This window comes from Mangifera indica, chromosome 1, assembly GCF_011075055.1.
Source record: "Mangifera indica cultivar Alphonso chromosome 1, CATAS_Mindica_2.1, whole genome shotgun sequence".
In the NCBI taxonomy this organism is placed as follows: Eukaryota; Viridiplantae; Streptophyta; class Magnoliopsida; order Sapindales; family Anacardiaceae; genus Mangifera; species Mangifera indica.
In genome coordinates this window covers 8,568,778-8,712,956 of record NC_058137.1, presented here as the reverse complement: position 1 = coordinate 8,712,956, position 144,179 = coordinate 8,568,778, and the positions used below count along the sequence as shown (strand labels likewise).

Here is a 144,179-nt window from a genome sequence, read left to right as displayed (position 1 = left end):
GTATTAAATTTTTTACCATTAAAATCATACATTTCAAAAGTTTAACATTTATATCACAAAACCTACAGTAACTCCAAAGTACCCTTGCTTTTATTGTAGACGCGTGAACCATTCTCCTCGACATGACCCTTTGCTTGTTGGAAAATCTTTGGATTCTTGCTCTCATGACTATTTGATTGAAGCAACAACAAACTTTGGTTGAAATAAATTGCACCAAAGTCTTCACCGAACAAAGCTGACAACGATGCTAAAGCATTCACCAATCACATTAGACAATAACAATGCAACATCCATGATTGGCAACCGATGAAGCAATGGCAGCAAGACAAGTGAGTTTCTTTCCCCTTTTTCAGCATGTTAAATGGATTGTTATTTATGGGCATTTTGAACGGATTGTTGTTTATGAATTTGTTGAATGGATTATTGTTTATAGATTTAAGGGTTGGATAAGCATGTATTATGTTGTCGGTTGTTGTAATTTTGAGAACAAGTTGCGACCTCGCCAATCTGACCTTCAGTAGAAATTTTCGCATAATTTTGTTAGATTTCGAATGGGCTTTATTTGGAAAAACAAGTTGGCGAGGTCACCAATCCTTCCTTACCGACATCACCAACTTGTTCTTCAACCCTTAGTATAATTGTGTTTATATTTTTTTTTTTGATCTTATGCCAATGTAATCATTGATTTGGTTAATTTTTTTCAGAAATTTGTGATTAACTATCAGGAAGGAGTCTACATGTTCCATAAGGTGCTCGAATTTCAAGTGCACTTGACGTTTTGGATAAAGATAGATACCGTGATCATTATCAAGGACAAACTCATGGTGACTCAGAGAATGATATTTCGAACAACTTGTTTTAGGTGCTTATTGGATTTGGAGGAGACAAAGTTTAGCGTCATTTTTACACATGTAGTGTTACTTTGTATGATTAATTACGAGGACCAAGTGAGAGAAATATGATTCATATTAAACAATGTTAAGGTTCAATTAAGCCCTATTGAGTTTTTGCATGCGCTAGTGACTGGTTTGATCTTTGGGCATAACAAAGAGGTGTCTAACTATGTTAATTGTGCGGAGCAACCTCAATTGAAGGAGGAATACTTTCCAGTTATTAAAAGGTCATTAACCTATTTGGACATCAAGGATCCAAGTGAAGCACAAATTTAAGGAGACAATGACGAGGATACTCTGAAGTTTACAACATTGTATTTAGTATTTTTAGGATTATTAAGGGTGAATAATAGAAATGTCATCAAAGATTGTTTTTTGCATTTAGTCGATAATTTAGGTACATTTAGTTAATACCCATGGGGTTTGGTATCATAGAACAAGATAGTAGATTCCATGTGACAAGGCATACATAGCAAATATAATTATTATCAACAGCACTACCCACCTTACAAGAGGCGGATCCTTAAGGGTACCTACAATGTTATGGGATTTCTTATTGCATTCAAAGTAAGTATCACATAATCTATAAAGTTAAAATTTATATATAAAATTATAAATACTAATCATAAATGTTGTCTATTGTGCAATATTAGATTTACAAGACGATTAGAAACCTATCGTCTTATGTTAGTCTTTAAACAGATGATCAAGTCTCTTGTATACTAAAGTAGATGACCATTCTATTGTCGACTTGGGATGAAATTGGAAAAATTTGGAATGCTTCTCTAGTAAGTTAATTGTTTGATTTTCCATTTGATTAATTCTTACAAATTTTTGTTATGTTCTAGAAGGTATTACAACTGCATTGCATCCAACTTAGCTTGAGTAGGATTAATTCTTACAAATTTATATTATGTTCCAAGAGGTTATTACAATTACATTGTGTCCAACTTAGCTTAAGCAAGAGTTCGAATGGTACATACAGGCTTTAGAGTTCATGGGAGAGTAGACATTAGATACCTTATTAGATGATAGGGTGACAAAGTCAAATGATGAGGAGGATACCCAATTGGTATGTCATCCTACTTTCTGAGAACCCCTAGTAAGGTTATCGAGGTTCTCAATGGCTGTGTATCAAATCCCCCATCTCCTCATGGCAACTACCTAACTCTAGTATCACCCATACAAATGGCTAACCCCAAGAGAGCCCTTAAGCCAACCTCATTGTCCCAAATGCTTCCCATCATGGACAAGTGTCCCTTCGACACATGTTTACCTTCTACACCTCTTTTATCATGTATAACATCTTCTCCACAGATGTCTATCTCTCATGCCTTTTACCCTTAAGATTCTCAGAGGGTCTTTCATCATGTACAGGCATCTCCTCTATAAATGACCACTTCTCATACCTCTTACCTTTGAGAGTTTTAAAAGGTCTCCTTCATAAGGCACTTATTTCATAAGACTACATACAACAGTGTATTGAAGAACAGGAAATTATAAAAAATAGACAAAAGTAAGGGGGTTTAAGCAAAATTGCCCAAAAAATTCAGATTAAAGCAAAAATGCCCAACTTTTGTGAAATACCGAAACTGCCCATATATAAACCCAGCAAATTTTCCCTGTTCCCACTGTGAAATCACTATTCAAAAGCAGGGGAAATTTTGAAAATTTTCCCCTGTCCCACTGTGGACTAGATTTTCGACAATTTTTGTGGTTTTCGATAACCAAAAATGGCACAGCACGTTAGAATATCTTCCGTCATCTTATTTGAATCAAGTTATTGTTCATATTATTGAGATTTGAGTAAGATTTTGCGGTTTAGGGTTTAGGGTTTCGATTTTGAACAATGCTTGAAATGTTTTGATTCTTGGATGTTTTCGTTGAATTGGTTGAGGGGTTTTGTGTTATAACCTATGTAGATTTGATTTGTGTTGAAATTGGAGGCCGAAACAATCATTAAATTGGCCAAAAATTCATTCTAAAGAGATTGACAGTCGATAGTAGGAGCAGTGTTTCCCACTGTCGAACGATTTCTCCCACTGTCAACAGTGGGTTAGAGGGTTAATTAGCGTTTTCAAAAAATCGAGGAGCTGTGTGAGAGTCCTGAGTCCACTGCGGGGTTTTTTTTATATTTGCCACATCACAGTGGGTTGTTACCGTGTATATCATGTGTTGGGGGGGAATTTGTTTTTTTGAAACTGTAGGGGCACTAAGAGACTAGAAAATTATTGAAAGGCCAGGGAAAATATTGAATCTGTTTGTAATAGGAATTTTTTTAGGAGGTAAATTGAAATTTTTCTTGTCTAAGGTATCTCAACGTGTAGTTTTCGAATTTTATATCCGTTTTTTCTGATTTAGAGTTTTTCCATATGTAGTTTTCGAGTTTAAGATTCGGTTTTTTCGAATTTTGTGTTTTTTTGACACATTTTATGATGTGTTTTTTTATCGTTTTATGATATATCGATTCGTATTTTTCAGATTTTAGAAGAATTTTTTGATTGTTGTCATTTTAGGGTATTCAACATTTAGAATTCGGATTTCAGTTCCCTTTTTTTGAATTTCACCGTTTTATCTTATATTGACTCGTATTTTCCAAATTTCTGAATAATTTTTCGATTTTTGCCATTCTAAGATATTTCAACTTTTAGAATTCGAATTTCAGTTTCGTTTTTTTGAATTTCACTGTTTTAAGATATATCGACTCGTATTTTTCAAATTTTCGAAGAATTTTTTTATTCTTGCCATTTTAGGGTATTTCAACTTTTAGAATTCGAATTTCAGTTTTGTTTTTTTGAATTTCATTGTTTTAAGATATATAGACTCGTATTTTCTAGATTTCTAAAGAATTTTTCGATTCTTACCATTTTCGGGTATTTCAACTTTTAGAATTCGAATTTCAGTTCTGTTTTTTGAATTTCACCGTTTTAAGATACCGAAATATTATTATTTACCTTTTGTCATTTCTTTTTTTATTGTTTGCTATTTTTCATCTTTTTATGTGCGTATGTGTATGATGTACTTTATTTGATTTTCTTTTTTATTGTTTTCTATTTCTTTACTATCAAACGTTAGATGAAATAAAGAAATACTCAAACAACTCATTCTAACAAATATAAAATGAAGAAATAATTTGTACTAAAGTTATTATATCACATATCAATACAATTACACATTTGAAATAATAATAAAAATACATTGGTTACATGTAATTGAAGTACAACAATGATGAATCATATAACTAACAAAACTGATTTCACCAAATGTCAAGATCTTGTCCCTTTGCCTTTTTTAGATAAACGCTGCGGGGCGGAGGTCGGTACGGGTGCTGGGCTTTTACATTGGGTTTGTACGTGTCCTGGTTCATGGCAACGGCTACAAATCCTTGGTGTCATTTGGTGTAATCGATCTGTGTAATCGGCTACAAAATGGCAACGGCAACGGCAACGACAATGGCAATGGCAACGGCTACAAAATCGATAATCTGATACCGAGTCTGTGTAATCAGTCGAACCTCCAAACGTGTAGACTTTGATAGACGACTGTTGATCTTCTCCTTCGCCTAAGGGGTGAAAAAGTTAGGACATTCGTCTGTAATTTGAAAAAATATTAACAACACATTGGTAATATCCAAAACTAAGGGGAAAGTACACGAGAAAAAAAATTTAATTAATAACTATTTGATACTTACTTGCATGGTTTCTTCTCTCGTAAACCCATCGTTGCATGGTACCACGAATGAACTCTAGGAGCATTGTGATGGGTAGGTCTCGTGCATATCTAACAAGGGCATTAAATGACTCAGTGAAGTTAGTGGTCATGATGTTGTAACGATGCCCCAAAAAGTACGCTTTACTCCAACGCTCAAATCTGACATCACGTAGATAAGCTCCAGCTTAAGGGTTCATTGAGTCAAGAGATTGCATCATCGCCCCAAATTCTAATTCTGTGTATGATTTTGCGGCTTTCCAATATGCCCCCACAACCTGTAAGATGGAAAAAATTATGAGAACTGATTATAATTAAAATGTATGAAAAAGATAAATTGTTACAATTTTAATTACTTGTTTAAACATATTTCATTGTGTTGTTGCCACCTTGAATCCATTCTCCCTGATAACGAATCGATGCATAACTATCCATTTTAATTATCAATCCTGCAATGACAAGTTTTTAAAAATAATTATTCATTTATAATAAAAAAATATGTAATAACTATGTAAAACAGTTGTACAATTATTAATATAAAAAAACTTCTCATATTTTTCTAATATTTTATTTAACCCCCTATAATTATTTAACAATTTATATAACACTCTCGTATATTATCTTATATCAAAATGCATCTATCTATTCTTAACGTTCCATTTAAAATGTTTTTATAATATCTATACTTTCAAATAGATATTCAAATTTTATACTTTGAAATACTTTAAAATGTCAATAATCAAAAATTTCTTTAGAAATCTGGAAAATACGAGTCGATATATTATAAAACGGTAATTTTTTAAAAAATAGAACTGAAATTTAAATTCTAAAAGTTGAAATATCCTAGAATGACAATAATCGAAAAATTCATCAAAAATCTAGAAAATACAAGTCGATATATCCTAAAATGGTGAAATTCAAAAAAACGGAACTGAAATTCGAATTCTAAAAGTTAAAATACCCTAGAATGACAACAATCAAAATTTTCTTTAGAAATTTGAGAAATTCGAGTCGATATATCATAAAATGGTGATTTTCAAAAAACTAGAACTGAAATTCAAATTCTAAAAGTTGAAATACCCTAGAATGGTAACAATTGAAAAATTCATCAAAAATCTAGAAAACACGAGTCGATATATCATAAAACGATGAAATTCAAAAAAACGGAACTGAAATTTGAATTCTAAAAGTTGAAATACCCTAGAATGGCAACAATCAAAAAATTCTTTGAAAATCTGAAAAACACGAGTCGATATATCATAAAACGGTAAAATTCGAAAAAACAAAACTAAAATTCGAATTCTAAAAGTTGAAATACCCTAGAATGGCAACAATCAAAAAATTCTTCAGAAATCTGGAAAATATGAGTCGAAATATCCTAAAACAGTGAAATTCGAAAAAACCTAAAATTTCATTTATAATGCTCCTACAATGTTTAATGTCAAAATACCCCCTAATTTTAATAACATTTCATTTGACCCCTCAATTATCTTTTTTTTTTATTTAACACCCTTGTATATTGTCTTGTATCAAAGCAATATATATATATTCTTAACATGTTATATAAATCCTGTATATATTGTATAACATCAAAAAAAACCCATATTTATCTAAATTTTATTTAACCCCCCATATATGTCTAACATTGCATTTGACCCATATATTATGACATATAAATTAGATTTAACAAATAAAATTAAGTTTTTAGGCTAAGATTGGTATAAATACCTTTTTTTGATGAATAGTCTTTTTTCAAATCAAATTCAGAAATACGAACTTCTTCTATCCGAACGAAATCCTACTAATTGATCTTGAATAAAAATGAGAGTGAGAGTGAGTGTTTGAGTGATATGAGAAGTGTGTGTAATAAAAGTGAATGAGGACGATTTATCTAGATGAGGGAAAGGGTAATTTTGGTATTTTAGAAAAAGTTATGAAATAAAGAAATATCAAAATGCCCTTACAATGTTTAATATCAAAATACCCCTTAATTTTAATAAAATTTCATTTAACCCCTCGTAGTGAGTGAGGAAGGTTTATATAAATGAGGGGAAGGGTAATTTTGATATTTTAGAAAAAGTCATGGCCATTTTTGCTTAGGAATAGTGAATTGGGCATTTTTGCTTGAAAATAGTGACTTTGGGCATTTTTGCTTAGTGGGAGGGTATTTTGGCTATTTTTTATAATTTCCCATTGAAGAACTGTAGCTTCTCATATAGCATGTCTCTGTAATCAGTTTTTAGATGCAATAACATCTTAACCAATAGGCTACGATAATGCAAGGCGAGTGGCAATAACTCCTTCAATAGCAAGGAACAATGATGCGTAAAAAGATGCAACAACTTCATTAGCAACAAGCATTGAAGCTTCATAGGGAGATATAAAAGCTTCATCGACAACAGGCAATGATTCTTCATAAAGAGATACAAGAACTCTAGTCCTCTCTAATGCATCATATGACAACACTTAAGGTTTGTATTTATAGAGACTGAGATTAGTACAAGTTAATATCCTCTTTAATTTTCTTATTATTTTATTTGTGTTATAGTAAAATATTAAAAAAAACAATTTGTTTAGGTAAATGTGCCCCCGGAGGATAATATGCAACTATAAAAGGATGTCCCACCAGAAAGGTTGAGAAGGCTTGGACAATGAAAAAACAGTCAACACTTAGTCATGTTCTTAAAAAAGGAAAACAGTCAATAAGTCCTTTCACATATCTTATGAAGACACAAAAGATTGTTCAAGTTAAGAACAAACAACCCATAGATGTTTGCCTTATCAGCTTGGCATTGGGTGAATACTATATAGCATTCAGTGTGTGGTATGGTAATGTTTCTGATAATGATAGTAGGTGTGTCTTCCTCATCAGACCTGATACTATGACTGTATATATATGAGCAAAGGCCCTTAATGAACCTCATTAGTAACTCAAGGGAAATAGTTGGAAAACATGGTATACACCATTCTTATGTTGTCATTTATTTTACTTCTCACGTTCTACTTACGATTTAACATCTTTTTGCACACAAAACATTGAAGCTTTCCTGGGAATACTTCAAAAATATTTTTTAAATAGTAACTGGGCTACAGTCTCGACTCAATTCATGGCACTTCTCCTATCTCACACACACGAGTTCAAACATATAAGCTAGAAATATTATATGGTAGTTACAAAAACCATACTGAGCATAAGACATTACTTTTGCCACCAACACAATGATTGAATGATGGTGATAAGATATAATGGCTAAGTCTATAACATCAAGAACCTACATATCGATTCCCTCTTTATGTCTAATACTGAAAACTAGTAGATAAATTCGATTATTGTCATCTTTCACAATAGCAATGAAAAGAGATCGAAGGTATTTTTCCTTCAAATATGAAGCATTAATGTGAATCACCAAACAATAAAATTGTTAGAACTCTCTGATAGAATAACCCAAAGCCATGAAGAAAAATTAGAACCTATTTTACATTTCAATATCAATACATGTCATGATTCTTAGGTTTTTAAGCTCCAAAATATGACAATACTCAAGTAAAAGCATAAAAAACTCCTCTAAAGATCCTCGTAATACATTGCTTGCATGTATAAAATGTCGATCTTGTACTTATTTGTCATATTAGAAATAATTTCCTTTTGTCGATAAATGCAATCAACCATAAACATTGATTTAGGAATGTTTTGCAATGACTCTGCACCAACTTATCTATGGTATGAAAAAATTTGATTCCATGGACAAATGTATATCTCATCCATTTGTCATAACACCCAGTAATCTCCATCTGCCTTCCTTGTTGCTCATGCCTACCATTGACATTGTTCATGTATGCACTAAATCTCATACTACTCGCTATCAGAGTAATCGACTTTTCATTGAATATCTGTCGTTAACACATATGTTTAAAATAATGTTTTCAATTTTGTCTTCGAATTATAAAAGCTCATTACTTTTAAACAATTGTTTATTTATGTTTTCCAATTACTAATACCTATGTTTTCAACATCCACAATAGACTTTAGAGCCCATTAAAATGGATTAGGATTATGAATGTGACTTTTATATACTTCAATATCTATGGAGTCATGACATCTTATGCTATATTTGGCCTTATCATTACAAGCATTGTTTTGACTTCTTCTAATGTCTTGGCTCAATATGCAATACATGTCATCAATATTATCAAACCCTAAAAATTCATCATCATTGTCATCATCATCATTACCCTCCGTTTCATAATCCTCATCCATATGACCATCATTATCATCATCACCATGATTCACTTCATACTCCTAGAAACTTTGTGGTTGTGTCCAGTTGTCTGTCAAATAATCCTATATTTCTTCCTCATGAACATCTTTAACTTATAGATTGTCTCTTCCTTTAATAGGACTCTTGATAACATAGAGTTTTGTCTGTCCTCATAAACTTCTTGCTACAACCATCACATACTAAATGTTATCGTCATCTACAATCTTAATTAGATCTACCAATGCATCATTAGTTATAAATATGTGGAAATTTGACTAACTTCAATCGATTTTGAGGTGATAGCATATTTTCACCACCAATCCTTCAAAATCAACACTCGTGTCAATACAGGTAGGTCTCTCATTGCCACCGACATACTCATCACATTATCATTACTTGAAACTCATTACCCTTTATAGCGAATCTTAAATGCAATTTTTTCCATCTTTTGGTTAAACTAAACCTAAAACATGAAACAAATAACCTTGGATAACTAATTGGGAATTCATGTGTCAAAAAGAACAGGTTGGTAAGATTGCCTACCCTTGGCGACCTTGCCAATGGTTGACAAGATCATCTATGGTTGGCTACCTCATCGAACAATTTTTCATGTTGTTTTTTATTTAGAATTTACCTGAATCTTCATCAAGTCATTCCCAATTTAACTATCAATATTACAACTATATTATAACAACATTAAACAATATAATAATATGAAATGACAACATTAAACAATAGCTAAAATTATATTTCACATAAATAGCCTACTTTGTCTAGCATACATTCTTTTATTTTCAATTGTTAAACAAAAAATTACATAACATAATGGGTATAAATCAATACTGATCTAGATTTGAATGATTTTCCCGCAAGATCTTTCAAAGATATATGATTTTTAGAGTGAAAAGGTCGACTCTCCCTCTCTTGTGTTTATAAGGTTGAAGATAAGGGTAATTTAGTTATTCAGCCAACTTTGTAATATAAACATTTAGTGTGTGAAAAGTGTGGTAAATTTGTATAGGCAAACTCATTTTATGGCAAAAATTTCAATATCCCAAATTTGAAAGTTCAATATTTAACAAATTTCAATAGGTAGAGACATTTGCATCATAATCTCAAAAAAATTTATGTTATACAATAAATTTAGTGCACACATTATTAAGTACATAATTAGATATACAGATGATTTGTTATCATATGTTTTATTAATTTTAAATTAAGATAAAATAATATATAATCAGATAATAATATATTATTTATATGTCTAATTATATATTCAAAAATATATATACATATAATTACTCTATGATGAATAATTAAAAATAAATAAAATAAAATGTATATCATTTTTTCACTAAAGAATTTCATAAGTGTGGACATCTCTGCAAAATAAGTTACCTCACTTTCATCTAATATTTTATTATTGGGCTAGGCAAGTCTCCGTATGATACTCAAGTGTTTCCCTAACTTATAAAAAACGTTTTGTTTATTTTTTTTATTAATTTGAAAAATCAAGTGTTTCCCTATTTCTCATCCAACGGCTGAAAATGAGTCACACCATGAGTCATAGTCTTCAGAAGCATACCGGACAGTCTAGTCTAGAGTAACCCAAAGTCACAATAAATTAAAATAAAATTAGGTCTTTGTTAATTAATAATTGAAAATTTGGTTAAATAGATGAAGTGGGTATTGAAAGTAGTGGTGCAGAATTGATAAAAGAAATTAACTAGAGTTAAGCATGGTTAGGTTTTGGCATGCGCGATCATATCCATGTGACAAATTTGTGAGTGGTATAAGATATCGCCAATTGCGGCGCCTGGTTGATTTTTTTGTGAGAAAGAGACGTTAGATTCATTCTAGAGATGAGTGAAGGGTTAGGAATGGATTGGTTCATCACGCAAATCAAGGAGAATGGTTACCTATCTAACCCATCTACCTCTTAACTAATTATGGTTAATATAGGATTATAGTTTTAAAAAAAATATTATAACGAATGTATTTATCTCCAATTAGTCAGGAAATATAATATTAATTCATAGAGCGCCCTTACTTGAAGTTAATCAAAGATTTTTTTATTTTTATTTGGTTTTGAAAGAAATAAAAATTTGTGATAATTTTTTTTTGTTATTAATAGTGATTCATCAAGTAATATAAATAAGAATTTGGTTATTATTTTTATTTTAAATATTAAAATATTATTAATGTAATTTTAATTTGATTATAATTTTATTTTTATTTATGAATTTTTCAAAGATAAAAATATTCATATTTTTAATTAATATGATAAGTAATATAAAAATATTTTAAAATAATTATACTCAAACACATTTAAGAAAAAAATAATATTTTAGTATTTTTTATTGTCTCAACTAAATATAATAATAATTTATATTTACTAATTATACTTACCAGTTTTATTTAATATAATAACAATTTATATCTAATAATATTTTAAGTTATTTATTTTTATAGTAATTTTTTATTTAGTATGTTTAATCCGGGTTATTTTTTATTATAAAAAAATTACTATAAGGATAAATTAACTATAAGATTACTGAGTATAAAATATTATTATGTTTGATAAAAATTTATTAGTATAAATAATTATTGTGTTTAGTTGAATATAATAAAATATTACTAAGATGTTATTTTACTTGAATATCATTAGATATAATTATAGTAAAATATTTTTTAAATTATTTATTATATTAATTAAAAATGAGAGTATTTTTACCTTTAAAAAGTTAATAAGTAAAGCATAAATATAAAAAATCAAAATTACTATATTAATCTTTTAATAATTAAGGAAAAATTGTAATTATATTTTATCTTATATTAATGTTACTTTGTTGCATTATGTATTCATGTGTAGAAGATTTTTTCTAGCATTTGGATATTTGTATAAGATATTTGTTAGAGTTAGTAATTCGAGTTGCAAAATAAAGCTTCTGAGGCACCTTTTCCCGAACAAGAAAGAGATTCATCAATAAAGATATAGATGAAAATAGCCAAAATTCTCGTAATTAAAAACATGATAAATATATCTTTAATTTATTTTCTCTTCTACATATTTTCTAACTTTTTATATATTGAATTATTTTTAAAATTTTTGAATTAGAGTAGTAATATGAGTATAATATTTATATATAACTTTATATATAAATAGCGATATATCATCATATGATTAGATAATTAAAAATTAAAGATAAAATAATATTTAATTATATAATAATATATTATTATTTATACATAAAATTTATATATATAATAATATTATTTAAATTATTATAAATATCTTTTATTATTTAATAAATATTTTATTATTGATTTAGGATGGGAGAAAAGCTGAAAGGTGAAAATGCAGAAAGAGGAAGGAAACAGAAAATTGCAGTCAAAGTGGAGACGGAAAGATTTTCTCTAGATATTCAAAATCTAAATTGCCATATCTAATATAAATCAATCATGAAATTGGAATCTAACCTAACTCTTGCCTAGTTAGTTAGTGTCGGTATGATGTGGCACTTATTGAGGAGGGTTTAGTTTGAAAATTATTTTATTATTAAAATTTAATAAATTATTTTAAATATAAATTATTTTAAAATTTATTAGGTATAAATAATTATTGTATTAGATTAAAGATAATAAAAAAATTAATATATTAATATATTTAAATATAATTATTTTAAAATATATTTTATGTTATTTGTTATTTAATAAAAAATAAAATTATTTTTGTTTTAAAAAATTAATAAATAAATATTAATTATAATAAAATAAAAATTACCTACTAATCTTTAAATATTTATAGTAAAGATGAAGATCAAATTATTTTTTATATTATTTATCATATTATTATTAATAATAAAAATTATTAAAATATTTTATTATTTATAAATTAAATAAAATAATATAAATAATAAAAATAATTTTTAATATCCTAATCAAACACCCCATAAGTGTGTATTAAATTTACATACATTGGAAGAGGATGAACCACGGTTAGTGATTGAGTTAGCTTGTTTGTTTGCGTATTCAAGTCCAAGTCAGAATTCGGAATCGAGAGCGACCGAAGAAGTTGCGTACGAAGCAAGCGAGAACATCAAATTGCGTGAAGTAGGGCCCACTAAAATAAAATATGGGACCTACACAGACGTGGCCGCACTTACTCTCAATCTAAAACGTGTACATCACTTTCCACAGACGCAAAACACCTAATCCCATCTCTCTCATCTATTAATTTCATGAAGATTGACTTTGACCCTCTTGACACCTCTCTAATATCTCCATTATTGGCACACATTATTATGCCCTGAAACCATATAATAATTATTGTGATTTTTACTTAATAACCTTGAGAAAAAAAATCTTAAATTGATGATGGGAAATCCATCAATATTAAAAATTTCCACAACTTTACATAAACCAATTAATTTTCCTATATGAAATAAGGAATACTACTAACCAATGTATTTTATACGTTTTTGAATTTTCTTTTAAAACATTATTTATATTAATTCTGCATATCCCTGTTTTAATACTCTGATATCATAAGGGGGTCAATGAAAATTAATAAAATAATTAATACAACAACTCCCACATAAATTTTACTAAAATGACAAATTTAGAATTGTAAAGTTTACAACATACAAACTATAGCTTTGTGAGACAAAATGGGTTTCAATTTTCAAAAATATTTATTAATTTGAGGGGCATCTTTTTATTTTTATATTTTTTAAAATGACTTCACTCAATTGCTTAGTACCCACATCAAATGCAACTGTCGTTTTGGCAGGTTCTAATTGGAGGAATAATTTTAAGTGAGATTAGAGGTTCATGAAGAGTTAATTGACTATTGAGAGACATGAATGGCTAAATATTAATGAATTATATTTGTTATTTAGATGCCTTTGTCATTTAATCCAATAATTTAAGGGCATGTTCTTAATCGTGGATTGGTTTCTTCAATTTCCTAAAGAAAATTTAAATTATATAAGATTGATTTTTCAAATTTTAAGTTTATATCAAGAAATAATTTTTTTTCAAATAAAAATAATTTAATAATACAATGCAATAAGAACAATATAACATAAAATAGGGATTAATGACATATATATGTTTGATGAAATCAATTAGCATATGGTAATCTCGATTAATAATTTATTCACATAATTTCAAATTTAAAAAAAAAATGCCATTATATTCTGAGAGACATGGTTTTCACTGAATTCAAAAGTTACAATAATAATTAAAAAAAAAAAAAAACCTTAATAAGAGATCATTTTTGGAACTATAAGAGCAAATAATGGATTTGAACAAGAAAAGTTCAGTTTTGATATGGTAACTTATACTACTAGGCAAAGCTACACAGACAGATTAACACTGAGAATTATAAGTTAAAATTCAAAGATTACCAACACAACCTTCAGTTGAATTCACAAATTGATGATTTTGATTATTGATTCTATTCTCAAGTCACTTTCAAAGAATCCTCGATAAAGGAAGGAGAGTTGACATTTTTCCATGATGAAGTGGGCTTTCAATTTTTGCCCACTAACGCAAAAACTTCAAACACAATAAATTAAAATAGAGAAATCAGTTCACTTTAATCAGTTAGGTCAACTCTTCAAGTGTGAATGATGATAGCTAATGGTGAAGACACTAGCTTTATTCAATAAGTGTGCCTACATACAGTATTATAAACAAAATTAATATAAAAACTCTTAATCCATTCATCGCTTCACAATTATCCTCACATTTATATAAAGCAAAAGGATCAAGCTGGATAATGTTGTTTAAATATCTCTAATGGAAGAAGCACTGTTTTTGTTTCTAACTTTAAGTTATCACTAGAAATTGTTTCAAATGCTAATACAAGTGGTTGATAAATTTAAGATCAAACCGTCGAGAAAGATTACTTAGCTCCCATCTTCTATCATATATGTAGTTAAATCAACTGCTATAACTAAAATGAAACAAATCATTATAAAAATGAGATCAAAAAGGAAGTAAATGGGCATCAAGTGACCCAATATGGACCATACATGTGCCCTTTAGAATTCTTCTTTTGCCTCCTTTACAGGGCCCATTTGTGCACAATAATCTGTGGCAATGAACAGAAAATACCCAATATTCCTACTGGCATAAACCTCCTAGAGCTCATCACTGTACATAAATATGATGTGAAGGAAGCATAGATCTTATGGACAGAGAGGAAGTGGGCACATAAAAAACAGAAAAGAACAAATGAAAAGCAGATTCTCCAAGGACAGGAATCGAAGCAACACATATTATTAATAGTGGACATATTTTTACAGCTTCAAATGACAATTCAAAACTTCAAGGATTCCTCAAAATAAATGCATATCTAATATGGCTGCATTGCACCTACTCATTCACACCCATAAATTTGCTCATGCATACACAATGTGTGGTTAAAATCTAAGTGACAAGAAGATCTTACACTCTGGCAGAATCATCAAAAGCACATTAGTGTTTGTCTCAAGGCATCCTGTTGATCCTCTCTAGATCCATCTTGCAATTCTCCCTCAAATCTTTTAGTGCAACAAAACTGGCTTCCTGCAGAGCAGATTTAAGAGTATTAATCACCTTGGAGATTTAAAATTGAAAATCCACGAAATAAGAAGAATAGGTGACCGTGGTGCTCAGCAATTAGCAGCTATGAATATGAAAATGGAGAATTGGTTAGACCATTGACTAGGAAGGACAAAGATTCAACAACCAAAGGATCAAGCATTCAAAAAAAAATAGTTGTGAATTTAACCAAATTCTTACCTCCAGCAATAAGATTCAAGACTTCTTATGACAATTTGAGTTGTTAAGAATGTTCGTGTATAAAATAAAAGATGCCTATGATACTCCCAATAGAAAGTGGCATTCCACAGTATACAAATCCTAGTTAGGGGAAAACATTAAAAAAAGCGAAACTAGGTAACAGTAACAGAAGTTACACTCACGAGCTGATTGCTTTCATGGCCATATATATCCTCCATGTGAGCAAAGAGTGACCTCCACTGACTCATTAGATCAGATTCAAGTTTTGATGATTTTCCCGAGCTTCCTTGGCTAGGAATGTCCATTTCCTTTCCCCTGGGACACTTTTGAACCAAACAGCTTGCCTCTTTCTGACTCTTCTTTAATGCTACCATAAGAAACAATGTAATATCAAAAGATAAAAAACGATACCATAATGCTATAGAATTTAGTCAACAAGAATACTGGCTAAAGTGGCACATTTTATGTTAATGGATGAATGTACCAGCTATGCGACCCTTGATGTCTTGATAATGGAGATCCGACCAAATATAAGCAACTGATCATGAAGTTAAATACAATTGCACACCATCAAATGCCATGTTGTACAAATACACTCCTACAAATCTGAGACAGGAAATAAATAGAATACACATCTAAAACCGTAAACATACAATTACCTTTCAAGCAAAAGGAGCAAGAGCAATCTTTGAGCATATCATCACCCACATTCAAATTCACACAACCATCATCCTTAAGCCCAGCACATCTTTCCAACTCGAATGATTTCAAACCCTGTAACTTAGGCAACCTCAACCGCTCAATCAACCCATGTTTGCTTAAAGACAATCTGCCTAATCCAACACCCTTATCATCACAAACACGACCAACTTGTACTCCTCCTTCCTCACAACCTTTCTTCGAGCATGTGGGTATCAAAACACTGGACACACGACAATCCCTTGACACCTCGCCAAGTTCTACCCCTGTGTGAGCTTCTGTAACGCAATTGTCAATTTTGGCAGACTCATTTGACACAATAGAAACAACATCTGCGCACACTCCTTTTTTACAATTATCAACTCTATTCTTCTTGTTCTTACTCACTTCTTTTACTAAATTTTCAACTTGTAAACATACTTTCTTTGCAAAGCTCGAACTCCCATTTTCACAATCACCAGACTTTGGGCCCAAATACTCTTTAATCAGCGAAACCCCTCTTTTTACAGGTCGATTTGTCACATCTTCTAAAACGGGCCGGGTCATACGCAACCCCTCAGTGAAATTATCCCCACTCATAGTCGAAATTCAAATCAATTTCACTTCAAATGAACACAAAAAACAAAAAAATTCAGCTCATAAATTACAAATAACAAACACCCATTTCGTACATGAGCCAAAAAAAAAACCACAGAATTTTGCTTAAAACCCTAAGGTTCACTGAGTAACATAGAACGAAATGTAATCCCAAAATCTTGAAATCAACTTGAAAAGCTTGATTGTTATATACTAAACTAACCTTTAAAGGAGAAAACTGTGAGTCGGCGAAGAATCCGAAACTTGGTTCTTTTGATTTTGTGTTCGCGCAGGCGGGAAGGAAATTTTATTCGCCTAGCCCACTTTTTTGAATTCTTTAGGCGCGGGTGCTCAGAAAGCCTTCGGATTTGATAAGCACTTGATGGCCCTGATGGAGCAAAATTGATTAGGAGCAGGTTTGATTAAATTTAGTATAAACCTCGGGGTTGAAGGTTCATGTGATTTGATTTAAACAGTTAATAATTTAATTTAAATTGTTAAATTAGATTAAATTATTTAAAAATTACTATTAAATTTGATTTATAGAATGGTTTAATTTAAATTAATAAATTTTAAAAAAATGATTTGCTTTGGGTCACGGTTTCTAAGCAAAATCAAATCATAAACCACATTTTTGTCTATTATATATAAGTCAAATAACTATTTTCCACCCAAGGTTTGATTAAATGATCATTCTCACCTTTTAAGTTTAAAAAAATCATTTTCTCACCCTTATGTTAAATTTATTAAAAACTTTATTAATTTTTTTATAAAATACAAAAAAAAACTCTCAAATTAAATAACACTTTATACCAAAAATTTTTGTATCCTTAATTTATATTAATTTCAATTAAAAATATAAAAAAATTTACAAGTATAAATATAAATAAGAGTGTCAACATCGTATCATTGTATGCTTGAAGATGTTTTGTAATTTTTGAAATTTTTAGGAGTGTTAATGATTTTTTTTCAAGGGGTTTTTAAAAATTCATAAAAGTTTTAAAAATAACAGTTACACCCCAAACAATTGAATATAATGCAACAAATTAGAAGTTTATATAACTTGTTTTTTATATTTATCTTGTTATTTCCTTTACATGTTTATTGTATATGTATTTCATCTTCATTTTATTTGTTTATTTCATGTCATAAACAACTATAATTCAATATTATCTATGAAGTAAGAAATATTTGAAAGTAGATGATTTTTAACAAGTTCAAACCATAATTCAAAGCTAAACCAAACTGTATTTTTTCAATTTGGTTTGATTTACTTTGAAAGTTAAAAGATTTGGAATTTTTGCAAACTGTTTTTTTAGTTTGGTTTCAAAAAGTCTTTAAACTGCATTAAACTGAACCATGCATACCCCCACTCATAGGATGTTAAAAATTCACTCTATGAGTGGGTTAGACCCGAACTGAATTGGTTTGGTCTCAGAAGTTGGCTCAGTTCAGCTTAGTTTAGCTCAGTTCAATTTTGTTTAAATTTATTTAGTTTTACTTTGACCTTAGTTGGAGTTGGGAGAATCAATTGGTTTTTAAAATAGAGTCAAACTCAAGATAGAGGGAGTTTAACTCTAGAGTTTGACCCAAATCAAGTTGGTTTGGTTTTAAAAGTCAACTCAGCTTAGTTCGACGTAACTTAAATGCGTTTAACTTAAAATTGAGCCAAAAGAGCTTAACTCATTTTAAAAATGAGTAAAACTTAGGTTAAAGAAAGTTTGGCTCAATCTGACTTATAAGTCAAAGGATGATTTGAATCAGTTTGAACTTAATATGAAACTTGATTTAGCTTACATTACACAATTGTCAAAAAGACATTTTTTACCCATTATTAGGTAAAATGATTTTATTTTGTCAATAAGTCATAAACTCAAGCCACAAATCTAAACTACAAAGTTAAACATGGACTCGAGTTAGATCGGGACAAACCCTTTTTTATTCAAATTGAACTTAAGTTATTTTTAATTTTAGTTCCATTAGCTCAATCTGAACTATTTGTTATTTGAGTCAAACTTAAGTTAAGGGGTTTCATGCTCAACTTAATATGCATCCACCCTTATTGAGTTCAAGTTTATAGCCAATTGACAAAATAATGTCATTTTTTCATTATTAGATAAAACAATATCGTTTTGTCATTGAGTTACAAACTCAAGCCACATATACAAGCAACGAATTTTAACTGTGGACTCGAGTCAAACTCAAACCGGACCAAGTCAAACCATTTTTAATTCAAATCAAATTTGAATTACTCTTAATTTTGACTAAACAAACTCAAGTAAAATTCTAATCAAACCGTTTTTCATTTAAGTTGAACTTAAGCTCCCTTTAGCATCCATTGCAATTGGTAATAGAAGTGGTGTAAATGAAAAATATAAATTATATTAATAAAAATTAAACTGATCAAAATTTAAATATTTGTTTTTATTACTAACATTATTTTGCTTGGTTCAATAAATAATAAAAGATTCAATTAATTTGATTACTACCTTCACCTCAAGTATTGAAAAGATTACTGAGGTAATCTTAGTTTTGTTACATTTTTACCCTTATTAAATTATTAACACAAAATGTCTTCATTTTCAATCAAAATAATGATAAACCCTAAACCCCTATTGTGAATATTTTATCCTCACTCATAATTTTTAATACAAAAATACCCTATTTTCAATTAAAATTGCAAGCCACTCAAACTCATCACTTACAACACTATTAACCACCACCTGAGGGTATATCCTTGTAGTGAGGTGTGTGCTATCTAGATAGTGTTGTGCATTATTGGACAACATCGAAGAAGTTGCTTTCAACTAATTTGGGAACCATGTCATGCTTTAGCTGTAAGGTATCATCCTTGGGTACAAGCGAACTGGATTCCATAAAAATATAATTGTTATGTCTATTTTCTTAATCTTCATATTACATTATCCAAAGCTTTTCTATGTTATCTTTCATAAGGCACCAATAGTATTCTGAGTTGCAAAAGCAATTAAGGATGTAATGTGGTGAAAGCTCTCCTTCTAACACTATAAAAAAATGATCTTTAGCGAAGGAAAATTAACGAGGAGATAAATATCTCATTGTTATAACTACTATTTTTATAACAAACAATTAATTATATCTACTTTTATTAAAACTAAATAAATTTATATTTTTAAAGACGATTTTTAATTTTCTCACTAAAAAAACTCATAAAACCATCGTTATTGATTTTATAAGTATATAAAATTTAAAGAGGAATACAAACTGAACTAAATCCGAATATTCCTTTACATTATTTTTATATATTTATATATATTTTTAACTAATATAAATATTTTTTAATTTGTTATGAATATTAATTTATTTATTTATTTAATAAAAAATCTTATAAAAAATATTTTGAATATCCTTTGTGAAACAAAACGATTATTTTCTCTCTTTGTACTCCATCATTTCGTGCCTTGTGCCTCTCTCTGTCTCCCTTTAAGTTTCCATCCATGAGAGAAAAATACAAATTAATAAAACAATAACTAAATACAAATTAATTTAAAAAAAATTAAAGAAAGAAAGAAGGCTAAGGCTTCTTTGTTTGTTTGTCTCATATATAAGAGAAAATTATATTTGTGTTTCTAAGTAATCTCCCAATCTCTCCACTCTTTTCATCACATAAACTCTCTCTCTTCACATCAATTTACTTACAAATTTCAAGGTTTGTTCTTCTTAAGCACTTAATTGTTCTTTTCATTTCTTCTTGTTTTGTTTTAATCTTTGTTCGTTTTGGTAATTTTTTTTTTCTTTTTTTCTTTTGTTGTTTTTTTTTAAGTAAGTTTGTTTTGTTTCTGTTTTTTGTGCTACTGTGAAAATTTTTTCAGTGGCAAACTGTAGAGTCAATTGGACAGGTTAGTACTGTGATTCGATTCTATAATTTTTTTCTCTGGTATTAAATTTAGGGTTTTAATACTTGTTGCAGTGAATTCGCCCTAACAAGTGTTTTTTTATTGTTTAATTATCTTATTATTCACCATTTTTTAATATGTTTCTCCGATCTTATTTTTGGATTTACGTATCCTTAGTGCATAAGTTTTCTTTTTCACAATTTGCATATATTTTTGAGTTTCAATTTGAAAAAAGTTACTTTAATTTAATATAAAATTCTAAGTGCATCAATGATAGCAGAATAATATACTTGATGTTATCTACTTTTTCACAATTATATCATATTGAATATACTTTCTGTTACTGAGTAGTAATATTGGCAAATTAATTTCTTCCTAGGGATAACATTTTCTATCATGTTTTTCACATGTTGGAGGCTATGCTTCAATCTCCAAACAAATCAATCACCACCTTCCTCCATTTAAGGGTGATTTTCTTATGTTTGATTGTTTGTTGGGTGAAGCAATTGTCAAGTTTATTCAAAACATAGTCATAGGATTAGGATGCACTTAACAAATGAGTTGGTGGGCATTGGATAGATGATAAGAGTCCCAATTGTCAACTTATAAAACACATCACATGTTTGAAGTTGATTCATAACCTTATGTCTAGCCTTTGGAGTCTCTTTCTTCTTTGTTTAAGGAATTATTTCACCACCCAATTCTTTAATGGGAAGAAATTCCAAGTTCCTAGTTGATGTTTCAAGTTGATTAAATCCTTGGTTGGTGTGTTCTTGTTTTCTGTTTTCATTTGCATTAATTCATTCCGATTGAAGTCTTTGTTCTTCATTTGGGTTTCATTTTACAAAAACTCTTCAAAGTCTAGTTTGGAGATTGTTAAAAATGAAGTGATTTTGGAGTACTACCATTGAACTATTTTAGAGTGATTTTAGTATTAGAAGGTTATATCTAATAGTTGTTTGACAATTGTTGTATAGTTTTCAATAATATAGGGAATATATAGTAAATATCTAGATCATTTACATATCAAAGTTGTTTAAGTGGAAGGTTTATTGATTTTGCTTTCATTGTAGATGAGCAAAATTTTTATTTTTAGAAGGATGTCCACTGCTAACAACAAAAAGTCTAGAATATGTGATTCTTCCTTAGACAAAACTTAAAAATCTTAGCGTAACAACTTTAAAATTTGAGTAAAATCTGCTTATAACAACTTTTTAATTTTGATTATAGAAAGAGATTATCATAATAGGAAATTTATAATTTTTCTTCTTATTTTTTATATTTGTGAATCGTATGAAAACTTTAAGATAATTGTGATTAGATATAATCAATGTCAATGATCATGTTTTGAAAATCAAATTTTTATTATGAAATATTCTTATAATGATGAGGATATTTATCATTGATATTATATTTAGTGGTGGGTAATTATTGTTATAACAATAGAGATATTTATCATTGATATTATGTTTAATAATCGATAAATATTGTTATGAAAACAAGGATATTTATTGTTGATATTAAGTTTAGTGACCAATAAATATTGTTATAACAACAAGAATATTTATCATTAGTATTATGTTTAGTGACGGCTAAATATTATTATAATGATGGGGATATTCATCGTTGAAATTACTATTTTTAACAATGAGATTTATATCTTTTGTTATTTATATTAGCGATAGGACTTTCTTCTCGTCTTTAATACTTTTAGCAACGAAGGCTATAACAACGGATGACGATAAGATTTTTCCTGTCATTAAAACTCTTTAATGATGAGAAATAGACTTTTAGCGACTAATTTTCCTCTCATTATAGCCCTTTTTTTGTAGTGAAATGCCAATTTATTAATGTGATTTCTCATTACCAATCGACATACACAATTTAAAGTATTTGTAACACCCACAAGTAAATCCAAGGATAATTCAGTCTTTTCTTTGCATTTAATTATGATTAATGATGAGATTTTTAGTTATGACAGTCATACACCATGAGGGTGATACTCGTGCATGCTTTGGAATGGCAAAAAGGTCATTTCATATTGAGTAAGTGAAAATGGCTAAGTATAGAAGGACACATGCTTATGCATGCAAAAGCACTTGATCTTGTGTTATTGTGAAATTTGAAATGCGTATAAAATTCATTTCACAGTGATTTTGGAAATTTCCTTAATTGAGAAAAGCCACACATGCCCATGTATAATAAGCACATGCCCATGTGCCATGTCTAATAAGTAAAAATTAAAAAGGTACAAAAGCTAATATGTATTATTTTGGTACAAAATTCTAGAAACAACCATTAGGCACATAGAGAAAAAAGAGAGATAAGAGCCTTGAATGTCAGAGGGGAGACTTTGGTTATCGGAATCACCATAATCATGTGAAATTAAACTTGTCATCAAAAGCACAGTAAGTACAATGCCTCTTTAAAATTTTCAGTTAATTGTTTATGTTTTATGGTTTGTATCCATGAGCTTAAGACTATATGAATGGCTTATAATGATTGTGATGATAGTAGTAATGGTGTTGTGCTTAAAGAATGTTGGAACTCGTAAGACTATGTGAAATAATATTGTTTGATGATTAATATAATGACCTATGTTGATAATTACCACGATTTGAGAATTCAAAGGGATGATGTCATTATTGATACATAAATATATGGATATTAGGGTGTTAGAGGCTAATGTGTATGCGTTGAACAATTGGATTACTGAAAGTTTGTTAGAATTCATAGAAATCAGTAAGGGATGAAATACAGATCACGATACAAGGTCGTGTGTGATAACCCACCAGCCCATGTATCTTTTGTATGAAAAAGAAATTAAGCACAACAATGTGTTTGTCCGAAGGAGAAGCCTACATGGCCCTATGGTATAAGACACATGCCCTTGTATGGCTTCCTCAAAAGTAGATGCTTGTGTTAACATTAGAGAACAAGTCGTGTATAAGAGATTAAACAAAGGGATGCATGATTTCAACACATCTGTGTGTGCAAGACGCAAGAAACACGAGATGCAAAGGTAGGATACACTCATGTAGGTATCAAGGAATAAGGAAACAACTATGTTACCCTTTAGGGTATGTGTAAGGAAGGGAAGAGAAAAGAAAGAGAATAAAGAGACTTCAAAAAATCTAGTTAAGATAACTAGTCATAGTAAAGGTGTCTAACTGAGTGGTAAACAATACAAACCCTGATCAAATCAAATCTAAGTCAAAAATATGAAAAGTTAGAAAAGTAGTGTATGCCTAAATAACCACTAACTGTATGCATAAGTGGTGAGATATGTGAAAGCAATATTTTATATGAGTGATAAATATTCATGTGATGCATCATGCACTCGACGTCTTAGCCGCATAGTTCAATTCAAGAATGCATAATAAGGGAGTGGTTGTAGACTTACTTTCTCACATGGTCAGCGAGATGCATCACATACATGTCCATGATAAAAGCCATCTGAGGGTGTTTCTCAGTAATTGGTCTTGTAGCTATATGTTTATGGTAAGAGATGGACTATGACTAGTTCTCTGTGTGACCAGAGTATCATAACTAGTTAGCTTGACAGTCTAGTCGGCATGTGCATGAGACACAATAGTTAGAAGAAGTGTGAGGTGTTAATTGTTTCATGAGGTATCAGAAATGTCAAGGTTAGCATAAACCTTAATAGTCTTTGTGAATGACCTATGTTTAAGGCACAAAGGTGTCAAGTCATGACCACATAGATCTTTAGCTATGCAACACCAGTTCAGTCTTGTGTTTTATGTTAGGTGCCAAAAGGTCATCTATTTACTGAATATTTTTCATTGGCACTTTCTTTTTTTGTGGTTTTATAGGTAGAGGTGAGTAACGATACATATGGAGAGCCAACAGTCTAGCTTAGTTCATTACATGAGTGAAGGGGAAAGAATGTCATCTAGTTATTATTTTATGAGTCATTATTATTTCTTTGACTATCCTTGTTTTATGCACTTATTGGTGGGGATGTTTATTTCAAACACATGTTTTGGATATTTGAGATTTTGAGATATTATTATAAGGCCAAACAACTATTTCCCACCCAAGGTTTAGCGTTTTCTCAAATGTCCCTCCTTTAACTATGGAAACACCAAACACCCACCCATGGCCGGTTAGATTTAACCAAACCTTAACGGTGATAAGGGTAAAATCGTCATTTTCGCTATAATATTAAAAATAAACTAAAATAGAAATACTTTTGCCCCCCTAAACTTTAAAAACTAACATTTTTCCCCAGCCTAAGTTTTAAAAAACCACAATTTCACCCTAGGGTTTAGTTTTGAAATCTCCGGCGACCTCTCCGGCGACCTCTCCGTCTCCGTTGCCGATGGCCTCTCCCTCCCGAAGCAACCTCTCCTTCCGGCGATCTCTTTCCTCCCATTTGGAGGTTCGATCGGCACCCGAAGAGCCGTGGGAGATGAAGAACTTCGTCGGGAAGACGAAGTTCTTCGTCTTCCCAGAGGTCTTCTTCTGGGAAGACGACCGTCTTCCCAGACGAAGACGACGGCTTCGTCTTCGTCTGGGAAGACGAAGAACTTCGTCTTCCTAACGAAGTTCTTCGTCTCCCACAGCGTCTCTGGGAGCCGATCGGACCTCCAAATGGGAGGAAAGATATCGTCGGAAGGAGAGGTTGCTTCGGGAGGGAGAGGCCATCAGCAACGGAGCCGGAGAGGTCGTCGGAGATTTCAAAACCAAACCCTAGGGTGAAACTGCGGTTTTTTAAAACTTAGGCTGGGAAAAAAATGTTAGTTTTTAAAGTTTAGGGGGGCAAAAAGAGATAAAATATTTAGGCGTTAGGGTTTGGTTAAATCTAACCGGCCATGGGTGGGTGTTTGGTGTTTCCATAGTTAAAGGGGGGACATTTGAGAAAACGCTAAACCTTGGGTGGGAAATAATCGTTTGGCCTTATTATAATTATATTATGAACTTTGTTTATAGATTTACTATGACTACATATAAAATTAAAGAATTTTATTTACACCTTTTTTGCACACATATGATTAGTTGAAGTTTTTTATCACATGCTCATATTTCATTATTTCATTAAGAGGTTAAGACGTGTACATCTCTTTTGGGATATATTATGTGTAGGGGCATGTCTATGGAGAAAGGTGTCAATAGTCTTACTTAATATAGGTTAAGGTAGCAACAATTAGAATCTGAATAGATTTTATTATCTACTATTATTTAATAGGAATACAGGTACTAAACAAAAAACAAAGAGAACAAAACACAATGTTTTCAATGTGATTCTAGAGGATGGTCAGAATACCAACGTCCATGTTATAGCTATTAGTTGACATATCTTTTGTACAAAGAATATGACTTTAAGTATATGTATGGTGTTTCTTCTTATCTCATAATTATCTCCCCTCCCCCTCCCCGAAACTCAAATAGCCTTTCGTGTTTAAATGACTACTAAAGAGAAATTACATTCAAATTAGGATAATCAGAGATTCATAATCCAAATAAGATTCATATGGTTTGTTCATATTTTAGTTGAACAATAAAATATTTATAATACTAGTACATCTCAATTAGGAAGGTGAAGACAACTTTTCATTGTTATTACATATGTGAGATAGGAAAATATCTATAAAAGATTATGAATAGATTCCTCATTGAGTTGATTTCTTCTTGTTGCCTTGAGCTAGAATGTTTACTCGTCTGTTATTGAATATCAGATAGGAAAGAGACAAAGTGATGATTTGTCTTTGGTTAGTGTCTGGTCGTTAGTCTTAATGACTTTGACCTGTGAAGAGGTGTGTCTTGGATAGAAATTTTGCATTTTGGAGAATACCATATCATAACTCCAAAACTTATTGGAAAAGGTGCATGTTTGCTCCATGTTGAAGTTATATCCATTAAGGACACAATATAAAACATTCATTTCCCTAACATTAATTCAATATCTCTTTTGTCTATTTCTTCTCTAGTTTTTTGGCATTTTCCTGCAATTTACTTTGTCATTGGAACAAAATGCTCATCTTGTACAAGATTCCAAAGTTTGTAATCACTTTACAAGAAAATTGACATATGATTTTTTCAATTTACATATTAGTGTCATCAAAGAGTGAAGGTCTCTTAGGAGCAAACCCCTTAAGATTGTTATATGATAAATAAAAAATTCAAATACACTAATTTGTTCAAAACATTATTTAGGTCATGGCCAATTTGGAGTAAACTTGAAAAATGTAAGAATCAAGCTAATGCATAATCATGCACCTTTGATGCACACTCATGCATAATTGTATTTACAATTATTCAAGAAAAGGTACAAGATCATACATGTTGTTTGTTTGTGCTTCTGGAGTTTTAGGCATCTATCAAACATAAAATGCATGACCATGCATCTTGGATGCATACTCGTGCACTTTCTATATGAAAGCATTCATGAGCAAGCCCTCTCATGCACAAATAACTCGCTCATGCTTAATTGAGGTGAACATAGGATTTGATCAACACTTGATGCATGATCATGCACAGGACATATGCATGCTCATGCATGCCTTTATGAAGAGGTCACAAGTATGATGTATCGTTAATAGGCATTTTGTGCATCTCATCCAAGTCCAAGCCAATTAAATTCTATAATCGAATGCATGCTTGTACAAGAGGTATGCACACCCATACAAGAGCTTAATTTCAAACATACATACTTTCACGCATGCAAGGCACACCTTTATCTAGAATTTCCATAAAATTCTTCATATAAAACAAATAGTATTGTACATGTAATATGCATGACTGTACATGCCATTGGTACAAATGAAAAGTCAACCATTGGGGATGTTAACTAATGTGGACTAGGTTTGGAAGGTAAATTTTATTGTCAAGAATGACCAAGCACCTGAAATGACCAACTTTATTTTCAAAAGTCAATGGCTACTCAATGCATCCAATGACTATTTCAATATTTTCAACCTATAAAGCCTATAAAAACAAGTTATTTTAAGTTAGAAAAGGTTAGAAAATATATAGATTTAAGTTATATCCTTTACTCTCTTGATAAGCCTTATTTAGACTCTTTCTAAACTTATATTGTTTATTCTTGAGAGAAATTTTTTAATCATAACTTCTTGTAATCAACCTTTGTAAAGCCTTTTTACTTGCAAATTCTTATTTTCAATCTTTATAGTCAAAATCCTGTATAACTATTATTGTTAAGTGAAATATCATATAACTATAATTGTTAGGTGTAATCCTAGATCATCTAGTGTAAAGAGTGTTCATTTCTAATAGAAGTTCAAGTTAGTTGTTTGAAGAACTGAGCATAAGAGACTTAGGTCGAAAAACATTCTCTTTTCCTATCTTTCATATTTTTGTGCTTATAATTATTGTTGGTTTCTTTTATAACTTGTGCTTTAAATTTTTAAATCATATTCACCCCCTTTAAAATTATTTTAGCCATTAAGGTGTTTTCAAATTTTCTTAAGTTCATGAACATTACTTTTAACAATAGTTAATGAAAAATATAGTAACCAAACTGATATTAATTGAAGAATTGAATGGCTTAAGAGGGGTTGACTTGGACTTTTAAAATTCTTAAAACTGATTTCAAAGTTTAACACAATTTATGCTACTTAGAGAAATTTTACTTTTTCAAATGCAATTTATAAGAATGGAAAATATTATAATGAATGATGACATATATTGGTTTGACATAACCTCACTTATGTCCATTATTGTGACATAACTAAGGAAATTCTATATTGGCAAAACACTAGAGAGATGTTGGACATGTGTGTGCATCTTACTTCACTTGAAAATACTAAGATATAAGTGGTTAAATAGTCTGTGAGCTTTTTAAACTATTAAAACTTTTTTTGAATTGCAAAACTCAACAAAAAAATGATGATAGATTATATGGATAATATCTTAACAGTGGATTGGGTTATTGAATCAAAAATGTTACAAATAATTTAAGAGCTACTCTGAGTGTTCTCTTAAATAATGGTGGAGCAAGACTCAATGAGGATGATGAGTCTTATAAGAAAGGGTGAATGTGACACCATTAGGTAAATTTCATATTAACAAAGCACAAGAAGATGTCAGACATGTGTGTGCATCCTACATCACTTAGGGATGCTAAGATATGACTAGTTAAATAATTTGTAAGCTCATTAAACTGTCAAAATGCGTTTTGGGTTGCAAAATCAAAAAACAAAACAATGATGGACTATGTGAACAATATTACGACATGAGCCAAACTATTTGACCAAAGATGTTACAAGTCCTTCAAGCTTTCTCCGTTAAAGTATTCTACTAATTTGTAGTTATCAAACTCCCTTCACTTTACAAATAGCTTCACAAATGCTATTGAACCTTTATAATCACTTAACCTTACTTTCTCTTACTATAAATTTCTAAGATTAATAAGAGCGAATCTCACTCTATTACAAACTGAAATTTGATAAAAAAATCAATAATCAACTCTCTCAAATAGTTTATATGAAACTGTGTAGTACATGAAAGATTTGTTATAAGAATGTGCACGTGTTTTTGCAAGCAAAGATTTATTGTTTAATTCTTTCTTCTTGTTCTTTTGTATTTCTTGTTATGTTGTAGTAGTTTCTTTTCAATCTATTATTATATGTTGTTTTTGGCTCCATACGTGTGTTTTTATAGTAAAATTAGAATTTGAAAATCAAGTAGCCAATTTAAAAGTACAATTGTTTAGTCTAAAAAAGGTAGTTGCTCTCTATTATAATGCATTGATGAACAAACATTACTTGATCTAGAACAAGTGTTCCCTCCTCGGTTAAAAAGAGTTGAACGTTTTAGAATTAGTAACAAATAATGCAATGATGACATTCTTGCCTAGACTGACCTTAGGAATTCAGTTGGGTGCTCCATATTCCATGAACAGGCATTCCAACCTTTATAGAACATTTTCATCCTATACTTGGCAGAACAATAAACGACCTCAGGAACGAGTTGTTCCATGTGTAACAACTTGTATAAAGAGTGAAATGAGATTTCTTGATTTCATGAATAGGCAATCCATCCTGATTGCTTTTTTTGTCTAAATTTGGTAGAATCATGAACAAGCATAGGAATGAGGTTGTTCCATATGTAACAACTTTTCTGGAGACTGGAGTGAGCATTCCTTATATAATGAACATGTGTTCCAAGTATATTTAATATATATCCCAACATTTTCACCTTTTGGTCATGTCTTTATGTCATACTTTGAACGTTTTGTTAATTCGATAAATTCATTTCATTAGTTTTAACACATCAAAATACATAATGGTCCAACAATATTATCTAAATTTGTTGGAAAAAAATGTATTTGATCTATGAATGAAAAGTATTTCACATTTCATGCATTCAAAATTGACACAACTTTCGAAATATCAAAGAAAAAACATTTTTTCCTATTATTTATCATTTAATTCAACCAAAGATAACATTTTATTAATAAAATGACTAAAATACCCTTAGCATAAGAAAATGAGTTTTTGAAACTAAATTTAATTTGACATTAGTGCATGTTAAAAGCATTTAATTGATAAATGGACAACATATGGATATTGACTAAACTACCTTCATATACAAAAAACTTGGGCTAGCCATGTTACTTAATTTTTAAAATTGAAGATTTTCATGCATTTACTAGGAGTCAAACTTGGACCTATTGCTCGGAAGGCAATAATCATAACCTTTGGACTACAAACACTTTTGATTTTAATTTATTAGTCATTATTATCAGAACTATTTTTTTTTTTTTTTGTCTATGTAATTTATATAATATGTCATTTGCTTGTAAAGTTAAAGGTTTGAGATTTTTCTAGATTGATAGTTTTAAATAATAGATTGAAGATTTTGATTTCTCCGATGATGACGATGAAAAGGATCAATTGGTGGCTATCATGATAGGTTTTGGGTTTGTTAACAGTAACAAAGAAATTATGTACAAACAAATTGATCACATTTGCTCTTATTCTTTTTCCTAAAAAAGTGCAAGTTTTAGACAAAAAAACAAAACAAAACAAAATCTTTTATTTTTTATGTCTAAATCAGAACTCAACTTCTACTCCTCTCCCACAAATTCTATCTCACCAAGTGAACTTTCTACTTGGTTTTTTACCATAAAAACTTGAATTCTCCCACCTTCTAAGTCAAAACATAGTATAAGAAAAACAAAGAATTATCTGTTTTGTTTGTGTTTCTTACTTGATTTTTAATGGTTATGTATGTAGATGGGTAAATCCAGATTTTTTTTCAAGTTTACTTGGATTTTAGATTCACAAATTTTAGAAACCATTGTGAGGTTTGAACTTCGCCGGTTGGAGGTTCATTTTCAAAAATATTTATTCTAATGAGAAGAGGCAAGATATTTGATTGAACTACATTGTTGGTTTGTGAAATTCTCCTTTAGTTTATTATAGTGTCATAAATTAATAGACTAAATTACTTGGTTGGAAGTTGCTTCTTTTACTAGTGACTTGAAAAAACAAGTCTCAAAGTTGATGGAGAACCCTATTTGAGATACAAAATCAAAGTCTTATTATTGAATGTGATATAAACGTTTTTTTGCAAAAAAATATGTGTTCATCACCCTGACTAACTGCACTTTTTCATTTTTAGTCCTCTTGGGATTGGACTTGCTATTGTCTTACTTACAATTCAATCCCTCATTCCTATCCAACTGATGTCAACAACCACAACATGGCTCTTGGATGTTTGCAACTTATCGAAAACATCAATTCCATTATTAGCAAGATTTTTTCAATACTAACAACCTTAATATCATTTCTAAGGATATCTTATTGGAGAATTGCATTTCATTTGGCTGGCATAATTAATGTTATAGATGACATTTTGATTCACCTTTTCACCACGCGTCTTGGAAGGCAAAACTAGAGATAAAAATCAGTTATTAGAGAAGTCTTTGGTTTTAGAAATGAAAGACTTAAAAAAAAGAAGCAAAAATAGTTATGGAAATCCCATCTTTTCAAATAATTGTAGCATAAAGTGTGTCAGGATCATTCCTTTGGTCAGTTTTATCATTTGAAACAATGTGGTTAGAACTCATTGGTTTGTCCCATAAGTTAATTACATTTCTTGTGACTTTGTTTATGGTTTCTTGCTCTTTTAGGGCCTATTTAAAGGAAAACTCGGGGACATTCTTACTTAAAAATCCCCAAATTTTGGGATAATAGTACTTTCTTAGATTAGTTCAGGCTCATCTCTTCTTATATTAACAATTTTGCTTTTGCCATTACTTGATGATCCATCTAGAACATTTATTCATGGCCTGGTATTTTTTATCATGAGATTGTTCCTATAATGTAATTGCGATGAACAAGTATGTATCTTCTATCCATTTTGTTAATACTCATTTAATTGCATAGTTCCAACACTAGTTTGAGTGCATATAGTCTAATCTTTGCAGAAATAGTTCTTAAGAGAATGCGAATGAGCATCTAGTCGTTGGATCAATCTTCTGTCATTTTTTGCTCCTTTTATTGTTGGAATTTTAGCTTAACATGTTTATGGCTACAAACCAACTCCAAAAGTGTTGGGCTTTTAGGTCTCTACCTACATGGAGAAACTCAAGTTTATTTAATAAAAAAAACGAATCCACTATATTCATAAATTAAAGCAAAATAAAGTTCAACATATGTATATAAATAACACACAAAAGTCAAAGAAAGAAGAGAGAAGAGGAAAAAAAAGTTATCTCGATTTTTCAATGAGTGTTCATGGTAGAAGACTAATTGTTCTTTATGCTAAATTGTGGTGATCATGTTTTGTTTTTCAAGTAAGTTGTTATTTGTGTTAGAATGTGGTTGGTTGTATTGTGTAGTTTTATTTAGATAACTTTTAGAAAAATGTCTTTTTCTCTTTTATATATCGTTTGATTGCTTTCAAATTTTGATAGTATTTTAACCATGTTTGGTGCTATATTTTGAACAGTAGAGATTTGTTTTTTATTCATGTAATGTGAGATATAATCTTACGAGTTTGTTATGATATTTTTTATTTTTTTGCAATTGTATTATAACTATGCTTTATTGTTTTGGAGAGTTTTGTACTCATTCATATGCTAAAAATAGTGTAATATTATATTAGATATAGTGGATTGGTTTATTTTGGTGATGTTCTTATGGTTTTACTCTTCACATTGAAAAGATTTCTATGTTCAATTATAGTTTTTTTTTTCTATTATATTATGGTGTTTTTTTTATTATTTACTGTGATAGAGTCATTTTTTGGTTTATTGGGATTGTTTGTTATCATAGAGTTCAATCAAGTAGGGGAGAGTTTGATTTAGGTCTTTTTAGTTTGATTGTTTTCTTCCTAACAATAAGGAACTTCATACTCAATAAAGAGTGAAAGTGACAGGTAGAATGTTGCATCACTTGTCGAGGCACTTTACATAGTAGTTGGTATTCCAATAACAATTTGTTGTTTCATTTACTTCTTTCTTTTATGCACATACCTTGGAGACCATGAGTGCATGAGGACGCATGCCTTAATAAAATTAGAATTGCAGCAAGTGGAAATAGATTGTTCTCCTTCAATGGAGAAACACTCTCAACTTAATGTTTCAATGTCGAAAATGACGAATGAGAAGAAAGAAAACAAAACGGTCATAAAGAATGGAGGGGAGGAGACTAATGATATTGATGATAGTGTTGAGAAGTACTTGGTTTCCTAGAAATGAATACCAACATTTTGGTAAAAACATCGATAGTACGATTATTTTTGTATAATGTATATAGATTGTTTTACAAGCTCATTTCATTTTTATGATCAAGGAATATTTGCCTATGATGTTCAACTATTTATTAATTCAAAAATTGTCTGATATATTCACTTATTTGTTCTTAGTGAAACAATTTGTACAGAAGAATGAAGACTTGAGATGATATAAACGTCGTCTTTAGTGGGGTTGTCTTATATGCATCCGGCCAATCAAAATTTAGATACAATAATGTTATATAAAAGATAATATATAAAACAAAATTTAAAAATAAACAACTTTTTTTGTTTACAGGCATTTGTATATAGTGGAGTGGATAAAAGGAAATTTATTATAGTTCTTTTACAAAAAGTTTGTCCAATCCCTCAAGAGATCTTGAAAGTATAAAAGGCAACCACCATTTTTATAAGTTTATAACTATTCATCTCAAATATTATTTGCCCTTAAAGAAAATAAAGCATTAAAATTATATGGTATTTTTCTAAATTGCAGGAACGTTAATTTAGTGCATTTGCTTTTTATAATTTTATTTGGTCCCAAACGAAAGCGGGGTGGTGGCGCAGTTGGCTAGCGCGTAGGTCTCATAGCTTAGAGTAATCCTGAGGTCGAGAGTTCGAGTCTCTCTCACCCCACAGCTTTTTATTTTTCCAGAAGTGCTTTTACCAAAAGCACTTTTGTCTTTTCACTTAAGAAAGTTGTAATATGTGTTCATTCAACCTGATGAGAGGCAATGCTTTTCTGCAAAATATTAATAAACATATTTTGACAACATATAATTAATGGCTAATATAAAAATCTACTTCAATATTCATAATCACTAAGTATTAATTTGAACTAGTAATTAATTGTATTAAAATTATTATCGGGCTATGAATAATTTTGTGTTGTTCAATATATTTATGCAAAAGTATGAACATATGATTAGTCTTCTTATGTATTACTTTGTCACAGAACATACTTATTTGAAACATGCTTCAATAATATTTATATATATTACTCAATGTTAAGCAGTAACATTGTTATAAATATTGGTGGTAACATTGGTACAAATATCTACGTATTCACAAGTACGATTAGGATACAATTTATTGACTCAATATCATTATTGAATCAATTATAAAAAATAATAAAATTATGTATACCTATTTTGAGTCCATAAATATATACACACTTATATATGTTATCACATGATTTGATGATTTTGAATTAATGATAAATTAATACTCAATCATGTGATGACACATATAAATATATATACAATTTTATACCCAAAATAAATACACATAATATTACTTTATAAAAAATGAATCCAAATACATCTTTATTTCTCATCATAAGTAGTTATTTTCATACGTGCCAATTGTGTGTAAATAAAGAGTTAGGGTAATAAATAGGCTAAGAGACTTGTTCTCACTCAAGGGTAAGTCCATTATCAAAATGATATCGCTAACTTTCAAAAAGTTTAAATACCCATTCTGTCATTCAATTTCTATTAAAAATTTTTATTAGTTATTAGAGCAAAATAATTATTTAACTAATAATATTTAAAAAATAAAATTTTTTTAAATCTTAATTTTAAAAACTAATAATTTCTCTTTAATAAGCCAAACCAGAATTTATCGTTAAACTATGACGTTGCATACCAAATTCAATCATTCCTTCAGTAGCACAAACAAAACACAAGCAAACGTTAAAGAATTTGATCTCATCTCACTTCTTCTCTCTATTGTATGGTTTTCAAAACCAGACTAGACTAGTCAGATTATGAACCTATTAATCAAACGGATACTGTAGAGAGAAAAAACCATTTTGGACGTATTTTTGAATTAAACTGTAGCTAGACTGATGGTTTGTCATCGGTTCGTGATTTAAAGCGGTTCAAGGCTAGTCTAGTTTAGAAGAAAATATAAATTGAAAAAAAAAATTAAAAAACTTAACTTAAAAGGTCATTTGCTTTTTTTCACTTTGTGTACTGTGCCGCCTTAAACTAAATGCATCCAGGCAGCCGAGTAGCCGACACTGATCACTGTCTTCATTGTGACGATATTTTGTTGTTCTCCTTCACCACACACGACGGCCTGTCAATGGTGGTAGACTTTTCTACCCAAATTTTCTTCTTCAAGTTTGGCGCGTCCGACCGATACATTTACTGTGAACTTTGAGTTCACCATGGCTGTGACGACACTAGTGACAACTTCCAACAAATATTGGCAATTCCCAGCGAAGATTGGTAATGTTGAATCTGAATGTGAAAGAAATTGTCCCAACTCATAAACCAAGTCCGACCAATCTCTTCTTCCTCCAAAACTCCGTAGAAGTCACCATATTATTCCCACAAGCAGTCCCTAAAATTCCCCAAAAAAAAAGAAAAATTCCCAAAACCCAGTTGAAAAAATAGAAAAAGTTTCAAAAACCCGTTTGCAAATCAAAATCTTGCAAGCCATGGAGGGAATAAATAGCAAAAGTACGACTAACTGAGATAAAGTTTTGGAGAATAATAAGCAATGCTTTTAAAATTGGATCGGTGATTGAATTGGTTGTTTCACTGGTTCATGATTTGATCGATTCAACTAAAGAATCGACTTGCTCAATTTATTATCAAATTAAAATTAAAAAAAATTCAAAATTTTGGTTAAATTTGATTAAACCCGATTAACCGATTTTTGATTCAATCAGTTGGACTAATCGATATGATCTAATTTTAAAATCATTGATAATAACTGATGAATTGATTAGAAAAGGGTTAATGAAAACGAAGAGAGATCGTCAAGAGATTTTTTTTATTATTGTTTTGATTTGTGTTGTAGTGGTTTAATTGAAAATAGTAGTTCAACACATGTTTTATAGAATTTGAATTGAAAATTATGTATAGATTTAAATTCAGTTAGTAAAAAATAGGTAATCAGACTAAATTTGTTCAGATTCTTACACAAAACTAAAATTTTGGTTGAATTAGTCAAACAAAAGAGTTTGACTAATTTGACCATAATTACATTTCAAAACAGCTCATGGTCTTATTTGATTCTTAAAACCTTACACCATTGCATTATCTATTTCCCCACATTTTACATACCCATTAAGCAGCACATTCCACTCACAATCTCTCTCAGACATTTCATTGAACAAACAACGCACGTATCATCAATGCAACGTTTCACTGCATAAAACTTAATCAAAGAACTCCCAACAAACACATCAAGCTCAAACCCCGGTTCACAAATCTTCTCGTGAACCATCTTCCCTAATCTAACATTTCCAGAGCACCACAAGCCTTGATTATAGAGGAGAGAGTATGGTTATCAGGAACAACTCCAAAACTTAACATCTTAAAATAAAACAAGAAGGCAAAATCAAACCGACCCATATCAATGAACACTATAATCATCCGACTTCAAGGAAACTAGTACTTAATTCAAGACTATAAAACATGTTAACGGCATCCATAAAAATTGTCATAAACAACATAAAACCAAAATCTTCGCACCAAATGAAGCATTGGAGTTGATTTTATTAACAATGAACTGGGCATGAGCTTGTTTATTAGCTTTATGAAAACACTTTGCACCCATAAAATTCCCTTAAACAACATAAAACCAAAATCTTTGCACCCAAAGTCTCATTCAATTTCAGTTGAAAAATGGAGGGGTTTTGCAACAGAAATGCCATCGGAGAGGGAGAGAGTGCCAACAAGATGGTTGATGACATGTTAGAGTGAATTGCAGGGAAAAACAGTAGTCGAAAAGAGATAATACATTTTATGGAAGTGTCATTGTAATATTCTAAAATTTGAGGGGTTTGTTATTGGTAAAATAATAAAACCTTAGAAGAAAGAGAAAAAAATAAAATTTTAAAATTAAGTTAGGAGAAAATTATCAATTTTAAAAGCTAAAATGAAAAAAAAAAAGATAAAATTTTATTTATTTTAATATTATTAATTAAATAACAGTTTTATCCTTATAACTAACAGAAAATTTTAACATAAATTGATTGATAGATAAGTATGTGGATTTTTTAAAGTTAACAACTATCACTTTTTGATAATGGGCTAAATCTTATGTGGGACTAAGTTTTTTGGCCTAATAAATAATATGTCAACGCTATATAAAACCATGTATAGTCATATTCTTATAACAATTTTTATAAGGGCATCTTCTAAATATGTTGACAAAGCAATTTAAAATTAAGCCTGGATATGATCTGAATCGGTTTGATATCAAAAATCGATTCGATTTGATTTAAATTGAACTTGAGCTAAAGAATTTGGCTCATTTTTAATTAGAGTTGAACTTGAGCCAAAAGATATTCGGCTCGATTCAGCTCAAATGAAGAATGTCCTAATGTAATTTCTTGTGCAAATACTCTTACTCTAGTTGCAAGGGATTCAATTACCACTACAGTAAGAACACCATCAAATTATCTTCAAACCTACTATTCACATTTTCGTATTCTTTAAATTTTATTTCTGTCTTACCATCTTCTAAAGAGAGAGGTCATTTTTAGAATGTTCTAACTGAACATATATATGAGATGGTCTCAAATTTTTAATACGGTCTAAATATAACTGAGTCGGCTTAGTCTCGAAAATTGATTTGACTCGATTTAGTTCGGTTCAAATTTTTTAGCTTGTTTTTTAATACAAACTGAACTAGAGCTGAGGGGTGTTTGGGCTTAACTTGGCCAAATCCACCCTTATTTGAAATACTTTAGAAGAAGACTTCTAAAAAAAGTGAATTTTACGAGGGAAATCTCAAATTCACCCAAAACCCATGAAAGTATATACTCGGAAAAAGTTTGCTTAGTGGGCAATAGTTGTATTCAATTTCATCCTTAAACAGTCTAGAAATTGATGAGATGACAGAGGAATGACCCATTTCAAAAGGGTCAAACGACTATTTCTCACCCAAGGTATGCTGTAATGACAAGTTTCTACCCTTTAACTATGGAAACACCAAATATCCACCCATGACCAGTTAAAAATAATGGTGATAAGGGTAAAATTGTCATTTTCTCTATAATATTAAAAAATAAACTAAAATATAATCTATTTTTACCCTCCTAAACTTTGAAAACTAAAATTTTCCCCCAACCTAAGTTTTAAAAAATGGTAGTTTCACCCTAGGGTTTGGTTTTGAAATCTCTGACGACATATTCGGCTCCATTGTCGATGACCTCTCCCTCCCGAGACATTCTCTCCTTTCGACGATCTATTTCCTCCCATTTAGAAGGCCGATCGACGTCGGAGAAGCCTTGGGAGATGAAGAACTTTGTCGTCTTCCCAGACGAAGACGATGGTTTCGTCGATAGTCGTCTTTCCAGAGGTCTTCTTCTGGAAAGACGATGGCTTCGTCTTCGTCTGGGAAGAAGAATAACTTTATCTTCTCTAACGAAGTTCTTCGTGTCCCAAGACATCTTTGACGTCGATTAACCCTCCAAATGGGAGGAAAGAGATCGTCGGAAGGAGAGGATGTCTCGGGAGAGAGAGGTCGTCGGCAATGGAGCCGGAGATGTCACCGGAGATTTGAAAACCAAACCCTAGGGTGAAACTACCATTTTTTAAAACTTAGGCTGAGGAAAAATTTTAGTTTTTAAAGTTTTAGGAGGCAAAAAGAGATAAAATTTTCAGGCGTTAGGGTTCTGTTAAATTTAACCGGTCATGGGTGCGTATTTGATGTTTCCATAGTTAAAGGGTGAAAACTTGTCATTACAACATACCTTAAGTAGGAAATAGTCGTTTGGCCTTTCAAAAGTGATAATTTTGCATCATTTTTTGCCTTTTTGTGTAAAAGTGGAGACATCCCTTCTTTCTGCACCTAGAAGGTTACCATTGCAATTGATTAGATGAACATGTTTTAGCCTAAGATTTCATAATTTTTGGGCTATTATAAAGAGAGTTTTGTTAGAGGATCTCCTTGTCAACTCTATATCTGCATACAAAACACATATAGGCAAAGATCTTAGAAGAACAATCATATATTTCCCTCAAGTGAAGAAAAAGTTTAGAAGTTAACTATGGGAACTCCATATATGAATTGTCAAGGCCCATTTCATGAATCTTGGGCCTTAGATCTGAATCACATTCAACTTTTCTGAAGGGCCTGAGGATCACAATGATCAGATTCAAAAGAAAATAATGTTTATCTCTTGATTCTCCTCAGGGATTCTCCATATGTAAGCAGAAACATTTTCAAGATATGGGAAAGTGAATGATTGATGTCACCAAAGAATGTAGCTGAGAAGTATAAGTGTTAACTAAGTTTATCATTTGACTAGACACAACAATAAAATTGTCAACTCCTGAGATTACATTAAATAACCATAATGACAATTATCTAAGTTGTCCTATGGTTTCACCTATCAAAAGTAATATTTTGGATATTTATTTTAAATATATAAATAAATTTATATTTATATATGTCATTATATAATTAAATATTATTTTATTTTTTATTTTAAATCACTCAAATATATTGTGACATATATTAACTATATATATTTATTTACTTAAAATAGATACGCATAATTTTACTATTTAACTTTAAGTTTACAATATATTGTGACTTTTTTTAATTAAAAACAATATCTCTAATTTTTATGAATATTATTACACTTTATTAACTTTTATTATTAATTTATCTAAATTTATCTTTACAAATTGATTTGTATTAATGTGATTAAGTAATTTAATTATTTACTTTATATTTAATTCAAAATTATTTAATCACATTATAACATATAAGATAATATAGATAAATTAATAATACAATTTAGTAAGTGTAGTATTATTCAAAGAGCAATACTATGTTTATAGACTTTTGAATGTATAATTTAATACACAGATAATATGTCATTATATGATTATATATTATTTTATCTTTAATTTAAAATCATCCAATTATATGATAACACATTTACTATGTATCTAATGATGTACTTAAAAAAATATATACATAATTTTATTATTATTCAAATTATATTAGGATCCTTCTTTTTATAATATTATTATAATTAAAAGACAAGTTGTGATTATAATTTCACATTTTTCAAGTTCAATTTTATAATATTTTATGTTTTGACTAGTGTTATATATATAAATAATATATACAAATTTTGATATAAACAATAATATATCATCATATAATTAAATAGTTTTAAATTAAAAATAAAATAACATTTAATCATATAATAACATATTATTATTTATATATATTATTTATACATATAATTTTATAATACATGTTAATACAAGTGTTATCCTTCGTATTACAATTAATATTCTAATATGACCCTTTCTCTGTATGATTAAATTTCGTTTAACAATCTTTAGCCCCAAAAATATGCATGAATTTGAAAATTTACTTCAATTATAAAGGAAAAAAATCTATCTATATAAATAAATATTATTAATTTATCAATATAAATTTAAAGTAGAAATATATAAATAAGTGATGTAATTGATTATTTTTTTATTTACTTAAAAATCACTTAATTATAATTATAAATTATTACATTAAATTATATAAATAAATTTAAAAAATTTATTTTTAAGTGCTAAAAAAAAAAATTGGAACTAGACTAACTCTGTCAAATTTCGATTTCGTTGCAATTTATATATGGTCCATTATTGGTCCCACTATCTCAATTAATTTTCAATATTCCAATGTGTGAATGTGTAGCTTTCAAAAGGGTACGTGGATTCTGACATGAAAGAGACTACTCAAGACCTTGATCAATGTCTTTAAACATTATTTTCCTACCAATATGGATTGATTTTGTTGTCTTTTTTGGGAAATAAATAAATTTAATATTCATACTAAATTAATATGACACTTCTAACCCTCAATTACTTACTTTGTCATTGGGTTTAACTAATTTTCAATTTCATTTTTATTTTTTGTAAAATAGTGGGCAAAGGTATGCTTTTAATTAAAAGAATCCTATAAAGTTGAAGCAATTAATAAGATTAAATAATAATAAAAAAATCTTTGCCCATTAATCATATTTACTCTATAATACATAAATAGATACACATTAATAAATATTATCATATAATTAAATTATTTTAAACTAAATATAAAATAATATTTAATTACAAGATGACATCTATAAATATATATTTATTTATATATCTAAAGTAAGCATACATAGTATTGCTCTTTACTCCATGGCTCACAATAATATTCATGCACAAATTTGTATAGATAAATTAATAAATATAATATTATTAATCAATTTATATCTTTCAATTAATTTTCATATGAGTTGGATCCATGCATTATGTTTCTCAATTTTATGCAATCAGGTTAAGTAATTATGTGTAATTAAGTTTGGTTTGGGTAATATTTTATTATCAAAATTAAAATTTTTTCTTAAAGATAGATTATTTATAAGATTACTAGGTATAAATGATTATTATTTTTTATAAAATTTGATAGATAAAAATAATTATTATATTTGATTAGAAATAATAAAATAATACTAATAAATTATTTTACTTAAATGTTCTTAGGTATAATTATTCTAAAATATTTTTTATATTATTTGTTATATTAATTAAAATAAGATTATTTTCATCCAAAAAAATAAGTAAAAATATAATTATAATAAAATTAAAATTATTTTAGTAATATTTTAATACTTAAGGTGAAGATGATAATGAAATTAGCATCTATATTGTTGTCACATCATCATTACTAACAAATCAAATAAGGTAATATAAGTAATAAAAGATAAATTACTAAAGATAGATTATTTAGAAGATTACTGGGTACAAATGATTATTATTTTTTATAAAATTTGATAGATAAAAATAATTATTGTGTTTGGTTATAAATAATAAAATAATACTAATAAATTATTTTACTTAAATGTTCTTAGGTATAATTATTCTAAAATGTTTTTTATATTACTTGTTATATTAATTGAAATAAGATTATTTTTATCCAAAAAAATAAGTAAAAATATAATTATAATAAAATCAAAATTATTTTAGTAATATTTTAATACTTAAGGTGAAAATAATAATGAAATTAGCATCTATATAGATGTCACACCATAATTACTGACAAATCAAATTAAGTAATATAAGTAATAAAAGATAAATTACTAAGATAATCTTTATTGTCTAGAGAGCAAACAACCCTTTAGGGTAAAACCCAATACCTTTTACATGCATATATCTAGTAAAAATCATAGTTGATTAGATTTGTCACAACAATCTTTATATCTCTAAACCCTACTTTTCTCTACAATTTACCGAAAGCATGGAAACATAATCATCATATTATAAGCATGTTTATCACTTCATCTATGATTTTTTCTTTTCTTTCCCTTTTTACCCATCAAAGAGGTCCATGCACATTTTTTATTTTTGATTTTATGCATTAATGCTAATAATTTTTCTCCTTTTGGAGTCATTATTTTTGCATTCTAAGGTAAGAAAATAAAATATAATTAAACAAGTATACATATATAATCATTCATAACCATTTATTATTACTTATTAAATAATATTATCAAATCAAAATTATTCAATAATATCATCAAAGATGAAGATAAGCATCGAAGTTTAAAATAAGTGAAATTCCTAATTATTTCAAGTGCATGCACACAAACTATTTGCATGGAAGCTTGAGATTTAATTCTCTATTCACACTACACACACATAAATATATAAATATATATATATATATATATATATATATATATATATATTACAATTCAACTATATATTATTAATATTATATTTAGTTAATTAATTTTTATAATATATACTTTTTTAATGTTTATATTATTGTTTGCTTCAAAGGAGCCTCCTTTTGGCTCTTGTTTATCTTTTTATTTTTTTAAGGTATTCTTAGCCATAATAATATATAAGGAAAAGGATTAATTATTCCTCATGGGCAAGTGTCTAATTCCCCCAAAATAAATATAAAATATATGAAAATTAGTTCCTCATAATGTAAAGTTAAAAACTAATGAAATAATCTAGCATTTATGTTGCTTTGATATAGTTGTCTCAAATACTCTTTTGTTATTTAAAGTAAATAATAAGAAGCAATAAAGGCAAAAATAAATAAGGTAACGTCTTAATCCAAAATTTTGAATTGACAAAAGCAATTTAAAGAAGCTTTCAGCCCCACAAATTATATTAAAATTTGTGTGTGAAAGAGGGTATTCTTTTTGACCATGAAAATATATATAATATAACTTAAATTTATTCTTTGTTAGGAAATAAAATAAAATCAATCTTTAGCAATATAATTACACCTATACTTAATCATAATTAAGTATTTTCTTTTAATATTTAATATATTGTAAGAATCACTTAAAAAGTAGTTTGAGTGATAAAAGAGAATGTTCTATATATAAGATAACATAGGTTCAAGTCTATTTTGACGATATATTTATATCAAATTCTTGATTAATATGATTTAATAATTATGAGATCGATTACTAAACTTGAGATTTGTTTTATTTAATATAGTTGATTCAATTTTAACAATAGAGATTTAACTCAGATAAAATTCTTCGTTTTCAAAAAAAATCTTCTTATAAATGAGATTTTGCCATGTTATTTATAAGATGAAAACCCATCACTCATCCTTATTTCATTTTTAAATAAGAAAACATATTTTATTCCAAAATTAAAAATTATTTTCATCAATCATGGTAGAATAATTGTATTTTCTTTATATAACATTTAATTTTCCATTCTTGTTTAAAATATGTAAATTACCAAAGAGGAGTTTTCTGTAATTTCATGTTTCAATTTTCAAAAGGGTAAGAAGAATAAGGGGAGGGAAAGGCAGGCGTGGAAGAAAATGGGCCCAAGCCCACGAAATTAAAGCACATAGCCAATAACAATCCTCCAATTTGGTGGCTCCCATTAAATTGTCCTCTCTCATCTCACGCGCTCTCTTTCACCTCTCTTCACTCTCCGTTGTCCGTGAACTTTTTGAACTTGAATATGAAATCATAGAACTTTCGTGAAACTTTCTCTTTTCTTTTTTAAACAAAAGTAAGATAACATATTTCCTTTCACTCATTTTTGTTGTTTACAAAATAAATTGTTGTCATCAAATCTCATAAATATTAAAAAAATAATATTATTTATCATTTTTTCCTTCAAACATTTTTTTCTTTTTACACCCCTAAATTAAAAAAACAATTAGACACATCGATGTTAAGTGAATAGAATATTTTATAAGTATCTAATTACAATTTAAAATGTTTTTATATGAGTTTATGAATCAAAAATTACATAACAATAATTTTAAATTGGAGCAAAATCACAAATTGATTATTGAATATCTTTATTATATTATACACTATACACAATTAATGAATATTGTTAAATTTTTTAAAATTTGATTTGAATTTGTTTCGGTTAAGATCTTTATCGTCTCTCACACACAAGTACCCTTTTTTAACTAATAGCCTTAATTCAACTATGTATCGAATACCAATTAACTTATTATCACAATTGTTATATTTAGTAAATATTAAATATTTATTTATTATTGAATTAATATGGAAAGAAAACCCTTACAAATAATTAATAAAATCAACTAAAAGATATTCTCGCGTGGATGCAAGTGCGCGTGCGGAACAATATTTGATTTTGAAAACATTAAAACAGTTAGTGAGAGAGCACCTCTCATTACAAGATATTTCACTTGGCTATCCTGTCGTGTCAGAATAAACATAACCACAAACCCAAAAAACACAGAGCAAAAACAATTCCACTTGACCTTTCATTCTTTTTTTCATTTTTTTTGGGCAGCGATCGAAGCTGAAACAGTGAAAACAATAGCAGCAGCAGTCCACTATTATTTTTCACCACAACAACAGAGCTGTTTCTCTCTCTTTTCGTTCTGGTCAAGGATTGCTACGTCTCCCTCTGCTCAACTGGGGTTCCTCCAGGTATCTCGTTTTCGTTTCTTTTGTTCTTTGTTTTGCTTTCAAAAACAAGTCTTGCAACTTCGGTTTGTCTCTTTCTGGAAAACAAAATTCTGGGTTTTATTCTGTTTGTTTTCATCTTTAGTGGATATGTTTTTATTTTGTATGATTATTATTTTTTTTATTTTTAGAATTCGGATCTAGTTGAGAACGTGGGTCGGTGGTGGTTTATTTGCTAAAGTTTGGTTCTTTAGATCTGATTAAGCTGAAATGTGGAAGCTTTATGAACAAAGATCATCTGTGGTTCTTGTTTATGTTCAGATTAGTGCAATCGGCTTTAGATTTATAAAAATTGTACTGAACTTTTATGCTAATTTGTCAAAACTATGGGATATTTTAAAGTTATTTAAATGATTGGAATTGAAACTTTTAAGTGGGATTTTCTTACAGAAAGAAAGTGGGGCTTGAATTTCAATATTGAAGTTTGTCAATTCTTATGATAAAGAATTTGTGAAAATTTAAGTCATTTGGGTGAGAGGACAATTTTTTGAGTTATTTAAGTTGGGATATATATGAAATGGACATGTTTTGGGTGATATGAGGATTGACTATAAATAAATATGGGTTGAAAAAGAGCATACTAGAAAACAAGGGGCTTTTGTTTTAATTTAAAAGAATTGCAACGTGTGCAAATAGATCAAAATTTGATCATTGAATATGCAGGAATTATGCTTATTAAATTAGTGACATTTGAAGTTGGATTCATAGTCTTTATTTTGATGGTTATGACAAGAAGACGTTTATTTATGAAAACGTTAAAATTGCTGTTATTAGTATCCTCCTTATTGTTTGTTTTATGATATTCTGATGGATTTAACACAACGTGTCATTATTATGCAGTGTTGAAGTCCTTAACATACTCTAGTTGATCAATGAAAAATTACCGTTGACACTCCATGAACTTTGAGCAGTTAGCCATCTAAAAATGGTTAAAGTATCTCCCGATTGTCCATACCCAGGATGCTTTTTTTGTGTTATGAAGGAAGGAAATCCAAGTAAGCGCAGAGCAAGTATATTAAAATTCTTCAGAGAACTACCCTCACAGGATGATGATGGACAGGTTTTACCTATTAGTGGCCTTTGGAACACTGCTATGGCACATCCGAATGATCCTGAATTCATAGAGTTAGGGATATTTGAATGCATGTCTTCTCTAATATGGAAGGGTTTGAAGAACCGTCGCTGGCTTTCTCATGACCAAAATATATACATTCCTTATTATGCAGCACACATTATTGGATCCTATACTATGAACATGGAAGAATTTGCAGAACGTGCTGTTCATGCTGGGGTAATTGCTCCTTTAATTGAGCTTTTGAGAGGGAGGTTGACTTGGGTTGAGCAGAGAGTGGCAGTGCGAGCTTTAGGGCACTTGGCAACCTATCCAAGTACTTTTCCTGCTTTAGCAAGTCAAGGTGAAATCCTTGAGCTTGCCATTCAACTAGCAGTGAGTTCACTTGAGATAGTTTACTCTCATTTTTACCAGTATGTTGATAGAAGACTGAGTTATCACTGTGATTTGCTTACTCGTGGCATGGGTGGTGTTGAAATGGAGTCCAGGAAGGCAGAGGAGTGGTCCAGTCAGTTGCAGTGCTGGTCCCTTCAGCTTATTAATTGTTTTGCTTTCAAGCCTGAATTTCTTCCTGCAATCTGCAAACCTGAATTCCTGACTAAACTACCAGGCATGTGGGGAGGACTTGTTAACGAAAACTCACCAGCTGGCATTGGTTTGTTGAGAACAATTTGTCACCATAAGCTTGGTAGGGAATCTATTGCTAGCTGTCCTGGCCTCATTGAAGCATTGTGCAATATTGCTCGATCGTCAGATGATTGGCAGTACATGGCAATTGTCTGCCTCCTCTGGTTGCTACAAGATCCAAGTACATGTCATAAGGTATTTTTCTGATAAACTAGTTTGTTTAACTCCAATGTTGCACTCGTATCCCTTTTACTGTGTCCACTACTAATTGAAGTTGTGGAAAGATATAAAGCTGGACTTACATCCTCTGTTCTCAATGGACATGATTCAATTGCTGTGTCATCAAGGATCCTACCATACACTGCCACAATTACCAATATTATTAAGATATTCACGAGTTTCTGAGTAAAGCTTTAATCTGATCTCTATGTTTATTAGTTTGGTGATAGCACTTCTGCTATGAATGCCAATGAACATTTGTCTTCAACAAGAAAGCATCTGTTAACTACTTAATGTGCTGTAATCTTGCTTGCTTTTAGGTTTGTTTAATTTAATACGTAGAATAAGTCATCTTCAAATTAGGTGCATCATCCAGTTAAAATGACCAAGTTAGGTGCAAAGAAATGTATGCAAATATGTCTAAATATATTTCAGTAAATTTCATTTTACTTTGTGGTTGCTACTTGTCACTCATGATTTGTTTTGGGTTTTAGAATATTAACTGTGCTATTTCCACTTGCTACTTCTTGATCTGTCAATATAGGTGATTGACAAGGCAGTAGCTACACTTGTAGATCTTGCGGAGATAGCAACTCTGGGTGATCACAAAAAGCTTGGAGATTCTATTGTAAATGTTCTTCAGGAATGTATCCAATCACAAGGGACAGGACGTAACCCCATAGGTAACCACACTAAAGAAGAGATTGAAGAACTATTAAGCTCCAGACACAGATTAAAGTGGGAAAAGAATATGCCAAAAGAGGATCTTCATATCAAACAGGCAGCTGCACTAGTAGTAAAGCTTGAAGGAAATTCCCTATTCTCATCAGGAAATATATCCGGAGCTGCATCAAAATACTCAGAAGCTTTGGCCTTATGCCCTGTGAGATTCAAAAAGGAGAGAGTTGTTTTGTACAGTAATCGAGCTCAGTGTCATCTTCTGTTGCAACAACCATTGGCTGCAATAAGTGATGCTACACGTGCACTTTGTCTTCACAACCCACTTAACCGTCATGCCAAAAGCCTTTGGAGAAGAGCTCAGGCTTATGATATGCTTGGCTTAGCTAAAGAGAGCTTGCTAGATGCCATTCTGTTCATCAATGAGTGCTCTCAATCAAATGACCCTGATCTTTCTCTGAGGCAAAATAAAGTCCCTGACTATGCCGAGAGATTAGTCAAAAAGCAGATGCGTGCAGCTTGGCTATTTAGAGAGGCAGCTATCAAACATGGGGGTGTCCATTGTAACGGTGATGCCGGGGACATCTATGGCCAAGAAAGTGATGGTTCTGAGTGGGAGACGGCAAGTGAAAGTGATATGGAAAATGATGGCAGAGATGAACTGGGTGATGAAGACAGTGATAGCAAATGGAAGAATGAGGATGATAGGAAAGATAAATATGATAAGTCACCGATAAAAGGTATAACTCGATGTCTCAATGCTCTGTGAAAATTTTAGTGCTTTAGCTCCTGCGAAATAAAAAGAAGAAATCGGTATATTTGTAGAGTCATACACAACCCCTGCTACCACTTTAATACTAGTCCTTTCTTTACACAAGTATACTCATATAAGATTTAGGCAGATTTGTTTGATCAGCTAAAAGTAACTATCAATAATTGCTATGCTTAGTTTTTATTTTGAACTACAAATAATAATATCTTTAGAGCTAAATAATGTAAGAAATTTCTTTAACCATGAACTTAGAGTTCAGTTTTACATATCCAATATGCATAACATCATACGTCTTGGCTGGATTCAAAATCTTCCACTGTCATATGAGTGCTCGAAGGAAAAAAAAAGTATTAAATCTGTGAAACCAAAGAGTAACATTTGAATTGATGCTATTCTATGTAGTATGGCAACCTGTTTTTTAGCAGTCTTTTTGCCCTTGTGTTATTCCAGTTCATGTTCATCATCTATATTTTGGTCTTCATAACCTTCTGTATTCTTTTCTTCAGCTTGATGTTTACTACTCTCAACTTTTTATCCCGTGGATGTTGTAGTATGTGCAAATGTTTGTTTGGTGGACGCCTAAACATTTTATTGGACCCTTGATTTGGTACAGACATAAAGAATGGATACAATGTGCAGCTTGTGGATGATGAAACATAAATACGGGAATCTAGACATGTTACAAACATTGAGATGGAGGTACCATCCTTTCTTCATGCGCTATGTATCTTGCGGTGAGTTGCTCTATTGTATTAGGAAGAAGAACTTGTTTTGCTGGTTTTCTTGCCTATTTTTCCTTTTTCAATTTGTTCATGTCAATGTTAATTTCAGTTGTAGAAGTGGGTCTGAGCGTGAGGGTAGAGAAAAAAAAATTTAGTCTAGAAGTTTGATTTGTTTACAGAGTATTTTGTATATAGAACCCGAAGGGATTTTTGTCATTCAACTATCAATCATCTGAGCAATGAGTTTTCAAGGTTTTTCAGAGAAAGAAAATTATAACTTTGCTTTTGCTTCTCACTCTCATACTCATCAGAATCATTTTCCTGAGGGCACCATTCATTAACCTAACGGGCATCATCATGAGTATAAGAAAATTACCCGCATGGCCCCAAATACCTGTGTGTTTAATTGCTCTGATTCCAGTACTCTCTTGTATCATATTCTTTCAGCAACCATATCTCCATCGCTGCACTAGATAATAATATTTACAATAGCCAAGAATACGCTCACTTTGTTCAATGAAAACTTTTCATGAGAAAATATAATCAAGTCCTCAAATTTGGTTGAGTTAACCTGAAATCATCCTTTTTGAACTCGAAAGTTGTTACTCTTATCTGTTGTTGTATACGTTTCCCCTTTTTATAAGGCATTCAATGAACGTCCCCATATGCATTTGACACTGTCGGCACGAATTCATGGCCACAAGTCTCCTCAACCGCCACTTAGAAAACAAGAGGCGGTCTCAGGCTCTTTCTTTTCTACATTATCCAAAAACTTTACGTAAGTGAATGCAGTTCCTTTATTAAAGACATCATCACTGAAGGCTCTTTATTACAAGCCTATTCATGCTTGTTAGCAACACATCGAAAAGGCATAAGTGATTTTGCAGGCAATCTCAGAAAGATATCAGCAGGAGTATTAACATACAACTTCTGCTTCCCGGAAGTACTTAAGAAGTTGGCCATTTCCATTAATCCCATAAACTCAATTTGAATAGAATCCATCACTATTTGAGCAACTGGATTATGGCATTCATACACATTATGACCCAGCAAGAAAGGATTATATATGAAGTTAACAAATTAAGAGAACATGAGATTAATATAGTAATTAGATAAACATATTGAAATCTAAGAAATTCCGGCATGTGTTGAAACAGAACTTAAATTTGTACGCTTCAAAGAACTTTTCCCTTATTTTAGAGGATTTTTATTTGGTAGTTTTTTGGTCAGGTTTATTCTTTCTTTCTATTTCCATGCATGTAAATGGTCATTATCAACCAGGCTCTAATTTGCAGGCTCAATGTTTGGTTTGAATTATATGCTACACCAGCATAAATATGAAAGAAAATATAAAAGTTTTAAATTAACTACAAATAAATAAAATTCAATTCTCGTAAAAGTTTAAAATTTATAAACCAACCATATTGAATAGGTAAAATCTTTTCTATTCTCCCTTCTCAAAGTCTTATAGCTCTCGAATATTATTTGTTCTTCAATAAATGATCATGTATTCTTCGCATATACAATTGCAGATAACACAAGTCTGATCACAGATTTTCTTCAATTCAATCCTATTTCACAAGTAAAATCTAGTACAACTGCTCTTTAGTTTTTAATTTCTCAATTCTTTTATTGAATTTCAGTTTTTTTTTTAATTTTTTGGGTTTGATTTATAATTAAATTGTTTAGTTGATTTTAATTTCTTCGTCCGATTTTTGGAATTGTTGATATTACTGATTAGTTTTTGATTATTTTGTGCATATTAGGTGTGTGTAGAAATTGGTGTCGGATGTTTGATTTTACAATTAACTAGATATTTAAGTATTAGATTAATTGTGTTCACTGTAAGCCCAAGATGGTATTTGGGGGAAAAAAAAAAAGACAAAGCAATCTTAATTAAAACATGCAAAAACTGAACTGAAAAAATAATAATAATAATAATTGTCTTCACTACAAACCCAAGAAGTAATTAAAAGGCCGAAAGACTTATTCCGAGGTTTAGATTATTCTTAAATTCTCATTCGTAAAATTTTAAAAATTTAAATATTATCCCATAATTGATAAAGTTAATAAAAATTATTAATTTTAAAGAAAAAAATTATTATTTAATCAGTAATATTAAAAAAAATTAAACTTTATCTTATTTTCTCTTTCATAAACTCTAAAAGTTAATAATTTTTCTGTATAGTTAAACTTTAAAAAGTTATATTCTCTCTTAGGTTTTCAATTTTTCAAAGACAATTTGACGATGAATGATTGGCTTCTCCAATGCTCTCTATTCCTCTCAAAGATGTCCCTTGCTCTCCAACAACTTGAAAGCCGCTCTCTCTCGATATGATTCCTTCATACGAATTGACAAAGACAAAAAATTGACTTCGTTTATTCGTCTGAATAAAGACAACAAAAACTTTTTTCTCGTACGAAGACTAGTTTAGAAGAGAGGAGAGAGAGGGTGTTGGTTGCTGGAGAGGGAGATGTTTTGCCAGAAAATTGAAGCCTCAATGGGGAAATACAACTTTTCAAAATTTAATTCTAGGAAAAATTGTTAGTATTCCAAATCAAGAGAAGAAATTATATAAATTTTTATACTTTTTAATATTACTGATTATATAATGATTCTACTCCTAAATAATCAATTAACTTTAAAAGCTTATGGGTGAATATTTAAGTTTTTGAAACTTTGAGAGTTAAAATTATGAATACACTAAACCATAGGTGAGAATAAGTCTTTTGGCCTAATTAAAATCAATAAAAATATATACATACAATTTTGAGTCCATAAAAAGACAACTCACACGTAGAAGTGAATCTAACAAAGGTCAAGACCCCTTTGACTTAGAAAAAATTTTAAATAGATCTCTTAAAATTTTCTGAATCTAAAATTTTTTCAAATTTAACTCTTAAAATTTTATTTAATCTTTTTTTAAGTTTTATTATACCTTTATTAACTCTTTTATATTTTAATTTTATTCAATTTTGACCTCTTTAATTTTATTTTTAAGTCCATCACTACTCAAATGTGGCTAGTATACAAATTTTTTTCATTGGCCAAACTGTCAGGTGTTGTTTTGTGTAGTAAAATAGGAATTCAACTTCACCCATCACAAAAACATGCCTTGGCCAATGCCAGAAGTCCCTAGTTCGTAAAGCAAACAATTTGAGAACAAAAGGTAACCGAAGATGTATAAGATAATTGAACAGTGAAATAAAAAGAGACACATGTCACTCAGCCCAAATTGCTGAATGATTTAGTAAAACTTGGTTCAATTATATCACTCCAAATGGCTTATTGTGACCAAATCGATAACTAATGACTCAATGTTCATTAAGTGCTCAACAAGGAGGAAGATGGAAGAACTTCAAATTAGAGGTATGAACAGTTGATTTAACACAAATTAAGAACTTTTTCAAATCATACTAAGAAGAATAATTTGAAAAATTTATCAATCAAACTAATCTATTTTAAGTTTTAAATTAAACTAAATTGAAAAAATATAGTTTGAATTATGGTTTAAACCCATTAAAATTTATTCACTTCTAAATATTTTCTACTTAATAAATAAAATTGAATTATAATTGTTTAGAACATGAAACAAACATATAAAATAAATGTAAAATTTATATATAATACATGTAAAAAAATAATAAAATAAATATAAAAAAAGTGGTTAATTTGTTACATTATGTTAGTTCTTTGGGGGTGTAATTGATATTTTTAAACTATTGAGGAGCATATTAAAATTTAAAAAAAATTTTAAAAACACCTTCAAACATTTTTCGAATTTCTAAAAATTACTTGAAAAAATCAGTAACACCCCAAAAATGTTCAAAAATTATAGTTCATCTCCAAACATTCAATTATACACACTTACATCACAATCTATACTTGCAATATCTTTAATTTTTAATTAAAACTAATAAAAATTAAGGATACAAAATATTATTTAATAAAATTTTGGAGACAAAGTTTTTTTTTCTACCTTGAGAGTTTTGTTTGTCTTTTCAATAATTTTATACAAAATTCAACGAAATTTTTTTAATAAATTTAACACATGGGTGAGAAAATGATTTTTTTTAAAACTTAAATTATAGAATTTAGTCATTTCATCAAACCTGGGATAGGAAATCATTTGGACTATATATATTTTTAAAAAATACAATTTATGATTTGGTTTGGTTTAGAAACCATAACCTAGATTGCAAACTATTTTTCCAAATTTCATATCTCAAATCAAACTAAACCGTAATTTTTGAACAGTTTATAGTTTTATAGTTTAAACCGAATTACGCACATCCCTACTTCAAATTGAACTTCATGACAAAGATAAGAAAAATCACATTCTAAAAGGCACATTATAAAGTTTAAAAAGAGATTGCTAAAGATTGAATATTTCATGCAATATAACCCAAATGCTTCATCTAAATTTCTCCCATCTAGATTTGACTAAGAACTTTATACGGTTATATTTTCACTTCATATTTTTGTAAGGATTTATTTATTTTTTCATGACTTTAAGATATAACACTATTTTTAGATATATGATTACTTTTAATCGTAAAGTGTTTATTGTTTTTACTAAATGATTCAAATTTTTTCAAGACGATGTTTAAAGGTAGATCACAAAAAATCTTTTTTGGCAATTTTTGGTTAGATAGGTGTTATAACCTTAAACCTCCCATATGGGATTCATGGCAAACCTAATTAATTACATTTTCCCACTCATGATTTGATCTTAAAATATTTTTTCACTATAAATTAATAACACTTTTTCATCTAAAATAAAACTCTGTATAAAAAAATAATGTTAGGAAATGAAATTATTATTTTATTTTTTAAAATTATCCTATAATTTAAAATTAAAGAATTAAAAATAAACTTGTTAAATGTCTAAATTATATAAAAATCCACTTATGGGCTATCTTTGCACGTAACCTTGCTTTCGGAAAAACTAAGAAGAAGAGGCGGGAACGGGCGTTGATGGATGGGACTACAAACTATGGGCTTGGTGGGCTTTTGTTATTGGGCGGGGTGTTTGGGCTAGTGAAGGCAAAAATAATTAACTTTTTTCTTAATCTCATTTGTTAATTATGTTTTTTTAATTAGAAAAACTTCTAAATTATCGAGATATCCTGTTAAGTATTAAAAATTACTAATTGCTGGATACAAAATCATGAATTATCAAAAGTTTTCACTGTATAAGAAATTTCATTATATATATATATTCTCTAGAAAACATGAACCTATTTTTTTGAATGTGAATTTGATCTTGGTGTTGATGGATAACAATATATATGTAGTGAAATTCTTTTAATCCACATGCATATGGTTGAACATATAACATCACATTTTTTGTTATTGTTATTGTAGTTGTTGGTTTTTTTATTAAGTCCAAATGTAAAGGTAAGTGTTTCTAAGGAATGATGGAAGGATTGGTAAAAGGGTTTTAAAATAAGAAATAATACTTTTAGAAATGGTTAAAAAAAATTTGAAAACCTTATCAAGGACAGATCTAAAAATTAAAAATAAATAAATAAATCATGACTTGAAATAATATAAGACAATAAATTATGAATAGTATTATGAACATAACTTTGTATATAAATAATAATATATTATTATATAATTGATAATTTTAAATTTGAGATAAAATAATATCCAATCAAATAAAAATATGTTATCGTTTGTATATAAAATCACACATATTATTTATATGCATAATTTTTATTATAAAATTATGTAAAATCTAATTAAATATTTTAAATTAGACGGTTTGTTGTTTTCACACGCCCAACCATTATTATTATTTTAATAACAAGTTTCTCTTCACAAGGACAAAATGTTTCATTGACTTTTTTTAATCCAAAAATCTTCTAGGCTTGCAAAATTTGCATGGCCGCCTAACCATTGAGGAAAGAAGACACGATTGCCTCTTGGATTTGGTCATATAGGTACCCATGGTAGAACTCGAACCCGAAATCTTGTGGGAGCAACCTAAAAGACTTGATCATCTAGTAGAGAATCAATAATAGGGATGCAGTTAAATTGAGAAGAATTGGATATTATTTTATTCAAGTTTTGTTTAATTATCTTGGGGATAGCTTAAACTTGCGTTCAAACTTATTAAAGTGGCAACATATTAACTTGAGTTCAAGTAAGTCTTCAATTTGAGTTTAAATTCGAGACAAGAATAGATGACTTGAGCTTAACTTAAAAAAATATATTTAAACCTCTCAATTTTTAAAATATTATTTTTAAATATTTAACTCACGATAATACTACATATCTATCTACAATAACGTGTTATATATATTTTTTATTGCCTCTCGCTTGACATAGTTTGACACGCGGTGATACCAGATTGGCCCTTTAACTATATAATGGTCTAAATAATAAAAGGAGAATACGCATGCGGGAAAAGCAAGCGTCTGATCAAACAAGATAATAGTACAAAATTGATGTTTTACTTTATTATGATAAAACTATGTGTATAAATAATAATTTGTTATAACGTGATTGAATATTATTTTATGCATAAAAGTTGTGCATATAATACTACTTATTATTTATCATTTTGTTAAATTTAAAGTCAATAAACAAAATTTTAAAGGTATAAATAAAATATTTAAAACTAATTAAGAACTTATTGATATTTTATTCGAAATAAGTTATAAGTTCATGAGCCCAACTAACTCAAGCATTAGAAGTAACAAAGTTATGTTCAGGGTTTTAAGTTTTAGAATTTTTTTCTGTGTATGCTTATATCATAAGCATAATAAGTATTTTCTTTTTTGAATGAGCAAAGTCAATCACTTTTTTTTTTTGGGTGATTGAGACTCTATTTGTATTGGTTAGATTGGAAATTTCAAAGATAGTGATCAAACTTATAACTAAGCATCAAATAAGTCAATATTTTATAAGTATTACAAATGTTTGAACTCAAACATTTTCCCTAAAAGTATTTTCTTTTTTGAATGAGCAAAGTCAATCACTTTTTTTTTTTTTGGGTGATTGGGACTCTATTTGTATTGGTTAGATTGGAAATTTCAAAGATAGTGATCAAACTTACAACTAAGCATCAAATAAGTCAATATTTTATAAGTATTACAAATGTTTGAACTCAAACATTTTCCCTAAAAGTTTTAATGTTCTATCACCATATTGATTAATTTATAATGACAATTTTTCAATGCCAAAGGACTATTCCTCACCCCCCCCCCCCCCCTTTTTTCAAGTTTTAACCTAATTTCAAAAGCATACCTACGATAATTGAAAAACTTAAACACTCACCTATAAACTAACTTATATTAAAATTTTCTGTTAGAGATGAGTAAAATTATTATTTTACCAATAAATTCTAAAACCCTAAAATTTTATATCATTTTTCCCAAGTTTTAAAAACTAATAATTTTCTCTATGATTAAGTTTTATTTCCCCCCTAGAGTTTCAAATTTCTCTTACGATTTTTTGATCAATGACGATCGCTCTATCCCTTTTGGTGATGACTCTCCCTTCGGCGTTTTTTCTCTGGCCAAAGCTCTCTGCCTTTGATTGACATTGTCTGGATTATAAAAATCCAAACAAAACCTTTCATTTGAACAACGAAGATGTCATCCAGATTAATCAACGTCATTTGGATGACAATGCTTTCATCATCCATACAAAAAGTTTCATCTGGATTTAAAAAATCTGAATGATATTGGATAGAGAGAATATTTTGAACAGAGAAAAAACGTTGAATGAAGAGTCATCGTCGGAAGAGAGAGAATGGCATCGTTCATTAGAAAAATTTGAAACCCTAGAGGGGAAAATGTCACTTTTTAAAATTTAATATTGAAAAAAATTATTAGTTTCCTAAATTAAGAAAAAAAATGATATTGTCCTTTGACCTTTTTCAATTAGGCAAGGGTAGACGCGGGCTTGGTCGTTCCAACTTAAATAAAGGTTGATTTATATTTCTTGTTTCTTATCATTTTTATTCTTAATCACATTAACTATTATACAATTTCACAATTTTTTTTTTCCTTTGGGTCAAGAATTGGATTGGTTGAGTCATAAAGGTGAACCGGTTGAAGTCATAGTCAAATTAATAAATGAATCAAATCCTTCGGGAGTGGGACAAATTATCACATCACATGACTATGCTAGTATAATGCTATTGACCAATTTTAAAAAAGTTAAGATGGTATAAACAATCTTATAATCAAAGTAAAATGCCTATTGTTTAAACCCGCCTATTTTATTATTATTTTATAATTAATTTAGTTTTAGAATTAATTTATTTATAACAAATTTACAACAGAACAAAAGAATATTTAATTTTTTAGACAATAGAAAATTTCAATTTTTAAGTCCAAATGAAAAGGCACGTGTTTCTGAGGAATGATGGAAGGATTAGTAAAAGGGTTCTAAAATAAAGAATAATACTTATAAAAATAGTAAAAAAAAAATATAATCAACGACAGATCTATAAATTAAAAGTAAATAAATAAAAAAATGATTTGAAATAATATTAAATAGTGTAGAATATGCAAATAAGACAATAAATTATAAAGAGTGATATTGATATAATTTTATGTATAAATAATAATATATTATTATATAATTAAATAATTTTAAATTACAAATAAAATAATATCAAATAATAAATAAATATATTATTATTTATACATAAAACTATGTATATTATTTGTATATATAATTTTATTGTATAATTATATAAAATTAATTTTAAATATTTAATTAATTATTATAATAATATACTATCATAAAAATATATAATTTTTAATTAAAAATAAAATAAAAAACAACTGTATAATAATATGCCATTTAAAGAATCAATTAAATTTTTAAAATTAGTCAGTTCGTTGATTTGACATGCCGAACCACTATTGTTATTTTATTAACAAGGTTCTCTTCACAATGATAAAATGTTTCATTGGCTTTTTTTAATCCAAAAATCTTCTAGGCTTGCAAAATTTGCGTGGACCATTAAGGGAGGAGGAAACAACTGCCTTTTGGATTTGGTCATATAGGTGCCCACGATAGAACTCGAACGCTAAATCTTGTGGGAGTATCCTAAAAAACTTGTTCATCTAGTAGACAATCAATAATAGGGGTGCAATTAAATTGAATAATATTTTATTCAAGTGTGGTTTAATTATCTCGTAGGAGAACTCAAACTCAAGTTTAAACTTATTAAGTTGACAAGATATTAACTTGAGTTTAACTTTATCAAATTGGTAAGTTCTCGATTTGAGTTTAAACTCGAGACAATAATAGATGATTCAAGTTTGACTAAAAAAATTAATTTAAACCTCTCCATTTTTAAAATATTACTTTTAACCATTTAACTTACAATAATACTATATATCTATCTACAATAACATGTTATATATATATATATATATATATATATATATATATATATATATATATATATACAAATAACAACATGTTTTAATGTGATTGAATATTGTTTTATTTTTAACTTTCACTTATTTAATCATGTAATGACATGATATTATTTGTACATAAAAGTTATGTACATAATATTACTTATTATTTATCACTTCGTTAAATTTAAAGTCAAGAAACAAAATTTTAAATATATAAATAAAATATTTAAAACTAATTAATAACTTATTGATATTTTATTTGAAGTACGCTATAAGCTCATGAGCCCAACGAACTAGTTATCATGAAGCTCGAGCATTAGAAGTAACAAAGTTATGTTCAAGTTTCTAAGTTTTAGAATTTTTAACTATGTATGCTTATATTATAAGCATTATAAGTATTTTCCTTATTGGATGAACATGGGTAATCACTACTTTTTTCTTTTGGGTGATGGAGACTTTATCTATATTGGCTAGATGAGTAATTTGACAAATAGTGATTAAACCTACAACTAATACCAAATAAGTTAATATTTCATAAGTATGACAAATGTTTGAACTTAAACATTTTTCCTAAAAGTTCTAATATTCTATCACTACATTAATTAATTTATAACGACAATTTTTCAATCGCCAAAGGATTATTTCCCACCCAAGTTTTAGTTTAATCTCAAAAGCATACTTACGACAGTTAAAAAACCCAAACCCCTACTTATGAGCTAATTTTTATTGAAATTTTTTGTTAGAGGTAAGGGTAAAATTATTATTTTACCATTAAACTCTAAAATTTTATATAATTTCCCCTTAGGTTTTAAAAACTAATAATTTTTCTCCATGATTAAGTTTTGAAAAGTGATATTTCCCCTATAGGGTTTCGAATTTCTCTCACGATTTTCCAATCAATGATGACCGCTCTCTTTTTTTCGACGATGACGCTTTTTTCAATGCCTTCTCTTTGTCCAATGCTCTCTTCCTTTGATCGACATCAATTGGATTATAAGAGTCTAAACAAAACCTTTCATTTGGACAACAAAGACGTCATCTAGATGAATTATTGTCATTTGTGCAACGACACCTTCATTATCCATACCAAGGGTTTTGTTTAGATTTAAAGAATCTAACGACGTCAATTAGAGGGAAACTGTTTTGAACGGATAGAAGGTGTTGGAGGGAGAGCTATTATTAGAAAGGAGAGAGTGACAATCATTTGTTAGAGAAATTTAAAACCTTAAGGAAAAAAAATGTCACTTTTTAAAACTTAATTATGAAGAAAAATTGCTAGTTTTATAAACTAAAGGGAAAAATAATATAGATTTTTAAAATTTTAGAGTTTTAATAGTAAAATGACGATTTTTTTCTTATATTTAATAAAAAAAATAATATCAAAATTAATATATAGGTGGAAGTTTGAGATTTTTAACTACTGTAGTCCATAAATATACTCTTAAAATTTGAGTTAATATTGAGTAAAAAATAATCTTTTGATTTTTTTTAATCAGGTAAAGGTAGACACGGGCCCGGTCCATCCAACTTAAATAGAGGTTGATTTTTATTTCTTGTTTCTTATAATTTTTATTCTTAGTCACATCAACTATTATACAATTTCACAAATTTTTATAGTGGTTTATTTGTTCTTAATGTAAGGGTTTTTTTTTCTTTCTTTGGGTGAAGTATTAGATTAGTTGAGCCATAAAGATCAACCAGTAGAAGTCATAGTCAAATTAATAAATGAATCAAAGCCTTTGGGAGTGGGACAAATTATTACATCACATTACTATGCTAGTAAAATGCCATATTATTTTACTAGTCATAGTCTACGACGACACCTAGGAGGGGAAGACTTCGCACAGTCGGAAAGAGGAGACGCCAGGGAGGAGGAGATGTCGTCTAGAGATAGTCGGTCTTTGTCAAAAAATTTAATCCGAAAGTTTGGAAACCCTAGGGGGGGAAATGTTATTTTTGAAAACTTGGATTGAGAAAAATTGTTAGTTATTAGGGTTTGAGGATTAAAAAGAAATTAAATTTAAGTTTATTTTTAATATTACAGGTAAAATGACAATTTTACTCTTGAATCCGTCAATCTGACTTTTTTTTAACAGCTTATGGGTAGGTAAATGAGCTTTTCAAAGTTTAGCGGGGGGAACTTGCAGAAAAAGCATAACTTGGGTGGGAAAAGTCGTTTGGCCTTTTATTAACAAGGTTCTCTTCACAATGACAAAATGTTTCGTTGGCTTTTTTTAATCCAAAAATCTTCTAGGCTTGCAAAATTTGCATGGCCGCCTAACCATTAAGGAAGGAGGAAACAATTGCCTTTTGGATTTGGTCATATAGGTACCCATGATAGAACTCGAACGCTAAATCTTGTGGGAGTATCCTAAAAAACTTACTCATCTAGTAGACAATCAATAATATGGGTGTAATTAAATTGAATTAAATTGAATAATATTTGATTCAAGTGTGATTTAATTATCTTAGGGAAGAACTCAAACTCGAGTTCAAACTTATTAAATTGACAAGATATTAATTTGAGTCTAACTTTACCAAGTTGGTAAGTTCTCGATTTGAGGTTAAACTCGAGACAATAATAGATGATTCAAGTTTGACTAAAAAAATTAATTTAAACCTCTCAATTTTTAAAATATTACTTTTAACCATTTAACTTACAATAATACTATATATCTATCTACAATAATGTGTTATATATATATACACAATAAAATTATATGCAAAAATAACAACGTGTTATAATATGATTGAATATTGTTTTATTTTTAACTTTAATCTATTTAATCATGTGGTGACACGATATTGTTTATACATAAAAGTTATGCATATAATATTACTCATTATTTATCACTTTGTTAAATTTAAAGTCAAGAAACAAAATTTTAAATGTATAAATAAAATATTTAAAACTAATTAATAACTTATTGATATTTTATTTGAAGTAAGCTATAAGCTCATGAGCCCAACGAACTAGTTATCATGAAGCTCGAGCATTAGAAGTAACAAAGTTATGTTCAAGTTTCTAAGTTTTAGAATTTTTAACTATGTATGCTTATATTATAAGCATTATAAGTATTTTCTTATTGGATGAGCATAGTTAATCATTACACTTTTTTTTTTTTTTGGGTAATTGAGACTATTTATATTGATTAGATGAGTAATTTGACAAATAATGATTAAACTCACAACTAATATAAAATAAGTTAATATTTTATAAGTATGATAGACGTTTGAACTCAAATATTTTTCCTAAAAGTTCTAATGTTCTGTCACTATATTGATTAATTTATAACGACAATTTTTCAATGGCCAAAGAACTATTTTTCACTCAAGTTTTAGTTTAATTTTAAAAATATACTTATGATAGTTAAAAAACCTAAACACTCATTTATGAGCTAACTTTTATTGAAATTTTCTATTAGAGGTAAAGATAAAATTGATATTTTACTATTAAACCTTAAAATTTTATATCATTACCTTTTAAGATTTAAAAATTAATAATTTTTCTCCATGATTAAGTTTTGAAAAGTAATATTTCCCTTATAGGATTTCAAATTTCTCTCACAATTTTCCAACCAATGATGACCGCTTTTTCTTTTTCGACAATGACTTTCCTTTTGATGCCTTCTCTTTGTCCAATGCTTTCTCCCTCTGACCGACATCGTTTGGATTATAAGAGTCCAAACAAAACCTTTCATTTGGACAACAAATGCGTTGTTTAGATGAATCATCGTCATTTGGACAATGACGCCTTCATTATCCATACCAAGGGTTTTGTTTAGATTTATAGAATCTAACGACGTCAGTTAGAGGGAAAGTATTTTGAATGGAGAGAAGGCGTTGGAGGGAGAACCATTGTTGGAAAGGAGAGAGTGACAATCGTTTGTAAGAGAAATTTGAAACTTTGAAGAGGAAATGTCACTTTTTAAAATTTAATCACGAAGAAAAATTATTAGTTTTATAAACCAAAGGGGAAAATAATATAGATTTTTAAAATTTTAAGTTTTAATAATAAAATGATAATTTTTTTCTTATCTTTAATAAAAATTATATAAAAAATTAACATATAAGTGAATATTTAAGATTTTCAACTATTGTAGTACATAAATATACTTTTAAAATTTGACTTAATCTTGAGCAAAAAAATAATCTTTTGACTTTTTTTAATTAGGCAAAAGGTAGATACGGGATCGGTCCATCCAACTTAAATAGAGGTTGATTTTTATTTCTTGTTTCTTATAATTTTTATTCTTAGCCACATCAACTATTATACAATTTCACAAATTTTTATAGTGGTTTATTTGTTCTTAATGTAAGGTTTTTTTTTTTTCTTTCTTTGGGTGAAGTATTAGATTAGTTGAGCCATAAAGATCAACCAGTAGAAGTCATAGTCAAATTAATAAATGAATCAAAGCCGTTGGGAGTGGGACAAATTATTACATCACATTACTATGCTAGTAAAATGCCATTGACCAATTTTAAAAAAGTTATGATGGTATAAACAATCTTATTATCTAAGTAGAATGCCTATAATTTAAACCCACTTTTTTTTTTCTATTTATAGGAATAAAATCAAAACTATAATTTTATACCTGTTTTATCTTCATTCTCAACTTTAATAGCTTTAACCTCTCAAACTTATTTTCATTTACATTCTCATTTAAAAATTAGTTTAAATTAAAGAAATTTTATATCAAAATTATCTTAATTCAAGTAAATAGTATTTTATCATATTGTTTATTATGTTGATTGAAGATTTGAAATTGAAATCTTCTGATTTCTTTATGTAGTGATGAATTCTAATTTGTTAGTTGTTTTTGTTGTTGTTTTATAGTTAATTTAGTTTTAAAATTGATTTATTTACAACAAATTTATATTAGAACAAAAGAATGTTTAATTTTTTTAGGTAATCAAAAAGTTCGATTTTTTTGGGTATAACAGACAGGTAAGGGTGGGGCAGGCGAACAGACATGTTATTGTTCATAAGATAAATGGGTAGGCATGAGATAGGCGGGCAGACATGTATTATTTATTGATAATGTTTTATAAATACAGTTGATATGGCAGCAGAGTGGGCGATTTTTGTGAATAGTGTAATGTGAACAACTCATAAATAGTATTCGCTTATCTGCCTATCCACTATAGTTAATAAAATGCGTACAATTTGTGTATTAAATAATATATTTCAAATTTTGAACTCAAAATATATTAAATATTATTTTATATGCAACTTATTTTAAATAACTGTTTTATCCATTTTTTACTTTTTTGAATTTTTAAAAATTTAAAATAATATCATTTTGATACCCTAGTCTCAAGTATGAAAATATCATTTTAATTTTCAATTAATTGTCATAAAACCGAATTTTTTTTCAAATCCCTAACTTATTCATTTATCGCATCATGTTCATATTTATAACAACAATAAAAAATTTTTTACATAACTTTTTTTACACCTTATTGGTACCTTTCTTTAGTCGGATTTAACTCTTTATCTTCATTATTTTTTGAAAAGTAAATTTTTATTGTCTTTTCATTTGCTTGTTTGAAATTTCGTCATGTTTATAGTTTTTTTAATATTTGATATATGAACTTATTTGAAACATCAATACTTTATTAATCTTGTTGTATGTTCACCTAGTGGTATAGTGACTAAATATAATGTATTATATTATATTAGTTTTAATAATCAATTAAATACTTTAAATATAAATTATTATATTTATTTTAATAAAGAGATTTATAAAAAATATTAAAATTATTATTGATATTTATAAAAATTTTTAAAAATTTTTTATTATATATATATATTGTATTATATATATATATATATAAGTTTTATATTCTTTTTATATCGGGATTTTATGATCGTTTTTTTATAAGTAGTGTTTGTGTGGGTATATATATATATATATAAGTTTTATATTCTTTTTATATCGGGATTTTATGATCGTTTTTTTATAAGTAGTGTTTGTGTGGGTATATATATATATATATACACACACACACTAAAGAAACTGTGAAGCCATGAATGGTTATGTGGACAATACTTGCCTGTCGGTCTACCCTATGAATAATACCTGTAACAGTATTAGACCAACCCGCCTATTCTGTTAAAGAAAAAAGGCCAAAGTACTAGTTTCCACCCAAACTATGTTGAATACTCAAGTTCTCCCCATAAATTTTAAAAATTTCATTTATCAATCGATAGATAGTTAAACTTAACTGAGTTTATTGGTCATATCATTTTTCCTCCAAAGCCTAAAAACTAACACTTTCCCCTCAACCCAAGTTTTCAAAAACTATATTTTTCCCTATAGGGTTTCCAAACTTTAGATCCAATTTTTTCAGCGATAACCAACTATCTCCAAGTACCTATTCTCCCTCCCCGATGACCTTTCCTTCCGATCTTATACTTTCGACACTCCTAAGCATCGTCGTCGTCGACGAAGACGAATTGTCTTCATTTAAAGACAAAGACTACATCTTCATCGACGACGAAGATGAATAGTCTTCGTTCACAGACGAAGACGACATCTTCATCGACGACGAAGAAGACGTCTTCATCGACGACGAAGACTCTTCTTTGTCGATGAATACGTCATCTTCGTCTTTGAACGAAGACGAATCATGACGAAGATGATTCGTCTTCGTCTCGATGAAGACGCATTGTCTTCATCAACGACGACGCCTAAGAGGAGAAGACGTAATACGGTCGGAAAGAAGAGTCGTTGGAGAGGAAGAGACGTCGCCTGGAGATCATTGGTCATTGTCGAAAAATTCAATCTGAAAGTTTGAAAACCTTAGGGGGAAAAATATTATTTTTAAAAACTTGGGTTGAGAAAAAATTATTAGTTGTCATGGTTTGGGGGAAAAAATGAAATAAAATTAAAATTTATTTTTAATATTATAGATAAAATAATAATTTTATCTTTGAATCTGTTAATTCGACTTTTTTTTAACAGCTTACGGTAAGTAAATAGGTTTTCAAAGTTAAGGAATGATAATTTACACAAAAAGTATACTTGGGTGGGAAATAGTGCTTTGGCCAAGAAAAAATATTAATTTCCTTGACCATTATTCTTACATAATTAATGAGTATTAATAATTTACTGAAATTTTAGACATTTATTTAGGGTAGTTAGGATTGGACCTTTTTACGCAGACGTAAAGTTTCTGAGTTCACATTTCCAGGGTGTCCTTTTCCTCTCGAATACATCCAACATCACGCATCCAAATGCACCGTACTTTGGCTGATCTGCTCCTTGACTTCCATCGAACCAAACACGCAAGAATAAATAATACTTAATAATTTTAATAATAAATTATTTTTAACAAAATTTGTAAATAATACCTTGACTAATAAAAAATAATCATATCAAATAATAAAAACTGTGTTTGGGTATCAAAATAATTAATGACTTTCCTAAATTATAATAAGTTATATTATATGTATAATATAATTATGTTATAATTGTTAAAAAAATATTAATAATAAAGAGCCGTAGACAGTACCATTAGCGTATGGTCATCATCCACACTTGAAAAGTTGAAGGCGAGGCAAGCCTTTTCTTTTTTCTGTCTTTCCCCTGTTTTTGGAATTCTGTTCGGTTCCCTCTCTACGGTTATCGCTTTATGGACACTATCTTGTCATCTCTTCTCTTCACCCTCACGAATCGCTAGAGTTTTTGGATCTGATTCTTTGTTTCTCCTCTCTCTCTCTCTCTGCCATTGCTTCTGATGTGTCGTTTCGGACTTGCGTTTACCTGACGGACGGCGAGGTAGGTAGGGATGAGAATGAAGTGACTCGAAATTTTAATTTTTATTTTGATTTTAAATTTTAATCTATTTGTTGCGTTAATTGAGTGTTGAATAAAGCACGTGAACGGTGTGGAGAACTGAGCTCGTTTTTTAGTAATTCGGTTGACTTTCAGAGTGTTTAAATTGAGTGTGAAGTTGAATTGTAATATTTATGGATTTTTTATGAAATATTTTGAAGCTGAATCATATTTTTTACATGTTGATTGTTATTCGAGTTCTCGCTTGAAGAGTTTAGGTGTGTACGTGAATCATTGATCGTTTATGGAATTAGTTGAAAAACAGATGCCGGAAAATGGAATTTAAGTATTTTCAGGAGCTTCTTATAGCATTTTCTAGAATTTGGAATTTTGAAAATGGAACGTCTTGCAGAACATTTGAAAATGAGTACAACCGTGAAATCAACTGTTTCAAGAATCATATTGTTTTTGGAATCGCTGTTATATTCAGAAAGGGTTACAAATTTCGTCTTTCATTATATTTGATTTATTGGTGTGCTAAAAATTGAAGATGGAATTAAGAAAATAGAAATGAAGTTATTTAGTTATATGTTGCCGCAGTTAATTTATGGAAAGAGAAATTTCTATTAGTTTCAATGATCGGACAACTTGATGAAGTTTACACTTTACAATAATATTGTATTCTGTATGCTTATTTTGCCATAAAACGACTTACAGGTATGTGATGGATGATCCTGCAGAGCATATATTTTGAAAAGGAGTAACATATTCAAAGCATGTTCGGGTGTTTAAAGTTTCTATAGTTTGAATCTTCATTTTCCTAGGGCCATGAACTCTCATCAACTTCTGCATGTTATGGAGCTTGGTTAACATTATTAGCTTTTTTGGTTTGTAGTACATTTAAAGATCAAATTTAATAGTTTCATTAGTTCTTATTCTAGTGGTCTAATTGTGATGCTTATGGTACAAAGATAGTGTTAACTTCTGTGATTGATGCAACCAAATATGTTTGATCTCTACTAATTGTCTCATTAATTATGCTTTCATTTTGATGGTTGTAATGTTGCAGTGGCAGAATTGGCCATCATGCATTTTGACATCTCTCTTTCTGTCATCTGTTCTTCCCCTCACTCACCATCCACCTCATCACTTTATCACCCTTATGTCTTATATCCCTGCCGCAACCACTTTGAGTGTTATCATCTTAAATGCAATTTTGGTACATGCCAGATATTTTGGCTTCTAAAAGCAAGAGGAAACAACTACGGCAATTGATATTTATTGTTTGGAGAAGTGCACCTCTGGCTATGCCTTCTCTACAACTGTTGCAGCTGACCAAGCATGGTCAAAGTGTTATATCTTCAAGAAGGTATGAACTGTTTATTCTTTTTCACTCAACCTGCCTACATCATGAATAACCCAATATCATATGGTGTTCAAATGATACAAATGTGCACGTGCATATATTGTTGTTATTATAAATATTTTGATGCAATAGTAAGGCTGCATATTAATGTCATATGTTAAAAGTTTTACTACAGTAAAGTGGACCTGATGCCCACTCCAAGAAGCTAACATAATTGAAATTTGACAAAAAAATATACAAAAAATGGCCCATAGCATCCGAAATAATGTTATGAAGACATTTATTTTATGCTCACATCCCTTGCCCTCCTCTTTCACAAGTGAACCTGTGGCATACATATGGTTTCACAGGAAAGCTCTGTTGCTAGCCAGTGGTATCTTAGTTGCTGGTGGAACTGCTGCCTATCTGCAATCACGATTTAGCCACAGAAAACCTGATTCTTTTGCTCAGTACAATGGGGTTGAAGATAATGAAGCAAAACCTGGCAAGGGGGCTAAGGACGGTATTAACCAGAAGAAAAGCAAGGCAAAAAAAGGAGGATCAAAATCACTAAAGGTTCTAGCAGCAATTCTATTGTCTGAGATGGGACAATTGGGTGCAAGGGATCTTCTGGCATTAGTGGGCATAGTGGTAAGCTTTTGGCACAGTTTTTTTTAATTTGTGGTGCTTTGTTTTTTTGATTTTTTTTCCTGTCAATCTTCTTTTATATTTAGCAAGAAATTTGTACATTTTGTATGTCCAATATTTATTGAAATAACAAGTATCAGGTCTTGGGTCTTGTTTGATTTCTGGAGGCTTGTAATTATGAAAGAAATTAACTGTCTTTGAGAAAACACACTAACACAAATTTCATTTCTATCCTTGGCATTCGTTAATTGGGGTTTGACCTTGGAGCTATGGATGGGATGTGAGGTGATTTATGTGTGTTAAGAAAAGGATGCAAAGATAAGAATCATATCTGCACTAGAAAAAAGAGTGGGAAACAACCAGGGGAAAAAAGGTATCAAGGGAGGAGATGAGAGAATATACTAGGCATACTCAACTTCAATAACAGACCAAATAACTTAACGTTACATTGATAGACTCTTGTAATTTGAAAAGTGTTGAGACATATTTATATACTGAAGTCATACACAATGAACCATTTTCAGTAGTTGAGAAAGAGAAAAGATGAGAAGAAAATGTTAACCTATCAATTAGTTAGAAGACTTGGGATTAAGTATAGCCTTAAGTCTTTTTTTTTTTTTTTTAAATTGTTTTAATGGATTCTTTCATATGACTAGGATATTGATGTTTGTTATTTTATATATGCTCTTTCAGCCCAGTTGTTTGACTGAAAGCTACTTTGCCTTCTTTTTATTAGTAATTTCTGTTAAGTCTTAAGGCATGAAAGACCAGTGTATAGCACAAAAAGAATCATAGTTATAACTCATACCTTTGGGAACTTCAGATTACTTTACAATATTAATGTGTTTTGCTTCAAATAAGACTTTGGAGGACAGAAGTGCTTTTGTTCTCTTCAATTTACATATCTTCTTTATGCTTTTTGCAGGTGTTAAGAACTGCTTTGAGCAACAGATTAGCAAAAGTGCAAGGATTTCTATTTCGGGCTGCTTTTCTTCGACGTGTACCATTATTTTTCCGATTAATATCTGAAAATATTTTGTTGTGTTTTCTTCTGTCAACTATGCATTCTACTTCAAAGTTTATTACTGGGACCTTAAGTTTGCGGTTTAGAAAAATATTGACAAAGCTCATCCATTCACGTTATTTTGAGGTAATTATGCTTGCTATATCTGGTTGCTGAATGATTCTGTCAAATCTGAATACCTTCTCTCTGTTGTTTATTTTCCTTTCCTTTGTGTTTCAGAACATGGCATATTACAAAATATCACATGTTGATCGCCGGATTACTAATCCTGAGCAAAGAATTGCAAGTGATGTACCAAAGTTCTGCTCAGAGTTGAGTGAACTTGTACAAGATGATTTGATTGCAGTTACTGATGCTCTGCTTTATACGTGGCGGCTGTGTTCTTATGCCAGTCCAAAATACTTTTTCTGGATGGTGGTAAGTCTCTGTTAAGTCTAAATATTCATAGATATTGTGGTTCTCTGTCTCTCTCATTTCTGCAGCCACTCTGTTGCTTAATATGCAACTGGTGTAGTTTATGGTTTCTCATTTAACATGTTTGTGTCTAGGCATATGTGTTGGGTGCAGGGGGCATGATCAGAAACTTCTCTCCTGCATTTGGGAAACTAATGTCAAAAGAACAACAACTAGGAGGGGAATATCGGCAACTTCATTCCCGGTTAAGGACCCATGCAGAAAGCATAGCATTTTATGGTGGGGAAAACAGAGAAGATTCAAATATTCAGAAGAAATTTAAGAGTCTCACTAGGCATATGAGCACTGTCCTTCATGAACATTGGTGGTTTGGCATGATTCAAGACTTCTTGTTGAAGTATCTTGGTGCTACAGTTGCTGTTGTTTTGATTATTGAGCCCTTTTTTGCTGGACATCTTAGACCTGAGTCTTCAACTTTGGGACGAGCTGAGATGTTAAGCAATTTAAGATACCATACTAGTGTCATAATTTCTCTGTTCCACTCCCTGGGAACTCTTGCCACAAGTTCAAGAAAGCTCAATCGTCTCAGGTATTTGTTGATCCATTTCACAAAGGAATTGAAATGGTGACTGTTTCTCTATAGATAAAATGGAAAAAAGCAATGGTGACTCCTTAAATTTAAATTCTGAATTTGTCATAAATGTTTCTCAGATTTTGTTGGAAATCTCTCTTTACTTTTGCTTAATATCAAGCTCTTTGCCTTCAAATTTCTTGTAAAAGCCTGTATATGTTTATTATCATGTAAAAGCATGTATATGTTTATTATCATGTTGAGCATATACAATTGAATTAGGCTATATTCTCAAATGAGATTTAAATGGAGAAAGAGAGGATATAAGTGGTTGACCATTAAGCAAGTCTTACAGCTTGATTTTCTTTGCTTTTTTCATTTTTGGTTTGTTCTAACAAGTTCTTTTTCAGTGGTTATGCTGATCGGATTCATGAGTTAGTGGTTCTATCAAGAGAGCTAAGTATTGATGATAAATCTTCTTCACAAAGAAATGGAAGCAGGAATTACTTTAGTGAAGCCAATTACATTGAGTTTTCTGGTGTAAAGGTGTTTGATATATTTTGAATTAGCTATATGTTAATATCACTATTAGTCTGGTATGTATCTTATATTACTGTTTTCTAGGTTGTTACCCCCACTGGTAATGTTTTGGTGGAGGATTTGACTCTAAAGGTTGAGCCAGGTTCAAATCTTTTAATTACAGGTAAATTTTCTTGCTTTGAAGAATCTTAATTAAGCACTGCATTGTTCTTTTAGTTTTATTTTGTTTTACATCTCCTTCACCTAGACTTCTTGTTGAAGTATCTTTTAGAGTTTGAATTTTTGTGTTGTAGTCACTGCCAGGTTAGTGAATTCCCACTTTGAGGATAAAATGTCAGGTTTCCCTTTCTTGAAAAGGACAAGCAGTTCTTCATTATGTGTAGCATTATTACTTGTTTGGACTTTAATAGTTGTGATAATATAAAATTTTGCCGCATGTCTCTAGAGTAAAATTGGATAGAAAGAAATAGTAGGATTTTGCTAGCTAACAAGAAGGAAGACATTATTTTGGATAGAACTCTAGGATTTTTTTTTCGAGGACATCTAAATTGGAATGCATTTTGGGTGTAATAGATTTTTTTTCACTTTTGTATTTTTTTAAAGCTGGCTGAGATAGTCAGCTTTGTTTTTAGTAGTTTAGCTTTTGGGCTGTCTCATTATGTACTTGTTTGTCTTTTTTCTTTCTTGGACTAATCATTTTTGTGTGGACAATTTGTCTGCTTCTTAGAAATCCCCATCGCTATAGTTTCATTTTTCTATTTTGTACATTAAAAAAGGGAATAAAGGTTTTAAGCAATAAGAAGGTACATCTTAGGAGTTACTTGATATTTTCTTTTTCATGGATTATGTCTACTCTATTTGTAATTGGATACGGAAAAAGGGTGTCGAAAACTATTTTTTTGATATAATCTATATTTAGCAATCTGATACATTTTTGTCATAAACCATTTTTCTCCAAAGGTCCAAATGGTAGTGGGAAGAGCTCTCTTTTCCGAGTTCTAGGTGGGCTTTGGCCACTGGTGTCTGGCCATATTGCAAAACCAGGGGTTGGTTCTGATCTTAATAAGGAGATTTTCTATGTGCCACAACGACCATACACAGCTGTAGGAACGCTGCGTGACCAGTTAATATATCCTCTTACTGCAAAGCAAGAGGTTGAACCGTTAACTCATAGTGGAATGGTGGAGTTGTTGAAAAATGTAGAATTTCTTATAGTTTTCCTCTTCCTTCTAAAATAGATGCAAAATAATTTTGTGATATCAAAATATACTTTGACTTAGTGTTTGGTGGTTGTTTGGTTATCTAATCTTTTAGGTGGACCTTGAGTACCTACTAGATCGTTACCCACCAGAAAAAGAAGTTAATTGGGGTGATGAGCTATCTCTTGGAGAGCAACAAAGGCTGGGAATGGCAAGACTGTTCTACCATAAGCCGAAATTTGCAATTCTTGATGAGTGCACTAGTGCTGTGACAACTGATATGGAGAAACGTTTCTGTGCTAAAGTTCGAGCCATGGGAACATCATGCATAACTATATCTCATCGTCCAGCGCTAGTAGCATTTCATGACGTGGTTTTGTCTTTGGATGGAGAAGGAGAATGGCGTGTTCATTACCGAAGGTTGTAATATAAGTTTATTAATCTGAGTATATGTGTGCTAATTATATGGATTTTAGAACTTGCTAGAGTTGAATGGACTGCAGGGACGACGCTCCTGTCATAACCAACTCTGTGATCAATATGAGCAAGTCTTCTGAGACAGATCGCCAAACTAGTGCGATGGCTGTTGAACAAGCATTTGTCATGGCTAAAAAGGTATAACAAATTTGAAAGTATTTGTTGTATTTTTATGAGTAATTTATATTGCATTAATTTCTTAGTTGTGCCAACATTGTGTATGACATTTTATGTAGGACTCCACTTTCTCAAATTCAAAGACCCAATCATACATATCAGAGGTGATAGCAAAGTCCTCCTCTGTGGATCATAGTGTTTCATTGCCCAGCTTTCCACAACTTCGAAGTCCTTCAAGGGGATTGCCACTGAGAGTGGCTGCCATGTCCAAAGTATTGGTGAGTTTGGTCTTTGATAAGATATGCTTCAATCTCTTCTGTTATTCTTTGTGTTGCTTGCTGCAGACGAGAGTATAAAATTGAACATATCCTCTCAACAACTTGTTCTTGAAAACTTCATTTGAGATTACATTGTCTATGATCTTGGATTTTAAGTCTATGCACAAACTTTATTTGTTAGCTTGTCTTATTTTGCTGTGTGAAATGCATTGTTAATGTTATGAAATCCATTTATCAACTTTGAGTTTGGTCTTCAAAAGAATTTATTATTGTTGTTCTGTTGTTTTATGGTTTCTGAATGTTATAGTGTTATTTGTAAGAATGTGTGTGTGTGTATATATAGGGCCTGCTTACTCATTTATGTTTTTCTATAATCTATTAGATGGCACTCAATGGACCTATTGTTGTCCAAGGATATGCTAATTGTTTTTCATCCCTGACTACGAGTACTCTTAGATCTTTTATGGACCTCTTTGCTTGCTTTTTAGGTGCCCACAGTACTTGACAAACAAGGAGCACAACTACTTGCGGTTGCATTTCTTGTTCTTTCCAGAACATGGATTTCTGATCGGATTGCCTCGTTGAATGGTATTACCAACTTTTAGTTCTATTATATTTGTATTTAATAATCTGAGAGGTCACATTTATGTTAATGAAATATGTTAATGTCACAGGAACCACTGTGAAGTATGTTTTGGAGCAGGATAAGGCCTCCTTTGTTCGTTTAATTGGTGTTAGCATTCTTCAAAGTGCTGCTTCTTCTTTCATTGCCCCTTCACTAAGGTATTTTCTAGCGTTCAGTAGAATGTAACTTGTTTTGAAACTCATATATTGATCTATCCATGTAACTGGTTCCAAGTAGTTTGTTTTTTCGATATGCCTAATATTTATGGAAACTATTAAAAATACTCTTAAATAGGAAATGTCTTGATAGATATTTGTGCATTGCTTCAGTGTTGAATGTAACATGGATGGTGTGAAATCTTTTCTTGACGCGTACGATGTAAATTACTATTTAAACAAACTCTTTGAAAAGTTTTTGAGACTAGCAGAACTGACAAAAACTAGGTAATTGTAAAAATTTATAAGCCTGGTAACATGAGCATTGGCATTCATGTTTGTCTTGTGCTTTTTCTTCTTACTCACCAAGGGCTGGAGTTACACATCTCTTTGCATATTTACACTGCTACTCCTTGTGATTGATTTCCTTCGTAGTGGAAGTTTGTGAATATGTTAAGAAAGTGAGTTCTCGTCGGTTGCATGGTGGTGTTGTCCTTTGTGAAGCTCTTTTTGCTATACATATTTTGCTTATTCCTATGGTATGCTAAATGTTTCAGTGGGAAGAAGAACTTCATTTGAATTACATTTTTTCTACAGGTACTTGACTGGCAGGTTGGCCCTTCGATGGAGAATTCGTATGACTCAACACTTACTAAAGAACTACTTAAGAAATAATGCATTTTACAAGGTAATTAGATTGTATGCTGAAGTAAGCTACTAATTTTTGTACTCCGGGGGGCAGTGCAAAATACTGATTAATTACCTCTATAATAACTCTGAAGTACTTTTGTGTGTTTCATGCTCAAAATTTACCAACTAAATTTTTTGGTTAATAGACTGTTAGTGAATTGAAGCTTCTCTCTTTCCTCTTTCTGTATTAGTACTTGACTCATTATATGAGAAATTTTTGAACTGTGTGTTGAATGCATATATTAGGTTTTCAACATGTCTAGCAAAAGCATTGATGCTGATCAGCGAATAACTCAAGATTTGGAAAAGTTAACCTCTGATCTGGCAGGTTTGGTGACTGGTATGGTTAAGCCTTCTGTTGACATTCTCTGGTGAGCAGTTGTCCCATTTCCATTTGATTTTCATTTTGTAGCAATCTATAAGGTCTTGGAATTAAAATAACTTGAGTATTCATTCAATTCAAAGGTTTACTTGGAGAATGAAGCTCTTGACAGGTCAGAGAGGAGTTGCCATACTCTATGTGTATATGTTCCTTGGTTTGGGTTTTCTAAGGACTGTTACTCCTGACTTTGGTGATTTGACAGGTCGAGAACAACAACTTGAAGGAACCTTTAGGTAATTTTATTTTTGTTTTAGCTTTCTAATTTGCGATTGCTGAGTTTTACATGCATGAATGTGCACACTTGCACATAGAGATAGATACTTGAGTATATAATTATGTATGAATTTAATATTGTTATTATCGTAAATGTCAAGTTAACTTTCTAGTTTTATAATAATTAGGTTCATGCATGAAAGATTACGTACTCATGCCGAATCTATTGCTTTCTTTGGAGGAGGTTCTCGAGAAAAAGATGTAAGCTGCTTCATTATTTCCATTTGTGTGTCCATTGTATTTGGATGCCAATTAGTTATATTAATTGCTTGATGTGGTTGCTTGGAACTAGAAGCTATCTACTGGACAAGTAGACTAAAGTAATGGCAATTGAAATTACCCTAATTGTGAGTTGATAATAAAAAATGTGGTTAACTTGTGGACAAATTGTGAAATCCTGTCATAAATAATAATTTTACTTTATAGTTGGAGAGAAATTTGTCTCTAGTGTGGTGTGAATTCAATTAGTCGAGCTTAAGAAGACTTAAGAAGGTTTAAATGTGTAGTAATTAAAGGTCTAATAAGAAATTATGGCTAAGCAATCAGAAATTAAAGGTCTCATAGGAGGTTTAAATGTGCAACAATCAGAAATTATGGCCAGGCAAAAATTAGTAGATGTGATTGACGATGAAGTTTCAAGACAAGTGTCTAATTATAAGGTATAATGGGGACATTCAATGAAGTTGGAGTTTCCGAAGTTCTGCGGAGATGATTCTAAGAGTTAGCTCATTAGAGCTGAGTATTATTTTGAACTGAATTGATTATCGAATGAAAGCTAGGTGAAAATTGTGGCCCTCCACTTGGAAGGGAAGGCAATACAATGACATTAGGGGCTAACAAAGATCAAAATAGATCAATAGAATATCTGGGAGGAATACATTCAATTTATGGGATTCAAATTTGGAGCTCATGCCTATGATGATTTGAGAAATCTCAAACAAGTAAGAACTCTCCAAGAATATTTGGACATGTTTGATGAGCTTTATCCAGGGGTGGGTTGGAAATAGGGAGGATCAGACTTTGAGTTTTTTCCTCTTTGGATTAATAGACGTTCTCCAAATGCCTGTATGTATGTTCATGGCTAAGTAGGATTGGATTCGAGCTGAATTGAAACCAAATACAATATGACTTAGATTCGACTCGTCCTTTTAGTTGGTGAGCCAAACTTCAGCTCGAGCGCATTGAACCTAACCATTGACTAATTCTGTTCGACTTGTTTGTCATAATTGGAGTTCGGGATTGGCTCGAACTTGGTTTTAGTTCGCCGGATGTAATTCTTGATTAATCACACCACACTTTCGATTTTGTCGAAGAAATGACTTGCAATTGTTGAAGAAGAAAAAAGTGATTTTAACTCTATTGGGTTGTTGTCAAAGGCAAAAGGTTGCTTGACAGAGCAACTTGAATTGTTGAACGCGAACGGTTGATTCAGAGATGACAAAAATATGAGTGATTGGCGACTAAAAATTCGATAGGATTACACCGGTTGATGGAGGGACAAAAAGAGGAGTGAAGAATTGAAGACTAGGGTTGAAAAATGAAGAGTTTCATGGGAGAGAGAGAAGTGAAAATAAAATACAATGAAGATTTTCGCAAGAGAGAGAAAAGGAAATAAAATTAAAAACCTTAGAATTTGTTTTAATTCAATGCAAAGTTACAAATGCATGCCGACTGTATATAATTAAAAATTATTAATTAAATGCAGACGCATGCTAGCTGCATTTAATTAAAACTTAAGGTATGCCAACATTGCTAATTACATAGTGCATGTTGATGCATGCGAGCTGTGCTCAACTTGCGAGCCGAACAACTTCTGTACGCGAGTTTGAGCTCGAGAATGTTAATTTTACTATGTGCAGTTCAAGTTCGGACTAGTTTGAGCTCAAACTCGAATTGAACCCTAGGTCTAACTCATTGGCAGAGGCATATTCTCTAGCCAAACTTTAAGAGATGACCATTGCTGCTCTGAAAGAATAGCCAAGACTTGTGTTAAAAACTCTTCACTTAGTTACTTTTTCATTCACCATCCAGCAATAACCAACACAGTCAAACATACAATTAAGTAGACAACCAATATAGACAGGACTCTTACCCACCCCAAATCCGCCCAAAGTGCTACAGGTTGTTAATTCTAGAAGTAACATAATATTATTTAATAAAGATTGGATGAAAGAATAGTAAAAAGGCTCTGTTTTTGGTGCAATGAAAAATATGCATTCAACCACAAATGCAAGAAGAAACAAATTTATACGCTACAGCTCCCAGTATAAATTGGAGAGGAAGATGAAATTGAAGAAGGTTTAGAGGAAGAGAAGGAGGATTCTGGCTTGATGCAACTTTCTTCACATGCATTGAGTGGAGCAAACAACCTTAGAGTCTAGGATGTTCAAAATATTCTAAAAACAAAACCGAATTTGTATCTGAACCGTAAACCGATCCAAAAAGTAGGATACTCATAAAATTGGTTTGATTATCAGGTTGAAATATTATAACAATCAAAATTTCGGTTTGGTTTTTGATTTATTAAAATTTGAAAACTTGTTATCCAAACTGAATTGAACTAAACTGATTTTCAAATTAAATTTAGAAGAAATTATTTTATATTAACAAAATTTTAATAATATAACAATTCAAAGTAAAACTTAAAAAGCTCATAAAAAGCTTGTTGGCTTTTTATATTCTCTTGGGTAGTGTGACTTTGTGTGGCATGTTGCAGTTTTCTTTTCTCTATTTTTGGAGTCTTGCTCAGTTTTTTATTCAACATTAATTGATTTTCATTCTTTAATATCCAATCGATAAATTGATTTTAAAACATATTATTGTATGAAATTCCAAAACTGGGTAACCAAAAAATTCCGTTCAATTATCTGGTAAAATCGGTTCGATTATCAATCAGTTCCATTTTGGTTTGAAAATTTTTTCCAAACTGAAAATTTAGTTCGGTTCATAAAATCGATTAATTGGTTTGGCCACCCAGTTTTGAACAGTCCTACTAGAGTCATGAGATTGAAGGGTGTCTATGAAAGTAAGCCATTGTTTATATCATTAGACTTAGGAAGTACTTACAACTTCCTAAGTGAGAATGCAACAACTAGGTTGGGGTGTATCCTAAAGGAGGTAGAAGGTACTAGGGTGAGAGTGGCTGATGGTGAGACAATGTAGTGTAAAATGATGTGTGAAGATTTCGAATGGAGGGTCTAGGGTTAAACCTTTGTAGAAGATGTATATTTGTACCTTTAGACAACTATAACTTAATTTTAGACATTCAATTAATGTCAAAATTGGGAGATACTCTGTGGAATTTTGAAGAGCAGAGGATGAGTTTCATACAGGATGCTAGGAGACGTAATTTACAAGGGCAGAACGGAAATGAGTTTTTTGTGATTGGGTGCAACAAAATGTAGAAGTTGCTAGAGGGGAACTTTCAATTGGCATCCATTCACTCATACAACCCAATAATGTGACTGGTTTTTTTATGTTACAAGCTAAAGAGGGATCTATTACATCTCCATGGACAAAATTATAGATCTTGCTCCAACAATTTAAGGATGTTTTTCAGGAGCTAACAGGTTTAACTCTCTCCAAAGAGCATGACCGCAAAATAATCCTTAAAAGAGGGGCACAACCAGTCAATTTGAGACCGTATAGACATAGTAGCATGTAGAAGGACATTATAAAAAATTGGTGTAGGAAATTCTGGATACAAGAGTAATAAGAGCTAGCACTAGTTCCTATTGTAGTCCCATTATGTTGGTAAGGAAAAAAGATGATACCTAGAGGTTTTATGTAGATTATAGAAGCCTCGACAAGATAACTATAAAAAACAAATATCTTATCTTAATCATTGAAGAATTATTGGTTGAACTTGGAGGAGCCACATCGTTCTCCAAAATTGATTTGAAATTTGGTTATTGGTAAATATAAACGCACCCTTCTTCCATTGAAAAAACTACCTTCAAAACTTATGAAGACCATTATGAATTTTTGATTATACCTTTTGGGTTTACTAATACTCCTTCAACCTTCCAAGACCTAGTGAACTCCCTTTTTAAGAGCCATTTAAGGAAATTTATTTTTGTATTTTTTGATGATATACTTGTCTATAGTAAGAGTAGGGATGAGTATATACACCACTTAGGAATAGTCTTACAAATCCTTAGGGACAATAGACTTTATGCTAAAAAGAGCAAATGCTCTTTTGGGTGCATAGAATTCTTTTATTTGGACCACATTATTTTTGCCAAAGGTGTCACTATAGATCCTGAATAAATTCAGGCTGTTACAAACTGGCCAATATCAGAAACCTTGAAACAACTTATAGGCTTCCTAGGTTTTATAAGATACTATAGAAAATTTGTGAGAAATTATGGACAGGTTGCAAGACTACTTACTGATTTGTCGAAGAAGGAAGTAGTCCAATAGAACATGGTAACACAAGAAGCTTTGGAGACATTTAAGACAACCATGACTTCAACCCTAGTTTTGGTTATGTCTAATTTTTCTAAACCCTTCATGATAGAAATTGATGCCAATGGAAAAGGAATAGTGGTTTTCAGGAAAGGCACACCATTACTTACATAAACAAGGCTTTATCCCCAAAGAACTAGCTTCTCTCTATATATGAAAAGGAGATGTTGGCAATTTTATTTGCTATCAAGAAATGGGAGGCCTATCTCATAAACCATCATTTTGTGATTAAAATAGAGTATCAATGTTTAAAGTACTTATTAGAGCAAAGGATAACTACCCTCACAACAAGCTTGGATTGCAAAGTTAATGCAATATAACTATGAAATCCAATGTAAGAAAAGCAAAGAAAACACAGTGGCTAATACTTTATCTAGGGTATCTGGAATGAAGTTTAACAACCTAACAACCACCTTACTACCCTTAGAGTTGTTGCACAAAATTGAATAATCCTACAAGATTGACAATCAAGTACAAAACATAATCACTGCCAAGCAACAACACCTCAACTCTTATAATAATTATTCATGATAGTAGGGAATATTGAAAGGGAAGGGAAACTGTGTTATGGGCAATGACTCATTCCTTAGGACCTTATTTCATTCTTTCATAATACATTAGTAAGTGGCCATTCTGGAGTCAAGGTTACTGTCCGAAAGCTAACCTTTATGGTTTACTGGAAAGACACTTGGAGGGATGTTAAGAACTGAAGAAACTGAAATTAAGGTGTATTTCATTCATCATTTTTTCTATAACAAAGATATATTTATATATACGCATTAGGTATTCTAGATTAGGAAAGAGAATATTTGATTCCTATAATTGAGATCCTATAATCAACTTCTACCATAATTAGATTCCTATAATTATGCTCTATATACTAATTTAGAGATTCTACAACACTCCCCTTCAAGCTGGAGCATAGATGTTAATCATGTCTAACTTGTTACAAATATAATCAACTCAAACCCCATTTATAGCCTTAGTAAAAATATCCCTTAACTGTTCTCTAGTTTTCACATATCTTGTAGAAATAAAATTTTGCTGAATTTTTTCTCGAACGAAATGACAATCAATCTCAATATGTTTAGTTCGTTCATGAAACACAAGATTAGAGGTAATATGAAGAGTAGCTTAATTGTCAAACCATAATTGTGCTGGTATTGATATCTGGAAACCCACTTCAGTCAAAAGTTGATATACCTACATAATTTCACACGTGGACTGACCCTTAGCTCTATATTCTGATTTTGCACTAGATCGGGACACAACACTTTGCTTCTTGCTCTTCCATGATACTAAATTTCCTCCCACGAAAACACAATAATCAGTGGTGGATCTTTTATCTACCTTAGAACTTGCTTAATCTGCATCTAAGAAACACTTAATGTTAGTGTGACCATGATTTCCATACAATATGCCACGTCCAGGAGCACCCTTCAAGTAGCACAAAATTTGCTCTAACGCTACCCAATGATCGACCGTCGGAGATGGCAGGATTTGACTTACAATATTGAAAGAGTATGCAATGTCAGGACGAGTCATTGTAAGATAATTTAACTTTCCCATCAATCTTCTATACTTCTCAGGTTCTTCAAATGGTTCACCATCTTTTGTAAGCTGTAGATTAGGAATTATCAGAATGCTACATGGTTTAGCTCCCAATTTACCTGTCTCAGTCAATAAGTTGTAAGATTGAAAGATGCCTTTCTTGGTTCTTGTCACTTCAATACCCAAGAAATATTTTAATCCCCCTAAATCTTTTGTTTGAAACTGAATATGAAGAAATGATTTAAGAGAGAAAATCCCCACAACATCGCTTCCAATAATGATAATATCATCAACATGAACAACTAGAAGAATGCTATTAGCTTCAGACTGTCTATGGAAAACTGCATGATCACATTTGCTCTTTATCATACCAAACTTTTGAACTACCTGACTCAATTTTCCAAACCAAGCACGAGGACTTTGTTTCAAATCATATAGGGATTTGCGAAGATGACAAACCTTTCCATACTCCCCTTGAGTAACAAAACCAGATGGTTGCTCCATATATACTTCCTCTTGAAGGTCACCATGCAAAGAGATATTCTTGATATCTAGTTGGTGTAAAGGCCAATTATAGGTAACTCCATAGAAATAAATAAACGAACAAATCAGCTTAGCAATAGGAGAGAAAGTATTAGAGTAATCCACCCAATAAGTTTGTGCATAGCCTTTAGCAACCAGGCGAGCCATTGATCCATCCGGATTAACCTTAATTGTAAACACCCATTTGCATCCAATGGCTTTCTTCCCTATAGGGAAATTGACCAACTCCCAAGTACCATTATCAGCTAAAGCATTCATTTCCTCTATCATAGCCTCACGCCAACCAAGATGAGATATAACTTCATGAGTGATATTGGGAATAGAAATAAAATCGAGTGATGCAATAAAGGAACATGAAATAAGGGATAAATGACCATAAGAAACAAAAGAAGAAATAGGATAAGTACACTGTCTTTTACTTTTGTGAAGAGCGATTGGTATATCAATGTTATTAGAAACTGGATCTGACAAAGAATGGTTCAGGACAAGCATCTAAGAGTTGTTGACATTTGGAATAGACCTGCGTAATGGGTGGTCTGACAGGGTTAGACTCTTCAGGTAGGGAATGTCTGGAGAACTAACAGTTGTAGGGCGCGATGAGGTAACAGTATACACCAACAAATCATCATCCTCCCCCTGAATGGTGTAAGTAAGAGAAGTAGAGAAGAAAAGAATGTTTTCCAAAAAGGTAACATCAACAAACACTAGATATTTGTTTAGGGTCAGATAAAAACACCTATATCCCTTTTGAAGACGAGAGTAGCCAAGAAACACACATTTTAAAGACTTGAGATCTAATTTTGTGACATCAGGACAAATATCACAAACAAAACAAGTACTACCAAATATTTTAAGTTCAATAGGAAACAAAGATCTATTTGGAAAAAGAACACCATAAGGAATCTGACCTTGAAGAACCGATGATGACATGCGGTTAATAAAAAAAAGGATGTTGAAACAGTATCAACTCAAAATTGTTTGGGAACTTGCATTTGAAACAAGAGTGCTCAAGCTGTTTCAAGCAAGTGTCTATTTTTTCTCTCAGTTACTTCATTTTGAGATGGTGTGGTAGCACAAGAGGATTGATGAAAAATGTCATTTTGGATCAAATATGATTGAAAAGAATTAGAAAAATATTCTTTGACATTATCACTACGTAAAGTATGAATAGAAACATTGAATTGTGTTTTTATTTCAGCATGAAAGACCTAAAAATGAGAAAACACTTCAAAACGATTTTTGATCAAGTAAAACCAAGTCATATGAGAATAATCATCAACGAAAATAACAAAGTATTTAAATCTAGTTTTAGACAATAGGACAAGGACCCCAAACATTTGAATGAACTAACTCAAAAGGAGAGTCAGCTCGTTTATTGACTCTAGACCTTGAAGACAGACGATGATGTTTGGCAAATTGACATGACTTACAATCTAACGGAGATATATGATGAAACTGTGGACATAGAGTCTTCAACACAGGTAGTGAAGGATGTCCTAACTGACAGTGAGCTTCAAATGGAGTTAAGGCATTGGATCAGGCAATGGACCTTGGTGTTTGCATATCTAGGATATAGAGACCCCTAGATTCATGTCCTTTACCAATAATTTGTTTCGTTGTAAGATCCTCAAATAAACAATGATCAGGAAAAAATGAGACACAACAATTAAGGGCACGAGTGAGTTTACTCACAAAGATTAAATTAAAAGAATACTGTGGTAAATTCAAAATAGATGACAATGAAATTGATGGAGTTAGATTAACAGTTCCAGAATCAAGAACATATAATGTTGATCCATCTACTAAAGTAACAGTAGAAGGGGATGCAAATGACTGAAAAGTTGAAAAGAGACTAGGATTATTAGTCATATGATCTGTAGCACCAGAATCAATGACCTATTTGGATGAGGACGAAACAAAACATGTATTTGGTTTATCTGACTTAGCACTGACAGTGATAGAAGTCGATAAAAATTTTAGTGAGTCTTGGTACTGAGAGAACTTGGCATATTCTTCTGTAGAAATCATAATAGTCTTTCCAGATGGTGAACTGGTAGTAGTGTTAGTTGCTACAACATGTGCTGACTGAGATTTTGGAGCCCGATTCTGCAATTTTCTACAAGTGCGCTTTGTATGGCCTGGCTCATGGCAGTAATAGTACACAATCATTTCTGATTCTTGACTTCGATCAGTAACCTTGTCACGGTTGCTGCTGCTCCGTCCTCTATTACCATTTCTATTAGATGAACATCCAATTTCAGGTACACCACTTCGACTAACAAGAGCGCTATTACTCTGAAATAATTGGGTACTTTTTGTATATAGTACCCTAGTAAATGTGTCATGCAAAGATGAAATCTCAAGACTAGCAAGTATTTGAGACTTGGTAGTTTCGAACTCAGATGAAAGACCCGCTAGGAAGCTCATGATGGCCATTTGTTCTCACTGAGCTTGTTGAACCTTCACATCAGGACTAAATATTAACAACATATTAAGTTCTTCATAAGTTCTTTTGAAGTCCATAAAATAAGAAGTGATGGTCCTGTCTTGTTTTTATGCACGAAAGAAGGCTTTGCACGCCTTATATATACGAGAAAGATTACCTCTTCTAGAGTACAAAAAATCTAAATATTCCATTAGTTCCTTAACCAATTCACAGTGATTAATTAAACTGATTACCTCACTTTTAATGGAATTCTGGATTTGCCAAAATAATCGAGCATCCTCTCTCAGCTATGCTTGTCTAGTACCATCCATAGGAGGAGCTTGCGTAAGGTGATTATCTTTCTAGATAACTGGAACCATTTGACTCCGTTCTAGATAATTGGAACCATTAAGCTTGTGTTCGGTGATTTTTGGCATTATAGGAACTATTTCAGCCATAGTTATCGGTTTAATATCTGCCATAGTAGCACTAAAAGCGACTGAGTAGAATAAATAGCTAGAAGCCGCTGGACAAATTGATTTCTGCAGTAACTAAGGCACGAATACACTGCACGAACCACAAAGAATAGCAAACAAAAGAATTGAAATCTGATCACAGAGAGAGATTTGACAACAACGAACGATGGCGAGATTATGGGGTTCTAACTCGTCGACGCTGTCTAAGTCTGACTGTACTGGCAGTGAGAGCTAACGCACCTGAGAATCGGAGATCTGATGCGTATGTTTGCAGAAGAAACGGGTGGCGCGTGTAGGTCACGCGTTGAGTTTTTGGTGATCGGATTCTGGGAAACTGTCGATTGTCGAAGCGTGCTCCTTTTTAGTGTGGCGGTGAGAGCTAATGTTCACTCTACACGAATGAACTATGAAATTGCTCACTAGGGCTAGAAGAAAATTTTCGAATTTGCACACTAGGGCAAACCGAGCTCTGATACCACAAAGAAACTGAAATTAAGTATTTCATTTATACTTCTTTCTATCATAAAGATACATTTATATATACACATTAGATATTCTAGATTGAGAAAAGGAATATTTGATTCCTATAATTGTGATCCTATAATCAACTTCTATCATAATTAGATTCCTATAATTAAACTCTATATACTAATTTACAGATTCTACAACAAAAACCAAATTTGCAACTGTAAGGTTTGCCAACAATACAAGCCAAAGAATATGGCTTCTCTAGGGCTCTTGCAACCATTGCCAATACCAACTAGGGTATTTATAGATCTTACAATGGATTTCATTGAAGGGTTGCCAAAGTCACATGGTATGTCGATAATCTTTTTAGTAGTTGATAGACTTATTAAGCACAACTGTTTTATGGGGTTAAGTCATCCATTTTCAGTCTCTATGGTAGTGCAGACCTTCCTAGATAATGTTTACAAGCTACATGGTATGCCTCACACAATTACAAGTGATAAGGGAACCATATTTATTAGCAAATTTTGGCAGAAGTTGTTTAAGCTACAAGGGGTTGGAATCTAGCTATCGACAACTTACCATCCATAAATGGATGACCAAACAAAAGTTGTAAACAAATGTTTAGAAAATTACCTTCGTTGCACGACCGGGGAGATACCACAAACTTTTGGGCACAATGGTTATCCCTGGTAGAGTTATAGTATAACTTTTCTTACCACTCCAACATACAAATGACACCATTTGAGGCACTTTACAGGTACGCTCTATAGTTGTTAATGGTGAAAGGCGCCTAAAAGCGATGTGAAGTCCTATCGCCTAAACGAAACAAGTAATGCAAAGACGTTATTTTTGGACCAAAAGCCCTAAAAAAAAATTTATAGAGACTAATCACTTTAATATCTAATCATAGTATCATAGATAAAGTCTCAAACATAGTCAAAGGCGAAAAATGCCTTAAAGCGATCAGTAGTCCTATCGCCTAAGCAGAAAAAACGAGGCGAAGACGTTGTTTTTGAACCCAAAGCCTAAAAAAAAAAATTAATAGAGACTAATCACTCAAATATCAAAATATAGTATCATAGATAAAGTCTTAAAAGCACAAATAAATGTTTATAATAAAATATGAAAAAATGTTAGAACTCTTCAATCTGCATAAACTTTTATCAAATATATATTTTAATCAAAATCTAAGTCTTCATCTTTGTCATTGAAGTTCACATCTTTATCCTCATCATCAAATTTTTCATTTTCGATTTCATTCATTTCTTTTTTAAAACATTATTCTTAATCAAAGGACTTGTATTCTAAGACTTTTTTATCCTTAGATATCGACTTAGGGTTAGACTTAAAAAAAAAAAAGAGATTTTGGTCTTTCGATTGAGTTGTAAATAATGAAAGTTTAAACCTATATTTATATCATTAGGTTTAGTTAAAAAACGAGCTTTTTTGGCACTTTATACTTCTTTGAAAGAACAATAAAAATGCGTTTAAGCTGTGCTTTTAGACTTTTGCTCACCTTGCATGTGTATAGGCAATGGACCTATTGCCTTAAGGATCTTCTCGCCTAAGCGTGTTTTTAACAACTATGGTAGACTCCCCCATTACATATCCCTTATTTTCCTCATGACCGCAAAACAGAGGTTGTTGATACTTTCCTAAGGTCTTGAGAAGCCACCATTCAACTACTACCACATCACCTATAAAAAGCCCAGAATCGGATGAAGATGTTGGCTGACAAAAAAAGGATTGAGAGAGTTTTTCATATTGGAGATTGGGTTTATGTTAAATTGTAGCTATATCGACAACTCACCATGCATCAGTAGAACCCAAAACTACAAGCCATATACTTCGGTCCTTTTCAATTCATTGATACTATGGGAGTTGTTGCTTACAAGTTGTAGCTACTATCTGATTTTGATATACTTAATGTCTTCCATGTTTCTATACTGAAACCTGTCCATGCTTTAGTGCAAGCATCGCCAACTCTTCCCAGGGCATTTCCCACTCCAGATTTGAATTCTTATGCCATCCTTGAACGCTGTATGGTCAAGAGACACAATATTGCAGCGACTCAACTTTTAGTGCAATGCAAGGTCTCTCTCTCCAAAAAGTTGTTTGGGTTTTTGCAGATGAAATGCGTTGGCTCTATTCAGAGTTTTCCCTTGGGGACAAGGTTATCGAGGGAGTATTGCCTATTCAGAGTTTTCCCTTGGGGACAAGGTTATCGAGGGAGTATTGGTGTGAATTTAGGCTCCAAACGACAACATTTGATAACGGTCGATGCACGCAGGCTTAAGAAGGACGACATCATTCCGTAGTGAGATGGATAATTCAAATAAACAATCGAGCATTTGTTGTATGTGTAGCCCAACCCAGTAGGATGTAGCCCATTTCAATTCCATTTTGATTTTGTTTGTTTTGTAATCATTTAGTCGGCCAAATGTCAAGCGATAATTGGCAGAAAAACAAAAATGAATTGCTGGTTATATGTGCATGTATGAAATGGAGGAGAGCAATAAAAACCTATGAAAAAGTTCGTTAACACTGTTTTTTTTCTTCCTCTCTCTCTGTCAAAAAATCTGAATTCATGATTTGAATTTTTCCGTTCACACCATAGTGTTTTTTTATTTCTGAACCATCATTTGTTATGGTTCTCTCTCTCTCTCTCTCTCTCTTTGCTTTATGTATTACTAGATTAAAATTTCTGCTCCCTTGTAACTTTCTAACCGCTTGAACTGCATATTCCTTATAATGACAGATGATTGATTCAAGATTCAGGGAGCTTCTTAACCACTCTCTGTTACTTTTAAAAAAGAAATGGTTGTTTGGTATACTAGATGATTTTGTCACTAAGCAACTTCCCAATAACGTGACTTGGGGGTTGAGTTTGTTATATGCTTTAGAACACAAGGGAGATCGGGCCCTGACTTCCACTCAAGGTGAGATTATTATTAAAAGTTGATGTGATCTTCAGTATTAATACTCTTTCTGTCTTATATCTGATTTCACTATTCTCAGGTGAGCTGGCACATGCATTACGGTTCCTAGCCTCTGTTGTATCTCAAAGCTTTTTAGCTTTTGGTGATATTCTTGAATTGCATAGAAAGTTCCTTGAGCTTTCAGGTGGAATCAATCGAATCTTTGAGCTTGAAGAGCTTCTATATGCTGCTCAGTCTGGTACATCTTTCTCTATTCTGTCAGACTTATTTTGTGGATTCTTCATTTTATGAATGATGGCTTGACTTTATCAAAATTAACAGTTTTCTCTCTCTCTCTCTCCTTCTCAGTTATATATATATAATTGACATCAATTCCTGAGTTTGTGACCTAACTTTCTTATGTTGATCATCAAATTCCATCTAGTACTAGTCTTGTCTTTCTTAATCCCTCTATAAGTAACGATCACGTTTTTAACAAGCAAATACCTGGTTGGGAAAGTTTTCTGCTTTGATTGGTTTCTGTATGCTTGAGCTGTTCAAAAGTTAGACATCATGCTAACAAAGATGTTTGCTGTCCAGAGGTTGATGGGACCAATAGTCATTCACAACATAATTTTCATTCTGAAGATGCCATTTCTTTTTCTGAGCTGGATATTATTACCCCAGCGCAGAAAATGTTGGCCAGGCAGCTGACATATGATGTAGTACCTGGGAAGAGCCTGCTTGTTACTGGTTAGCGAATAGATTTCTTTTCCTTGAGTTTTGTTTTTTTATGTTTTTATGCAAGTTCACATGGGACATGTGTGTAACATTTCAGGTCCAAACGGAAGTGGTAAAAGCTCCATTTTCAGAGTCTTAAGAGGTCTCTGGCCTGTTGTCAGTGGAAGTCTTGCAAAACCATCACAGCATATTATTGAAGAGGGCAGATCAGGTTGTGGGATCTTCTATGTTCCACAGAGGCCATATACTTGCTTAGGAACCTTGAGGGATCAAATTATTTATCCTCTTTCTCATGAGGAAGCAAAACGCAGGGCATTAAGGCTTCATGGAGAAGGTAAGCTGTGTCAATAAATTGTAATGCCTTATTATGCATTTTATTTTCCATTATCATACTGGCTGTCGTGAAACAGTTATCATTTTAATGTTACAAAAGTGTCTGATAGTGTTTGTCTAGACTTTCTACTATCAGACTGAGGTGGATTACAAATCCATTTTTCTAATTTATTGACTTACACAACTTCTAAAGATAATATGGTACTATAAATATCATTGAAATGCTTGGAAGCCTACTAATTGTTGAATAATTCTAACTGAAAGTATGTTCCCTCTTTTCTACTCTCACCTGAAAATAACACAAGCATATTCCTTTAGTAGCACCATAATTTGTTTTTTTATTTTTTTTCATTTTTCAATTTGTGCTGCTTTCATGATTAGTCACTTTTCACATGTACGTTTTTAGTTTTCTTTCTTATCAGCCTGTTACAATCTGTAGACTGGTTGTCATCTAGTTTATATTTTCTATTTGCATGGCTGCTGACATTATGCTGTGGACTTTTCCTGAATCCTTTTGGTTACACCGATTATGGTCCTGCTGAATTTAAGGTAACAAAACAGTTGACAGTACTAATATTCTGGATGCATACTTGAAATGCATTCTGGAGAATGTTCGATTAAGCTATCTGTTGGAAAGGGTTGAAGTTGGCTGGGATGCTGATCTCAATTGGGAAGACACTCTCTCTCTTGGAGAACAGCAGAGATTAGGCATGGTAAGTGATCAGAGCACTTTAAATGCCTTGTTATAATGATAAATATCAGAAACTCAACTAGTGGATTTTTCACTGTCTAATGTGATGCTTTCTGTTCTAAAAGGCACGGTTGTTCTTTCACCGGCCTAAATTAGGAATCCTAGACGAGTGTACCAAGTATGAATCAAAACCCTACTCTTTCTTATTGGACAATTTACTTGAGAATTATCTCTCATGGTATCCTGGTTATGTATTTAAATCTTTTAATTGGCAGTGCCACAAGTGTTGAAATTGAGGAACAACTTTATAGGCTTGCACAGGATATGGGTATTACATTTGTTACCTCCTCTCAAGTAAGTAGTAATTTTTATTACTAACAGATGATTCTGGTAAATAGTTGGTGGACCCATGTGACTCTCAATTTTCCAAGTCCTGTTTGCTTTTTTGACTGAGTAAATGTGTCTTATACCTTTTTTTTTTTATTTTCAATGTTAGCGGCCTGCTCTAATACCATTCCACTCAATGGAATTACGGCTGATTGATGGCGAGGGTAACTGGGAGCTGCGCACAATCAAACAGTAAGTTTACTCAACATCTACAGCTAACATTTCTTTGACATTGTATAAAAAGAGACGGTATCAGCTCTTGAGCTCACATGCATTCGCCATCAAGTGAATGACTGATAACCCTCCATCATATAAGCAAACATTATCTCACCCAACATGAGCACTGTTCAAATGACCCGTCAACAGCATCCATGACATTCAGTAGAATAATTTGGTTTTTGATCACATAATGTAAGGTGTAGTTATTTATGCTCAAGCTCAAAAGAGAAGCTTAGAAAGTGAAATCAAGTTAGGACAATTATATTAGAAGCATTAATTTCTGTAGTATAAAGAAGAAATCCGTTTTATGTATAGTCCTTTTACTCGCAATCATTGGGCTATTCAGTTTTATTTGCCCATTTCTGTTGTAAAAAAATTCTTGATTAATAATTTCGATGCCTTCATGAATAAAAAGTAGCAGCAGTCTATATAATTCTTATTACTGTATCTAATTATTTTATCTTATGGCCTATGTACATTAAGGTAATGCAAATATACATACTAGCATCAACATTTTCTTGCCAACTTGTTATCCAGAGAGCCAAAAGAGGTCGACGAATTTAAATCATATCCATGTTACACTTTCCTCTTTAGCTTTTTGAGTTATATTTTGAATATACATGATACTACAAGGTTTTGCCGAGGTATGTGTAAAGTTTATTAACTCGTGGTTTACAACCATACAGAATCTTTCAACGTGCACTAGATCATTATCAACTTTATGACACAGAGGCCAATTTGAGGGTTTACAGAATTGACGCTCAATCAAACATAGTTTCCTGCTAATATTACGCTTGTAAAGTCTCAATAGATATTCTCAGTCTAATCCAAATTATCAAATGAAGTAACAATATTGTCATGATGCCTTCTTTTCAAATGATTGGTACATACAAGATAAACATGATCAGCACAATCAAGGAATTATATTCAATCACAAAGATTGGGCAAAAGCCCTCTCTTTGACAGTCAAAAAAGTCCAGCTATAACTTCCTTACGCAGGTCATATCTACAGAAATCATCCGAAATCCGGAAAGCACTTGAAACCAGTAACACTTGTCCAAATTCCAACTTGCAAAAGGGTCCTTTTTTTTTTTTCAAAATTTTTTTTGATATTATACGACACCTACCTCATTATTACACAAGAGCTTATTTTACTTTAATATAATCTTCTTCACAATCTCCCATGATTCCCTTCACGTATTTCTTATTTTTATATTGAAACTTAGATCTTGGTGCTCAAATTTAGCTCCACTTTCTTCAATTTTCTTTTTATTATGGATTTATATTAAATTTTCTCATAAAAGCAAACAGCAACTTAACTTTCAATTCTCTTCGCGTATGCATCTACCAACTATAAATATAACCCCATAATCTTAACCCCTCATCACAAACAAACTCCTCATTAATTCAAATCTTTGAGCCTTTGTTTGAAATCTTTCAAATATTAACCAAACCCTTTTATGGAAATTCGATTTCCATACCTACTAGTAATATTCTAGGTCATAACAATTATCTTTCTTCACTTTCTTGTGAAGTAAGAATCACAAAAGCCAAAAATATTGAGTTCAACAAGTCCACCACCAACGGTGGCCTCTTTGTTAGATACTATCTCTCTGCTGGCAACAACAAGAGAGTAAAACTAAACACTCAAGAAATCTCATCAAACTCTAATCATCTCATTTGGAATGAGACCTTCTCATTGGAGTGCTTAGGAAGTGAAGAATCCAGCTCCAACTTGAAGCAACAAACTGTAGTTTTTAAGCTGAGGTGGAGAAGAACAGGCCCATCATTTCTTGGGAAAAAATCCAAGTCACAACTCTCGGGAACGGCTAAAATTCCATGGGGAAAAGTCTTTGAATCGCCAAAAATGGAAATAGAAAACTGGGTTGTGATTGCTTCAAAGCAAAGTAATAATACTAAGGTCTATAATGAAGATGTTAAACCTCCATCACTTCAAGTAGCCATGAAAGTTGAAGTTCCAAAGCTGGCGGAGATGAACAGAAACAAGAGGTTGAAGAAGAGGGATGATCAAGGAGAGTGTGGATGTAGAGATGGTGGGGCATTCCATTGTGTAGATTATGAATTATTTGCCCTGGTGGGTGCTCTGGAAGTACTTCAATTTAATGAGCTTAATTAGCTAAGCACTAAACTAATTAGATAATGGTTGGTGTTGATTCATTATTATTAACTTTTTTAGTCTTTCATAAGAGGGAAGTGTATAGAAGGTGACTAAGATGAAACTGCTTGTGTTAGCAATTTTTTTAATGTGATAATTAAGTTTTATGTTCATCCACACTATACTGTAGCAGGTAGACAATATTAATATTAAGCATATATGCAAATAGAGAAGATGGATATATATATATATATATATATAGGACCCTGTTCAAACAATAAGCTCCTAAAATTTGTAACAATTATATTCATATTTAATAATATATACTTGGGAATTTACTAATTTAGTGATATGAAGAAAGAGAAGGGCTAATTAAGATACATTTCAATTGAAAATTAAAACAACTAGAATAAAGGAACACTTTGTTACTTTAATCAAGATGGTAGAGGCAGAAAAAATGTTTAAACAATGAGAGTAATGTTACGTACACTTCTTATGGTTATTGATGTTTAAATTGGTATTCATGAATGCATATTGAAGAAATGGACAAAAACAATATTCTATCTTCTAAGTTTAATCGACGTACCATGCTTATTTATGTAACCCTATAACACAACCTTCATTTTGCTAACTTATCGGATATGTTTGGTTGAATTGTGCTCATTGCAAAGAAGACTGAAGGGAAAAGAAGTTTAGGTTTTGAGAAGCTCAAGAGCAAATTAGTACATGAAATATTTGATTAATTCAAAAGAAGTTTGTTTTCGGTTCTACCACATCAAATGAGGATATCACATGGTCATTCAAAGGTTTTAGCATTAAAAGAGAATATAAATTCTTACAAACAACAAGCAAAGAATAGAATGAACAAGGAAACATAATTTCTCAAGATTAGCTACAAATATAATGCAATGCACTAAATTATAATAATCAAAATCTGTACATGCATGTGCTACAATTGTGGACTGGGTGCAAAAATTAATACATAGTGGATGTTAGTCATCTTTCAACCATCAAATTATGGACTGGGTGCAAAATTAATACATAGTGGATATCAGTCAACTTTCAACCATTAAAAATTATTATATGCAAACAAAACTTGAAAATCTTAACTGCCCACCAAACATTTCATCTTCAATATTAATTCATTCTTCTCTTCATCTTATAAACATGTAGATTTTATAATAAAGTCTAGAAGTGTACATGATTTGGTTTAAATAGCAAAACTAGACCTAACTACTTAAAAATTATAGTTTGGTCTGATTAGGTTTACAAAGTAATTTGATTTAAATAAATAAATTTTTGAAAAATAGTTTTTAATTTGGGTTATGATTCGGACAATTTTTAAATCAAACTAAATGGTAAACCATATTTTTTTAAAATACACATATATAACTATATTTGATGAAATTTTTTAATAAATAATTAGATATACAACTTATTTTTTCATATTTATTTTATCATTTTTCTTTATATGTATATTGTATATATATTTTATATTTATTTTACATATTTAATTATGTTTTAAAAAACTATAATTCAATTAATTTTATTAAATAATATATATTTGAAAGAAAATAATTTTAATAGGTTCAAATCATAATTTTTTAATTTAGTTTAAAAAACTCTTAAATCACACCAAACCAGACCGTACATATCCTTAATAATGTTGTAACTATATACATACATCCACATCAAATTTAATTATAAATTTATTCACAAAAACATAAAGCTTATAACATGTAAACCCTTCAACAATACGTTTGATGATGCTAATATCTCACACCCCCAACTAAATAATCTTCATCCTTCAATTTTTTTGCAAAATTAATATACTTTTCATTTTATTTTATCGAATTCATGATTTGTAATATCAATGAAAAAGTAAATCATACTCAACATGGACCAGCATATTTACGTAAAAAAAAAAAAAAATACTGGTTTTTGTATATTGAATTTATAAAAACATATACTTATTAATATTTATAATTAGATATTAAAAAATTATAAATAAACGGATCATAAAATTTTTTAACTGTATTCATTAAATAATAATATTTAGTTGTCAATATTATACAGTTAAAGAAATAAAATAAATAAAATTATTTGTATATTTATTTCACTATATATTTGTTCACCTTTTCCTCGTCAAGAGGCACTCGAAAATATAATAATGTAATGGAAAGTCGCCTTTTAAATGTTTTCTTGGTAATTAATCATTTGAATTAAATCTTTATATATATATTTTAAGGGTAGATTCAAATTTAATGAAACTCAAATTTGCGCTTAATCAAGTATGATTTGATTATAAGAAGTTGAACTAGAATCTAAGTTGGAGCTTGACAAATTATCACAGGGTTAAACTCAAACTTAATATGATGAGTAGAGACGTGTATAATTCGATTCAAAACATAAAATCGAACGAACTATTTAAAAATTATAATTAATTTAGTTTGGTTTGTGTTAAAAATTTTTAAACATTTTTTTTAGTTTGAGCAATCTTTAAACTGTAAACCGCATTTTTTTAAAATACACACACATATATATAAAATTATGTTTGACATAACTTTTAATAAATAATCAGATTTACAACTTTTTTTATATTTATTTTATTATTTTTTCACATATGAATTATATATATTTATTTTATACGTTTATACTATTTTTTTATAAAATTATAATTCAATTAATTTTATTAAATTATATATATATAAAGAGAGAAAAATAGGGAAATAAATTATTTTAAAAGGTTCAAACTATAATAGTTAAATTGTGTATCATATCTTTTATGAAAACCTTAATTTTTCATATCATATATTATGTATTATATCGTATAATATATTTTTTTAAAAATAAAATATTAAAAAATAATAATTGACACGTTAATATTTTGAAAAATATTACAAATACTTTTAACATTTTGAAATTTTTTTATATACATCTTTACTACACTATTATTTTCTCTAAAAATCTGTATCAATCAGTATCAATAATTATGGTTTAAACCATAATCTAAACTAGATTAAATCATATTTTTTCAGTTTGGTTTGGTCTAAAAAATTTTTAGACTATTTTTTCAGTTTGATTTTAAAAAAGTTTTCAAACTACATCAAATCAGGTTGTGCACACACCAATGAGGAAGCTTGCACTTCAATTGGTATGATAGGTTATTTAATTATTAAGTTTAAAAGTTATATTTTCAAATACAAATAAAAGAAAACATTGAACAAAAGTTAAATTGTGTAACGAGAAGAGAAAAAGGTAAACTTTGCAAAAATATCCTATTGGGAAATGCCGCTTTAACAACTTAATTTCACTCAGAGAAACATTAATAACTCACTTGACCATTTATAAATAAATTTTTTTTTTCTTTCTCAACATAATTCAATTTTTTTTAATGTTTTCTTATATGATAAAATATCTAATTTTTAAATTAGTTTTAAAAATTAATAATTTTTTTAATTAAACTTGAATTAAGTTTGAGAAGCGTGGTAAAGTTAAATTTGTTAATATCTTAAAACTATGGGTCAAACTCAAGTCATTGTACCCATTTCATAGTCAATCAAGCCCAACTAATGGTGAACGAAACCCTACTTGTAACCATATTTATTAGTCAAATTTGGAAGGTTATTGATAGATTGGAAAATGATATCCTAACTTAAAATAAAACATTTACTTTCAAAAATAATTTCAGTGTCTATTGACAATACGTGGCACAAAATAAATCAAATGCTATTTAAGTTTAATATTATCTAAAATTTTGTATGTTTAATTCTCGTGATATTTTATTTATTTATTTATTTATAATCCTATTGGATAGCTTATTTTCACTATATGATATCTATTGTAATTTATCTTGAAAGACTTTAAATTAAATTATGGATGAAAATCTCACATGATTTTAAAGTGCATGGAAAAAATGTACATTTAAAGACGGCGAGTATGAAAATATTCTACCGATGAGAGTAGTTGCTTTTTAAATAAGTTTGGTGGATTTTCAAAATTTCCAAATTTCAATAACATAACAAATAAAATAAAAATATCTGAACTGAAGACACCAAACGAAAACAAAGAAAACAGAGACAACACTTTCACTCCAGCTAACACAAAGAAGAAACTCAAACATGGACAGAACAACCCCAGTCAGGAAGTCCCACGCGTCAACTTCTGATCTGCTGACGTGGTCCGAAGTTCCTCCACCATCTGATTCCGCCGCACCGGTCTCCGCTACCCGTTCGCACCAAGTAAAATCTCATGCATTTCTTTTTTTTTTTTTTTAAGTTTAAGAATGTTGGGGTGTGTTTAGTGATTTTGAATTGGTGGGTGTGCATTGAATCTCAGCCGTCCGATGGTATTAGCAAAGTGGTGTTTGGCGGTCAAGTCACCGATGAAGAAGCTCAGTCACTGAACAAGAAGTAAGTAAAGTGAAGATCTGTTCGAGACGTGGTTGTATGCGGCTCAGCTTTGGTTTAAAGTTTGGTTTTTGAGCTGAGTTTTTCTTTGAAGTTTTGTTTTTTAAATTTGCATGTGCAAATGGGTGGATGTTAAATCAGATCTACTGTTCATTTTGTTTAGGAAATAATGGGTTCTGTTTAGAGTAAAAAAACTAGAATCTGAACTGATTCGATTGATTCTAATGCATTGAACAAGCAGAAAGATTTTTAAAAAAAGTTGACCTTGTGCTGGTACAATTTGGTGCCTTTTTTGCTGGAAAGTAATGGGTTATTTTAGTTTTGATGATTGTTTAAAATCTTATGCTAATGTTTGTCATTGTGCAGTGTGAGCATGCAACTTGATGGTTTTTTTTTTTTTTTTTGGTTTTTTGGTTTTCTGGTGGTAGTAAATTTAGACTTCGGTACTGTTACACGTTGGCGTGTGGCACTTTGGAATCTGTTGCTTTTGCCAGAATTTTGAATAAGTTTTTGAAATTTATGATCTTGTTCTGGTAAATTTGGAGCCAAATGTGTTGATGTTCATCCTATTGTTGATTGTAACTTGGAAATGTATTAATCATTGTCAAATGTAAAGATAAAACATAATTTCTTTTCTTTTTTCTGTTTTGTGGTTAGCAGTGAATGCAGCTTTTGTAATGCTGCATGTTGGTTTGTGGTTCTTCAGAAAATCTGTTGCTACACTGGAATTTTTTATTGAACCTTTATGATATTGGTCCAGCAAATTGGAGCTTTGTTGCTAGATCTTTGAGCCTACTGTTGTTTGTAATATTCAATGTAGATTTTTCATCATTCCTGTGAAACATTTTTAGTGTATAATCATGCTGAACTGAAAATGTGAACCACGCTTTTGGCATAAAAAATGTTGAGTGTTTCAAATAAGTTCATGGTACAGCATAAGGCTGTATAATTTACTATATGAATTGAAGGACATGCTGAGCACCTTGAACTCAAGACATTTATGGCTATTAATTTTTTTTACTGTGGTCTGAAGTTTTTCCCTTTGATGTTCACAGGAAGCCTTGTTCAGGTTATAAATTGAAGGAAATAAATGGCAGTGGCATATTTGCAACCAACGGTGAAAATGGTGCATCAGAATCTGATTCTGCTAATCATAATAAAACTGGAGTGCGCATTTATCAGGTATATATTGATCTCTCTATACAATTAGACACAAGGAGTGTTCATGATGCCAATTCACTTCTTTGCTTTCGGTCTTTGAATTTTCAGCAAGCACTGAATGGAATCAGCCAGATCTCATTCAGTGTTGAAGAGACTGTTTCCCCAAAGAAGCCTACCTCTATACCCGAGGTAGCAAAGCAGCGTGAGTTAAGTGGGACATTGCAATCTGAGGCAGACTTGAAGAATAAAAAGCAGATCTCAGATGCAAAGTTCAAAGAGATTAGTGGTCATGATATATTCAGCCCTGCTCCTGAAATTCAGCCCCGATCATTGGCTGCTGCACGTTCCATGGAATCCAAAGAAAGTAAAGACATGGGGGAACCTGCACCTAGGAATGTGCGCACTTCTGTGAAAGTTTCCAATGTGAGCATACTTTTCCAATGTCCAAGGATCTTTTCCATCTGTTTATTCAGTTAACATAAGTCTCTCTTTTCATGTTAGTGACTCTAATTTGCATGTGGTGAGACTCACTAGCAATGTGCTGTTTTATATACCACTTTATAGATAGCATTGTGATTGTTAAAATCTATCATGTTTCAATTTCAAAGGCTTTCTTCCACGAAAATTTGCTAAATCAACATGTAGCTCTATTCACTGATGCATGTGGAAGGCTGTAGGATGATCCAACAATCTTGGATTGTTCTAAATTCATCTTTGGTTATTCAACTTCCACCATCTGTGATATATAGTGTGACATGTACTGAACAGTTTTAATTTTTGTAGCCTGCTGGAGGTCAGAGTAATATCCTATTCAGTGAAGAACCTGAAATAAAGACCGCCAAGAAAATACATAACCAGAAGTTCCACGAATTGACCGGCAATGATATCTTTAAGGGAGATGTACCTCCAGGATCTGCTGAAAAGCCTCTAAGCACTGCTAAGCTGAGAGAGATGAGCGGCAATAACATCTTTGCTGATGGAAAGGTAGAATCCAGAGATTATTTTGGTGGTGTCCGCAAGCCCCCTGGTGGCGAGAGCAGCATTTCCTTGGTTTGACTTGCAACCAACTTTGTTGTTTTATTGCATTGTTATATCAAATGTCAGTTTCTATGTATACCAATGTGGACACAATGTTTTGACCAGTGAATGGCCTGTAATGTTTGATGATGATCATCAGCATAGGACCTCTATCTGAGTACGTGTATTGTGGCTTTAGTTCTTAACTTTTAGATCAGGACCAGAGGGTGGTTGTCTAATTTAGTTATTTAACTTTGTTGTCTTTCTGGATACTGTTTATGATGTTTGTTCAGTTTAGACTTCCATTTTCTTGTATAATTTAGACCCCACCATTATCGGCTGCTTGATGAACTTCTGCAATGGAGTCATGAATGGAAAAATTGTGATAGCATATAGCTTTGAAAATGCAGAGAAGAGTCTGAGTGCTTAAATGTCATATTTTTCAGTTTGTAGAAAGTTTTGAATAACTTCTACAAAGCTCTTTAGAGTGAAAATATGTTAAAATTATCTGGAGAATGAGTAAATTTTATTAAAGGATAAGCTCTGGTTATAAAATGAAGTAATTTATTAACTGTGCTGTTAATGATATAAGCTTACATGTAACAGTATGATTTAAACATGTTAATGGTTTACCTGTTTCAACTATTTTGTGTCTGATATTTTTTGTAAGGACAATTAGGTCAAGCCTAATTCACAAGAAAGTTATTTTGCTTTTTTGACAAAATCTTGATATTCAGGAGTTCAAATATTCCTTTTAGCTATGAAGAAGAACCTCTTATTATTATAATGGTAAATTGAGAATTACATATCACTATGAACGAGCGGTGCATAAACACTCCTATTATTTAATAAAACACCTTGATATGGATCTTCATCTGATTGCTTAACACAATCTTCTAGCAAGTTTGAGAGTGTCAAATCCTTTCCTCAAGCCTAGTTTTTGAGGGTCAACTCTCTTCCAAGGGTTTTCTTAATAGATAATGATTTTTTTCCCCTCCCAAATGTCCCCTTATTCTATTTATATAGTGGCTAGTTGGTGCCCCATTTCCCCTTTTTCCTCAATGCTCCATATGTGTTTGCCTTTTTAGGAGTCATGTTAAATATTGCCACCTCATCTTGAGGTAAATATACTTTGCTTTTGCTTATACATTTCTTCCCTTACACCCAAAGTCCTAACATTATCTTGTCTAATGAGAGCCACCATGTTCTCAAGATGGGAATGAAAAAACCATCAATTAATTATAGGAACAAGATACCATCAAAATATACTAGAACATACTTCCATGAGAGAAGTTTGGCATGTATTCTTATCAAAGAGAACACGAAATAAATGTCATAAGAACCAACACCATTATCACACATGTCAAGTAGACTACTTAATGTTTGAGTATCAAGCCTTATACCTAACATTTCTAGTTGAAAAACTGATGTTGTCCCTTTATTATATGACCAAATCCAAAGCACTCGTCTATCATTAAGTTCCAAACTGATATATATTAAGCTAGAACTTCACTCTAAAATAATTTGTCAAACACATGAATTGCAAGTGGGAGAGATCCACATTTAACATTTCAATGACTACTAAAACCAACAACACCAGGCCCGAAGTGATGACTATCTTCTCCAAAATTGACATCTTTGAAAGGAACCTTATCAATTAGGACTTTGCAATGATTTTCAAAAGAAAGAGGGTGGTTACTTTACAATCATTTTTTATAAAGGAAAAATTGAATGGATGGTTATGGAGACTAAGGGAAAGCGAAAAGAACGAAAGAGATATATGTGGTATGAGTTGCTTGTGTGTGAGTTGCTTGTGATAAACTGTTTGTACGACGACTTAGTAGTGGGTGAACTATGACCAAAAAAAATTGTCATCCTTAAGGTTGAATTATTTTGTAGAAGGGAACAATGAAATGCATATTGGTGTGTTAGTTTGGGTTAGGTTGTGTTGTGTTGTATATAAGTGTTTAGACTAGTGTCCTAGTTTTAGTGTAAAATGGGTTAGGGAATTTGGATAATTTGAATATATTGAGTTGGATAGGACAGTTAGGTTAGGTTTTGGATTATGTGAGTAGGTTGAGTTGGTTATACATGGGCTAGAGTGATATGAAATTTGGTTGGATGGGTTTAAGTAATTTTGGTGGTTCGTATATATGAGCTTAGGTGAATGATAAGGTGTGGGTTGGAGTGGCAAGTGAGAGTAATTGGGTGTGATGGTTGTTAGGTTATTTTGAATTAAAGAAGTTGGGCTATTTGGATGGTAAAATATTTTTGGATTAATTGGGTTGGGTTCGATAATGTCAGTTAGAGTTTGTTATATAGTTGGGTTGGGTAGTATAGGTTAGGTCGAATTTTGTTCTGATTAATTGGGTTGGAAGACTGGATTTGGGTTGGGGTAAAAGTGGTAATGGGTTTGGTGTGAACTAATTTTCAAGCCTTAGGCTTGTATTATTATTGTATGGGTTGATTGGATTGAATGTGGGTGTTATTGGGTTTACACGGTAAATGGTTGGACTTATGGGGTAAATGTGGCTTAAAATAAGGGTTGGTAGTTAGGTCAAGAGATTTGTTTGGGCTAGTGTGATTAATGTTTTGGTATTAAGTGTAAAACATATTGGGCTAAGTAAACTAATATTTGGATTAAAAATTCTGTTTGACTCAAACCCAAATGCATTATCCTTGTAAGCTTAACATTTCCTTTCTAATGTTGTGGCCTAATCTCTTTTTCCCTCCTTTTTCATTGGCCTCAACCACAATTTTTTCCCCATTCTTCCTCTTCCATACAACATCTTCATCAACTTTTTTCTTCTTCATTTTTGTCAAAACCAAAGTTGAACAACTTTTATTTTCAGAAATTATCTTCACTTACGTCACTTGAAATGAGTCAGATTCCACCATTTAACCTTTCAAACTTGTTGATTCTTCAGTTTTGTTAACTGATAACTTAATAATTTTGTCGACTTCAACTAATTTTTCGTCACTGGAACCTAGTGACTCCTCTTTATGCAACACCATAAGTGAACTAATCTTCATTAAATGCTTCTTAAATTTATTTACATAAGGAAGACCTAACTTTTGTGCAATCTAAAAAACTTCTTAAAAAATCTCTCTCTAATTTTTGTTTATATCTTTATTTTCATTTCTTATGCTTCTCTTGATTTCAGTTTTATCAATTCTAGTTTATCCCAAAAAATGCTCTAATAACAATGTGATATATACCTTCACTAATTGCTAAACATAATCTTCTAACAAGTTTGAGAGTTTCAAAATCCTCTCCTCAAGTTTGGTTTTTGAGAGCTAGCTCTCTTCTAAGGGTTTCCTCAATCAATAATGATTTTTTTTTCCCTCCCAAATGCCTCTCATGTTCTATTCATATAGTGGTTAGTTGGTGTCTTGTTTCCCCTTTTTCCTTAATGCTCCATGTATGCTTGCCTTCTTAAGAGTCATGCTAAATGTTTTCACCTTATCTTGAGGCAAATAATCCTTACTTTTGCTTATACATTTCTTTCTTTGCTTATACATTTATGTTAGAATTGATTTTTCTATCATTGATACTTGATGACTCATCTTTTTGCAACACCATCATTGAGTTAATCTTTATCAAATGCTCATGCAATTCATTTGCAAAAGAGAGACCCAACTTTTGTGCAATCCAAAGAGCATCTTAAAAAAGTCTTCTCCAATTTTTGTTATAACTCTATTTTCATTTTCTATGTTTACTCTTCTTGATTACAATTTTATTAATTCCAATTTATCCCAAAAAATGGCTTTGATATCAATTTGATATGTACCTTCATCTAACTGCTCAACATGATCTTATAGCAAGTTTGATAGTGTTGGAATCCTTTCCTCAAACCTAGTTTTTGAGAGCCAACTCTCTCCCAAAGATTTCCTCAGTCGATAATGATTTTTCTTCCCTTTCTAGATGCCTCCCTTGCTTCATTTATATGGTTGTTGGTTGGTACCTTGTTTCCCCCTTTTCCTTAATGTTCTATGTATGCTTGCCTTCTTAGAAGTTATGCTAAATGTTATCATCTCATCTTGAGGCAAATATCTCTTGCTCTTGCTTATACATTTTTGTTATAACTAATTTTTTTGTCACTGGAACCTAATGACTCCTTTTGTTGCGGCACTATTGGTGAGTAAATCTTTATCAAATGCTCCTATAATTTATTTTTCAGAAGAACGACCTAACTTTTATGCAGTCCAAAAAATATCTTAAAAAATCCCTCTCCAATTTTTGTTTATATCTCTATTTTCATTTCTCATGCTTACTTTTCTTGATTTTAGTTTGATCAATTCCAAATCTATCCTAGAAAAAGGCTTTGATGCCAATTTGATATGTACCTCTATTTGACTACTCAAGTAAACTTCCAACAAGTTTGAGAATGTCAGAATCTTCTCCTCAAGCATGGTTTTACAGAGCCAACTCTCTCTTAAGGGTTTCCTTAACCAATAATGATTTTTCTCCTCCCAAATGCCTTACTTGTTATGTTTATATAATGGTTGGTTAGTGCCCTATTTCCCCATTTTCCTAAATGCTTCACGTCTGCTTGCCATCTTAGGATTCATTCTAAATGTTGCCACATTGTCTTGAGGCAAATATCCCTTGTCTTGCTTATACATTGCTTCCTTTGCACCTAAAGTCCTAACACACCCATATACTTCATCTTGCAACTTTTAGAAAACTAGCAAAAAAGTTATGCAAGCGCGATAAGCCAAACATACAAGTAAAAGATAAAACACAACTAGTAGCACAAACTAAAAACTACTAGTTAAGTATTTTTTATGTCCAATCAGAGCGAGAAACATTTACTCATAATCCCCATAAGTGTCACCAATGATTGCCATCTCTAAAGTCACATTGTTCCTTTTATAGTATTCCTCCTTGATCTGTTGCATATCTACCTTAGCATGCATAATTACTACTATTGTACTTAAAAATGACATACTTAGTAGATATTTTTTTTACATTAAGTTTTTGTAACTCTCTTTTAAGAGTAAATGATGACCATTATGTTAATTTTTGTAACTTTCTTTTGAGAGCTAATGATAACCATTATTTTTTTGTAACTTTCTTTTGACACTTGACTTAAAGATGATATTTACATTAACTCTTGTAATTAATGGTTAATTAAAATTTAATATAACAGTCTTATTTTCTTGATGGTAGAAAACATTTTTGATTAATATACTTATAGATGAAATGTAACATCCTCCTTTAGAAGTACTACCCACTAAAGGAGAAATGTTACGAATTAATATCCGGAGCGTCTATTTTTTTTCTTTTAAACTACTTTAACATGAATGCATCACTAAAAGTGTTTAGAAATTATTTTTAAAGCTGAATATCTGGAAGCAAACCAAAATATGTATATACTCATGTGAAAACTCATCTGAAAACATGGAGTAATCATATACAAGTGTACCATCATCTCAAAAAGTCAAAAATCAAAAAGAACATGCGACTATATGCATGTAATATAAACCAGAGATAACCTGCTCCAACCAGATCTACTTACGCTGACCTGACCTTGCCTCGCAGTTACCTCGATCACCTGTACCTGTAATCAGGAAAGAAAAAGAAGTGAGTGATAAGAACACTCAGTAAGGGGAAAGAATCAAGTAAACTATCTCTTTTCCTACTCTAACTCACTTTCGGGACTCAACCTCACATTCTAATCTCTATAAGAGATTGAAAGGGTAATCTAGTTCATTCTTTATTATTTGGGTCATACTTTGTCCCATATGGTGTCTATTTGATACTTTTTGGAAGCTAACTATAGGTATTTGACACTTTTCTAAACTCGAGCTCTCTTTCTTTCTTTCACTACACCATTTCTGAATCTGAATTGAGTTCTACTACGAGCATGCTCTACTGTGTGCGGACCCTATTGGGGGTCTATGTCCTACTACGGACGTGTCTTACTGTGGACGTGCCCTACTGCGGGCGGTGTAGTGTAAAGTGCCCCCTCATAGTTTATAACATGCATACGTGTCTTATATCTTACTAATCTTGCTTCCATCCAAATCTATTCATAATTCACCAGACCATATTCTTGGGACGACCCCTGAATCTTGAGCCCCAAATTCCTTTTCTTGTTTTTCTTTCTTTTCATCTTCTCTCATTTCTTTCTTCTCCTTTCCTTTCCTTTCTTTTCTTTCTTTTCCTTTCCAAAATTGTGAAGTACTGTTTACAGCCCTGTTCATTTGACAGGGCAGCCTTCTGTTTCATACAATTTCACAGTCCAAATGGTTTCTAATTCATACAAGATATATATCATTGAAAAGAGGATTCAAAGAGCTTTCCAACAAGCTATAATAGCACTCATAATTTATTAGATAAGACAGTCAAAATGTAAGATAAAATCAGTGGCAAAAACTGCCTTATCTGTTTATTTGGTAAAATAGTCCTTGTGGTTCATGATTTAACAATCCAAATGATCCCCAATTCATACAAGCTATATATCATTGAAAATATAATTCAGAGAGCTTTCCAATAAGCTATAATAGCACTCGTAATTCATTATATAAGACAGTCAAAACGTGAGATGAAATCAGTGGCAAAAACTGCCTCCTCTGTTTATTTGGTAAAACAGTCCTTGTGGTTCATACAATATTTAACAATCTAAATGATTTATAATTCATACAAGCTATATATCATTGGAAAGAGGATTCAAATATCTTTCCAACAAGATATAATAGAACTCATAATTCATCAGGTAAGACAACCAAAACGAGGGACGAAGTCAATGGCAAAACTGTAAATTTTATGCAACTTTCTGCCATGAACAAAATCCCACACATAGACATCTTAAATGGCAAAACCACATTTCTCAATTTCAAAATCATCATTTATAACATAGATCCAAGGAACCAAAAGCCTAAAACATGCAACATATCAAGGATAATACCCCTTACCTTATTTCAAGCCAATTTTTTGCAAGTTGGCTTCTTTTTCTTTGTCTTGCTTCTTTTATCACCAAAATCACCTTAAATCAACACCAAAACATACTAACATATTCATATAACATGCATCCAATACATATAGAAACATAGGTAAAGGGAAAAGGAAAATATCTTTTGATTACCAAGCTCCAAAAGTGTTTATTCTTCTTTTCTTTCCTTACTCCTCTTTCAAACTCCTTCAAATCCTTCCTTTTTCTTCAAGAAAACAAAGAGAAAGCATAAAGAATGGTGGCTACTGGAATATGGACGGGAAATGATGGAAAAGTCTTGAAGTTTCTTGGTTTCGTCTTTTGTTTTTCTCTTTATATAAAACCTTATCTCTTTCTCTTTTTCTCTTTTTCTTTTTCTTTTTGTCTTTATATATATATATATATATATATATATATATATATATATATATATATATATATATATATATATAAACACACATATACATGTAAAACAAATATATATACTTAAAATGGGAAATATCTCGAAATATGGTCAAAAGACATAAATACCCCTGAAACATACCTGAGGATATTACATGAAAGGTCTCTAATGTAAATATAAAAGGCTTGTGACAATACTATCATTGTAGTGCAATTTTTGCATTTCATTGGTATAGGTTAGAAGACACTTAAAGAAGAGGAGGGAATTAAGGTTGATTCGAAGTGAGCTTATTCAAGCTTGATATGAGTTTAGCTCAAACAAACTAAATGAACCAAAGTTAAACCCAAACTCGAACCAAACATATACAAACTTAAGCCTGAACTCAAATTAAAATATTTTTAAAAACTAATCATAAGCCCAAACCCAAGCATAAATATATTCAAAAATTTTTTAAAGAACATCACACAAGTTAAAAGGGAACCAAATTTGAGCAAATGAGCTCAATAAGCATGAGCCAAGTTTGACTTGTCTACATAAACTCGAGTCGAACATGAACTCCTAGTATATGAAGTGAGCTGAACATGAGTAGAACTAAGTTTGAGCTTAGCAAGTTTGAGCCTAGTCTAAGTTGAGCCCCCTCGAAAATGAGCTTCACTTTGTTCAAACTCGATTCGATTTGAATTCAACTATAGTGTGAGTTTGTGTTTTATTATTTTTACTTGAACAATAATGGCTAAAACATCAGGTATGTTTTTATTATGCATATTTAACAAATAAATAAGTAGCAACGTTGGAACATTGGAAAGTTGCTAAAAAAAAAAGTCATGAGATATCTGTTAAAGACCAAGGAAACATGTTCACTTATAGGTATACTAATCATTTGGAATTGGTTGAGTATACAAATTCAAATTTTGGTAGATGTGTGGACACAAGAAAGTCTACTTCAAGTTATATATATATATGTTTTACTAAATGAGGTATATCGTGGAGAAGTGTCAAATAAATAATAATTATTTCATTTATTATGGATGCATAATTCATCGCATGTTATAAACCTATGTCACAGGCATTGTGGTTGAAAAATTTTGTTAATGGATTAAAAGTTATCAATTCAATAGATAACCCTTAAAGATTTATCATGACAAATTGACAACAGTCATTTTCTTGAAAAATGACAAAAGTGAAAGTCGCAACAAGCATATTAGCATAAAATATCTTATTATTAGAGAATATATTAGAAAACACAAAGTGGATATCTAACATATTAGTACATAATGATTGCAGATTTCGTGACCAAAGGATTGTTGGGTAAACAATAAAAAGATAATGTGGATTGTATGAGACTTCTTAGTTCATTCAAATTTTGCTTTTACTTTGCTTCTTATCCGAATATTTGGGTTAAAATTTTTTGCAAAAACAAAATTAAAATAAATATTTTGTGCACAAAAGAAAAAGAAAAATAGTATGTTTGTTGAACTTTGAATAGATTTTTGGAGGACCATTTCATCATTATTACTAGAGTTTTCATTGATGATCATTATAATTTTCAACTATTAGTTTGTTTAAGTAGACCAAATGGGAGGATGTTACACTTAAAGATGATTTACTTATTGGACATTATTTTTACATTAATTTTTTATAACTTTCTTTTGAGAGTTAATGATGACCATTATGTTAATTTTTTGTAACTCATTTTTGAGACTTAATAATGACCTTTACATTGATTCTTGTAAATGATAGTTAATTAAGATTTAATATAGCAATTATGTTTTCTTAATAGTAGAAAACGTTTCTTTTTATTAAATACCTAAAAATGAAAGGTCTTTAGCCTAACTAGTATAAAAAGTCTGTGACAATACTATCACTGTACAACCATTTTTGCATTTTACTGGTATTGGCTATAAGACACTTAAAAGAGAGGTATAAGTTTGTGTTTTATTATTTGAACAACAATGGTTGGTGCATCAGGTATGTTTTCATTATGCATATTCAACAAATAAATAAATAACAATATTGCTTTTGACTACTCTAGTTAGAGTCCATTTGCTTGTTCCCATCTTATTGATGGCAAGACACAAAAGCTTCTCAAAGTACTTTTCTAGGCAAGGCAAACACTTGATTGTTGCTCACAATAGTTTTAGGAATTGTTCATTGGGATTAGCCTTGAAGTTCTAAACACAAAAGCACATTTTCGAATGATATACAAGTAAATATGATACATGATAGCTACAAGCCGTTAGAATACCTTGTTGATGGCATTTCCAAATGCATTGTAGTAATTAAGAGTTGTATTGAGTTGTGCCTTGCTCCATGAAGATAAAATTCAAACAAACTCCTTACCATTATACTTCTTGTTTGAAATCTTCTTATGAATAGTATTAGCCTCAGATTTTGCCAACAACATGTCTTCTCATCTCCTTCATACAAAAAAGAGTTCACAAGTGATTAATTATTAATTAATATCATAGGAAATCAAAAAGATTATTTAATGAATTAATATTATGAGAACCCAAAAGAGATAAATCAATATCATGGGAAACTTAAACATAATTAATTATTAATTAATATCATAAGAAATCCAAATAATTAATAGGAAGCTCAAAAGGAACTACCTAAAAAATAATTAAAAATTTGAAAAAATATAAAATAATATCATAGGGAAACAAAAATATATCAATAATTAATTAATACTATGAGAACCCAAAAGATATTATTCATAATATAATTTAAAAATATATAATTCATTGGGCTGGCTTGTCAAAACATGTGGGGTGTGGGGTGGCTCACTAAGGACTTGTGAAGGCATGCCTAGGGGGCCTTAAGTTATGTCATAAATCTTGTCATACTAATGGGTCTACTCGACCTAACCTATTAGGCCTACCAATTTATGGACTTAGGCACAACCCAACCTTTATACACAGTGGGCCACATCGGAGTTAGCCTGACACAATCCGTTGCCATCTCTATACCATACCAAAGAGAGATAGGGCATATTAGATTAGGTTTAGTTTCAATAAAGTTCAAGCAATGTTATATACAATTAGTTTTGAGTATTTAATTGGATACCTAAATGATGTATTATCATGTAATAGGTATTTTAAACTTGGTACACAATTTTATAGGATATTAAATTTTTTGCCATAAAAAGTGAGCGCTTATACAAATGTACAACACATTTGAATACTCAAAATATTTATACTGTAATAATTGCTGAGCACTGAAAATACCCTTGCATTATTGTTGGACACGTGACCCTTTAACTTTGTTGACTGTTCATTTGTGAACTAATTTTTACAGTCGACAGTCTGAAAATCATTCATGTGTGACTTGGCGAACTAGCATAAGAAGTGAAATCGGCATAAAGCAATTTCCTACTTTATTAACTTGACTAAAACCTATTGAAACATTCACGTGTGAAATCTGTTGAAACCTGAACTAGCATAAGAAGTGACTTGGCAAACAGCTAACAATGACACACCTAAACAATTAATAATGTAGACACATCTGACACAATTCATGGATTGTTAATGATGGATGCGTTATTTTGTTAGATTTAGGGTTTTGAAATAAAAATTAGGCTTGATCTGTTGGTTTTGATTTGGTTTAACATGATTTGTTGCATTAATTTGTAAGATTTAGGGTTTTCATTGCAATAATAGGTGGGAAAGGTTTCCAAACCTTAGCAACAATGCCAAGGTTTGGAGACTTCGCCAACCCTGTAGTACTTGCTAACCTTTAGGTAACTTGCATTTATAGGTTGTAGACTTAGATTTATTGCTTATGTAATCAATGCTTTAGTCATTATTTCTAGAATTTGCCATTAACTATTAGGAGGGGGCTTACAGGTTCCATGAGGCATTTGAATTTCAGGTGCATATGACGTTTCAAATGAAGATAGACACTATGGCTATCATCAATGACTAGTGTGTGTGTCATGATCCATTAGACATGTTGTGTGTCATCCATACATCATAACATTTAGTAATCTCTATACTTTTTCCTTCATGCTTATGTCTGTCATTAGTATTGTTCATGTCCACACTAAATCTTATCCTGTTTCCTATTAGAGTAACCGACTTTCCATTGAATAGCTATCTCAACACATATCTTCGAAATAATGTTTTCAATTTTGCCTTCGAATTATAAAAACCCATTACTTTTAGATAGTTGTCTCTTTATGTTTCTCAATTACTAATACCTTCATTCTTTAAATCTATGGCGAGCTCAGAAACCTATTGAAATAGATTAGGATTAGGAATGTGACTTTTATATGCTCCAATATCTATGGAGCCATGACATCTATGCTACACCCGAGCCCGTCATTACATGCATTAGTTTGACTTGTCCAAATATCTGAGATCGGTATATTGTACATGTCATCACTATTATCAAACCCCATAAATTCATCATCATCAACAACATCACCTTTAACATCATAATCCTCATCCACTTTGTTATCATTATCATCATCATCATCACCATTCTCTTGGAAACTTTGTGGTTGTGTCCAGTCATATGTTGGATGATCCTTCCTGTCTTCCTCATGAATGTTGTCATCTTGTTGATTGTCTCTTCCTTTAATAAAACTCTTGATAACATAAAGTTTTGTTGATCCTTGTAAACTTCTTAGTACCACCATCATATACTCAAGATCTTTATCGTCTCCAATCTGATATGACCTTCCACCCACTAATGCATCACTAGAATACATATATGGACATTTGACCAACAACAATTGAGTCTAAGACGATAACATACTTTTGCTAGAAATCCTTCAAAATCAAGACTTGTGTCAATGCAGATCGGTCTTTCATCTCCACTGACATATCTCATTACATTGTTATCACCTATATTCTATTATCCTTCAAAAAAAATCTTAAATACAAGTTTTTCCATTTTTTGCTTAAACTAAACCTGCTACCTAAAACAAATAAACTTGGATAACTAATTGGAAATTTGTGGGTCTAGAAGAATAGGTTGGCGAGATCACCAAACAGTTTTTTAGGTGAAATTTTTCTAGATTTTACCAAATTGATAATCTCATTCCACTTAATCACTTTTTGTTTTTCCAGTTGAACTACTAGTACTCTAACTAGTTAAACTTACAAATAATAATATTAAACAATATATTAAAATAATTTTCCCATAAATCACCTACTTTGTCAAATATATATTATTTGCTTTTCAATTATTAAACAAAAAAGGCTAAAAGACTTATTCCTACCCAAGGTTCAATGCAAACCCAAACTATACCTACTAATTTTTAAAAACTCAAACATCTATTCATCTGTTAATTTTTTTTGTCACTATTAGGGGTAAAATTGTTATTTAAAGATTTTATTTAAACAAAGAAAAATTATTTTATTTTTCTCACTTTAGTTTTAAAAATTAACAATTCCCCCTAATTTAGTTTTGAAAGTTTTTTTTTTCAGGTTTGCAAAATTGACATTTGCCCCCCATTTTTAAGGTTTCATATTTACCCTTTTGATACCTAACACTACCCCCCAAATATTTTTCAGTCTTGCAACTACAACCCCATACTTTGAAACCTTTATTCCCTCGTTTGTCCCTCGCTTTTCGGCACCATTCTTTGTTTGATCGATGCTCTCTCACTTATGAATCAACAAACAAATGATGAATCACACACCATCTATTGATTGAATTGATGCAAAAGAGACTTTTAGGGTTTTAGCTTCATCTTGGATTTGTCAATTGATTTAGCACCATCGTCAACCTCTCCTTCAGTGGTCGATGACGACATAATCATCTCCTTCCTTTGATTCATTGAATTAAATGAGAGGGAGTACAAATTCAATCGAATTAAATCATCCACATGAATAGTTGAAATTAAACGAGATCTCTCACTTGATTTTGATAAGATTTTACATCAAACAAGAGATAAATGGGAAGATAGTGAATGAGATGCCGCGACGACTCAATCTTGAATGTCAGAGATAGAAGGAGAAGGATGCCAACAATGATCTACAAGTTGAAGCTGAAATGGGGTAAAATTGAAATTTTTTAAAAGGTTGGGGGTGGTTGAAAAGGAAAAATATGAAGGGTTGAAACTCTGGACTTGGGGGTAAAAGGTCAGTTTTTAAACCTGAAAAAAATTAAGGGAAATTGTTAATTTTCAAAACTAATGTAAGAAAAAGGAGTATTTTTTTTATTTTTTAAATAAAATCTCTAAATAACCATTTTACCCTTAACAATAATAGCCAAAATTAACAGAAAATTGGGTATTTGAGTTTTTGAATATTAGCAGTATGAGTTTCGATTTACCCTAAACCTTGGTTAGGAATAATTCTTTTGACCAACCAAAAAATATATAACAAAAGAGGTATAGATCAACACTGATATGAATTAGAATGAGTTTTTTATAAGATCTTTGAAAATAATTTGTTTTGTTTTGTTTTGTTTAAAGGTCGACTCTCCCTTGTGTTTATAAGGTTGAAGACAAGGGTATTTTAGGTATTAAACTAATATTATAATTTAAATATTTAGTATATAAAAAGTGTGATCAACTTTTATAAATGAGCCCAAAAAGTGGCAAAATTTTCAATTTTTCTAGTTTTATTGAAAATATTTATGCCAAAAGTTAACATAATTTTATGAGATTTCTTGATATTTATAGATTAAAGAGTGAATCGCATTTTCCCACCAAAGGTTTAACCTTAAAACACTTTTTCACTTTTAGTTGACATAAATGATGTTTTCCCACCCAAAATCTAATTTTATTAATGAAAAAAATACAATTAATGAGTGAAATTATCATTTTATTTCACTATTTCATTTTTCAAATTTATAATATAATCTTAAATTAATAAAAACTATAAATAATCAAATTATATAAGAACACACTTATTTCCCTTTTCTTTCACTTTCATTCCCTTATTCCTTTTTTTTTTTTAAATAAATAGACGTGTCAATAATGAACAATCAGATGTTTGGGGGCAACTAAACTTTTGAAAATATCAGGAATGTTAATAAAAAATTTCGAGTTTTTAGAAACTTGGGTGTGTTTATTAAATTCTTAAAATGTTATTATGTCCTTCTATAGCTTCATAAATGATTGTTACACCTTAAAGAATTGAGTAAAATATAACAAATTAGGGGTGTAAATATAATAATACAAATTGTTGGGTCCATTATAATATTTTCAAATTATATAGGGTTTGAAAAGATTTAAAGGATTAATTTATAAGTTTTCATGCATTTTTAAGGACTATATATCATTTTTTAAACGTTTGACTCTTATTTGTAAGCCAATTGTCAAAACTATTTTAACAAATGGGTGGGAAAATAACAACTTTAAACTTAATGAATGAAAACCATAATTTCATCAATCCTTGGGTGGGAAATAGTCATTTGGTTGTTCTATTATTTAGAATTATTTGTATATTTATTAATAAAATTATAACGTGGATGCAAACTTTTATGAAATGTGATAATGTCATGTGCTATTTAAAGATTTAAAAGAAAAAAAGAAAGTCAAAAGACTTATCCAACCAAGGTTTAGTTAATTGACGAAGTCCCATTCGTTAACTTTTGAAAATTTAAATACTCACATGTCATTTAAATCTATTAGTAAAATATATGATAAATGTATAATTGTCATTATACTTAGTAATATTACATTTTATTATATTTATAACTCTAGTTATAGGTTCAAGTTTTTTTTTTTTTCAATTCAAAATTTTAATTGGATTTCATTGAGATGTCTGATTGTGATATATTTCTCTGTTTGTTTTTATAGTTTGTAATTTAAATTGTAAACATATGAGTGGAATAAAATTTGTATATGTATTTGTATTGATACAAGCTTGAACCTTATAACTATACAAGGAAATAACATCATATAATAAAAGAAATAAATCATAAAAAAAATATTCTAATAATATGCATGAATATATTCTAACATCTCTCCTCAAACTCAAGTGTGCAAAGAGTTTGCTAACTCAAGTTTGTGATATAAGTCATGAAAACGTCTTGGACGATGACGTTTGGTGAAAATGTCAACTATTTAATCAATAAAAGTACAAAAATGAGTTGAAGAGTGTCATTGACCAAATGATAACAAACAAAGTGACAATTAATCTCAATGTTTTTAGTGCGCTCATGAAAAACATCATTATGCGTAATTTGAATGATAATAGATGTTTATAGCTTTGGATTGTGAAACTTTCATATCCAATATTAACCATTGAAGCCAAACAAGTTTAAACGTAGTGTCTGCAAGGGCTCTATACTTTGCCTTTGTACTTGAACGAGAAACAATAATTTTTTTCTTATTACACCAAGAGATAAGTGAATCTCCTAGAAAAAAGTAATAACCCATGATGGAACATCTATCAGTGAGATCTCCCACCCAATCAACATCAATAAATGCATGTAATATAAGTAAGAACTAGGTAGAAAAATAAAGATCAGGGGATAATGTATTTTTGATATATCGAAGAATAAAAAGTACTATCATAAAGTGAGTAGTACAAGGAGCCATGAATTAACAATATGAACAACATATGTTACATATGATTGAGTAACAGTTAGGTAGATAAGACTTTTAATCAATTGTCTATAAAAAGTAAGGTTATCTAGAATAGCTCTATTTGTAGGAGACAACTTGACATTGGTCTCAAGTGGAGTGATAACAGTTTTATTATTTGATAGACCAGCCTAAGATAAAAGATTAGCAACATATTTTGCTTGAGATAAATAGTAACTAGCACCATCAAAAGATACTTCTAACCAAAGGAAATAACTTAAGTGCCTAAGATCTTTCATTTCAAATTACAAGCTGAGGAACTATTTTAAATCTATAATACCTTGCATATCATCTCTAGTAATTATCATATCATTGACATATAGAAACAACAAAGTAGATCTCTTCTCAGTTTTGCGGATGAAGAAAAACATTATCATAAGAGCTAGAGGAAAACCTAATTTGCTAAATAATAGAGCTGAATTTAGCAAACCATGCTCTTGGAGCTTGTTTAAATCCATATAAAGCTTTGTGAAGATGACTAACCTTGCTAGATAGAGGTTTCATATAGACCTCTTCAAAAAGATCTCTATTAAAAAAGACATTCTTCATATCTATCTAAAATAATTGCCATTTTCTGGCAGTTGCAATAGCTATAAGACTACAAATAGAAGCAATATAAGCCACTATAGCAAATGTCTCCTTGTAATCAATACCATATTCTTGAGTAAAGCCCTTTAACACTAATTGAGTTTTATAGTGTTTGAATGATCCATTAGCACAAGTTTTAATTTTATATACCCATTTATATCCCACAACAAATTTACTAGGCAGTAAGTCAACCAAGTCCTAAGTATGAGTCTTTGTTAAAACATACAATTCTTCTTGCATTGCTTGTTGATAAAAAGGGTTCACACTAGTTTCTATGTAAGAGGAAGGTTCATGCAAAGAGACAATAGTAGAATAACAATGATAATCATGTAAATAGGATGGTGGTTGATGTACTATAGTAGGTTTATTATCATTTTTAGAGGAGAAAGAACTTGGTAGAGGTTTAGAATCTATAGATGGGCTAGATGCTTCGAGACCAATTGTAGTGTGATCATCTAAAAGTCCTACATTCAAAAGGTTAGGGAAGATTATGTAATGCTATTATTATTTGAGGAATAAGATTTATTAAGAAATAACTCAACAGATGAACTTGTGAAAAAGGGTGAGTTGTTTTCAGATGAATGAAACTTAAACAAGGTAAAAAGCATTTTATGTTCCCACAAGGTAACATGCTGAGATATACAAAGACGTTTAGGAATAGGATCTTAACATTAATAACCCTTATGTTTAATGTCATAACTAAAAAAATAACATAACCTAGAATAGGGTTCTAGTTTTGATTGTTCATGTGGTTATAGGAAAACAAAATAAGTATATCTGAAGACTCTAAGGATATTATAATCAAGAGTTTTGCTATACAACCGTTCATAAGGAATGCGATTATTAGTCACTGGAGTGGGAATGCGGTTAATTATATAGACGATGGTGAGAGTTGCTTCTCCCCAAAACCTTTTGGGACACAATGTAGAGATAAAAAAGTATAAACAATATAAAGAATGCATCTATGAACAGTAGTGTCATGATTGGAGAAAAGAGTAAAAGGTTTAATATCTTTATACTCCACAACATTATATGTTCAAAGAGTTTTAATGACACAAGAAAATTGAGTTTTAACAAAAGCAGCAAAATTTGTATAAATTTCAAGTAACTGAGAGTGATATTTTATGAAATAAATCCAAGTAAACTGAGAAAAATCATCAACAAAAATAAAAAAATAAGTTGCACTTCCCATAATTGTTATTCCTAAAGGCTAAAACATGATGTTTGCCAAGTTTACAGGAAAAAAAATAAGTTTTAACATTCCCTAAAATACCATTAGAATATAAAGATTTTAAATGAGAAGGAGAAACATAACCGACATGATAATGCCAAGCAGAATAGGACACAACAATAATACACTTTGACACATTGGATGTAATTTTGGAAGGTAGTTGAAAAGATGTCAACTCAAACAGACGATCAACTTTATGCCCTATCCCAAAGATTTGTCTAGTCTGTGGATCCTGTATAAAACAACTATGATGAGAAAAATAAACTTCAAAACCAAGATCATATTGGGGATCTTAATCTTTTCCTAGACAAAGACGAAAATGTCTCTTCATTTATAGAGACAAAGAGATGTTTGCTGGAGATGAAAGACATCTCTTTGTCTCATTTTCAAATGGTCACCATTGTTAGATGATTGTTGAAGAAGGAAGAGAGAAACCCTAGGGATTTTGAGGGAAAAAGTCACTTTTAAAAATTGAAAAAGTTAAGCAGGGTGAAATTGTCTATTTTCAAAACTAAGGGATGGGAGAATGAGATAAATTATAATTTTTTAATATTTTTGTTAAAGTGATAGTTTTACCCTTAGTCTTAACATAAGTTGGGTGATGAGTAAATGTTTGAATTTTTTAGAGTTAATGGATATGAGTTTGAGATTTCATTATACTTTGGGTGAGAAGGCCAAATTATTATTTCTCATCCAAGGTTTGGTGCAAACCCAATTTTCCACTTGTTAACTATCGAAAATTCAAATATCTACTTGTCTATTAAATTTTATTGTTATTATTAAGGTAAAATTGTCATATAATAAAAATATTTCAAAAAGTTATAAATTCATAGGGATTTTGAGGGAAAAAGTCACTTTTAAAAATTGAAAAAGTTAAGCAGGGTGAAATTGTCTATTTTCAAAACTAAAGGGTGGGAGAATGAGATAAATTATAATTTTTTAATATTTTTGTTAAAGTGATAGTTTTACCCTTAGTCTTAACATAAGTTGGGTGATGAGTAAATGTTTGAATTTTTTAGAGTTAATGGATATGAGTTTGAGATTTCATTATACTTGGGTGAGAAGGCCAAATTATTATTTCTCATCCAAGGTTTGGTGCAAACCCAATTTCCCACTTGTTAACTATCGAAAATTCAAATATCTACTTGTCTATTAAATTTTATTGTTATTATTAAAGGAAAAATTGTTATATAATAAAAAATTTTCAAAAAGTTATAAATTCGTCACCCTCCCCCCCGGTTAAAAACTAACAATTTATCCCACTTTTTCCACCTAAAGTTTGAAAAACTTACATTCCCCTCTAAGATTTTTGTAACTACTGTTGATAGTTGAAGACAATGAGGATGGTGGCATTCTCCCTCCCTCCCGGTTTCTCTTGCAACGGTTGTCCATCTTCGACCATCATCGGTCATCCTCTCCTCTCAAGATTTTGGGTCTCTTTGTTGCACAATGAAATGACAAAGAGACTAAGATCTCTTCGTGCGTTGGTCGATGAGGGGAGATGATGGCTAATAATGGTCAAAAATGGATCGCCATTGAAAGAGAAGCTAGGAGGGAGGGAGAACGCCGCTATTGCTGGTGTCTCCGGTCATCGACAACTGCTTCAAAAATCCTAGAGGGAATGTAAGTTTTTCAAACTTTCATTGGAGGGACTTTGTTAGTTTTAAAATTTGGGGGTGGAAATATGATGAATTTTAGTTTTTAAAATATTTTTATTAAATAATAATTTTACCTTCGACAGTAACAGTGAAAATTAATAGAAAGTTGAATATTTAGATTTTCAATAGTTAACAGGTGAGAAGTAGAATTTGCACCAAACCTTGAGTGGGAAATAGTCCTTTGTTTGGGTGAGAATAAGTCTATTGGCCAAATGTGTCTTCCAAAACATATCAATTCCTCAAAAAAAAAAAAAAATTTAACCACATACATTCCCTATTTGTAGGAACATAAATAGGAACATATATTAATAAATATTCAACAACCAATTCAATGGTAACTGATTTTCAAAATTATTAAAGATTTATTATTATTATTCTCTTTTGGTAAATAAAAGACTTCTTATTTTAGAAAGTTGAAGAAAATAAAAGCGACTTTTTAATTAAGAATAAAAGGAAATTGAACAGAATTCGACTCCACTGGGGATCGAACCCAGAATCTCTGGTTCCGTAGACCAGCGCCTTATCCATTGGGCCATGGAGTCCTTGTGTTCTGTCTTCTTCAATTATATTTAAAAATTAAACAAATTTAATGGTGTTAATTTTGTTTCATGATCGAGGCTGAGAGGAATCTGACCGAAAATAGAAAGGAATAGGGAGTCAGCCAAGAGAGTAGCTTTAAAGTCACAGCCAAAACAAACGTAAAGCTTAAATAGATATCTTTATTTTGCCAAATTATTAAGAAAAATAAAAAATGATAGTGTTATCGTAGAATGGTATATAGAATAGGTCATCTTCCACCACTACCACAATCCATTTGCATGTAAAAGCAGATTTTGTGCTGCGAATTTCTAATCATTCTTCACTTTTTCTCATAAAATATGGGAAAGCACAAGTCTTTAAGGGGCAAAGCAGTTCACTTTGTCTCTGATCTCGCCACTGTCTTGCTCAACCCCATCTCTGATAAGCCTTCCAAACACCCTTCTCCTCCTCCTCCTCCTCAGGTAACTCTGCAATTTTCTCAAGTTTTTATCTTTATCGGTTATATATCTGGGTTTGTTTTTATAAGTTGGTTTTTCTAAGACGGTGTCAATCTTTCGATGATCGGTTAGAATCCCTTTTGGGAATTTGATAAATTAGGGTTTTGTTGTTGTTTCTGCAGGTGTTGGGGGAAGTAATTTAGGTTTCTAATTATCCGTTGAAAAAGGTTTAGAATTTGAAAGTTATCGCATACAACATTATTAGGATGTTAGATGACGTGTATTCTTTCTCCAGTTGAATTCTCTAATAAGTTGTTCAAATTTCCAGTGTTAACAAGTTTTGGAACGTTTGTTGATGTTGAGAAACTGTATTTTTTTTCTTCCGTGGATTGGATTTTAGGTTTTGTTGTGTTTTTGCGTGTTATGGTTTCTATCAGTGTTTGGAAATGAAAGTTTTAATTTCTGTTCAGAATTTGTAAGTCATTGCTTGTGCATAATTTGCAACCATCTATAGATAGCTTCCAGTGTTTTGTGGATGTTAATAGAAGTATACTATTTTGGTTTAGGTTTAAGCTTTTTGATATGCTGTTCTACTTGGAATGATTTGAGCTTTGGTTTTCTTAGGAAGAGGAAAGTGAGTCAAAAAATGGACAGCTTAAGTCAATTAATGAAGAGGATGCTGGGGATTTAGGTGATGGACCTGATACATCTTCGTTTAGTGCATTCCTCTATTCTCTGTTGTCTTCAGATTCTGGACATGATCCAAACTCAGAGGAGCAAAATGGCTATCAAGAAGAGACGAGCAATGCACCATCTAACACTGGAATGAAAGAGAACGGAGGAAGGAAGAGCTTATTTTCTAGGGGTAAAAGTTCTCTTAAGGCTATTTACCAAGCTGCTAGAATCAGTGGGTATCGAAGCCAGGATAACAAGGTTGATTCTGACATGAAAAGTGATGATGAGACTGAAGCCAAATTTGATGGACTTGAAATGAGGCATATGCAGAATGTGGAAGAGTCTGTTGCTTCAGAAGTAGTTCCTGAAATTTCTGAACCTTCGCTGCTTCTCACTGAGAAAATGAGAAGTTCCCTTTATGCATTACTACCTGGACTTGTTCAAGGGAAGAAATGGTTGTTGCTCTACAGGTGGAGAAAAATGAGTTTTATTTTACAGAATTGAGAGTATTGGGTCTTTTTTTGAGTTCAGTGAGTCGCTAATGTTAGCAAGTGTCCTTTCATTGAATATAGCTCATCTGTTATTTGCAGTACGTGGAGGCACGGCATATCACTTTCAACTTTGTACAGAAGAAGCATGCTTTGCCCAGGCCTAAGTTTGCTGGTAATGAATAATTAAATTTGTTGCATAATTGATTTATTTTCAATGCTTTTATGTTTCATTTTGTTTTTGTAAACCAAGGATTAGATCTTATTAATTTGTTATATAACTTTTAGTTGTTATTCATGGAGTTGAGATGCAATTCTTATACTTGTCTCAATATTCATTTAGGTTGTTGGAGACCGCAAAGGTGCAGTATTTGGTGGACTGGTGGAGGCACCCCTAAAACCGACTAACAAGAAATATCAGGTGCTGCTAACTACATGCCTTGCCTAAGTTCATTTGATGAGCATTTACTTTTACGTATCTTCGTAACATTTACTTTTGACCAGGGAACTAATAGTACGTTTGTTTTCACAAATACACCCGGTCATCCAGTTATATTCCGCCCCACAGGTATTTCTGTTTTTATTTTAGGCTGTGACTATCTAAGTTCCAGTCTTCAAGCTTGATATCTTCACCTGCATCAGATTATTTCTTTCCTCAAAAAGCAGATCAAAAGCTACAGTTTCTCCATATTTATGGATGTGGTAGAGTGTCCTAATATAAAAATTGATTATTCTAAAATGCATCTCATCCAAACTTTAAAAGACCAACTGCATTTTCTGAACCGTTAAAACTCTTTTTTGGGTTGTAATTTAACTACTGAGCTTGAACAGGTGCAAATCGATATTACACTTTGTGCTCCACCGACTTTCTAGCCATTGGCGGGGGTGGCCATTTTGCATTGTACCTGGATGGTGATCTGTGAGATTTCAGCCCATACTTTTCCACTTTTTAGATTCAATTTCACAATTGATGCTTGATATTGAGTAATATATCTGATAAACTTGCAAATATCTGTATCAGCTTCTCATATGTCAAGTTTTTAATTTATCTTTTCAGATTGAATGGGTCAAGTTCTGTATCAGAAACCTACGGAAACCCTTGTCTTGCACACTCCGAAGACTTTCAAGTGAAGGAAGTTGAGGTATGCAGAAACCTACTACTGTCTCTTAAATACAAAATTATTTTATAACACATTCTTAAGATAGGTTTTATTCATGAGTTCACAAATTTACTTTCATATTTCAGTTGTGGGGGTTTGTATATGGGTCGAAGTATGATGAAATACTTGCTTTAAGCAGAAGAGAGATGCCTGGCATTTGCCACTGGTAAGTGTCACAAAAGCATGAGATCATTGTGTTGATCAATTGATTTGTGTTCAATACCGTTGGAAATTTTCGTTCACTGACCAAGTTACAACCTGTGGAGCTTTGTGTTCATGTCAATGTTCTTTGTATATAATGCTGTATGTAAGAAAACACTAGTGCAGTTTTCATGCAGTTTTGCACGTAGTAAATACGGAATGGAAAAAAATAAAGGAATTATATGGGTATGATTGAGCCAATGCTACAAAGCGTATTTGTTAAAAATACAACCATAAATTTGGATACGAGCAAAATACGAAATATGTATATACTAGTGTAATATGACAAGTTATTGATCCTATGTTTTCAAATTTATGACAATGTTAATCTTGTTTGTAGTAGTTTTTTATATGAATCATATTCATAAAATCAGTATAACATCTTAAATTGAAAATATTCAATTAATCATTTAATCCAATATAATACATTATATGGTCGAGATCTAAATTATACTTTGAGGGCTTCTACACAATTTAATTGATAAATTTCAAACCATTGCATAAAGGTCTTAAAGTGGTTGAACAATCTCCTCTATTTGGTCCGGTTTGTAGACGCACAACTCATCATTATAAAGGGCTGTGCCAAGCTTGTGATCGTATCAGGGTAGGTTGTGGGCTTAGAAATCAAGTTTACCGGTTGGCTTGATATGGCGTATTATTGTAGCCGATCATGTAAAAAAATTAAAAAAAATAATAATTAAATATAAAAATAAATAAATTTTTATATGAAAGAAAAAATTAGACTTATAAGAAATGAGTTAAATTTTTTGGTTCAACCTTATGGAAAACAACTAAAATTTAAGTTTAATTAAAACTTGATGTTTGAAGCTTTATTTATAATAGGCAAAAAAAAGTTGTTGTAAAAGTGGGAAATATCTCACATCTGAAAAATATAATTTAACTTTCTTTACCCATTATGTAAAATTGCGAAGTATCAAATTCTGAACAAATTTAAGTTTTTGTTGTCTAGTGAAATTAATCATAAGAACTCAACTCACCAATTATAAATAAGTTGTATTTTTTAATCACAATTTAATTTTAAAAATTATTTTTTATTAAAAGGCCAAAAGACTTATTCCCACCTAACGTATAGTGAAATCCCAAATATATACTTGCCAACTTTCAAAAATTTAAACACTCATTTATCACCCAACTTCTTTTAGAATTTTTTATTAGGATTAAGGGTAAAACTCTTATTTTACTAGTAATATTAAAGAAATTATAAATTTATCCCTTTTTCTTGAGATTATGAAAACTAACAATTTCACCCCATTTTCAAACTTTTTAAGTTTTGAAAAGTAGCTTTTTCACCCCAAATCCTTAGGTTTCTTATCCCCCTCTCTGACAACTATTCAATGATAGTGGCAGTTAAGAGGAGATGGTGACAGACATCTCTTCGTCTTCGTTGATAAGAGACGTTGACAAAGATATCTCTTTATTGACGGAGATGAAACATCAATGAAGAGACGTCTCTGTTTTCGTCGACAAAGAGACATCTCCATCTCTTTGTGGCCATCCAAGAAGAGATGGAGATCTTCTTCTCCTCTTCTTGGACGATGACGAAGAGATGATAACATTTATTTGTCGATATTGACAAAGAGACGTCTCTTTGTTGATGTTTCATCTCGGTCGATGAAGAGACGTTTGTCACAGTCTCCTCGTCAATGTTTTATCTTCGTCAACGTTTGTCATCGTCTCCTCGTCGATATTTCATCTCTATCAACGAAGAGACATCTGTTATTGTCTCCTCTTAGTTGCCGTTGTCACTAGATGGTCATCAGAGAAAAAAGGAAGAAACCTAGAGATTTAGGGGTAAAAAAAACTACTTTTTAAAATTGGAAAAATTTGAGAATAAGGTGAAATTGTTAATTTTCAAAACCTAGGGAAAAAATGATAAAATTATAATTTTTTTAATATTACTGATAAAATAATGAGTTCACCCTTAATTCTAATAGAAGTTAGGTGATTGCTAGGTGTTTAGGGTTTTGAAAGTTAGCAAATATGTATTTGAATTTCACTATACTTGGGTGGAAATAAGTCTTTTGGCCTTTTAATAAAAAATATTTTTTTAAATTATGTTTCCTAATAAAAGAAAACATATTAAGAAATTAAATTATGATTAAAAAATACAAACTTATTTATAATTAGTTTTCACTTATGTGGGGCAACTAAAACTTAAATTTAGTTAAAACTTGATACTTAGCATTTATACATGGTGGATAAAAGAAGTTGTTAGATTGTATTTTTTTAGATGTAAAACATCTTTGTACTCTTACAACTTCTTTTTTCACTTACTATAAATAAATATTCAAGTATCAAGTTTGCAAGTCAATTTACCCTACAAGACCTGTTACTATACAAGTCTTAGCCCGACATAATCCGCAGGTATGATAAGCTATACCAAAATGGGCCTACTTATATATGGAGAATAATATTTCAACTTTTCATCTGAAATATAATATTGCACGTAAAAACCAATCAAATGTAGGTAAAGTCATGATATTTTTGTCTTACTGTAATACCATTGTGGGAACAAAAATATCATCACCATAACTAAAATACTGCAAACACAAATCAACAATATTTCACCCTTATATTATTCCACCAGCATCAAACAACTGATGATTCAACTTCATACATCTAAGAAATTAACACACTGAAATGTGAAAATTATTTTTAAAAAAATCCACGAAAGGAACCCTATAGAAAGATGGGAAAGTGTACTACTCGAAATAAAGATTGGACATTAGATATTATACATAACAACCACCTCTTCGACAGCTTTGATGATGACATTAATTTGCAGAGTTCACCACCGCATGACTTGATAGCAATATCTGCACCAAAATTGAAACACATCCGTCAGTGAACTGGATAATGACATATTGAGTTGTTCAAACTTCCAACAAAATCCAACCTTACCTTCATTGTCAGTGATTAACCCTAGCCCTGTTATTGTGCCACATATAAAAGAGGGTACCAGGTCCTCTATCAATTTTTTGAATGTCTTCAATCAATTGCCATTCATCAGCTTACCATCTGCTGCTTCCTCATATGCAGCTGCATGCACGCCAAGGGCAGCACGACCAGATGGGTCAGGATTTTTAGACCAGGCTGCATCCCATTCCACTGCCTTTGCCGTACTGCAAGCTACACTTGGACCTCCAGGAACAGTTGATCTTGCAGCATTCTACTCAAAAATGCAAAATCAACAAGTGCTAAAAATCCTCAAGGAAAGAAAAAAAATTCAAATTCAAGGATAGTTATTTCAATCCCAGCATCCAAGCTTCCATTATAATGCCTACGTGCTTTAAAGAGTCAAATCAAACAAAGATGAAATAATAGCCATGGTAGAATCTTAGGCACAATGCCCCTACCTTTGGGAAGAATTTCTCGAAGATAGTTCTATAATAGTATGCCTCTTTTGTGGTAGGAGTGTTTTCAGGGTATACAAAGCTTGCATTCATCAACATTGCATCAGTAACCTGAAAGTTACAAGCATAGATGGGTAGTTATCCAAATGCAGCAAAACACTGATAATGACTGAACAGATTTGAAGAGAACAGATCAAATCTATTAATAAGTTAAGACCATCACATACATGTTTGTTTGCATGATCCCTTAGGCCATCAATCCAACCGTACCCGACTCCGTCACTGAATTGTTCCTTCTGCCTGTATAATATGTGCTTTACCAAGGAAAAAAAAGAAGAAGAAAAAATTTAGATATTCCTAGTAAGCATATTATAACAAGGTAGTCCTATTCGACAATGGTCTGACATTAAATCTCACAGGGAAAACAATAAGAAATCAAAATGATATAACACATTAGTTCATGGTTGAACATGACTGAACATGATCAAAAGGCGGGAAAAAACCTTTGGCAAGTATGGGTTCTCTTCATCATCAAATGCATTGCGTAAGACCCACTTCTCTATCCTTCCAAGATCAGGCCTGATCTGCAATCAGTAGAAAAATTTTGCTACAGTAATCATGTTTTCTGGCAATTAGATTATAGAAACAATTATGCTGACATATTAGCAAAGTACCATGAGAAAAAGACCTCACATAAACTATAATCTGCAGGTGTCTAAAGTGTGTAGACAATATGATACAAGTACCAGTACATGGAAGGTAAAACTAGAGAACAAGTGTGAAAAGAGCATCATACATGCATTAGGTGAGAAGAGAAATCAATCTAATTCACTTTTGTATTAAAAAAAAAAAGAGCTTATTCCTTTCTCATATTAAATATTGCATGCCAATAATTTGAATATTATCACATCAGCTTGCACCATATAATAATCTATGGTTCATATACAGCTTGAAATAGAAGAATCAACATGTAGGTCAAGAAGTTCTATACCATTTTCCATTCTGGATCTATACTCATTGCAAGATTGATGAACTCTTTATCTAAGAAGGGTACACGGGCTTCAACACCCCACGCAGAGGTTGATTTATTTGCTCTCAAGCAATCATAAAGATGAAGAGCTTTAATCTGTTGAAATACCAAATCCACATCAGAACATTGAGATATAAGAAATTCAGGCAAATTAGTACATAAATCCTCATATAGATAGAATACCTTTCGACATGTTTCTTCGTGAAATTCCTCTTTGTTGGGTGCCTTGTGGAAATACAGATAACCTCCAAAGATTTCATCTGAACCTTCACCAGACAAAACCATTTTCACTCCTAAAGATTTAATTTTTCGAGACATAAGAAACATTGGAGTGCTCGCTCTAACAGTAGTCACATCATATGTTTCTATATGGTAAATGACTTCCTCAAGAGCATCTATTCCTTCCTGATATTGCAAGAAAAAAAGTAAGAAATGATTTTCAAGGACCAAGGATGCAGACAATAGATCCTACTCCTAGTTTTTGCTGGAAAACATGAGCTTACCTGAACGGTAAAGTGAAACTCATGGTGACGAGTTTTAAGATAATCTGCTACCTCTCTGGCAGCTTTTAGATCTGGAGAACCCTGAATAATGAAAATATGAAAGGAAATTAGAAGAAAAAGACTAATGGAATCTCAGGAAGAGACAATTACACACAACAAAAGCAGGAATATCCAAAATCTATCAATGTTGTCCATACACACTGAGATGGTAGAAGTTTGGTATCTCCCAATTTAGCATCAAGTAACTAGCAAACAACATTTTTTTGTAGTTATTGGTTTGACACTATCTGCTGCAGAAAGCTTAATCAAAATTTCAACCATCTTACCAATACAAGTTGAAGAAACTTATACCTAATTGAAGATAAACTGAAGTGGTATTTCTCCTGATTTAAAAAGGGGTAATTAAGGATTCAACTCAATTTCCAGAACTGTAGCAGTACTATACCCCCAAATCTGTATTTAAAGTGTACATAAGAAAGGAAAAATGCACGAACATTCAGTGTGACACTGCATATCCGTTTGAAAGCAATCACAGTATTTGCAGTGCCAACAGCTGGCCAAACTAAAATGATGTTTCATAGAAAGAGAATGAAAAAGCACAAAGAATAAACATAAATTGGAATTCTCTTAAAACGTCATCAAGTTGGATTTAAACTAGACTACTACACTAAAAGGAATCATGTGTGAAGGAATTATATAGTCCTCTCAGGTTTAAGAAGGAAATTGCAGCGAAACAACCAAACAATAAATACTATATACATATACAAATAAGATGAGTGTATCATGTGAAAGTAAGAATCAAGACCTTCAAACCAATACAAAATGTGTGCAACTGGGACCCCCACTGACAAGCAGCTTCCGATTCAACCAAATAGCGAGAAGCCACAGCAGCAACAAGTGACGAGTCCAATCCTCCAGATAGAAGCACGCCAAAAGGTACATCTGTCATAAGTCTCTTTAACACAGCCTACAAGAGATCAAGAGAAAAACTAGTTAAGAATCATAGAAAAAATAGTGTTCAGCTTCATGTAGTTCCATCCAAAAATCTCCCACCAAACTGCTTAAATATAACCCCCTCTATCTCTCTTTTACACTTCTAACTCCATGCATTCATGGATAGCTAGAAAACATGAGCCAAGAGAATATAGGTCACTCCTTCCATTTAGCCTTCGATTTTTGTCCAACCAAATGAAAGCCTTTCCTCATCCTACATTTTCCTTTCATCTTATATATCAACAATGGGTAAATACGGTGTTCAGAGAATACAAGGACAGGCCAGAGCATACCTGCTCAAAGGCCCTACGTAAAAGCAGGGGATCATATGGAGTTGAAGGTATTTGCTCTGAATACCAAGGTGGGTTGTACCACCTTCTAAGCGCTCCTGCAAACATTTCAAACAAAACCAACAGATTTAAAGGGTTGCATGCTACATCCTACAAATTTACAATAACAAATGTGTTGAATCCATAATTTGTTATAAACTTAAAAAATTATACATTTAGGTGCATAAAAGAATTGATTGAAAAGAAATTTCTTCCCCCTCTAACTTTTGGTAACATGAGTTCCTTGTAATAAAATTTAATTTAGTCAAGAAGAAATTTAACATGTCACTAATTACTGTGAGTTCTTTTTTCTAGTACAAACTCATAAAAGACTTTAACTATCTTGCTATTACTAAGTCAATGTATGATCAGCTATGGGAAGACTCAAGAACTTAAGTCCTTAGGTCCACCCCATGACATCATAAATTAATATAGTTATTGAAAAATCCCAGCTTAAGATATACAAACCTTCTTTGCTTGAATAAATATGCCCTGGCAGGAAAGTCATGAATCGCTCACAATCATCACTTAAAGCTTTCATTTCAGAAGCAAACCATATTGATCCTGCAGGGTGATCAGCACTTTATAAATGTGAAAACTATGAATTCCTTAGAAGGGGAGGATAGGATTCAACACAAAACTGAAATGAAAAGTTATGGTCAGATACAGAACAAAAGCTGAACCATCATTTTAGCCAAGCTACATACCGTCAAGACCCCAGCCCATATAAAGTGGGGTAATTCCAATAGCATCCCGAGCAGCAATGAAGCTTTTGTCACGAGTGTCAAGGAGGACAAAAGAGAACATGCCATCCAACATGGTCACAAAATTTTCTCCGTATTCTTCATACTGGCAAATTAAGTAGCTAGATTAAAAATAATAAATAAACATATATAAAAGCAGCAACAAAATTCAATTCTGATTCAAAACAAAAATTCCAATTTATATGCTACCACTAAAGAATATAAAATAACACAGACGTATGGCTTTCAATTAGTTTGTAAGTCTAGCAACTGTAAGCTAAATATATGCAAATAAAAAATCTATAGGAAATAAAAAAAGAGATGCAATATTCCAATATTGTAGCTCTAAATGGGAACCAGACGACAACCAAAATTAGCATTGGGTCAGATAAGTATTTGTATACTTACAAGATGGGCAATCACTTCACAGTCACTTCCAGTTCGGAACGTATGGTTCTTCAGCTGTGCTCTCAATTGTTTGTGGTTATATATCTCACCATTCACCTAAATCATAAAGATCCATTAGTCTATCATGGGACTAAATCCAAATACCAATAAAACTCAAAAGAAGGTATCAATTATTTCTCCCAGAGTCTAAAGATGCATTCGTATTCATGCTAAAGTGTTACATCCATACAAACAATTAGCGCGATAAATACATTTGTCATTAGAATTGTAAATAACAACTGTTGAATGATTAGCATAGAGACATTACTGTGACAACAACAGTCTTGTCTTCATTGTAAAGAGGCTGATCCCCTGAAGTAGGGTCTACAATAGCCAACCGCTGATGAGCAAGGTAACAATCTCCATGACAATGCAAACCACTCCAATCTGGACCTCTATGACGCAACCTGCGCTTCCAAACCAATAAAATCAAACCACTACATACTATTTGTGTCAACAACACGAAAGCCGATTCCATATAAGCAATAAATTTAACAAGAATCATTCTCGTAAGTACTTCAGAGTGAGTGAAGATACTTTATACACAACAAGCACTGATGAAAGGGTAGTCCAAAGAGTACTTCGATTGCTATTTATATTTTTAAAAAAAACTTCATGCAAAAATTTAAAAAAAAAAAGGGAACATATCAAATGCTTTTCTGAAAAGCATTTTAAATATTGATTTCTATTAATTATACACACAAAAAAAATTAGTTTTTTTTTTTTAAATCATGAACAGATAAACCCGCATCAAACATGCAATACCTTCACAACAATCTCGCAAAATTAACAAAAAGGAAAAAATTGAAGAAAAACAAATCTAGATAGAAGAATGACGAGGAGAAAACCTTCGAGATAACTCGATGATACGGGAGCGTTTAGCTTGGGAGTTGTCAATGCAACCGAAGACGGCGAGAATTCCACACATGGCGGGCAGGCGGGCGGGGCGGGAGGGCTGCTCTTCTTTCTATTTGGCCAAGTGAAATGAGAAATAAATAACAGCGGCGGACTAAAAACCGCTGGCTGCTGAATGGCGCGTATTTATACTGACAACTTTGATCACTGCCGTTGATTCTCATCACTTCTTTATTCTAAGGATTCCTCAATTTCGTTTGGTATCTTATTCTGCCTTTATTTTAGTAAAATTACACTCAAACCACTCATGGTTTAAAAAAACCTCTTTATAATGGGATGGTAGGGAACTATCAAGAATAACAACAATAAAAATATTTACACAAGTATCAATTTAGAAATTAATGATGATATACTACTGATAGGATGCTTTACGATTAATAATAAAATAACAAAAAAATCATAATGACCCTTTATTATTCATATTCATATTGGTACAATTAATAAAATTGTGTAGTTGTTATAATTATATAAGGGTTGCTCATTGCATTGGGATGGATGCACTAGATTTTCCACTCCAAACCCCTCATTCTCAGGAGTTTAGGGGACAATGGTGAGATAGTCCCTAACTTTTGTGCCAGAGTGGAGATGATAAAGGAAAGTATTTAGGAGTGGTCATAATTTCGAGAGATAATAATACCCTTTAAATTGAAGAAACTTGTTAAGGATGGTATCAAGGTAATGATTGCACTACTTATTATTAAGTTGGTTTTTTAGAATTTTTTTCGATAGTTGTCATAATGGTACATTTTATAGGTCCTCAATACAACAAAACACGACTAGCCTTAAATGCGTAGTGATCATAGTTACTATCTCCATGACTTAAGCCAACTTAGGAAGGAGTTGTTGGTTATGAGAAGGGAACTTCTAGAGTTGGATGATAGGTTTGACATGTTGATAGAATGCCTTAAGAATAAAGAAGCATCCATTCAGGATTGAACTGGTTGCTTGCCAAGATTGTTTGCAAATGAGGGAGGAAGAGTTGGATTGCCTTTATGCTCGAGTTCACGACATGCACAACTTAATCCAAGTAGAGAGAGAGAGCAATTCCAAAGTCTTAAGGTGAAAATGGGTCACTTGGAAGACACTTTATTGAAGGTTGTTTGGTAAAATGTCGACTTAAGGAAGAGACTGGCTTCCACGGAAGATGAGATAGATGATAGGATAAGAGATCTTGTTCTTGATGTCTTTCAACTTATTTGGCTTTAGTTTATAGATTACAACTTTTCTTTTGTTGATAGGAGTTATGAGGAGTAGACAAGTGAGTGGAGATAGCTCGAGCTCTAAGAAGGGCTAGTTGCACTCAATTAGTCGACGCAGGTGGTGTACAACTTGAACTAGTTAGGTGAGTCTATATAAGGGCTTTCAAGGAATCTAATATCCAAGAGGCCGTAGGGGTAGTCCATGTTCCCATTTCTCATTGCAAGGCTATCAAGACTCTCTCAAGATCAACCTTGTAGTTTCTCTCTTTTGTAGCTTTTTTTAAACTTGTAGCTTTTTTTAAAACCCTGTAACTTGAATTCTATAACAAAATTTTTAATCATATTTGACAATGGTTTCACGTTTCGTTTTGTTGCATTATTTGGTTTCTATCCAAAGTATGCGGCAAACATATATGCAAATCATGTGTAGTGAATACGACTTGGCATTGCATTACTCTTACTATGATATCATCGCACAAGTCTATAATTAAAAATAGATATGTCAAAGCCAACAATATACATAATAAGAGTAATGAATAATGCTATATATCTTTAGTTTAAATTTGTGATTAACTTGTAGTTTAGCAAAACCTTTTATAAAGGTTATTCTATTGCAACAAACTTTGATGAAATGACAAATCTCACTCAACAAGAAAAAATAAATTTTTCATCCATTTGTTAAATTTGTTAACTTACTTTTATAAAATTATTGAAAAAATAACCCTCAAGCTAAATACTACTTTGTACCTTAATTTATATTAATTTTAATTAAAAATAATAAAAAATTTATTTATATAAATATAGACATGGTATCAACAACATATGTTGTATGTTTGGAAAAAAACAAATTTTTAAAAATATTAGAGGTGTTAATGAATATTTTAAAAGGTTTTTAAATTTGAAAAATGTTTGGGGACTTTTAAAATGTCTCTTCATAGTTGTAAAAATCACATTTACACCCCCAATTAACACAACAAATTAAAGATAAATGTCATATTATAAATTATTGATACTATAATTATATTTTCAAAGTACATTATGTGAATATGATAATTTTTTTTAATCAAGATAGGAAAAATGCTTATTTACCCTGAATAAGTTTTTAAAAATGTCATTTACACCTCATAATACATCTCTATTATAACATTAAGATAAAATGATATAAGAGTAATATTATGTACATATAATGATAATATGTCACTATGTGATTATATATTAGTTTATCTTTAATTTAAAATCACTCAATTATAAAATAATATATTTCATTTATATACAAATTTATATATATTATTTATGTATATAACTTTATTAAATAACATGAATGTCGTTTACCGGTTAAAATTAAAGGTTGACTTTCACAAATGGTTGAGAAATTAACGTTTCCAAATTTAAAGGAGGAAATCTGACATTGTATCAAACGTTGGGTGGAATATTAACTTTACGATGAATATTTCATTTTGCGTTTCGGTTCTGGGAAGATTCTCTATGATTTGGTGCGCCAAAGTCACGGGACTTAATTTTAGGGCCAACGTGTCGTCTCGTCAATGGCTGCTAAAGTGAGACGACAAATTTGACCACTCAACTTGAACCAGCCCGCAGTCCATCGTATTTTACATTTGTTTTTTGAGTGTGTGACAGACATCCTCCATCTACGATTAATGCACATGCCACATGTAAGATATCCAATAACTTGCTATGCCATTTTTTTTCATCAATCGTTGTAGCATACACATACCTTCCTTCAATCCATTGGATTTAGGCAAAAAAAAAAAAAAAAACTCACATATATATATATATATATATATATATATAAACACACATTAAAATTATTTATATGGGATATATAATAAACTTTCGATCCAACTTTTTAAATAAATATTACAAATAAATTTATTTATTTAATTAGTAAATATAAATTATATTTAATTAAAACTAAATCTGGTTGGTCAAAGTCAATCACAAAGTATCAATTTTGTTGCCATAAGTTTGAATCTGACTTTTAATAATTTTATTAATTTTTCTTGTTAATATTAACGTGATAATTTAATTGCTATGACATGTGATTTAACTATAAATAATTTACTTACAAATTAAAATAATTTAGTTATAAAAATAAAAATTGATCTTATAAAATGATGGAATTGGTTGAATTAATGAATTTGATTTGAAATTCACGGTTAAAATATAAGACCACCACGAGAACATAAGTACTATTAGAAACTATTGACTAATCGTGACACATGTGATGGTGTGTCGTGTCTAGTTCGTTAGCCTCGTATATTTGGAAAATTTTGAAATAACTATAAAGAAAAGTCCGCATTTTAATAAGAAAATTTTGTGCCCTTGAAATGATCATTTTACTCGCAAGATATATCCGTAGATTCTCAATTAAAAAATCGAATATGCTTCTCGTCTCCACAGCCAAGGTGATTTGCAATTCGGTTACGAGGGAAAGCAAACAAAGTCGAAGCGCCAACACTCATCAACCAAATTGGAATCGCTGGAAATGGCGCCGGCAGCGACCAAAGGAACGACTCCAACTGTGAGCTCGTCGAAAATGAGTTCAAGGGTTTTGCTCTACTCCATTCTTCTCACTCTTCAATACGGTGCGCAGCCTCTCATCACCAAACGTTGCATTGGGTATTAAAAATCGATCTCATTTTACTCTTGTTGGATTTTAGAGGTTCTATTATGTTGATCACTGACACAATTTGATGAAAAGATCCAAGTATTATTGTCAATTACTCGTCGTGATCGTACAATGATTTGATTATATTCGTAAAAATTTCAACACTAGATATTTAGAATGGCAATTGCTATGTTAAATGCATGTCTCTCATAGGAATTTATGGGGAAGTAGATTTCGCTTTAAATGCTTGTTCTGCTAGAATCTCATTTGCTGTACAGTTTGGTGGGCATCTTTATATTATCGGGCAAGTAGTTTTTTCAAAGAAATTCCTCCTTTATCTCAATAGTTCATTTATACATGGTATTTGTTTGTCTGGTATGATCGAATCTTTATTGCTTTACAGTTGGAATAAGAATTGTTATCTTGCCAGGCAAATAGTTTTCTCTATTAACGGCTCATTCTCATTTAATTCTTCACATTTTAACTTTATGTTCTAATAGGAATTCTTTAGTTAGGATCCATGCTTAATCACCATTCACTCATAGAACTGAAATGATAATTTACATATAAGAATCTAACAGTGAAGCATGGTCTTGTAAAAGTATAGCTGGACGCTCCTAACTAGAGAATTACTCGTCTAATATATATCATTTCTATTACTACACAATAGATCTACTTCTTGCTTTGCATTGTAGTTCTTGGACTTTCTTCTGCACTTGTATTATATCGCTGCTTACTAATGTACATGTATTGCGATGATGTGCATTAGTCATTAACTTGTGATTACTCTTTTTACAGGCCAGAAGTTATTGTGACTACATCTGTCTTAACGTGCGAGCTAGCAAAGGTACTTGTTGTTATATAAATATGATTTTCTTTCATTTATATGTTTTCTCTCTTCTCTCTCTTTAATTGTAAGATTCCAAGTACTTTTCATGTCATTAGGTTATATGTGCCTTGATTCTCATGACAAAAGATGGTACTTTGTGGAAACAATTCAATAATTGGACCTTGGTTGGCTCATTGACTGCATCAGGACTTCCTGCAGCTATTTATGCACTGCAAAACAGCTTGCTGCAGATATCCTACAAGAATCTTGATTCACTGACCTTCTCCATGCTGAATCAGACAAAAATATTCTTTACTGCTTTCTTCACATATATAATATTGAGGTATTTATTATTCTTCTCTTTGTTTACTTATTTTGAACAATGGAATTTCTCTAGTAATATAAACAATTAACATTGTTTAAACACTTAATGTACAGTGTATCATTTAAAGATGCAATATTAGGGTGTATGCATTTATGGTTAGAAGTTTGAATGTGACTTGATGTTAGTATTTTAGGTTTTTTTTTTACTTTGTCTTTTCTTTCTTCTACTTAAGACTGACTTTAGATGGAAATTATCTGATGGAGAAAGTAATTATTGTTAACTTATATCTGAATGCAAGTATCAGAATGACTTTTGGACTCAATGTGTACAGGCAGAAGCAATCAATACAGCAAATTGGGGCCCTATTCTTGTTGATCATGGCAGCTGTTCTTCTAAGTATTGGTGAAGGCTCCAGCAAAGGTTCTAGTACTGATGACCCTGACCATATTTTATTCTACGGAATTGTTCCTGTCTTGGTTGGATCTGTCCTCTCAGGTCTGGCTTCTTCTTTGTGTCAATGGGCATCTCAGGTTAGCAAAACTTCTCAGTTCTCCTTTCATGATTCTACAATCGTAATCCCTTACCTATTTTATGTTGAACTTATGTTTTATCACAGGTTAAGAAGCACTCGTCGTACCTGATGACTGTAGAAATGTCTGTTGTTGGTAGTCTGTGTTTGTTAGCTAGCACATCTAAATCTCCAGATGGAGAAGCCATAAGGAAACAAGGATTCTTTTATGGATGGACTCCACTAACATGGGTAAGCATCCTCCTATTTTTTTAGGTGAAGATAAAGACTGCCTGCATACTTTAGCTCAAATAATAAACTTGGAGTGGGAATGATATGGACTTGAAAGTTAAAGGGGAATGAAGTGTGGTCTTTAGTGTTCTAAATTGTTGTTGGTGATAGTATTTTTGCTTGATTGAGATATCCTCTACAGCCATTTTGGTTTCATGTGGAGAAAAATTTACACAAGGCATCTTATTGCCTTCCACATTCACTTATTTTGAGTTTACAGTGAAACTCTTTCAATGCCGGTTCCATTCATTCAGTTCTATAGTGAGTTTGGAGGACGTATCAGCCTCCTTTTCTTATTTATACATTTATCTTGAGCATTCTAGCATCCTGTCACCAGGTCCATTGCATATTGACTTTTGTCAATAAGTATGTAAATTTTCGCCCTGATCCCCTGCCTAGAGCCCACAGTGCTTTCACCCATCTCAGGCTAAATAGAAATTGTGACATCTGAGGGGATCGCCTTCTTGTTCGATCATGGAAGTACTATTACTATATTTGTCAAAAGTCTGATAATTTCCTCAGAATTTAACAAAAATGTTTTCTTCCATTTCAGATCCCTGTTCTATCAAATGCTCTTGGTGGAATTCTGGTTGGCCTAGTGACAACCCATGCTGGTGGTGTTAGAAAGGTAAGTTTGATTTTGTGGAAGTAAACATTTTTTTATTTTATTTTATGAATATCAGGGAATAAAAATAGTGGTGATGTGGTGTTTGAAATGTTTTATTAGTCGATCATTTTCATAAAGATACTTATATTAGTAAATATGCATTCAATGCATGCAGGGGTTCATCATTGTTTCTGCACTTCTTGTTACAGCGTTGCTTCAATTCATTTTTGAAGGGAAACCACCTTCACTGTATTGTCTCATAGCTTTCCCTCTCGTCATTACTAGCATCTCAATCTACCAGAAGTATCCGTACAAAGTCAAAAAGAAGGAAGCCTAATCCATAACCATTACACTGTATCAGATGCTATAACAGTTGCTCAAGTATATAGCTTCCATTGGCCTCTTGCAAATCCTAATTTGCGGTGCAGGAGTCACTGGATTTCTAGAATCATCCCCGTAGAATCAAGAAAGCAGCTTGTATTTGCTTTCATCAATTTAATGAAATATTTGGACTAGTTAATTTTCTTCATAATAGAAGGAAAAAATGAGTATTCTTTTGGCTGAGACCTCTCTGAGCATTGTCTAATTGTATGGAAAGAGTAATAAAATGATAAGTTTTGTCCACTCTTGGGCAAATGAATGCACATTTTTTGGCCTTCAAAACCTCCACTAGCATTGAAACATAGTACCTAATAACTACATTTATCAATACTATAAACCCTCCATTGCTTATGATAATTGAGATATGTAAAGTTTTTTATTTTTTGTAATTTTGATATATAAATGGTCTCATATTTTTAGTAAGTAATAAAAAATTTCGGTTAAATAATTCTTGAAAATAAAAAGGAAACAAAGTAGCTTTATTCATTAATCCTACATAAGGAAACCCGACTATGAGAAGACTTATATTATGCTAAGGAAACTAGACTACAAAAGGGCTTATGAGGAGCGGAGGAGTAAAGAGAATATGTTGAGTTTTGTTGAGGAAGGGAAGAGACAACATTGGCTCAAGGGAGAGAAGAGAAGTGAAAAGTGTTGTACACCTATTTCTTTCGAGATTTAAAGATGACCTAGTTATTAAGCATTATATTTTAAGGTTTTTTGCCATAAAAAAGCTCCATATAATTACTCTCAAATCAGTTAATAAAGAATAATTGAAATTAAATATGTAACTGTTCTCAAAGTAATTAATGAGAAATAATAGAAATTAAATATATAACTGCTCTCAAAGCAATTAATAAGAGATAATAGAGATTAAACTGAATGGTCCATAACTCTTACTCTTTCACTTCTTCATTTTTTATTTCTTAATGGAAGGATTTATAAAGACTTCATAAAACTCATAAACTTATTAAATACACTAGTTATGTTTTCTTGATGGTAGAAGACATCTTTTATTAATATACCTATAGATGAAAAGTCCATAGCCTAACCAACGTAAAAAGCGCATGTGATAATGCCATCACTGTGCTTATCATTTTGTATTTCATTAGTATAGGTTAGAAGACATTTAAAGGAGAAGTATGAGTTTATGTCTTATTGTTTTACTTAAACAACAATAGTTAGAGCCTCATGTATGTTTTCATTATTTATATGGTGCATATTCTACAAATAGATAAGTAGTAATATTGCTTTCAATAGTGGTATTAGAGCCTCAGTCTTTTATAACACCTTTAGACAAATCTCACATCAACAAAATACGAGAGAGATATTGAGTTTGTCTTTACATCCCATATTGCTTGGGGATAAAAAGATTTGACTAATTAAATAATCTATGAGCATTTTAAATTGTGAATATGCGTTTTAAGTTGCAAAACCTAAAACAAAACTATGATAGACTGTAGTCCAAATTAGACAATATCTTAACATTGGGTTGAACTATTAGACTAGAGATATTACAAATGTTATCAAAGCCACTCCCATGTGTTCTCTTGAGCGATGGTGGGGCAAATTTCAATGGGGGGTGAACATGATACCCTTAGACAAATTTTTTATCGACAAAACACAAGAGAGATATTAAATTTGTCTATACATTCCACATTGCCTGGAGGTGAGAAGATTTGACTAGTTAAATAATAGTCTGTGAGTTTTTTAAATTGTGAAGACATATTTTTTATTGCAAAGCCCAAAAGTGAAACCATGATAAACAGTGTGTCTCAAGTGGACAATATATTGACAGTGGGTCGAGCTATTGGACTAGAGATGTTATACTTTTGCCATGTTATTCAATATTTAGATCATAATTTTCTTGCCATCTATTTTGATTTATAAGATTAATCATATATGACATGCATATATATGATGTTGATATCATATAATTTTATGTAACTGATTCATATGACCCCTTGAATTTTTTGCTATCAATTTGATTTCTTTTTTATCCATGTATAGGTCTTCAGATGTACTTATTTTAATGCTTTAGAGTATGAATTATTGCATATGGGTATAATCTGATTTAGCATACATGTTATTTTCCATTATGAGTTTTTTATATATAATTGGATTGGACATAAAAACATAAATATGTAGAAAGGAATTTTTAACTTTTGATTTAAAGAGAGTTTGATAGGCATGTACATGCACACTATGATATAAAGTTTTAGTCCTAGTTTGAAACACCATATATGTAGGTTTGTTCGACTGTTGTTTTAATATATATATATATATATATATATATATATATATATATATATATATATATATATATATATATATATGTATGTATGTATGTATGTATGTATGTATGTATGTATGTATGTATGTATGTATGTATGTATGTATGTATGTATGTATGTATGTATGTATTAAATATTTGGTTTTTTCCCCTTTGATATGGATTTTAAACATTGGATTTCATATTGATATTATAGGAATAATCATAACATCCTAAGTCATAAAGTATAACAAAATATATATTTGGACAAAGATTGATAGAAATCTAAATTTTATAATGGATTAATGGAATATAGTCATCTTACTCATGGGAAGGTGATTTTTTTTATAAATTAATTATGAGTTGGTAAATTTAAGATGCAAAAATAATATTTTTAAGCCTTCAGGCATGGATTATTCTTTTTGTATTTGAATTTCACAAGTCTTAAAGTTAATTGATAAATTCATGTTTGGGACAACCTTTGCCTTTTATTTTTCTGTTTTGTTATATGAGATTTACATGTTTCTTGGTTTATTGTAGTCTTTCCTACTACTTTATTTAACAACAATTCTCATATTTCAATGTTAAGTGGTGATAATTTTGCTAATTGAAAAGAACAGGTCCTCTTAACACTTGGATGCATACATCTTGACTTGGCAATCCATGAGGAAAAGCTTCTTGTGGAAGCTCTTACAAAGTCAAACATGCCATAACAAATTGCTTATTATGAACCATGGGAGAAATCCAATCACTTGAGCATGATGCTCATAAAGGCTCATGTGAGCAAGAGCATTAAGGGATCATTCCTTGAATGTGAGATGGTCAAGGATTTAATGAAAGCAATGAAAGAACCGACTTGTAACTTTTGATAAAGCATTAGCAAGCACTCTCATGAAAAGCTTTCAAGAATGAAATTTGACAATTCTTAAGGAGTGTGTGAGCACATTATAGAGATGAAAGATATTGCTGTTAAACTCAAGTCTTTGAATATTGATATTTCAGACTCTTTTCTTGTACATTTTCTCCTTAACTCTTTGCCTTTGGAGTATAGTCCTTTCAAGATTTCGTACAATACACATAAGGTAAATTGGTCAGTCAATAAACTTTTGACCATGTGTGTACAAGAGAAAGAAAGATTGAAACATAAGAAACTTGATATTAAGCAAGAAAGTGCTAATCTTGTGACTCATGAAAATAGGAATAAGAAAAATGAAAAATTTACTTCTAAATAGAAGAAGGATGGAAAATTGCCAATAAAGAAAAATCACAATAAAGAAACATGTTTCTCTTGTAAGAAGAAGGGACTCATGAAGAAGGATTGTGCCAAGTACAAGAAGAGGCTTGAAAAGAAAGGCATTTTTTATCCTAAGTGTGTTATGGATCTTTATTGGTTGATAATCCAAATAATATTTAGTCGATTTATTCTAGTTCTACAATTTGCATTATCAATACCATATAGATTTTTTTAGCCAAAAGGAAGTGAACAAAACATCTATTTTGACAATTAGATGCATTCACAAGTTAAAGCTATGAGGATTTTTCGTTTGGTTATAGAAAATAGTTTTATTTTGGATATTGAAAACACTTTTTATGTTCCTTCATTTTCAAGAAATTTAGTTTATGTTTTTAGACTTATTAAAGTTGGTTTCAGGTTTCTTTTTGAAGATTTTGTGTTTAGCATTTTCAAAAGGCCAAAGGACTATTTCCCACCCAAAGTAGGTTGTTATTTCAAGTTTTCCCTCAGTAACTTTAAAATTTTCATTTATCCACTCATTGACAGTTAAAATTAACAGTTTTAAGGGTAAAATCGTTATTTTATCAGTAATATTAAAAATAAATTAAAATTTAATCTCATTTTTTTCCTAAAACCCTAAAAACTAACTATTTTCCCTTAGACCAAGTTTTAAAAAATGGCATTCCCCCCCTATGGTTTAGTTTTTAATCCTTGACATCAAATCTGATGTCATCGTTAGTGACGAAGCTTCCCTAACACATCACCATGCTCCAGCGGTCTCTCTCTCTCCCTCCTTTGGAGAGTCGATCGATGCAAATCCTACTTGAAAAGACGAAGAGCTTTGTTGGGAGACGAAGTTTTTTATCTTCCCAAACAAAGATGAAGACCTCATCTTCATCTGGGAAGACGATCGTCTTCCTAGACGAAGATAAAGTCTTCATCTTCGTCTTTCTAAATCGGATATACTTCAATCAACGTTCCAAAAGAGGAAAAAGAGACTACTGGAGCATGGTAATGAGTCAAGGAAGCTTTGTCGTAGGCGATAGAGCCGAATTTGGCGTCGAAGATTGAAAACTAAACCTTAGAGGGGAAATGCCATTTTTTAAAACTTGGCCAAGGGGGAAAATAGTTAGTTTTTAGGGTTTAAGGGGGGAAAAAAAGATAAAATTTTAATTTTAACTATCCATGAGTGGGTAAATGAGATTTTCAAAGTTAATAGAGGAAAATTTTAGATAACAACATATTGTGGGTGGGAAATAGTTCTTTGGCCTTTTCAAAAATAAAAATGTTGTTGGCAAAGGTTTTCTAGTTGACAGTTTATATAAATTTAATTTGGACTCCATTTATGAATGCAATTTTTCATATGTGCATGGCAACAGTATTTACATAGAGTGTAGTATTATTAATGAGAACTCATATAGTTTATGACATAGGAGATTAGGGCACATCTCTGATGAGAAAATCCAAAGACTAGTAAATGATGAAGTTCTAAAATATTTTGATTTTTTCTAAGTTTGGTATTTGCTTGAGTTCTATAAAGGGAAAACTAACAAACAAGACCACCAAAGGTTCCAAAAGGAGTTCAAAAACTTTAGAAATCATACACACAAACATATGTGGACTATTTGAGATTCCTTGCTTCAACAGTCATAAATATTTTATTTCATTTATTGATGACCATACTAGATATATGTATCTTTATCTTCTACATGATAAAGCAAAGGCACTTGATGCCTTTAAAATCTATAAAGTAGAAGTAGAGAAACAAAAGGAAAAGAAAATGAAGATACTAAAGTCAGATAGAAGTGGGAAATACTATGAAAAGTACACAAAAAAGGGACAAATGATAGGTCTCTCTACTTTAAGATTTAGGGTTTAGAGTTTTATTTTAAATCTTGAAAACACCTTTTATGTTCTTTCAGTTTCAAGAAATTTAGTTTTTTTTTAAGACTTGTTAAAGTTGGTTTTAATTTTCTTTTTAAAGACTTTATGTTTAGCGTTTTCAAAAATAAAAGTGTTGTTGGCATAGGTTTGCTAGTTGATGGTTTATATAAATTTAATTTGGACTCTATTTATGAATGCAATTTTTCATAAATGCATGATAACAATATTTACATAAAGCGTAGTATTATTAATGAGAACTCATATAGTTTATGACATAGCTAAAGTGTAGTATTATTAATGAAAACTCATATAGTTTATGACATAGGAGATTATGACACATCTCCATTGAGAAAATCCAAATACTAGTAAATGATGGAGTTATAAAAGCTCTTGATTTTACTAATTTTGGTATTTGCTTGAGTTGTATAAAGGGACAACTAACAAACAAGACCACTAAAGGGGCCAAAGGGAGTTTCGAAACTTTAAAAATCATACATATAAACATATGTGGACCATTTGATATTCCTGCCTTCAACGGTTATAAATATTTCATTTCATCTATTAATGACCATGCTGATATATGTATCTTTATTTTCTACATAATAAAGTAGAGACACTTGATGTCTTTAAAATCTATAAGATAGAAGTAGAAAAACAAAAGAAAAAGAAAATTAAGATAGTAAAGTCAGATAGAGGTAGGAAATATTATAAAAGGTATGCAAAAAATGGACAAATGATAGGTCCCTCAGTTTTAGGGTTTAGGGTTTTATTTTGAATTTTGAAAACACCTTTTATGTTCCTTCATTATCAAAAAATTTAGTTTCTATTTTTAGACTTGTTAAAGACTTTATGTTTAGCATTTTCAAAAATAAAAGTATTATTGGCATAGGTTTGCTAATTGATGGTTTATATAAATTTAATTTGGACTCTATTTAATAATGCAATTTATCATATGTGCATGGTAACAATATTTACATAAAGCATAGTATTATTAGTGAGAACTCATGTAGTTTATCACATAGGAGATTATGACACATCTCCATTGAGAAAATCCAAAGACTAGTAAATGATAGAGTTCTAAAAGCTCTTGATTAGTTACAATAATTATTATACTATGTGAGAAGCATAATTAGTTATACTAATCTTTTAATATCCTTTTGGAGTGAAGCTTAAAAAACTGCAATATATATCTTGACCACTCATGTGCAAAGATCCTTGACAAAGAAACAAGAAGGTGAGAACTCAATAGAAACTTTATTAGTGTTACAGAATTGATAGACAAAGATGAGATTTCGTTTCATAGAAAAGACACAAGGCACATTATATAATGAAAAGTTTTAGAAGAGGAGAAGAGAGCGGTAGAACTGGTATGAGTAATAAGAAGGTCAATGTCATCTCCAAT

At 31.1% G+C, this 144,179-nt stretch overlaps 8 protein-coding genes and 2 non-coding genes across 17 annotated transcripts; 7 read left to right on the top strand and 3 right to left on the bottom strand.

The window, feature by feature from the left end:
* Positions 1–15,128: 15,128 nt before the first annotated feature.
* On the bottom strand, positions 15,129–17,357 carry LOC123216667. Of its 2 annotated transcripts, XM_044637171.1 has the most exons (5): positions 17,151–17,351; positions 16,312–16,953; positions 16,137–16,190; positions 15,835–16,019; positions 15,129–15,436 (listed from the first exon to the last, which is right to left on the bottom strand). In XM_044637171.1, the coding sequence occupies exons 2-5, from the start codon at positions 16,928–16,930 to the stop codon at positions 15,359–15,361; spliced, it is 936 nt and encodes a 311-aa protein (XP_044493106.1). In that variant the 5' UTR covers positions 16,931–16,953; positions 17,151–17,351; the 3' UTR covers positions 15,129–15,358. The 2 variants fall into 2 exon arrangements, with proteins under 2 accessions (XP_044493106.1, XP_044493113.1); XM_044637178.1 differs by lacking the exon at positions 16,137–16,190 and having other exon boundaries at positions 17,151–17,357.
* Positions 17,358–34,080: 16,723 nt separating this feature from the next.
* Positions 34,081–34,164, top strand: TRNAM-CAU. The gene is given in 2 exon segments: positions 34,081–34,118; positions 34,129–34,164. It is a non-coding gene; the product is annotated as a tRNA-Met (tRNA).
* An 11,054-nt stretch (positions 34,165–45,218) lies between these two features.
* Positions 45,219–49,851, top strand: LOC123223583. 2 transcript variants are annotated; one of them, XM_044646814.1, is made up of 4 exons: positions 45,219–45,454; positions 46,331–47,384; positions 47,953–48,826; positions 49,472–49,851. In XM_044646814.1, the coding sequence occupies exons 2-4, from the start codon at positions 46,416–46,418 to the stop codon at positions 49,516–49,518; spliced, it is 1,890 nt and encodes a 629-aa protein (XP_044502749.1). In that variant the 5' UTR covers positions 45,219–45,454; positions 46,331–46,415; the 3' UTR covers positions 49,519–49,851. The 2 variants fall into 2 exon arrangements, with proteins under 2 accessions (XP_044502749.1, XP_044502756.1); XM_044646821.1 differs by having other exon boundaries at positions 45,220–45,454; positions 49,365–49,851.
* Positions 49,852–66,496: 16,645 nt separating this feature from the next.
* Positions 66,497–91,150, top strand: LOC123222468 (ABC transporter D family member 1-like). 6 transcript variants are annotated; one of them, XM_044645281.1, is made up of 27 exons: positions 66,497–66,760; positions 67,827–68,126; positions 68,474–68,753; positions 69,676–69,900; positions 69,994–70,191; positions 70,323–70,777; positions 71,170–71,305; positions 71,384–71,462; positions 72,260–72,498; positions 72,614–72,918; positions 73,002–73,113; positions 73,212–73,370; positions 73,859–73,958; positions 74,045–74,153; positions 74,748–74,838; positions 75,087–75,211; positions 75,306–75,334; positions 75,425–75,455; positions 75,624–75,696; positions 88,187–88,367; positions 88,447–88,605; positions 88,947–89,099; positions 89,185–89,421; positions 89,970–90,133; positions 90,237–90,289; positions 90,387–90,465; positions 90,608–91,150. In XM_044645281.1, the coding sequence occupies exons 2-27, from the start codon at positions 67,966–67,968 to the stop codon at positions 90,692–90,694; spliced, it is 4,020 nt and encodes a 1,339-aa protein (XP_044501216.1). In that variant the 5' UTR covers positions 66,497–66,760; positions 67,827–67,965; the 3' UTR covers positions 90,695–91,150. The 6 variants fall into 6 exon arrangements, with proteins under 6 accessions (XP_044501216.1, XP_044501225.1, XP_044501207.1 ...); XM_044645290.1 differs by having other exon boundaries at positions 67,988–68,126; positions 75,306–75,455; XM_044645272.1 differs by having other exon boundaries at positions 75,306–75,455; positions 89,982–90,133.
* Positions 91,151–92,104: 954 nt separating this feature from the next.
* LOC123230203 lies at positions 92,105–93,003 on the top strand (the record flags this gene model as incomplete). Its single annotated transcript, XM_044656369.1, has 1 exon — positions 92,105–93,003. A coding segment is annotated over one exon (750 nt), but the record flags the coding sequence as incomplete, so codon positions are not given.
* Positions 93,004–96,870: 3,867 nt separating this feature from the next.
* LOC123209737 lies at positions 96,871–99,771 on the top strand. The gene is made up of 5 exons (XM_044627874.1): positions 96,871–97,074; positions 97,172–97,245; positions 98,298–98,424; positions 98,512–98,826; positions 99,187–99,771. The coding sequence occupies exons 1-5, from the start codon at positions 96,955–96,957 to the stop codon at positions 99,457–99,459; spliced, it is 909 nt and encodes a 302-aa protein (XP_044483809.1). The 5' UTR covers positions 96,871–96,954; the 3' UTR covers positions 99,460–99,771.
* A 19,481-nt stretch (positions 99,772–119,252) lies between these two features.
* On the bottom strand, positions 119,253–119,325 carry TRNAR-ACG. The gene has a single exon. It is a non-coding gene; the product is annotated as a tRNA-Arg (tRNA).
* A 148-nt stretch (positions 119,326–119,473) lies between these two features.
* LOC123215789 (oxidation resistance protein 1) lies at positions 119,474–122,485 on the top strand. Its single transcript, XM_044636061.1, has 8 exons — positions 119,474–119,784; positions 120,385–120,905; positions 121,026–121,098; positions 121,267–121,344; positions 121,428–121,491; positions 121,755–121,842; positions 121,981–122,065; positions 122,170–122,485. Exons 1-8 carry the CDS (start codon positions 119,662–119,664, stop codon positions 122,251–122,253), a joined length of 1,116 nt encoding a protein of 371 aa, XP_044491996.1. The 5' UTR covers positions 119,474–119,661; the 3' UTR covers positions 122,254–122,485.
* Positions 122,486–124,858: 2,373 nt separating this feature from the next.
* Positions 124,859–130,711, bottom strand: LOC123221672 (asparagine synthetase [glutamine-hydrolyzing] 3). Its single transcript, XM_044644561.1, has 15 exons — positions 130,552–130,711; positions 129,972–130,110; positions 129,665–129,760; positions 129,221–129,362; positions 128,982–129,077; positions 128,478–128,572; positions 127,997–128,158; positions 127,192–127,272; positions 126,872–127,093; positions 126,650–126,784; positions 126,162–126,242; positions 125,886–125,972; positions 125,662–125,769; positions 125,207–125,474; positions 124,859–125,121 (listed from the first exon to the last, which is right to left on the bottom strand). Exons 1-14 carry the CDS (start codon positions 130,629–130,631, stop codon positions 125,298–125,300), a joined length of 1,701 nt encoding a protein of 566 aa, XP_044500496.1. The 5' UTR covers positions 130,632–130,711; the 3' UTR covers positions 124,859–125,121; positions 125,207–125,297.
* A 3,422-nt stretch (positions 130,712–134,133) lies between these two features.
* Positions 134,134–137,630, top strand: LOC123221663 (UDP-N-acetylglucosamine transporter ROCK1-like). Its single transcript, XM_044644549.1, has 7 exons — positions 134,134–134,457; positions 135,245–135,293; positions 135,392–135,618; positions 135,932–136,130; positions 136,217–136,360; positions 136,953–137,027; positions 137,182–137,630. Exons 1-7 carry the CDS (start codon positions 134,324–134,326, stop codon positions 137,341–137,343), a joined length of 990 nt encoding a protein of 329 aa, XP_044500484.1. The 5' UTR covers positions 134,134–134,323; the 3' UTR covers positions 137,344–137,630.
* The last annotated feature ends 6,549 nt before the right edge of the window (positions 137,631–144,179 follow it).

What these genes read in the sequence shown, in the direction of transcription:
- LOC123216667 (XM_044637171.1), bottom strand. Translation starts at nt 16,930, where the DNA reads ATGAGTGGGGATAATTTCACTGAGGGGTTGCGTATGACCCGGCCCGTT. An exon ending in TTGCTCCTTTTGCTTGAAAG is followed by an intron (nt 16,191 to 16,311) that starts GTAATTGTATGT and finishes CTTCATGATCAG; the next exon opens with TTGCTTATATTTGGTCGGAT. An exon ending in GCCATGAAAGCAATCAGCTC is followed by an intron (nt 15,437 to 15,834) that starts GTGAGTGTAACT and finishes TCTGCTCTGCAG; the next exon opens with GAAGCCAGTTTTGTTGCACT.
- LOC123223583 (XM_044646814.1), top strand. Translation starts at nt 46,416, where the DNA reads ATGGTTAAAGTATCTCCCGATTGTCCATACCCAGGATGCTTTTTTTGT. An exon ending in ATCCAAGTACATGTCATAAG is followed by an intron (nt 47,385 to 47,952) that starts GTATTTTTCTGA and finishes CTGTCAATATAG; the next exon opens with GTGATTGACAAGGCAGTAGC. An exon ending in TGATAAGTCACCGATAAAAG is followed by an intron (nt 48,827 to 49,471) that starts GTATAACTCGAT and finishes GATTTGGTACAG; the next exon opens with ACATAAAGAATGGATACAAT.
- LOC123222468 (XM_044645255.1), top strand. Translation starts at nt 67,966, where the DNA reads ATGCAATTTTGGTACATGCCAGATATTTTGGCTTCTAAAAGCAAGAGG. An exon ending in AATACTTTTTCTGGATGGTG is followed by an intron (nt 70,192 to 70,322) that starts GTAAGTCTCTGT and finishes GTTTGTGTCTAG; the next exon opens with GCATATGTGTTGGGTGCAGG. An exon ending in TTCAAATCTTTTAATTACAG is followed by an intron (nt 71,463 to 72,259) that starts GTAAATTTTCTT and finishes TTTTCTCCAAAG; the next exon opens with GTCCAAATGGTAGTGGGAAG.
- LOC123209737 (XM_044627874.1), top strand. Translation starts at nt 96,955, where the DNA reads ATGGACAGAACAACCCCAGTCAGGAAGTCCCACGCGTCAACTTCTGAT. An exon ending in GCTCAGTCACTGAACAAGAA is followed by an intron (nt 97,246 to 98,297) that starts GTAAGTAAAGTG and finishes TGATGTTCACAG; the next exon opens with GAAGCCTTGTTCAGGTTATA. An exon ending in CTGGAGTGCGCATTTATCAG is followed by an intron (nt 98,425 to 98,511) that starts GTATATATTGAT and finishes TTGAATTTTCAG; the next exon opens with CAAGCACTGAATGGAATCAG.
- LOC123215789 (XM_044636061.1), top strand. Translation starts at nt 119,662, where the DNA reads ATGGGAAAGCACAAGTCTTTAAGGGGCAAAGCAGTTCACTTTGTCTCT. An exon ending in CTCCTCCTCCTCCTCCTCAG is followed by an intron (nt 119,785 to 120,384) that starts GTAACTCTGCAA and finishes TGGTTTTCTTAG; the next exon opens with GAAGAGGAAAGTGAGTCAAA. An exon ending in GCCCAGGCCTAAGTTTGCTG is followed by an intron (nt 121,099 to 121,266) that starts GTAATGAATAAT and finishes ATATTCATTTAG; the next exon opens with GTTGTTGGAGACCGCAAAGG.
- LOC123221672 (XM_044644561.1), bottom strand. Translation starts at nt 130,631, where the DNA reads ATGTGTGGAATTCTCGCCGTCTTCGGTTGCATTGACAACTCCCAAGCT. An exon ending in AGTTTCACTTTACCGTTCAG is followed by an intron (nt 127,094 to 127,191) that starts GTAAGCTCATGT and finishes TTGCAATATCAG; the next exon opens with GAAGGAATAGATGCTCTTGA. An exon ending in ACGAAGAAACATGTCGAAAG is followed by an intron (nt 126,785 to 126,871) that starts GTATTCTATCTA and finishes GTATTTCAACAG; the next exon opens with ATTAAAGCTCTTCATCTTTA.
- LOC123221663 (XM_044644549.1), top strand. Translation starts at nt 134,324, where the DNA reads ATGGCGCCGGCAGCGACCAAAGGAACGACTCCAACTGTGAGCTCGTCG. An exon ending in ATCACCAAACGTTGCATTGG is followed by an intron (nt 134,458 to 135,244) that starts GTATTAAAAATC and finishes CTCTTTTTACAG; the next exon opens with GCCAGAAGTTATTGTGACTA. An exon ending in GATGGACTCCACTAACATGG is followed by an intron (nt 136,361 to 136,952) that starts GTAAGCATCCTC and finishes CTTCCATTTCAG; the next exon opens with ATCCCTGTTCTATCAAATGC.